Source organism: Tenebrio molitor, chromosome 8 (genome assembly GCF_963966145.1).
Source record: "Tenebrio molitor chromosome 8, icTenMoli1.1, whole genome shotgun sequence".
Taxonomy (NCBI): domain Eukaryota; kingdom Metazoa; phylum Arthropoda; class Insecta; order Coleoptera; family Tenebrionidae; genus Tenebrio; species Tenebrio molitor.
This window is the reverse complement of record NC_091053.1, coordinates 13,054,101-13,198,279: the sequence shown is the minus strand read 5'-3', so window position 1 is coordinate 13,198,279 and position 144,179 is coordinate 13,054,101. Positions and strand designations below refer to the sequence as shown.

Below are 144,179 nucleotides of genomic sequence, written 5' to 3'. Positions count from 1 at the left end.
GACCGGACTGCGTTCAAAGTTCAAAGAGACCAGTTTGATTTTTGTTATCTAACTTCATTGTGAAATACACATATTGAATTAGGTACTTGAGTATTTGTTTGCTGACAACCCTCCTTGAGTATTTCAGGAAGGATTACAAGATTTGATTTTTTTGTAGAACAAACAAACGATATCAACTTAAGTACATAACATTTTTATACATATACAATACAAACATTTCCGATTATAATACGTGTTGGGATTTTCTAATAAGGCCGACTGTTTTGATTTAAAAGCTAAAACTGTTTATTCAAACGTGAACGTGTTGTTTTACCATCTACAAGTTTCAAGTTAGTGTCTATGGCGTATACCAGGTTTTTCCTTAGTTACATCTACTCGTTGGTTTTAGTACCAACCTAAACAAAATAAAAGTACTGTTATTAAATAATTATAAAATGAGAAATACATCAACACTCTCCCTTATTTAATAACTTACAGATTCCCATGTCGTTACACAAATCTCTAAATCGGGTTGAAAACAATGGTTTTGTTAATATGTCCGCGAGCTGTTTTTCAGAATCTACTTTTGAAACCATAATCTCTCCAGCAGTTACTAATTCGCGAACAAAAAAATGTCTGATACGAATATGCTTCGTTCTTCGATGGAACTCGGGATTCTGGGCAAGTCGAATAGCAGCTTCATTGTCGATTTGTAATGTAGGTGTTGCTTTCAATTGGTCCAGTTCAGTTAAAATCCTCTTGATCCAGATGATCTCCCTGGCAGCTTCGCTGGCAGCTACAACTTCAGCTTCAGTTGTGGATATGGCAACGGAAGATTGTCTTTGGCTCATCCAGGAAATAGGGGCCCCAGAGTGGAGGCACAGTACACCAGAGGTCGAGCGCCCCGTGCTAAGGTCACCACCATGATCTGCATCGCTGTAGCATTCAAAAACCCCCTTTGCTTGGTTGTTCTTGTAAAGAAGCCCACAGTTCGTTGTACCTCTCAGGTACCGCAAAATCCTCTTGACCCTAACTACGTCTCGATCTGTTGGATTCTCAAGATTTCTGGATACCACGCTGAGTGCGTACGCAATATCCGGACGTGTCCCACACATGAGGAACATCAATGCTCCCACGGCTTGTCTGTATGGAAACTCGGAGTTTCGAGAGCTTTCTTCTGTCTCGTTGTCCTTGACGATTGGAGTAGTCACTGCCTTGCAGTTACTCATGTTGAATCGTTCTAACAGTTTTTCGGTGTAGTGGGTTTGACTCACCCTCACCGAGCCGTCTTCTTCTCGATTGATTTCCAGTGCCAGGAAAAACGACGCAGGTTTAGCAGTTATTTTGAACTTTCGTCCTAAGTCATCGATAAATTGTTGAAGTTCCTGTTCGTCATTGGCTGCAATTAAACCATCATCAACATAAAGGACGAAGAACATTTTTGTGGAGCCTGTTTGCCTAACAAAAAGACAAGGATCCGCTTCGCTCCTTCGAAAACCCAATTTAATGATGTAATTGCTAAACTTCTCATTCCAGCAACGAGGGGCTTGTTTCAGCCCATACAAGCTTTTCTTTAGTCGACATACTCTCCCAGATCCATCACAGTGTCCTTCAGGTTGTTGCATGTATATGGTTTCCTTCAAGTCACCATAGAGAAAAGCCGTTGAAACGTCAATCTGTGCAAGTTTCATACCTTCATTTGCGGCAACACTGAGTAACGTTCGAATAGTAGACTTCCTGGCTACTGGACTGAAAGTTTCGTCATAGTCAATTCCTCTTTGCTGTGAATAGCCCTTGATGACCAGTCTCGCCTTGAACTTATCGATTGATCCATCGGCGTTGGTTTTCACTTTGTAGACCCATTTGTTTGAAATAGCCCTTTTTCCTTGAGGTAAGTCCACTAGCTCCCAAGTCTCGTTTTCTTGAAGAGCCTTCATTTCACGGTCCATGGCTTCTTTCCAGTAATCCTTTTGATCCGACTTCATGGCCTCGCCGTAAGTTTCTGGTTCCTCAAGTGACGTTGCAAGATGCATCACGTAGTCTTGCAGTTTCTCTGGCGCTTTCAGAGTCGATCTGTTCCGTAGACATCGTGTGGTCCTGTCGGCGTTGTGCTCGCAATCTGACTCGGAAGTTCCAGAAATTGACGTATCTTCGGTTTCCTGCTCCTCTTCATCGTCATCGGTGAGTTCATCATCGCGATCAGCTTGAATTTCCTGTTTAGACGTTGAATCATCTTCTGGAATAATCACACTTTTCGTGTGCTCAAGCGTTTTCTCTTCAAATACGACATCTCGTGATCTAATGAGTTTGCATTCCTCTTTGTCGAAGATCCTGTATCCGTCATCATGATCGTAGCCAATGAGAATACCTTTAGTGGCTTTTGGGTCCATCTTTTTTCTGGTTTGCTTCGGAACATGAACATAGCAAGTGGAGCCTATTACACGTAAGTGTTTCAGTCCCGGTTTCTTACCGTACCACAGTTCATATGGAGATGTTCCTGGCACGTTTGAAGGTCCCGTGCGATTCAAGATGTAGTTAGCTGAACGAACTATTTCAGCCCAGAGTGTCTGCGGAATGTTTCCGTGGGCATGCATAATTGCCCTTGCTGTTTCGACGACTGTGCGATTCTCTCTTTCGCTACAGCCGTTTTGTTGTGGGGTGTATGGCATCGTTAAACGTTGAATAATACCTTCCTTTTGAAGCATACTTCTAACGTCCTTGTTGTCAAACTCCTTCCCATTGTCACTCAGAAGTTCTTTGATCACATGTCCAACAGTTTTTGTTTCAGCTAAAAACTGACTCAGCTTCTCTGCAACTTCTGATTTTTCTTTCAAGAAATAAATCGTCCTGAATTTTGTGTAATCGTCCTTGAAGAGCACAAAATATTTAAATCCTGACATCGATTCCTGAAATGGTCCGCATACATCTGTGTGAACTCGCTCTCCTGCATTTGTTGTCTTCGTTCTAGTGCCAAATGGTAGGCGATGAGCTTTTCCGTACATACAGCCTTCACACAGTTCACTGTCCATTTCCACTTTGATGTTCAGCTCCTTGCTCAGTAGCGACTTCACATGGCGCTTATTCTGATGTCCGAATCTCTCATGATATAGCTGCAAGAGATTATTTGTACCTGTGACATTGACTTCATCGAGTGAGCTGGTTTTCGTACTTCTCACGGCCAACTTATAAAGTCCTCCAAATCGATCACGAACTCCTATCAGCTGGACTAATCCGTCGACTTTGAAATTGCAAGTTTCTGTGGTTGAGATGAACTCGCTATTTTGACGTTTATCTTGTGCTGCAAGAACGGAGAACAAATTCTTCTGAATACTTGGAACGCACCAAACATCTGTCAGAGTGATTTTGTTCCATCTTCCTCCAACTGCTGCTTCAATCTCCACTGTACCTTTTCCAATGGCTTCAATTTTCTCACCATTCGCTGTGGTTACTGAATGTGTTGTTGAAAATGGTTCAAGTGTTCTGAACGAATTTTTGTCATTTGTGATATGACTTGTCGCGCCATTATCTACATACCAGTCTTTATTACTGCTTTCAGAATTCATCACAGTTGATGTAATAGAAACGAGTGTCATGTTCGTACCTGGTTCCGGATTGCTCGATTTCGGTGGCCTGCCATCAGCTATCCACTTTCTACACACTTTCACGGTGTGATTTGGCTTCTTACAATAATGACAAATCAGCTTCTTTTTCTTCTTGGAATCGACTACATTCGCTTGCTGCGATGCCTGCTTCGACGAGTTCACAACCAGAGCTTTCTGATCAGAAGATTCGTCCTCCTTGGTCCCTAAGGCTCGTTCATATGCACACAATTGATTTGTCAGATTATCGACTGTTCTGTCACTTTTTGACATTAACATCCAGCTAGACTTGAATGAAAAATAGTCATCTGGTAGTGTTCCCAGAATTTTACAGATCAGAAATAAGTCTGGTAGTTCCAGGTTCGCTTCATCTTTCATCATCTCCTGCTTCAACTCGCTCCATAGTGTTTTCAATTTTGAAATATGTGATGCGATGTCAACTTCAGGATTCCTCTTAAATCCAAAGAATTGTAAGCAGAGGTTGTAGACTTTGTCCTCAGAAACGCCGTCAAACAACTTGTGAAGTTCCAGCCATACTTCTCGCGACGTCGTGAATCGCATTATCTTCTGCAACGTTTCATCTGACATGTTCGTGGTTAAGATAATCAAGGCATTGCTGTCTGCTTTATTGAATACTTCTAATGCACTTTTGTACGTCGCTGTTTGGGCAGCGGTAGCATCTTCTTGTAGTGTATTAGGTGCCACTAACCTGCCTTGGACAACATCCATTGCTCCGGAGACTCCTCGTAGACAGACGGAAATTTTGTATTTCCACGTAGTCCAATTTGCTTTCCCTTCCAATAGTCCAACGTTAATTATTCTTGACGAATCCATTGTTTCTTCTTTGGTTCACCTCGTGGATTCCTTAACCTCAAAATTGGACTTGCGGAGATTACTTTCAACCAGTACGCCAAATTATATTTTCCCGTTAGTGCACTTTCTTTTTAATACGCACTGTAGCCCATAACCTGTTGGGATTTTCTAATAAGGCCGACTGTTTTGATTTAAAAGCTAAAACTGTTTATTCAAACGTGAACGTGTTGTTTTACCATCTACAAGTTTCAAGTTAGTGTCTATGGCGTATACCAGGTTTTTCCTTAGTTACATCTACTCGTTGGTTTTAGTACCAACCTAAACAAAATAAAAGTACTGTTATTAAATAATTATAAAATGAGAAATACATCAACAATACGGAATCTGGAAAAGTGTCCCGAATGCTTGCAGCGTTTCCACATTGAATGGCAAGGGAAATCCTCTCAAAAAGTTATTTCTTTGATTTTGAATCGCCTGATTCCACAATAAGTCGGTTTCCGATGATATTAATGAAATCGATGGCTTCTTTGCACCAAGGGCCTAAGGTTTCAAAGACTAAACATTTAAATACGTAATTTGACGAAATAATTGAACTATAACGGGTGTTTTTTTAAATTTGGCGTCGAAGTAAGCGTTGAACTGTCGATTGTGAACGCACTATACAGGTTACGGATCACGGATCAGCTGTTCAAATCTTACGTTTTTACACGAGTGGTGCGCTCTCAATCGACTCTCCAACGCCTACTTCGACGCCAAATTTTAAAAAACACCCTTTATTTGCTATGCTTGCGTTTGCAAGCCATTTCAGCGGCAAAACCTAAAGCTTTCGAAGTTTTCAAAAAGTAACTGCCTGCAAGTGTATCTACAATAGTAACGTCCAAAACTAAAGATTGACCTTTAATCCATGGTACTAAAGCCATCCCATTTGGGCGTTTTCCATCATCCCGAGACAGTCCGTTTGGTTCCGAAGTTGAATTACCATAAATAGAAGTCAAAGACAGGTTGATAATAGAATTAATTTCAGTTTGTCTGGAAAATCTTCCACTGCTTTTTGAACAACTTAGACCGTGGATGCCAATTTCGTTAACTTTCGCATTGCATTTGCAAATATGAGGTGTACACAGATTAAACCAATACAAGCTTGGAAGGAAGTGATTTGTTATCTAAAAGAGTAGCAATATTAGGAGAAGATAGCAAATCTAATAGGTAAAGTGGATTGACACCATTGTAAATCAATTAATTTTTAAAGAAGACTTTAAAGAAGAATCAATTGAATTAGCATAATTAGAAAATTTCCAAGATGGAGTTGTTGAAAGCTCGTAAACGAAATCTTGAGTCTTGAGGATATTTAAATTCAAGAAAACATTATTTATTTTTTAGTAACACGATATTGTTTCTTTTCGTCATAGATACACATTATAAAAAAACAACTGATAACTCCCTTGGAATATTTCAAATTTTTTCGCCCTTCCCATTGTTTACAACAAACTTATGAGAACGAAACTATAGTAATCATATATTCACGCAATCTTTCCTGCAAAATGTTTTTAAGAAAGTTTTAACTTTTAATAAAAAATAAATAATATTTTAATATAAAATAAATAAAATAAAATTTTGTATGCACCACGGGAGATATTCATGTTTTTCCCCTCGGTTGACTTATAAAAATCATGTTCATATCTCCCTTAATACATAAATATCTATTTCGTCAAGAGACTTATCAGATAGATGATGTTGACCTTGACTGAGGCATAGCACATTTCAATTTTCACGATAATAGTAGTTTATTTGACGAGTTTGTGTGTAAATTGGGCCTTTTTTGGCACGCGTGGGCCATTAAAGACCCACGAGTGCCAAAAAAGGCCCAATTTACACACGAACGAGTTGAATACAACGTTTTTTTGTTCGACGAGCCCCTTAAAGGCTCCAAATCGCTTAAAACCTTTAAAATTAGCTTGACGTCTCGTTTTGACAAGTTGAGACATTTACCAAAATCCGTTCACATAGGAGAAAATTCTCAAATTCTGACAGTGATATTGACGTTGATAAAACAAAATAAAAAAGAATCACATCACGCCTTACAATTATTCGCGTTTAGTAGGTACAATTCTATTAAAAAAAAGCGTACACGTATTGAGGACTACTGTAAATGGGGATAAAATTAATTAATCGTTTCCAAGAAAACATATTAAGTAAAGAGTGTTTTTTTAAATTTGGCGTCGAAGTAGGCGTTGGAGAGTCGATTGAGGTCGCACCACTCGTGTAAAGCGTAAGATTTAAACAGCTGATCCGTGATCTGTAACCTGTATAGTGCGTTCACAATCGACAGTTCAACGCCTACGTCGATGCCAAATTTAAAAAAACATCCGTTATACAGGGTGCGTCTACTAAAACTTTATATCCGAATATCTTTTTTAATTATCAATTAAGGTAAACAATATTTAGCAATATTATATATCTCAATGACCTCTTGACATGTGCTTAACAAAAGTTAACGAAACCTGCAAGGATACAGAGTTATTTGAAAAATAACCGCAGTAAAATTTTTTTTTTTAACTTTTTCTCAGATTACGGAGTATATTCAGCTGTGGCCTCTTTATCTCCCTGTAGTGTTTTTATTACACTTTTACTGATGACTACGCAATAAATTAGTGTTAAAAAGAACTAATTTTCCAGCTATGTTCAAAACAGAGTTTATGCGTAAAAAGTTGTTATGAATTTGTTTCACAGATTAGTCATTTTTCAGCAAATATTTTAGATACGTCAATTTGACGGGGCATTGTTATCTTATTTAAAATTCTTTTATTACTGAACTATTCGGTAAAATACAATAAAAATTCAAATAGGTATGTATGTACAAACCCCGGTGTAGGTACGTCTGCATCCTAGGGATCAGTCTTCTCTGGAAAAAATTACTAAACTATTTTAAAGTAAGTTTTCAATAAAACGAATTTAAATGTTATTAATTTTATTTTTTAAACAATGAATCATGGGGTGGCCGGTACCCTCCTAATTTTTTTGTTTTTATTTATAAAAGTGGCTATTATGGAGGTGGGTGCGTCAAGCTTAAAGAGGGGGTGAAGGTGAATAAATAATTTAAGCACATACTAAATAGTAACAATTAAAATATCTGCAATAAATTTGTTTGGGGCCTAATGGGGGCTCCAGGAATTGTTCGGAACCAAATGGGGCTCCTGGGTTTGCTCAGCCTAATGGAGGCTTCACTGGTTTGATGTAGGCGCGTGAACTGACACACCGTATCGTTTTGTGTAAAACGTTTATTTACATTTATGTACAATTGTTTGGACCGTACGACCGTACTCGAGATGTTGGATAAATGACTTAGTGACTTCTGACTGTGACTGTTCTACCCTGAGACCATCTCGGTACTGTCGTCTCAAATCTCATTCACCCACGCAGGGGTGGTTCTCGTTCTGAAAGGAGGGGGGTGGCTCTACGCCCCGACAAAATTCAACAATGTAACACAATTAGCAGCAAAGAAAATTTTAAAAATGTACTCAAAATAATTATAACTAAATAAGATGCTCAAAATTTATTTCGACCATTAACTTCCACACACCTTTCAATTCTGGAATAAAAACTCCGTGAAGTTCTTGTTGCAGGATCATTTCATATGGATGAAATTTCAAAGACTTTAAAGTTCTAATAATCGTGCTTTGTGAGACATTCAGTGTAGCCGCTACTACTCTTGTGCTTGTGTGTGGATTTTCAGTTACCTAATCAACAACGGCATTTTGAAAGTTAATATTTTTGGGGAGTGCATCCCTTACTTGTGGAAATTCTTTAACACTGCCAGTATCTTCAAACAGCTTTACAATTCATCTGATATTCATTTCGGAAAATTTATCATTTTCTTGACGGGCCTGAAGAATTCTTGCTGCGGCTCGATAGCACCGGTGACACTCTCCATACGTAAAAATAATATTAATTTCCTCTTGCTGTAAGAACAACATCTTGTATAAAAGATTATTTCAAAGATTGCACGAACTTTTTTACTTTGACGTCAAATAATAAATTAATTATGTTTTTTTTTTTGTAAATCAGTAAGCCGTGAAGTACTTTTTTACGTAAATACACACTGGTGAATGAAGTCTGAAAATTGTCTTTATTTAACATTAATTTATTGGTCAATAATAAGCACTAGGATGATTATTTTACTAGGCAGAAAATCTACACAGAAACATTTGATATCCATGTTAAAAGTTATAATGTTAGAAAATGCTGAAAATAAATTTTTTTCATTATTTTTTTTCTTGAATATTCCTCTTCTGTCCAGATCCTTGTTAATTTTTGTAGTGCCTATGTAAAGAGGGCAATGCAGCCTTTATTAAGACTAAATATCGTTGAGCAGTCATTTAAAATAACGAAGATATTTAAATATAAAGTTTAAGCAGACGCACCCTGTATACTGACATTTTGTATGTCAAATGTGTGAAAATTGCTTATAATCCACTTTTAAATTGTTGTTAGATTGTTGAGAGTTGCCTTTTTCTATAAATTTATGAATAAAAGTTTGAGTTGTGTTTGTAGTAATTGGTAATGCTTGCCTAATAAATAAGACAAAAAATTTACACACATTAAAATCTCGGAAAAATGCATCGATAAAATCTATGACCACATGATGTTTAGTTACAAGTTTTTAAATAACAACAATTCCAATTAACATGACCATGCGTGATATATGATGACTGATAATAATTAAGAAATTACTTCCTACCTACAAAAATAATATTAATTTTAGTGTGCAGCTGGATTTAAGTATAAGAATCTTAGTTCAAGAACAATTTATCAGGCCAGTAAATCTCAAATTGTTAATCAAACACTTTGTTTTATTGACAATTTGAAACGTATCTTTAAGAATATGTCTTTCAGACACCAAGAAGCTTGAAGAGCTTACATGAAAAGCTTCGGAAAATTTAAGATACCGGATAGTCCAATCAATAGGGAGTTTTACCTTGCAAAAGGTACAGAAAAGTTTATACTTGGCAGGTATCTTCTATCAGGCATATTATTAATATTGTTGAGTTTGCGACCTTGGGGGGTTGCCGCTCGCCCCGCCATACTGGAGAATAAGGGTGCAAAATCACATTTTTGGGATTATTTCATTATCCGTGCGAGATACCTCTATCTAAGTTATTATAGAAAATGTAGAGCATGCAATTCTCTAAAGTTTTTGTTCTTTATGTTTTTTTGTCAGATCAATAGTTTCGTAGTTACAACGTGTAGAAATCGAGAATTTCTTTTATTTTTGTACTTTCTATTCTTTTCCACACCACCACAGAGGTAGAGCAATAGGGTGCGTTTTTTTTGACGTGGTGTCCCCAGTGGGCATAGTCCACGATGCAGTAGAAGTTTACTGTTTTACTCTTTTTGATCTCTTTGTAACATAGACGGACCCGGATGATCTGGATCGAAGGGTATAGATGAGCTGAATTCATCAGAGTTTATGAATTCGGGAATTCCTCTTGAGAATTTTCCTCTTATTCCTTAGGGTCATCATCATCATCATCAAGATCATCTGGTGTTTGCCAAAATAGAAATACATTGATTTCAGGTATTTGTTCGTCTTGATCTTTAGATTCTGGAACGTCTGTGATTATTTCATTATCCGTGCGAGATACGTATATCTAACTTATTACAAAAAATGTAGAACATACAATTCTCTACAATTTTTGTTGTTTACGTTTTTTTGTCAGATCAATAGTTTCGTAGTTACAGCCTGTAGAAATCGAGCATTTATTGTTTGTCCGTCTACGGGCATATCGGACTCCAACGTGTATACTAATGAAACAGGTAAACGCCAAATGATCCTGATGATGATGATGTTTGACCCTGAGGAACAAGAGGAAAATTCTCAAGAGGAATTCCCGAATTCATAAACTCTGATGAATTCAGCTCATCTATACCGATCGATCCAGATTATTTGGATCCGTCTACGTTACAAAGAGATCAAAAAGAGTAAAACAGTAAACTTCTACCGCATCGTGGACTATGCCCACCGGGGACACTACGTAAAAAAAACGCACCCTATTGCTCTACCTCTGTGGTGGTGTGGAAAAGAATAAAAAGTACAAAAGTAATAGAAATTCTCGATTTCTACACGCTGTAACTACGAAACTATTGATCTGACAAAAAAAACATAAAGAACAAAAAATGTAGAGAATGGCATGCTCTACATTTTCTGTAATAACTTAGATAGACATATCTCGCACGGATAATGAAATAATCGCAGAAATGTGATTTTTCACCCCTATTTTCCAGTATGGCGGGGCGAGCGCCAACCCCCCAAGGTCGCAAACTCGGCAATATTAATAACATGCGTAATAGAAGATACCTGCCAAGTATAAACTTTCTGTACCTTTTGCAACGTAAAACTACTTCCTGCTAAATCTCGAGAACAATACGAGAAAGAATATATCTTGTTTAATGAGTGGAAAGCAAAAAACCACGTGATGGTTGTGGATGAAGATGCAATTTTAACTTACTTGCATGAAAAGGTATGTATATAATAAGTTTGCAGTTCGGTATTTTTAGTTGTTTATTTTTATTTATAGTCACAAGTCCTGAAACCATCGTCAGTCTGATCTAAATTTTCGATGTTGAAGGCGACTTTGAATGTAAAGGAAAATATTGACATCGGCGCGTTTTTGAAAGTTATAGCGTTTTTAAAACGTAATGCAGTAGGATACGAGGCAAAAAAATCTAAAGTATTAACGATAGAGGAAGTGAACACATTTTTGAAGGAGGCTGACGATAATGGGTACTTGCTGATGAAGGTCGCTCTTCTGTTCGGGATCTGCGGGGCGTGCAGAAGAGAGGAACTTCATTCTCTGCATGTTGGTGACATTGTGGAACAGGGTTCCTCTTTATTTATTACGCTTTCGGATACGCATGAAACATTTTCTTCCTGTAAAATGCCATTCATCCAAGAGTTGGATCTGAGATTTCACGAAGTTTTTTCACATCTGGTTCCTCGTACCTGACACATTGTATTTTTTTTTCGATCTGTTGAATCAATGCTCTGATATAAATTTTCGTAAAAGTCTGGAAATGCTCCCAGTTGGCTTTTCTCTAAAAGATAATAATGGAAATTTTCATTAAATAATCAACAATGTTAATCATATTAACTTACTAGCTTATCTTGGAGGTACTCATTTTCATGTTGTAGTTTTAGATGTTCATATTCATTTTGTAGTTTCAATAATTGAATTTCTTTATTCAATAACTCATTACTGTGTTGTATTTTCAATAATTGAAGTTCTTTTTAGGCAAGAACTTGTTGCAAATTGTGATCATCTGAAATCTTTTTCAGTTCCATTGTCCCCTGAATGTAATTACATTTTTTATTTTTACTTACACTTACTTACGTTAAAATAAGACACCTTCAGTATATTCTTATCTGCTTCTTCTGTTTTTGCGACACACACTGGTTCGGTATATTGTGGCTGATTAGCTGCTTCTTTGGCTTTGTTTTTTAATTGTAGAGAAAGATCCATAATTTCCTCTAACTTGGCTTTTAGCGTTTGCAGGATTTCGTTGTCAGGGTCACTCAACAGGGCTTATCCAACTTGTTGCAGAGTATAATTTTGCAATTCGGCCATTTTTGGTTTAAATTAATAGATATACAGAGTGTCGCAGAACTGGCTCCCCAGAGAAAAAATGGAGCCTTAGGGCGAATTTTGAAGAAAAAAAAATCCTATCTCAAATGATAACCGAGAAAAGACATTCTGAAGTTGACCAATCAGGGTTGAGCACCATTAAGGTGGAATAATCGCAAATTTGCGTTGCCTAGGTTTCCTTTTTATCCGTAAACCTCTATAATTCTGTCCATTAGATTTGGTCCACTACATTTATTATAGTTGTTTTCAATGACATCCGTGCTGTCAGTGTCATTTTTAATATGTTGTTGCAGATTGTACATACACATTCATAACCAGTATTCAGAGTAACGGGTGTTTTTTTTAAATTTGGCGTCGAAGTAGGCGTTGAAGTGTCGATTGTGAACGCACTATACAGGTTACGGATCACGGATCAGCTGTTTAAATATTACGCTTTTACACGAGTGGTGCGATCTCAATCGACTCTCCAACGCCTACTTAGACGCCAAATTTAAAAAAACACCCTTTATAAGAAAATCCTAGTTAAAAAAATGTCAAACAAGAAATTGAGGTTATGGTAAAAGAACATTTATATTTCGTGAAACATCAACAACAAACAATAAAACTCAATCTTCAACATGGTGTAAAACATGGTTAAACTAAGTCATCCTCGGAATTTGAATCAGACTACATATTTGCTTAGCTTTGTCGGAAATCATAGATAATAATAAATAACACGAAATATCTAAAGAACATACACATTCGGCAATAAAATTTAAATTGTTCGGTAAACAAAATATTGTAAATGCAATCGACAGCGGTCATAAAGAATATATAAAAAAATACAACGAAAAGGTCCGGGAAAATCGAGAAATGGTTAAACGTTTAATAAATATAATAATTTGTTTGTTAGCATAAGAATTGGCATTCCGGGGTAATGATGAATCAGTACATTCAGATAATCAAGGTAATTTTAAAGAATTAGCCAAATTTGCCGCTACTTTAGATGAAAATTTTAATAAATTTATAGATCCTTCTTTATCCCCTAATGAAAACCATTTATGCTGAAATTAACAGCGCCGTATGTTTTTCGTGGCAAATAGACGAGACTACAGATATCACATGTTTTTCACAGATGTCTGTTTTTTTTCAATAGCAGATTTAGGGTGATGTTTACTAAATTTGGTAAAAAGAACTCTGGTTTTAATGTTTATATTCTGTAAATTAAATTTTGGACCATTTTATAACACCGCAAGAATAGGTCAGTAATGGAACAGTATATGTATTAACTGCTTTAATTAAATCATTACCGTTTAATTTTGATTTTAATAGTTATTTAATAAACTAGTTTGTTAATGAAGGCGATTAATAATCGAAACTGTTTAAAGCACGAACGAGTGTAGCGAGTGAGTGGCTTTAATAATTGAGATTAGTAGTTCTCCAAAATATCATAACATGGGATAAAAAGTTAATCAAAACCAAATTAATTTTATAAATTTTAAGAATTTTAATTAACCATGAATGTGGTACTGAATCATAGGCTTTTTTGTAGTCTATGAATGCGGTATAAATATTTCTATTATTTTTTCTAGCTTGTTCCATTATTACCGTATCTATTATGAGTTGTTCTTTACAACCAAAACACTCTTTAACACAACCTTTTTGTTCTTCATTAAGTATATTTAATTTTTGACAATGGTCGTAAATTATTACTTTAATGCAAGATGTCATAATTTTATAAATTGTAGGTAGACATGTGATTGGCCTATATTTTGATGGATTTTTAGTATCGGAATCTTTTGGTTTCAGATATGTTATACCATGGGCCAAAAACTCTGGAAATGTGTTAGGTTCCCTAATAAATCCATTAAAGTGATCAAGTAAGCATTTATGAATACAAGTAAATTTTTTTAACCAAAAGTTATGAATTTGGTCACCTCCAGGGCATTGCCAACTATGTGAACTATTAATATTTTTTACTAAAATTTCAAGGCTAATTTGAATATGATGTCGATTATTACGATCTGTTATATCATTTTCTAAATGAGGAATCCATTCTGCCGGATTATTAAATTGTTAGGTTTATTGTTTGTATTAATGAATAAATATTGTATTTATTATCAAATTGATAGCCTTATTTAACCAACGATAATATTATCTATTTTTACAGTGGTGAATCTGAAAAATGTATAAAAAATGCAGGTAAACACCGTTCACGTTGAATTGAACATTGCTAAATTGCATTATGTTGGTTACAGAGCCAAAAAATTAAATTATTTGACCTTGAACAACGTATAGTTTATATATCGACATTAATCTTAAAAATAACTGACTATTTCCTTGCGATATCTGCTACCTTCCGTATTTTCCATAAAAGTAAACACAAGATAATAATGGTTCATATTTATGTCCACGGGGGAAAAAACGTATTTTTAGATATGATACGAGCAAGATCGCATTGCAGCAAGATCGTGTTGGTGAAGGGACGCAACCACGAAACTCAAAAAGATGACAACTTCTGAGGTAAGAAGTAACATTTTAAACAAGTCAACATTGCAATCGCCCACATTATTTTTAGACTATCCAAATCGATGATGATGATAAAGATATGTCATCGTTCTCTGCGTCAGAGCTTTTGAAAGCTGTTAAATGCAACAGAATAAATTCTATAAAAAAATATCTCGGGGACGATCCCCACTTATTGGAATACGAATATGCATCACATGACAAAGAAAAGATATTTATAATAGCCTGCAATGACCAGTATTCTATGGAAAACGTTGAAGGAACTACTTTAGAAACTTTGATTAATACGAGTAGCTTGCAATGGACAAAATACAGCGAACCATCTCAAAATGACAAGTGGGATCCCATCCATTATACCGCCTTTAATGCCAACTATGAAAAAATGAAGGCAATAGTGAAGAACCTGGAATCCAAGAACGTGAATTCGCTGGTGTATTGTTGCAAGGAGATTGTCCAGAAGTATCAAACAAATTCTTGTGACGATCACCCGGAAAGTTATTCGAACAATCCTTTGCACATCTTGTTCAAATATGCAAAGCGCAGCGACACGTTTTACGACTGTTGCAATTTGCTGATTGAGAAAGGAATCAATATAAACCAAGCAGATTCGAACGGAATAACTGCATTGGATTTGATGGAGGAAGTTGACAAGAACCGATTGCAGATTGGTCCCAAAGCGGGAGAAGAAAGGACAGACCTTTTGAAGTTGTTGTCGAAGGTTCAGGACGAAAAAGAGGCCAACGGCTACGACGGCAGCGAAGACAGTGTGTCCAGTTGCACGCTCCTGCAACTGGGTTGTGCGAAAGGATTGACAGCGGAAGTAGAAGAACTTATAAAAAAAGGGGCAGAGTGCGGAAAAACCTGCACGAAAAATCCGAAACTACCCATAATGATCGCCATCGAAGCAGACAACGAAGATATCGTTGCACTGCTTTTGAAGGATTTGCCAAAAGACATTCTACTCAAGGTGCAGAAAACCGCAAACAGTACGATTTCCGAGAAATATCTGAAAATCGTTCTTACGCACTTGTCTCGAGAAGACGAGACCATTTGCCGACAGTATTTACAAGAAACAGATGACAAGAAGCGAACCGTTCTTCACTACACGGTCCTTGAAGAATACCACAAAGAAGTCACACAAATGCTCCTCAATATGGGGGCATCAATCATTGTGAAGGACGTCTACGGCATTAGTCCTCTCGATTCCATTGATAATCTATCCTACGGTAAGGTAAAAAAGTCAATGCCAGATTGTGATATTTCTTCTGAAGAAGAGACAGAAAGCAATACACTTTCAGCGGAATTCCGCGTGATAAAGGACGATGAAAAATGGCCTACCGTCTCTGGGCAAAATTTGCAATAAAGACAATAAAGTGTACATCATGTTCATTAGTGCTACATTCGAAATGTTTCGAATTAATAACAAAAATTGTTAGTGCCGATAGAGAAAGTTGGTGCTGTAAAAATTGCCAACCAGTTAACACGAATGAAGATAGTATAATTCGGGAAAATGTGCATTTAAGAAAACAACTGGAATTGTGCAATCATTAGTGAATAAATTTGAAACAATAAATCAACTCCAGAAAGAAAAAATTGAGAATTTAGAAAAATCCGCCTTATCAACAGTTCAGACCAAACAGCTGACATCATGGTGAAGAGTAAAACTCCAGGCCCTCAAGGAACTCAAGGTATCATGAAAGCCCTTGGTAGTAAAATTAATCCTGTTGCGTCCGGTCAACTTATACTCGTACATTCGACCGTTACAACAAAAAATTCTATGATTGTCAAATGTCCAGATAACGATATACGTGAAGCTCTGATCATGAAATGGAATCCTCGTTTAGCTATTAGTTACATCGATCTTAATATTTTTAACGTATCTGATAATAGTGATAATGTCTTAATTAATGACATAATTTCTCTTAATGAACTTAAGGATTCCAATACCTACTCGTTTAATTGAATTATTATTGAAGTGCCTTCTAATCTACGAAAATCATTGTTAACTAAACGATCTTTGGATGGCAGTCGTGTGTTTGTTCAGATCATATTTATACAGGGTGACTTAAGGATTCCAATACCTACTCGTTTAATTTAATAATTATTGAAGTGCCTTCTAATCTACGAAAATCATTGTTAACTAAACGATCTTTGTATGTTGGATGGCAGTCGTGTGTTTGTTCAGATCATATTTATACAGGGTGTCTCAAAATTCGCGAATTCCGAATTCAGAGCGTGGTAGGGAAGGACCCAGTGGAGCTCGAAAAATACTTAGAAAAAAAAATCGCTCTTCCTGAAGAACATATAAGCACTTTAATTTTGTTCAACAGATAGCAGCCTTCATATCCACAGTGACAAAATACTATTCTCACTTGGCAATAAAATAGAGGAATCGTTCTCAGCTTATGATTTCAAACAGATGATTTCTGAACCTACTCGTGTTACGTTAACCTCTCAAAATATCATAGATGTTATCTACACCAATAAAATAACAATAATGCGGTGCTTACATCCGGAGTGATAAATTGTGATATGATATAAGACCATAACTTAGTATTTTGTAAGTTTAACTTCTGTGAAAATGTTCCACACGCTTATTACATACAACAATAGTTTCACCACATTTGAATTATGGTTCATCAGTATTATTTATGTAACCGGCATATAAAGTACACGAAATTCAAATACATAGTACAAAATAGGGTAATGCGCAATATTCTACATATGTTGCAGTAGATATACAGCCATTAATCTAATCCTCTGTGAAGAAAACACTTATCTTTAATACCCTTATAACTGTGTTCAAAATTAGGATGAAGAAAACATCACATTATTTGCATGATAAAATAAATTATGTATGTAAAAAAACGGCAACAATACAATTTAAGAAACTTTGAAGATTTTGATTTAAAACTTTGTAAATTTAATCCTAAGTGCAATAGTCTATAGTCTATACCATGAGAGACTTACGTTGATTAATCAGTTACCAATAGACATTAAGGCATATAATGATTTGTTAAATTTTAAACATATGTTAAGAGTGTATATTATTGATAACTTTTGATATTTATAGCAGATGTATTTATTTCTATATTGTATAATAAATATTTTAACATTTACCTATGTGATTTCTTGTAGCACATTGCTAATAATAAATCATTATTATTATTATTTGAAAAAGATAGGCAAATTAACTCTGTAGCCTTGGCGAAACCTGGCCAGAATAGCAATAAAAAAATAACGCAAGGAAATGTCAAAAAATGCGTTATCGTTTTTTAAATATGGCTTAGCCAAGCTATACCTCATTTTTCCTATCGTTAGTATTTTTCAAATAACTCGAAAATTAATGCATAATGACGTATTTGTAAACGCTCGCAGCTGACGTAATAGAACAAAATTCAAAAAAATGATATGCAATGATTATACAGTGAGGGGCAAAAGTAACGCAACAATTCGATAAATCATAAACGGTTGAGTTTTGAAAAAAGAACAAACACAGGTCAATTTTTAATTTCAATTTCACGTTTATTAACGTAACATTTTTTTATACAGGGTGTTCCTTGTCAAAGTAATGATGTCATCAACAATTTTTTTAAATAGCAACCTATATTTATTCGTCATAATTTTGATAGATCTTTTAACTGTCAACATAACAATATAAAAATTTAACCCCCTTACATTTAAAAAAAACTTAAGAAAAAAATTGTTGAAAATTATATTATATATGACGTCGTATTCAATAATAGTAGAGCACATAATTAAGAGTAGAAGTGAGTCTTTTTGTGCTAAGCCCAGATGTTGAAGACCGAGACGAAGTCGAGGTCGGAAACTAGGCGAAACACAAAAAAACTTCAATTTCCTTATTTCAGTTCATGTTTATTGAACTTTGTAAATAACGCAAGGAAACTCCCTTAATAGACATTGTATGGCATCGAGTTTGACATCGTTGGATTCCTCTTTTTAAGACGCTACATATTATATCTCTAAACCAACAAACCATTCTTTTACCTAAATACTTTAAAGCTGGTGAATTTTATCCAATGAACCATTCCAATAAGTAGATGACGCCGGCTGAAATTCCGTCCACTTTCGTTCACGTTCTAAACGTGTTCGTTTCGTTCACTCCTCTCTTCTCCTTCTACAAAAAAGACTGTGGCTCCGTAAAAGCGTACCGGTGCTTACGGTTTAGAATACAAGGCCTTTCACAACTCGCGCCTCAGGAAAAACGAGGAAACGCGAGAAGGCATCAGGATGTGCAATTTTAAAGAAAAGAAAATCTAGCTTGAAAGGTATTCGAAAAAAGACAACTTAAAGTTAACCAATCAGAAGCCTGTGCTCTCCAGGTGTGTGTGCCATATTTTTACGTTACTAGATTTTAATAAAAAGGCAAATCTAAAAAAAAAATTGGTTGGCGGCCGGAGCTTTTGAAAAATGTCGGTGTCAAATTAAATTTGACAAATCAATGCATAATTTGCACATACCTAATCATCATGTATCCACTGATTATTTAGAAATGATTATAATTTTTGGGGAATGTAACGCCAGGGACGCAGCGAGGGTCTTTTCTGAACGTTTTCCGAAAAGAAATCACCCTGATCACAATGCTGAGAGCGATGGCAAGGACGCAAGAGACAGGTCAAGTTCTACCAAATCGACGATCGCGCGAACAGTTGAGAATGAAGAAACTATTCTAAATGCTGTTGAAGAAGATGGTAGGTACCTGAAGCATTGGAGAAATTGCGCGCCTATTGGGTATTTCTAGTAGTACGGTGGAGTGGTAAATTCCAACTTCATTGTTCAGGAGCCACAAGTCAGTTTCTCCAGTGAATTTGAGGTAATGCTGTACATTATGTTCGCGATAATGGTTATCAAATTTATTATTAAACGCAGAACAATCAGAAGAACAGCATCCAGCAATGATGTGTAATTTGTTAGTAATGCAAAATTTATATTAGTTAATCGTCTGAATGAGGCCAAAAACTTGCAATAAATCGAACTAATCATTTCACTGTTATGTCTAGTCATCATTAACTTTTTCTTTTTCGTTAACAATTTAGTCAAATATTCAAACATGTATATTCGTTAACACTCCAAATACTTATTGGACAAATCCTGAAACAAAAATGCAGCGGAGAAAAATCTCATACAATCGAAGCAAAATTGTTAGAGCTGGTGCCAACTGTCATGATCGATGACCTTGACAAAAGCGGCGCGAAGGCGGAGCCCAATTTCAATAAGTGAAACGTAGAAACATCGGTCGTTTGGTTAGAATTTTCAGGGTGGCGCCAAATTTGCATTTTACACTGTCCAACGGTTTGGGTTAGAATGCCGGACATTATTTAGGGACCTGTCGCTAACTAAATATCAACATAAATTAGCCCACAAATCTGTAAAGCGTGATAAAATGGTACCGATGTTTTTAGTTCGAATAGTAAGGCCGCTTCGGTACGCATTTTGGTTTCTGCGTCATCGATCATGAGAGTTGGCACGAGCTCTAAATCTGAAACAAAATGGGAAAGACGCGGTATCGTTCACGAACCAAATAAATGAACTATAGTCCATTCATTTTAAATCTTGGGTAAAGTTGTAAACTCAAAACGCCGTAAATTACGAAAGCGGCAAGTTTTCATTGTGTGGGTACTGTAAAGTAGTAATCCCTCTGTTCACATAAAATTGGTACCACGTCGTACTTTCACCATCTTATCGACGAGCAAAAGAAAGAGACCTTAAAGTATCCGCAAATAAAAAAAAATTAAAACACATTTTGCGATCAGTGACCAAAAAAATGTTAAGAGATGTTGATTTTGTATTGGGAAATTTTGTATTTGAGAAATAAGATTACTAAATAAGGAAATAAGAGTAATTAATAAAGTATCCATTTAAAGTAAATTAATAAATAAAATAATAAAATACTTACATAAACAACTAGAAAATTAATCGTCATCTGAATCAAATTCACTAGATGATTCACCAGTATTGGCAACAAATATTCCAGCACATTAAGAATAATTTGTTCAGACTGATAAGTCAAATGACCCAAACCACCTGACATATTGAGTAAAATTAACGCACTGAATTTACTTTACACAACACAAGTTATTTCTTGAATGGTACAACTAAGACTGTATTGTTTAGTGGCTTAGGGCCGGCCGGTCCTGTATTTTTAAAATTCTGGAAAACCCCATTATTATGTACATTCTGTCTACGCTTGGGATGTCTTATTATTACCTGCACCGGTCGTATAGATAAGGTAAGCAGAACATATTTATAGTACCTAAAAACAGATGTTTTACCGACGAATGCAAATGTATGTTAAATAATGAGCCACCCAGAACACTCGATATTTGTCTCAAGAAAATCCGCGGATAAATTTAACTACAAGAACGCAATGCCCTCAGAAATTTAATGTTTGGGATGGTATTTTTAATAATCAAATTATTGGGCGATTTTAGTAGTAAATTTAAACACAAACATATTTCGACATTTTGATAAATGTGAATAAAAATGTTTCTAATAACTTGACCATTTAACAAGTGTTCAATTTAATCAATTTCTTAATGAAGTAGGTACCTGAAATCACGCAAAAACTATTTTTCATGTTAAATTCCTATGGTCAGGTTTGGTAGTTGGCCCTCGGTATTGAACACAGTTTTAGATTCACTGAGTTTCGGACAAGTGTCAAAGCAGGCAAGTTTTATTACTAAACCCAAGATTTAAAATGAATGGACTATAGCTGCTAGTTTACAATCTGCTTACTTGTCTGAAGGTGTCAGAGCTGATACAGCTGAAACTTTTGCTAAAAACAGAGCGATAAGAACAATGGCTTCAAACGCAAGATCGGAAAGAACAAAATTAATAATGGAAGCAGGTAATTTTGAAAATTTGCATGATGCAATAACAAAATTTATAACAGTCGATTCTGATTCAAATTCCTCATGTTCTCTTTACAAATTCGAGAAAAAATTACAACAATAATAGACAAAATTTTTCGAATCGTAGAGACAATTCAAATCAAGGAAATAATTATAATAGACGACCAAATAATGGAAACTGGCGTAATCAACAAAACTTTAATGTAGGTCATGATCAAAACAATGCCAGATCAAGTAACACGCATAATAACACCAGAAGCTACGGGAATCGTAACAATGCGAGAAATTTTCAAAATTCAAACGTATGCAGTTTTAATTCGGAAAACCGCGAAGGCCCTCTGCCGAACAGCAGGGAGGGGGAAATATAACAAATTCGTTCAAAATCAATTTGTCATATTCAAATTTTGTTTCTTTGAACACCGACGCAACGTACAATACTTGTAGTTTTTTAGTAGACACAGGAGCCGACATTTCACTTATTAAGCAAAACAATATTAGAACTAATCATCTCAAATATCGCAAAAAATGTACAATCCATGGCGTTACAAGTTCATCCATAGAATCTGAGCTAGCAATAACTTCAAACATTTTAGTAAACCATTATGAAAAGTATGTAAAACAAGAATTTCAGCTAGTAGATAACGATTTTCCTATACCGGCAGATGGAATTTTAGGTAGAGACTTTCTAACTTATTACAAATGTGTCATAAATTACGATGACTGGTCATTAACAATTAAAGCAGAACATGAAATATACAGAGTATCAACTCAAAGTGGACTAGAAGAAAATTCTTTTGTAATTCCCAGCATGGTTGGAAGTCACAAGTGAGGTCAAATTAAATAACTCTTATCATAATTCATTCATTCCAAATCAGGAAGTTGCCGAAGGAGTAATGGTACAAAGAACAATATCATCAAAATGAAACTCATTAGTTACTTTTATTAATACCAATTTACATGATGTAACAATTCAAAATTTAACTTTAAAATCTGAAAATGTATACACAGTATACACAACACACCAACAAGTAAAGCAAACATTTTCACTTATTTTTTGTTACTGATAGCAGTGGAAGGTTCATGTGGGTTTGTATTTTAAACGTTTTTCATTTTTATCACGTATACAGATAACATTCAATGTTTACATCGCTGCATAGATCTGATTATCTATTGAAACACCACCTGTTGATTATCAGTTTGGCAACGCTGCAAATATCTTTAGTAATTTTTTGACTATTATTGCCAATCTTGATTTTTGTTGAATGTCATGTCATATTTGACTTAAAGCGTCTCATTCAAATCATTAACCAATTATTATCGATAATTTATTGTTTTTTCGAGAAAATGGAGCAAAATAGAAAAAAACGAGTCCTTATGAGTGCTGACATGAAGAGAGCTGTTATAAAATTGTATGATAAACTTCATTTAAATCACCCAATGTGGTCAATCAGAAAAATTTGTGTTGAAATTTCAGAAATCTTTTCCGTAAGTTAAAAAAAGTGTCTTTCTATAATTTTAAAAAGCGTCTTTTATAATCTTCAGCTTAGAGTGTACTGCTCGTCAAATCTTAGATGGCCGCTAAGGATGCGCAGAAGAGGGAGTGCGATGCAAGATGTGGAACCGAGATGCGACAAGGTGAAGCGCTAAAGTGGGGTATAATTCTGAAAAGTACACTCAGATACAGAAATCGACTTGTTCTAACTCCGCGTTGTCGACGAGATTTTAATCCTGTAGCTGTAATCTACTGACGTATTGCGAGTCTTCAACGTATTTGTGATCTGCAATTTTTATTACCTAAATAATAATAAATAGGTACCTTTTCCACTAAATTTCCGACGGCATTGTAATTTTTACATTTCTCCTTTTTAGAAAATGACACCCATAAAGTTGCTCTTATTGTTAACGCACGTTGTACATTTTGGTAATTACGTCTCCTTAAATTTCAAAATCATAAAGCACTGTAAATTTTATTGAAGTACCTGTTTTTGCTATTTTGTCGGTGGACGAGTCGATTGGACCGTTCGCTTAAATTACAATTACAAACAGATGTTCATTATTCGCATAACTTCAGCCACTTTTACATAATGCCGTAAACAATTTCCCAGAATTCGAATACGGTAAGATGAGGCACAATAGTAATTAACGTTATAAGTCCGGGAACTCATAGTTTACAGTACGAGTTAGACGTTTAAGGACGAGGCGACGAAGGAGCCGAGTCTTGAAACTCGAAACGAGTACTGTAAAAAGAGTTCACGGACGGATGTCGTTATGTATTTTATTTCATCCTGCCTCAAATTTCGTTTGAAAGAAACATTGAAATTAATTTCAAAATAATTCAACAAAAGCTTCAAATCTAGTCACATTTTTGGAACATGATTAGCAACGGCTGTTTGGCAATTGTTTATTTTGTTGAAATAATCTTGTGCGTCAAAATGATTTCTAAAGCAAATCCTCCAGAAATTGTAAGAAAATCTGCAGAAGCCTGTGCTGAATTAATACCTAGCAAGTCTGGTGAAAGGTATCAAAAACCATTCAGCCATTTTTGTAAATGGAAATCAGAAAATAATGTGAAGAAAATTACGGAAGAGGTTATGCTGGCTGGCCTATTTTTTAGATTTGGTTTAAATGGTTGTATTATTTAATTTGTGAACTAACGTTTTTAGTCTGAGAAAGTAAGTGCATCTTCTTTGTGGCCGAAATAGTTAAATTGTTAATTTGCATTTAGATGTATTTTTGAATAAAACATTTCTTAAACCTAAATAATTGTTATTGGGATTGTTACTTTTGTGTTTCCAATAGCAACACTTAACCGGCGTCCGGCCGTTTTTTGCGTTTTCCCGGATTCAAACTGATGACGTAAAGTATTGAAATTTGACACAGGATGAAATAAAGAATTATTCATTATTTTAATAAACTGTTATGTATTACGAAATCAAAGACATTACTCCATATACCTAATCCATAATGTCATATTAATCGTTTAAATTTAAAATATTAATAACATAATTACATAACATTTTAATAAATAATCAAGATTTATTAAAATTTAACATAAAATAACATTTTTGTTTTATATTTAATACAAAAATTTCCGATAATATGGCGGAATCTGGAAAAGTGCCCCGAATGCTTGCAGCGTTCCCACGTTGAATGGTAAGGGAAATCCTCTCGAAAAGGAATTTCTTTGATTTTGAATCGCCTGATTCCGCGATAAATATGTTTCACTGTGCTTTTAAAAACCATGGTTTGGAGTGTACCAGTGTTTCCACTGCTGCGACGCTCGAACACACAGCTCGAACAAGTGACGTCCCCTAGTGATGCGCAGAATCGATTCGATTATTCAAGAATCGATTATTTTTGTTAAAAAAGAATCGATTTTTAGTCGATTCATTTTGAGAACGATTAATTGCGAATCGATGCTTTTGAGGTTCGAATCGATTTTCTTTATTTGGAGTTATATCCTTAATAAATTTCTGTAGTAAATTTTTAAAATAGGTATTTAGTTGGATCTTATGGGTTGGTATCACCAGAGTATCACTGATGTCTATGGTGTACTACTGTACTAACACCTCTGCCAACAACGTGGAGGGAGAAAAGAAAGGAATAGGAAAAGGAAAGTCTTTTCTCGCTTTTCTCCTCCACGGCCAACACCAACGACCACAGAACACATACTTTAAGGCTCTCTATCAGTACCGAAAATGTATAGGAGAAAACAGCCAATGTTTGCCGGTAAATAACATCTTTAATCTTCAATTCTAAAGGGAGATCGATATTTATACAGGATGACAAAGTCGTTTTCTATGTCGGACCGGGTTAATTATTTTTAAATTTTGATCCGAACGCCTTAAAAAACACAATAATTGAAAAACTTTGCATACATTTTTCTCCAAACCTATTTCTTTGCCAATCTTCATACTTACACCAAAATGACGAGCATGTTGCGAACTAGGACGGTGTGCGTTTACTTTTTTAGTAAATGGAATCTAATTCTCTCTATTTAAAAATAATGAATCGAAGCAACGTAACTTTTGCATCGAAAAATTCCTTTTCGAGGGGTGATTTATAAGCCCTCATAATTTATATTGCCCCCTGGAGAGCGGTCGGACTCGCCGCCTCGCTACTGCTTTAAATAGACACAGACCTAGGTACCAATTCTGTTTGCCGATTTTGTCTACAAATACTTCGACTGCGTCTTTAAAATTTAATTTCATACTGTCCGGTAGATGTTCGATTACATTATCAATAGGGCATTAGGCATTAAAAATCGGTAAAATAGGCAGAGAAAAAGGCATTAACAATGCGAAGATAAACATTTACAATTAAATGTTGCTATAAGTATTATTGTTTCAGTGATTTTATCATTTACTTATCATGTAAACTGTACATTATAGAAAAAAAAACATCATTTACAACAATCAAATACATTTTCTCAAAATTCACTGATTTTTGACAGATCTTACAAAAAAACAACAGGGAAGCATCACTTGAAAAAATAAGACTTCTAAAGTTCCGCACAGATTTATTTAATTTGTCGGTAACTTTCGACATTATGACAGAAACGATTCTTATTGTAAAAAATTTGAAAGTGAACGAATATCACATAAAGAAAGTAATTTCCAGGTAAAACGAGATAAAAGCAGAAAGGGGGATTTAAGTTACATTGTTGATTATAGGAAAAGTTGAATCAGGTAATGTAGATACCGTAATGGAATGGGATTTTCTATGAACTGTAGGTAAAGCTAGTTCGTTGCTGCTATGTATTCCATGAAAAACAAAATTTCTGACAAAATTGGCAGTTATACATATAAGCCAAATGGGCTTTTTTTAGGAAATGATCAATTTGAGTCCGGTAGGTGAGCTACAACAGGGAAGCAATACTTACTAGACTGTTTTATTTTTATAAATCAAATCTGACACTGAAAAGTTAAAAAGTCCAAAAATATTCGGTCATTGTTGTAACATAACAGATTTAGCCGTGACAACCAAAAACAAGATAGTGGAACGTATTGATATGAAGATATGTAACCTCTGTGTTTATTGGCGCGTGGAGTTCCAGTATCAACATACGATTTCGGATTCATGGATAACTTGATTACAAATTAATTTGATCGCTCTTTATAAGATCACAAAATTCCAAATATATCATTCTTCTCGGAAGTTTTCCTAAAATGCCGTGTCCAAATTACCTGCCCCCTGGCTGTTTCGGCTAGCTAAAGGATCATTATTGGACGACACCGTTATTCATCCCCGTTTCAGGTACAATCTTGAATATAAATATGCTGTGTTTGTTTATACATATTTCTATTTATTTTGAGTCCGTCCTAGTGACTAGAAGTTGAGTTATTATCCGAGTGCGTTTTAGTTTTTTTTTTGTTAGGGAGTATGGCTATTGGCGAGATCCCCTTTATATGTCAACGCATTGCCAATAGTACCTCATTAGGAAATCTATTGAACTTGAAAAAAATCAAACATGGATTTATTATACCTATAATTTATTTCATATAAATATTCATCAAGTGACCTGTGCATGTATAAAAACACGTTTAATTTAGTTACATTACAAAAGTAACATTTATGATAGATCCCTGATCCATTATAGGTTATCTCCAATAAATCTTTACTTGATGAAAATACGGTGTGATCAAGAATGAGTGAGTCTGTTGGTAACAATGAAATTTGGCAAATTTGAAATTTACTATCAAAGGTTCATTTTTATCAGAGCATAAACATAACCAGCATAACCAAAAATGTTTTTAATGTCGTCTCAAGTTAAAAAAATTCAGCCAGTGCGAATTACGAGACAAAAAAAAACAGTACTTTTCAATTGTTTCATTGAAATCAGACTCAGTCATTGTTGATCACGCTGTACAAAGACAAAAGCAAATAAGAATTAGTTAATTACTTTAATTTAAGCAGTAAAAAAACGTAACAGTGCTTTTGAAATCAACAATGCCGAAACGGACAACAAAACTAAAAAATTATAATCAAGGTTCGCACAGGGCAAGCAACAACATCATATGCGTAAGATTACTACTGGCGGGAATTAATCTGCAAGGCTGCCTAAACGTGAAACAATTGAGATGGAAAGTTTAGTATTTTTACTGTGTTGTTTTGGAACTCGTAATGTAAAGTACGGTGTTCACCTGCATGTCACTACATATTTACAAAACATAATTACAGAGCCAAAAATAATGCATATTTATTTAATTATGAAAATAAACTGATTTATAATTTCAAAATTTTTATTTTCCTACTTATAAATTTAAATCATATTCTGGGGAATCCGACAGAAATTTCGTAAAGCGGCTCGGGATTTAGAAACAGGGCAGAGGGTAGCAGGTAGTCTCCTTTGGGCGAAGTGCTCCTCTTCACACTAGGAGGTAACAAATACTAATCCCCTCATTATTAGCACTGCATGGTAGTGGCTGTCGTAAAACGGTCAGCAGGTGTTGTATGGTTGGTTGTATAGTTACGAAACAGATATTTTCGTTGGGTGATGGGCACCCTTAACGCATTTTAACGACCATCTTCTACAACAACCATAGAATAGAGAATCAGTGGTTGGTAATAAAATCGATTTTCTGTGAATCGATTTATTTTCCGCGCGATGCATCGATTCTGGGAATCGTACACGGGTGAAAAAATCGATTCACTGAATCGATCTTCTCTACCACATGTGCCCATCACTAACGTCCCCACTCCTACCGTTACCATTGCGCATCCGAATCTCAGCGGCCATCTAACATTTGACGAGCAGTACTTACATTTGCTAACATTTATAAATTAAAATTAAATCCCGCACTTTTTATCACATACCACTTGGCACATGCGCCTTGAGGGGACATCTTAAATTCTTGTTCTAAATTGGAGTTTATTGTAACTCTGATTTTCATCTCTTCAGCTAAACTTTCAGCGAGTGCAGTTTTATACGTTATTATAACTCCTCTAATTTTAACAGTAGAAAAGTGAGGTTACGCGTAAGTTTCGTTCATCGTCTGTGGTTTCACCATAGGAAAAATTTAAGATAAAAAAGCATTTCAGCAAGTGTAGGTAGTTTATTAAAATACTTCATACATACGAGTACATTGAAATAAACCAAAATAATTATTTTTGTTACTTAAACTTTTCCCCAATTCTTTCAATTATGAGTTTTGAGTTCCAAACTCCTGATTTTTTTTAAATCCTTACAATCTTACCCCACATCCTGTATACACAATACCAATTTCCTTTTCCAGACATCTTATATTACTGCATCCTCCGTCCGCAATCTTTACCGACCACTTTTTTAGAGAGGAATTATCCCGAAAAATATTCGAGTTTCACAAAAGCAATGAATACTGAAGAACTAGAATTTAAGGCCTCTAAACGAACATTGTACCGCATTGTTCATTCCATGGGATACAAATACAAAAAAGCCGATGGTCGTCGTATTCTCATGGAACAACCCCACATTACCCGACTTAAAATTACTTTTTTTAAAAAGTACCTACAATTTAAAAATGAGGGCGTAATTTTTATTTTCTTAGATGAGACTTGACTTTATCTAAATGGCAGTCCTGTAAAAATGTGGGTTCACTCAACTGATTTAAGGGGACAACCAGCCAAAGTAAAATCAGAAGGAAAGCGTTTCACTGTTCTTCATGCTGGTTGTTCAGACGGCTTTTTAGATGGGTGTAGCCTCCTTTTGGACACCAACATAAACGATAGGGACTACCACAAAACCATGTCTGGTGACCTTTTCTTTAAGTGGGTGAAAGACCAACTGTTGCCAGCCTTACATAAGCTATCCAAAAAGTGTGTTGTTGTTATGGATAATGCACCCTACCATTGTATGAGAAGCGAGAAATCACCTACTAGTAGCAGCAATAAAGAATTTCTACAATCCTGGCTCCGGAAGAAAAATGTTTTGGTTGACAACAAATCCACAAAAAAAGAATTATGGTCTTTAATTAAGCCAATTATTGATCATTCAGTTAAAAAATACAAAGTGGATGAACTCTTATGTGCAAATGGTTACAGTGTGTTGCGGCTTCCTCCCTACCACTGTCAGTATAACCCCATAGAGTTAATGTGGGGTTATTGTAAAATGTATTACAATAAACATATTAATACAGTGTCAGGTAAAGATCGAACATCAGTTTTGTGGACCACAGCTTTGAACAACTGTGATGGGGGAATGTGGAGTAATGCCATAAAACATTGTGAAGCACTGATTAGTCAAGATTGGACAAAATTAATGGGAAATTTTTCAATTAATGATATTCCACCGTTCATTATAAATCTTGAAGAATCTGACTCTGACTCAGATTTTTTGGATGACGATGATTCACTGTCAGATATACAAGAGTCTGATACTTCAGCTTCAGATATTGATGAAGTCATCACAATATTGATTAATGTTGATGGTGATGAGACTGATGAGGCTGTTGACACTATAGTTTGTCCAGTGAGAGATTGGTTGACATAAAAATCACTAAATTCTACGCAGAGAAAGTAGTACCTAGCGCGCGTAAAATTTGAAATATATCCTTCAAGCAGTAACATTTTGTGCCCTGAAATTATGCTCTAATTACCTTAACGAATAAGAGATAAAATGAATGAAAACATTACAGTTGCAGTATTTTACACGAAGACGTGTACCTACTCTTAATAACTACTTGCGTCAAGAGTATTTAAAAGTAAAACCTCAACCAACAAGATCGTTTATATGTCAATTTTATATCAATGCGAAATCAAAGGACTTAATTTTGCTGGTCGTGAAATGTCTACGAAATTGTTGTGTTCAAAATAGCGGAAGATCAGTTCGTGAAGCAAAATATGAGGAACTTCTCAGGGGGCTAGGAGTTAAAATAAAACAATTCCTTGGGTTGAAGGACGCCTGTATTTAATTTTTCAAATAAATAAAATCAAATACGTTCTTGTTTTCACCTGCAGTAACTGGTTAATTTCAAATTAAATTTCTGACTTACACAAAATTATGGACAGTGCTGCTCGAGTATCCGTAAGACATAATACGTAGGTAATATAAACATAAAACAAAAATGGACAACGAGATCGTCAAGGTTAATTTAAATTAAATCCTGAGACTTCCTGCAGACGTTTGTCTGAATGACCGACTATCGTGCGCCAGTCCGAATTCAATTTGTCTTATTAAAATATATTTTAGAATATTAACTTTACTTATTGAATAAACATCAGAAGAACCTGTGGCGGTATAAGGCTGAAAATTTAAAAAAGAAATATTTCATTGAAAAAAAAACTAGCTTTACAGTACACAACCCTTGTCTTACTGCTCTGCACCATATCATTGAGTACAAGATGAACTTCTTGCTTAATATTGCAATGCAAGTCTGCTGTAACTCTTCTGGGATGCTGCCTCGTCAACTTTCTTGATCATGTTTTAGTTGGACCACCTTTACACTTTGACACTGTGTTTTTGCTAACTCCTAAGCATCTCGCAGTGACCTGTAAGAAAAATACTTTTAACCCTTGACTAATCTGACCTAATCAATGATGATGTCAATAAAATTATGATAGGTATAATACTATTTTGTGTTATAAAGGTATGAAAAGCAATCTCCAGTGGACTTTCAGTTGATATGAATAAGCACTTGCATCATCTTCTGGGCTGCTGGGTTGCCAGCTACAGTCAAATAGCTTCGGGTTGCCTACAAAACAGTTTTAAAGCAATATAATTAAATTAAAAATATTATCTTCATACCTTTGCATCAGTCTAGATATTGTTCGTGATATCACTAAAGGGATTCATGTTTATAAATAGAAATATCACTTAAAAAAGGCACTCGAAGGTAGACAATAGGGAACTTATAGAACAGAAACAAACTAACTAATCTTAAAAACTTAGAAAGTTTAAACACCACAAAAAAAATAGTTAAGCAAGAAATAACGAACAAAACACACATTACTCGGAGGTTAACAATACAGAACTTAGTCAATACTAACCAACAAAATAACTTATCCCAGATAATTAAGAAGTTTTAAACACAACAAAATACCTCACTTGAAGACGAAAGAGCAAATAAACCACACACGGTGTTGACGATTCAAAATGACAGCGGCAACGACAACAGCTGAAATTTGACAATTTGCTGTGACAGCATAAATTGGCGTAGGATTACAATGCCCGCGAAATTATTTCAAAGGTAATTTATTTTATTAAATTTTTTTGTATTGTATTCTAGTGCATTTTGTAGTGTTGGGTTACAAGCCTACAATTTAAACTCTCCCAATCTCTCGCTGGACGGAGTTTACAACATAAAACAAATCCAGTCATTTATTTTATTACATGAGTAGGTTACTTATTTACGTTTTTGTGATAGATTTTGTAATTTCCTTGTTCATTGATTAAAATTCTTTACGTTTCCCTCGGATTTCAAATAAAAAATATATAAGCTGGGGTGTTTTTTTGTGATCACTCTGTATGCTCCACTTTAGAGAACAATCTAGGAATGTGTTTGGTTACTGTCAATTCCATTATTTCCGAGTTGGACGTCAATATAATTATGTATTCAGAATTTAGGGCTTCTTTTACGACTCGCACTGTATCTGGTCTCACATTTAACTCACTATCTGAACTAGACATTTTTTCAGTCGATTAACACACCAAAATCAAAATTTCAAGCACTAACAGTGACAATTTAACCTAATAAACACAGCAAATAATTTGTTAGGAAAAACAAATGAGCGGTCACCGTCGTCAAGGAATTGATTCCACAGCATTCGATTCTTTATTGACGATGTCAAATTCTACAATAAAATTGGTCTTGATTTTTTTAAAATTCAATATTTTGGTCAGCCGAAAAGTCTAATACAAATGTCGTACGGGAGGTATTTTCCGGCGCTCCAACTAATCAGCCACTCGGCTGCGCCATCGTGACCGAAACCAGTTGTCGCGCAGGAAAATAGACCTACACCTTCCGTACTCTAATGTAAATAACTACACTGGTTTACACGGTTTATATACCTTAACTGAAAATTGTAATTTCTTGTACACTTTTTGGGGCACTGAGTTCAGAAAAAATATTCAAAAAATTCTATCACGTCAGGTTAAAAAACTATTTAATCTTTAACAATAATAATACAAGAGTAATTCCTAAATCAACAAAATCAAAAATGACCCATTTTACTTTGTTTCTTATAATTTTCTGCATCAGGTTCCCTTATAACAGACCAACAGTAATCCCCTAACGTACTTTCATCCCAAAAGCCTTTGTGCCGATCTCAAAAAAAAATCCCATCGTGATGAAACCGCTCGCTCTGCTCGTCACTCGTGCTACCTAAGTTTTCACGAAAGAAGTCCAAATGCGAGTGAAAGAAATGTATTTTAAGAGACATATTTACACCCATCTAGTGATGGGTGCAATAATTGCGGGACAATTTTCCATATTAGTCATCTTTTTTATTTCTTAAAAATCCTTTGACAACATTTTTAGAGGATATCCAAGCATTTTTTTCTTTCAAAGACAAACAGGATGGGGTAGGATTTCTGAATGTAGAGTCGACTTTGTAACAGAGAGAACATCAGGACAAAGAATTTTATGTTTGTTTTTGGAATTTATACCTAAAGTCCGTGTCATGCATAAATAACAGTCGTTTTCGTGATTCACGGGCTCTCACCAAAATATGTATGTACTGGAACTCCAAATCGAAGAATTTTTTTCCAGATACCCATCGTATTAGAGTTATCCTGCAGCTTTCACAAAAAAACGTGTGAAACCCATTTCTTCTCTTGATTTGTTATTGCAAAACCAAATTAATGCAGATATCCTGATTTCAGTGCTTCTGATATAGGTTTTCCTTTTTTGGCAAATATAAATTGTCCACAAACGCAACAAAAACGATCAGAAGATAATTTCCCCGATCTACTATTATACAGTGTGGAATAAAATGATTTACATCTAGTTACCTTTGTAATTTTTGCACATGTAAATTTTCCTGTACCGCTCTACTTTTTTTTTCGAAGTGCCGAACTATTAGTTCTGTCAATACATGTCATAAATCGAATTGACAATTGTTACAATTTACTAAATTGAATTAACAAACGTTGGTGGCCACTTTCAACACTAGCTGTGACTTGCTTTTGTTAGCTCCTTTTTAATTTCAATCTCAACTTTGCATTCACATCATCCCTTCGCAATAAATCACATTTGGAATTTGGATATATATTTTGAGGTTAGGCTTTCTTTTTTTTTTGTAGAGCGGCATTTCATATTTTTACAAGGGTAATCCAAAGATAACTAGATGTAAATCATTTTATTCCACACTGTACATTTTGTACAATTTAGGACACTTTCTGATACCAGATGTCTTAAAACAATGAACTTTAAATCGCAGGCATTCGTGCAGAGAAGCAGAAATATGATATTTTTTAGCAAAAAACTGTGAGGTGACAAAAAGATTTTGACTATCATTTGTGTTTTATAGAAGACAACTAAACATAAAAACAAGGTTTTGATAAAAGGTATATAAAAAAAATAATTATTTGTAAACTAGTAGTAGTTAAGAGAGGCCGATCCTGGCTCACAAGAGCGCTCGAAGATTTGAGTTGGTCAGTGTCCTTGAAAAGTAGTGGCCGATCCTGGCTCATTCGATTGTGTCAGTGTTTGGATTGTGTTTTGACCTGAAAAAGTGGGGGTCGATTCTAGCTCATTACTTCTTGAGTCCAGGGTTTCCAGATTTGGCGATTTATCGCCATTTTGGCGATTTTCCATTAGGTTTTGGCTCTAAAATTTTAAACTTGCGACTGGGGATTAAATGGGCGATTTTCAATTAAATTAAAGGCGATTTGCTCGCCAACGGTTACCAATAATTTTGAATTTCCCGGTCATCTCTCTAGTGACTTTAAGAAAAAAGTGTTGGCAGTAACACTCATCAGTCATCTGTCCATTGCAAAGGAAGTTATTTATTATTGTTATATTGAGAAGAAGGAAGGCGGGAAGGCGCCCTGCGCTGGTAATGCATAGAATTGATGCCAGATGCCATGCCAATCGTTCATTCTCTAGCAAAGCAACCTTTTATTTATGACTAGGAACGGCCCATCGGATATTCGGTTCGGCTTCGGATGTCGCCTTGGTGCCAGTGGCTTTCTTTATTCCTTAAACCCGCCGCAACAAGTTTTTTTTAATAATCAATAAATTCATCGTATCGATCTTTTCATACAAATTTGCCCATGATTAGCTCCATGCTCCACCCGGGCGGCAATTCATGTGTACTAATCCGTGATGTGTAGGCCGTCACTTTCTTGACATTCAAGTAAAGTGTAAATAAACCTTTAGGAATCGTAACCCCACTTTCGATTCTTGTCATTTTGACAATTAATTTAAATTGTTTGAAGCTCAGATATTCCAAAAATCCGACATGATTGAACAAAATTAGAGCAATCGTACATAGATAACCTGAGGTAAACGTTCTGTGTAGTAGAAATGACAAAATAATTTTGAGTTTTGAAATTTAGCACCCAAAAAATAACGTTCATAATCAAGACGGTAATCATGATGACAATAAAGTACGGATTACAATTTTTTTTTTGAATTGACAGATAATGACGGCCAAAATTTTTGGCCGGCATAGTACTTGATTGGCGGCAATTTGAGTACCTACATAGGTACAGTCGATGGACAAATAAAACTGGGACAAAAATGACAATCACATAAGTCAAAATTTACAAATTTGCATCGTTTAATTACGGCTTTATCACAAATAGGTTAACTTTGGTATGACATATTATATAGAAATTTGAAAATTACAATCATAAGTTCATTTTTGTAATTGCATAAACGTAACCGGCATAACCAAAAATGTTTTTAATGTCGTCTCAAGTTAAAAAATTCAGTCAGTGCGAATTACGAGACAAAAAACACCAGTACTTTTCAATTGTTTCATTGCCAACAGACTCAGTCATTGCTGATCACGCTGTATTTAGATTGTAACTTTTTAGCTACTTTACTATAATATATGATAGAAGTTATCCCTTTCAAATATTTTTATATAAATATATTTTTTTTTGTTCTTAAAAATGTATTTTTGTATGTATTTTTAATACATTTTAAAAACTCAAAGAATAATGTTTCATTTATTGAAAATTATTTTGAATTTCCCGGTTGGCGATTTTTGGCGACTTAAGAGTCATCTGGTGGCGACATAGTAACATTTCAATCTGGAGACCCTGCTTGAGTGGTAAAGTGGACGGTTGTTCGCTGCGCAAGATGTTTGATTTCATGTGTTCTGTGGATTTCATGTTGAGATGTAAATGTGAAGGGGTGACCGACGTTAATTCGAAGCGGTTGCAGATTTCAATTCATTCGTCGGACGTGTAGTTGAAATGTCGTTTCGAAGCGGTGGTCGCTCTTGATGCCAGGGGTACGATTCTCGAAAGTACTCGTAAACTTGCGAATAGAATATAATGCGTGTAAGAATTTGCGCATCGCAACTATCTTCGTTATTCTCGAATTGCATCTCATTCGAATCGTAACTGACTGCGTATGCGAAATCTTACTTCAGTGGCGAAGTGTGGCAACGATGCAAAATGTCCAGTGTTGTTAACATAATACACAAAAAGGAACTGTCATAAAATAATATTCCCTAATTTCAAAAATCGAAGTGTGATTCCGCGCACCGATATGACGGAAAAAGAAATAGCAACTTGTATCACTTTTCACTTTCCAGTTACATATTTACAAAAAAAAATGTGTTGGAAAGTAAAAAAAAAAAGTGCTTAAGCCGTTATTAATTACGGAATCGATATTCCGATTCATCGAATCGGTCATTTCGAAATTAATCGATTCATTGAATCAATCTTTTTATACAAATTTGCCCATTACTAACTCCAACCAGATAACACGTCACGTAAAAACCACGTAATAATTACTATAATTTTATTCACGTAATAGGTTAAGGGCCAGTTTATAGAAAGAAAATTAAATATTCAATTTGACTTAAATTTCAATGTAAAGTCCATTCACGTTGGATTTTCCCTGCCAAATTGTTGTCATGTTGCAAACCTGCGCCTCATTTCCTAGTAATTTTCACATTATCATGTTAGAGCGATTTGACATCTTTAAATTTGAATGTTAGTTTGACGAGTGAAACAAACTCACAGATTTTTTCATTAAATTCTGTTCCTATCCTATTCCTGGTTAATTTGAATATGGCGGAAAGAAAAAAGAAGGTTTTATTATCAGCTGATTTGAAAATTGCGTTAATTAAATGTAGCCAAGTACTGAAAAATGCCTATCCTGATTCCCAACCGAACTCCTTGAACAAAAATTTAGCCCACATTTTTTCGGTATTATTATGCAGGATGTACATATTTACCTTGCCTATTTATCATTTTACCCTCCACAAGTTTCATCTAAAACGGCAAAATCAATTTTACGAGCACATGAAAGCGGTCAAGAAATTAAATCTTCTAAGAATAAACCTAGACAAAAATGTCAATTTTTCTCTAATGTTTGGCTTAAGGAAGAATTGGCATTAAAGATTCACAGTTATCATAAAGAAAACAAATTTTTTACCCTAGACAACTTATTACATTTTGCTAAAGAAGAAGTAGAATATACCGCAGGCCGAACCACATTATACAAAATACTAAAATCCATGGGATATAGATACAAAAAAGTAAATGGTTGAAAAATTTTGGTGGAAAGCAAACAACTTCTTTCAAAGAAGATTTGTTTCTTAAAAAAGTATTTACAATATTCAAAGGTGGAAAATATTAATTTTATATATCTAGACGAAACGTGGATTTATGAGAATGGGAGTCAGGTTCGTTTGTGGGTTCGCGATGGCGATTTAAGAGCAAATCCCTCCAAAATTCCCACAGAAGGAAAAAGGTTTACTGTTTTGCACGCAGGCCACAAAAATGGCTTTTTAAAAGGTTGTGATTATTTTTTGCATAGCAAAATAGAACACCGTGATTATCACCGAACAATGAACGGAGATTTATTTAAAAATTGGGTTGAAAATCAATTAATTCCAGCGCTAAGAGAACTGAGTGGTAAAACTGTAATAATTATGGATAACGCTCCATACCATTCTGTAGTTCTTAACAAATTGCCAACTTCGAATGTATCCAAATCAAAATTGCAAGAGTGGGCATCTTCTCAAAATATAACTTTTGACCAGTCATTAAATAAAAAAAATCTTTGGAATGTTATTAAACCTTATTTAGATCAAGCAAGACATAACCGGAAATATGAAATAGATGAGATCCTTTTCAAACAAGGATATGAAGTTTTGCGCCTACCCCCATATCATTGTCAATTCAACCCAATAGAAATGGTATGGGGGTATTATAATAAACACATTCGTTCCCAACCTCGTTCAAAAGATAAAGTTACAAACTTGTGGAAAACGGCTTTGTCAAATTATACACCGCAAATGTGGGCAAATAGTGTCGCCCACTGTGAAAAATTAATTAAAGATGATTGGCAAAAGTTGATGGGCAATTTCCCAATAGATGATATTCCACCAGTAATAATATCTTTAGCTGAATCAGATGATGAATCTTCAGAGTTTAGTTCTGATGCTGAATCCAATTGTGATTTGCCATTAGAAAAACGACGGAAATTAAATAATTCTCTTGATTTTTCAAGTGACATACAAACCACAAATTATAACGACTCTAATATAAATGCCAGTACAGATACTGACAGTGATGTGGAAACTATCACAACAGAAGTTATTTAGAAGATGGAATTTATTTATTTATAATTTATCAAACATGTTTTCATTATCTTCTTGCTCTCATACCATACCTATCATTCAGTTTTAAAATACATTTCTTTCAAAATCTAAAAAGAGAATTATTTTCTTTGTTGCACATATTTTTAATATCAATTAATAAATCTGCCATAAAAATTTCAGACTGCCTAAAGTATATTTTTTGCGTACTCTAAAAAAATGACTTTGGGGCAGTCGGGCTGTACTTTAAAACGGTCCAAATAATCTGGCATTTTTATTTCTGTAATCTATAAATGTTAAGCTAAAAAATTAATATAATTTCAAGTTGCCTAAAGTATGTTTTTTGGGATTAATTTCTTGCAAATGTTATGTGCTGCGCAGTAGTAAAATAACCGCAAACGCCCTTTGCGACTCTCGATTCCTGATGCACTAATATTCAAATAGTACAATTTTTTATATTTCTGATTGCCTAAAATACCTTCCCTAAATTCGTCATCAGCTCTCCGACTATAAGAACTGACACTATTTTTAGTGCAAATGATAACAAAATGGATGTATTATTAATTTATTACCTATTGTCATCCTCTAAGAAGGTTAATTACAATATTTGAAAAATAACTATTTCTTTGCTGACAGCGAACAACATAACCTCTACAGTCTGCGAATGACTTGGTTACTTTATCAGCCCGTATTGGTGACATACACAGCTAAAGCATTTTTGAAGTAAAAATCACACCGCCACAATATTAAATTATTTGACCTTGACGAGGAAAATCCAACGTGAATGGACTTTATGATGATTAACCCATAAATCCGAAACTTCGATTGGTTCAATCTGATCATGAGTTCAGTTAATCTCGCATTTGATTACGATTAACTTAATTTCGCTTCAATAAACTGGCCTTAGGCTAGGTAAACTAAACTAAATCGAGAAACGATGGATGAGAGTGGTTTTGGCCCAGATGCTGGGTTTTAAACAATGTAAAAAAAATGTGGTGCTTTTTAACCATTTTATTACCTTTTTTGTTTTTTAAAATCGGACAATAAATAACGGAGCTACGGTTTGCGGCGCTTTTTAGGAAACAACCTGTAAATGATTTCTGGCTTAATTAAGATAATTCTAACCGCATTATTAATTCTGCCTAATCGGACTAAAATGCCCTTTATTAAACGTCTATTTTACTTTTTAACTGCCTGACCTGAACATGTCTAAAATGACCAAAAATTTGATTTTATATGTTTATTCCCACGATTTTTTCCCAATATTCGAAATCTGGAAGTTGTTGTCTTAAAAGTGGTTGAAGCGAATTACATCTGTGTTTTACACAGTAACAACAACAATGTTCACTTGTTCAAGCTTTTATTAGATACACTTATTTAAGATTAGAAGTTATCTCTGAGGTTAAGTTTTAGGTTAGAATTGAACTTGCACACCACATGCAATTACTTGCGAGTGATAGTGGACCACTCGTAACGTTCCGTTCGCAGATTTTGGTGTACGCAAACGAAAATGTAGTTCGAGAATACCAATTCTGGCAAATCGCTCGCATTTGACCACTTTGCGCATACGAATAGCCTTCGCATTTATTCGAGAATCGCACCCCAGTATTGCAGTTATTATTTCCGTAAAAGTTTGTTTTTCTGTTGCGATGAAAAGTTGAGTTCGATTCAAAGCGGTGGTCGATCTCTTGGTTTAGTCGTTGTGCGCTCGTGCAAGTGTTTGATTTCATGTTGAAATTTAAATTCGAGTTGGTTCGATCATAGAGCGCTTAAAAGTTTGATTTGATGTTGAAGTGGAAAAAAAATTGTTATGCGACTCCTTATAAAATAAAGTTCGATTTTGGATTAACAGCGGCAACACCAACAGCAACGATTGTCTCATAAAATTGTGTGTGTGATGAAAGATTCTTTGTCATAAAATTGTGTGATGAAAAATCGGGCGACTCCTTATAAAATAAAGTTCGATTTTGGATTAGCAGCAGCAACACCAACAGCAAAGATGGCTTCATAAAATTGTGTGTGTGTGTGTGATGGGAAATTTCTTCTCATAAAATTGTGTGATGAAAAATCGGGAGGTTTCTTGTTGCGTTATGTGTTTTAAAATTTGTTATGTGACGCCTTATAAAATAAAGTTCGATTTTGGATTAGCAGTAACAACACCAACAGCAAAGATGGCCTCATAAAATTTGTGTGTGTGTGATGGGAAATTTCTTCTCATAAAATTGTGTTATGTGTTTTAAAAAAATTGTTATACGATTTCTTTTCATAAAATTGTGTTATGTGTTTTAAAAAAATTGTTATACGATTTCTTCTCATAAAATTGTGTGATCAACGATCGGGAGATTTTTTATTGTGTTGTGTTTTAAAAAAATTGTTATGCGATTTCTTCTCAAAAAATTGTGCGATCAACGATCGGGAGATTTTTTATTGTGTTATGTGTTTTAAAAAAATTGTTATGCGATTTCTTCTCATAAAATTGTGTGATCAACGATCGGGAGATTTTTTATTGTGTTATGTGTTTTAAAAAAATTGTTATGCGATTTCTTCTCATAAAATTGTGTGATCAACGATCGAGAGATTTCTTGTTGCGTTATGTGTTGTTTTCTCATAAAATTGTGTGATGAACAATCGAGAGATTTCTTGTTGCGTTATGTGACGCCTTGTAAAATGAAGTTGAACTTGATTCATGCTCCCTGACATGATTTGAATCCACTTGGAACACAATTGTGTGTTGAACGATCGGGGGATTTCTTGTTCCGTCATAATTGGAAGTGTTAAAAAGGATAAAATTTTCTTTAATATCATCATAAAAATTGTGACATAACGTTTCTATAATTAAACTCTCTGTATCCGTATATAAACGATTAACTTTGTCTTCATATTTTCGTGTCAAGAAAGTGTAAAAAAATCGTAAATAATAGTTCCTAAAATAAGCCTCTAAAACAGTGGCGGCTCCTCCGAGGAGGCAACGGAGGCAGTGCCTCCCCAAATAAAATTAAATAAAAAGAAAATAAAAAATATAATACTTAATTAAATATTATATTAAATCATATTATTTATGAAGATATTTGCTTATAAATGATAATTATTCTCTTAAAAATGAGTTACAAGAAGATTTTAGCGGTTAGCATTTGTTGCTTTTGTCGGCCGGAGGCAGAGTTTAATTTAGCGCAGCATTGTTCGCCACTAAGCGGACGAAAATGCATGGAAATGCGCCTAATTAGCATCGAGGCTCTCGGAATAAATCGTTTTGTGCCCGAGAAATGACTTCGGCCGGAGGCTTGCCTTGTTTACAGACGTCACGATTCATGTACTTATGACCATCGCGGGAACGAACGCTGTTGGCTCTCGAACTGTAGCCGAGCTCTAACGAGTCTTGACTCTTGACCACGCACCGGTGGTCGTTTACAAGTGTAGATTGTAGGTGCTCGTTTGTTTTTGTTTTGGATTTGGAATGGTGTTATTGGTCCCTGGTCAAAAGTCCGTGTTTTAATTTATTTTTATATTGTTTAATAAAATGAAGAAATATATGGAAATTAAAGAAATTGCGAAGATGTTATTGATTAATTGTTAAATCATCCATTTAATTCATTGTCTTACGACAAACTGTAAAAAGTCCAGATCAGCCACAACCAAATTTAATCGGCCTTTTATGCGTAAGTGGAAAGCAGAAATGGTAATTTAACACTACGTGGTTACGTGGTATCAGAAATGCACACGACTAGTCGGAAGTGTGAACAAAAATTTGTTGTTTTGTTGGCCTTGCATGCTATTTGCTGTTGAAACAGAAAACACGGTTTAGTCGCGTTTAAGATTTAATGATCTTAAAAATATTGCCCTTTGTATCGAACGACACCAATCAAAATACAACAAATTTTGGTCGTCAAGGTCATTCTTTGACGCAATTGAAAATGCTCAATTGTAAAACAGTCGTAAATGTCATAACTCATAACCTATCATTATGTTGTATTACATTAATTGTCATTTTGATAATCTAACCAAATTTTGAAATGACATTGACGAGCAAAATTTATTGCTCGCGACAGTAGGTTCATATCTTCTACAAAAAAGAAGATTGAATATTTTTACCTGATATTTTTACTTAACAACGTACTGGTAAGCATTTTGGGGCACCCGGTATAGTATATTTAAAAAAATTATTATTATGGTGTATTTATTATTACTATGTTTGTTCAAGTTTGCCTCCTCAACAATAAAACCCACGAGCCGCCACTGCTCTAAAATGAATTTATTTTGTTCGAATTCCATCTTTCACAATCTTTCTACTTGACGTATAATTATTTTGACGTGCATTGCTAGTCAAGTTCACGATTTTGTAGAGAATTAGCTTTTTTTTCAAAGGCAACGTGATAACAGACATTTATAAATACGCTGTACAATAACTGCATATCGTCGTCTACACTAGCAAAGCACGTAACTCCAAAATGCAAAATTTTACAGGAGCAACAATAAACTGTACCAGAAACAAAATTGCATTCTGCTAACCGGCGAGTTCACCTGGATACAAGAAATCGAATGTAACCGAATTGTATCCAGGTGAACTCGCCGGTTAGCAGAATGCAATTTTGTTTCTGGTACAGTTTATTGTTGCTCTTGTAAAATTTTGCATTTTGGAGTTACGTGCGTTGCTAGTGTAGACGACGATATGTAACTTTAGCCACGCGCCACGAGCGTGGGATAGGGGGCGCCAAATTTAAAATGTTGAGTTCTAAATATCGTAATTTAAACTGGTAACATCGATCAACCAAAAAATTTGAAAAATCGTCCAAATCAAGAACATAGCTCAATCTGCACGATTTATCAAAAATTTTGGTTGATTTGATGTTACCATATGGATGAAATAACTAAATATAAAATAACATTCAGCCTCATCAATAGTGACACAGATAATTTATTAGTGTTATTGTTAAACGTTATCAAATAAGGTGAAAAGTATACAGATATTCATTTATGAGCCATTTTTTACGCTTCGTCTTCTCAGCTCTGGTGTCTTTTCGGTCACGCAACCGCTGTTGATTTTGGCATGGTGACGATTTTGCTCAAAAACCTGAAGCACCTTGCGACTTCTCTTCATTAGAACTAAGTCCACAACTTTTTCCTCTATGGTCCATCGTCGTCCCCTGGGTTCGCGCCGTGCATTCCTCAACTCTGACACAAGAAAATGCACTGTGCTCATAGCCATGCCCTTAAGTAGTTTCTGTACCACTTGAGACTTGTCAAAGGCACATAAGGCTTTGAAGTCATTAGATTTTTTTGCATATCTTCTTCAATTTCCTCACGTGATCTTCTTTTCTGCATATCATATCCATTAGCTTCAATTTCCTTGGTGTAGCAGTTGTTCGGGATATATCCTTCATTCCTTTAAATAAATTTTGTGGAACAGACCCTTTCGGTGTGCTGGGAGTGAAGGAGTGCATTGCAGATACAGCCATTTGGGGCGCACAAACTTGCATGGTTATATCTGTTGGAGAAAAAAAAAATTGAGGTATAACTTTTCAAAATTACCAAATAAAATTTTTCTAATGGAATTACTCTTGCAATTTGTACAACATAACTTATTACATTTATTAAGGAAAGAGCTAATGAAAGCATATATTAATGATAATAATTTAAAGCACATGTTTAGCAATTAATAAACATATGAGCTGGAGTGAACAACCACCAGTTACCTTGCTTTCTGATTATACATACTATGGGTAGGAAAGGAATAAGTACACCCTTCAGAGTAGATAAATGGTTCATGCATCAGATATGCTGTGACTTCATGGGTAATGTTGCAGTTTAAGGTCCTAATAGTGCGCGCTCCGTGCCCCGCACAATACTTCTGTTGATGTACTTACACCGTTGCCAGATTTATGAAAGATCGAACAGGCTTTTCTGGATCATGTACATTTTGATGCAATTTGTTGATTTGTTTGTGGTCTTGTTTGTAATAAGGTAACTAGCCCAGTTTTTTTAAAAAGCGCTTCATTAAAAAAAAATTAACATGATTTTGCTTAATTTTTCGTTTTAAGGTGAGCTAAAAAGCGCATTTGATTCAGAAGAAACGCCTCAACGGGGTGACTGTTGTAGATTTTGCAAAAACAAATTAAACTGAAAGACAACATGAACAAAAATGTGAACAAAATGGATAAAATTCGGATATTACGCAACCCACCATACTTCGCTGCTAGGAGCAGTATAATGGTGAACCTTTAATAAATCTGGCAACGGTGTAAGTACATATAGAGAAGTAAGTATTGTACGGAACACGGAGTGCCCTCCGTGCGCAATAGGGCTGCGCAGTAGTAGGACCTTAAACTGCAACTTTACCCAGACTTTATTAAACACATTTGTCTACGTTGTTTCTAGTTTTATAGGAAATAAACGAATATTATTTTATCACGTGCACATTTTCAACCGTTACACAATAATAACTTTTAGATAAGTCTACTTACGGATAATGAAAGCACTTGATCACTTTATGCACATGAGAAACAAAATCAAAATGTCAAAATTGTTGTTGTGAATTGTCATTTATTTGTCACTGTCAAATGTAGTTGACGTAAGACGTAAACAGCTTCGGTGTTGCCACCTACGCGTGGACTGCAACTGTGGGAGGGAGATCGAAATAGGTAAATTCCATGCTAGTGACAGAGAGAGCAAGCATACAATATTTTGTTGACTTGCGGACAAACTCCTCTATCCGCTTGCCGATCTCTACGATATCTCTGATCTAAATTTGTTGACAGTAACAACTCTAATCTGTCAGACCGACAAGCCCGACAAGCAGTAATGCTAAATACTATTAAATCTCGCAACCAGCTTTACTTTTAGTAATACATGGTGCTAAACCTTCAGGGATTGGTGGATTTAAAAACCTGTTATGCAAGCAGCAGTGATTTATTTTCTTGTATATTTTGGCAACCTATTGTCGTCGGCACGTGTCAGTTTTCTCTGGGACGCGAGTTGTGAAAGGCGTCTTTGCTCCTCCCTCTACTGATCTGAGCAGAAATATGTCAAGATTTGCGCGATCTTAATAATTTCCGGTGTTGAACGATAAGTACTTGCACAGCGTGCAGTTAATAATGTTGTCAGATGTTTAAAAACTCAGGTGTCTCAGCGTCATTCATAAGTCAACGATACGCTAAACTCCAATAGTTATTTTGATATGAGTAGCGCTGTCACATTACTTTTCAGGTATGAGACCGAAATTTGAAGCACGAGGCGTCAGGCGAGTGATGCAAAACAGGCCGATCTTGATGATGATGATGATGATGATGACCTTGAGGAACAAGAGGAAAATTCTCAAGAGGAATTCCCGAATTCATAAACTCTGATGAATTCAGCTCATCTATACCGTTCGATCCAGATCATTAGGGTCTGTCTACGCTACAAAGAGATCAAAAAGAGTAAAACAGTAAACTTCTACTGCATCGTGGACTATGCCCACTGGGGACACCACATAAAAAAAACGCACCCTATTGCTCTACCTCTGTGGTGGTGTGGAACAGAATAAAAAGTACAAAAATAAAAGAAATTCTCGATTTCTACACGCTGTAACTACGAAACTATTGATCTGACAAAAAAACATAAAGAACAAAAAATGTAGAGAATTGCATGCTCTACATTTTCTATAAGAACTTAGATAGAAGTATCTCGCACGGATAATGAAATAATCGCAAAAATGTGATTTTGCACCACTATTCTCCAGGATAGCGGGGCGAGCGGCAACCCCCCCAAGGTCGCAAACTCAACAACATTAATAATATGCCTGATAGAAGATACCTGCCAAGTATAAACTTTTCTGTACCTTTTGCAAGGTAAAACTCCCTATTGATTGAACTAAAGTAGCTTTGGAAAATGAGATCAGCCATACAACCGTATTAAAGTGTTTTAAAAAAGAGAAACTTTATCCCTATAAACTTCAATACGTTCAAGAGTTAACAGAAGATGATCCGGACCGCCGTCTTCAATTTTGTGACCAAATGATGGGTTTGTTGGACAGAAATGAAATTTCTTTAAACAAAAGAATGTTTTCTGACGAATCTACATTTACCGTAGAGGGCATTTACTCTAAATGGAGAAGTGAACCGTCAGAATTGTAGATATTGGGCTGCCATGAATCCTCATTGGATGCGAGAATATCACAGCCAATATCCAGAAAAAGTAAACGTTTGGGCAGGCATACTCAATGATCGTATACTAAGTCCTATTTTTATTGATGGCAATCTTACCGGAGAAAAATATCTTACTCTCCTAAGGGGCGAACTTGTTCCAGTCTTAGCAGCTTTATATCCAGATGCTCAAGATCCAGATATTCCTCGGAGCACATTATGGATTCAACAAGATGGACCACCAGCTCACTATTTCCTTTGTGTTCGACAGTATTTGAATCAAGTTTTTCCAAATAGATGGATTGAGAGGAGAGGATTCATAGAATGGCCAGCCAGGTCACCTGATTTAGCTTCACTCGATTTCATTCTTTGAGGTTATTTAAAGAGTAAAGTTTTTAAAACAAAACGTAACAATTTAGATGATCTGAAAGAGCGTATCCGAACGGAAATTAGAAATATTACACCTGAAACTTTAAACAACGTTAAAGAAGAATTTTATTTTAGATTAGGAGTTTGCCAACAAGTGAATGGAGAACATTTTGAGCATTTGCTACGTTAGTAACGACTCTTGAGTTGTTTGTAATCCTTTTATCTAAAACATTTTTGTGATGTTTACGTACATTAATCTGTTGTTGTTTCAAAAACTATTGCAGATAAAGATATCATGTAGGATTTCTTACAAAGGCCATTAAAAGTACTATCCAAAACTAAAAAAAAAAATTATAGCATTCCATTTAAAAAAAAATGCGTATGACGTCATAGCTCAAAAATGGATGACGTCACAAATAGGTGCAGTAATTTACAACCAGCGCACTTAAAAAAAAAGTTGACCTGTTTTAGCTGAGAATTCGCGCTGACGTTATTGAGCGCAGTGTAATACGGGGTGATCAACAATGACTGAGTCTATTGGCAATGAAACAGTTGAAAAGTGCAGGTGTTTTTTGTCTCTGAGACGACATTAAAAACATTTTTGGTTATGCCGGTTATGTTTATGCTATTACAAAAATGAATCTTTGATGGTTCAAATTTGCCAAATTTCATTGTTACCAACAGAGTCAAGTCATTCTTGATCACACCGTACAAAGTGTCCGTAAAAAGCAAAAGCTTGGCAGGGGGGTGGGGATGGAAATTTGAACATTTATTGTTATTGTTAACCTTGATTGTTAATTTGTTTTGTTTGATGTCATTTAAAATTTTTGCATTAAAAATTAAATGTATAAAAAAAATTAATAAACAGAATTATATGACATTTTTAATTTACAATGCAAAAATTTCCGATAATAATGCGGAATCTGGAAAAGTACCCCGAATGCTTGCAGCGTTTCCACGTTGAATGGCAAGGGAAATCCTCTTAAAAAGGAATTTCTTAGATTTTGAATCCCCTGATTCCGCGATAAGTCGGTCTCCGATGACATTAATGAAATCGATTGTTTATTTGCACCAAGGGCCTAAGGTTTCAAAGGCTAAACCTTTAAATATGTAGTTAGTCCAACATGAAAACAAAAAATCATAGCCAACTCGGTCCCAAAAAGATCGTGAATGCCTAATACACCACGGTTTCTATTCCTTTTCAAGTGATTCCCAAAGTTTTGCTGGATTTCACCGACAAATCCTTATCTACCTACTGATAATAAAATGACCTATAAAGTAACAACGTTTCTGACGTACCGTCGATAAATTATTATCAGAGAAAGTACAGGTGCAAAACTACTGTGAAAGTTTTTTGAGGACTTAATTGTAGTAGGTATACCTAATTTATCTTTTCATAAAACTAGCATCATTCTTTTTCTTGATAAAAATTGAACAATATCAAATCAAATCTTAGTTGTAGGAAGGTGTGATTGACGAATTGTGAATTAACGTTTAAAGATTACCGACTGTAGTGTGAACATTATTTTTTGCTGATCATTTATCAGTGAAACACGTCAGCATGGAAAATATCTTGCATAAAGTCAACCGCCATTTTATTTCACTACCGGAGGAGGAGATACAAAGGAACGACAAAATCCTCAAACATGTAAGTCCATAATGGTTGCCCCCATTGTTGGTAAAACTGAATCAATTATTAAAAATGTATTTACATAGAAATTATTTTAAACGTTGTAAATAGGTGTTCGACGTTATCGTTGAAAATATGAAAAGTGTGGATAAACTTTTTGAAGCCTTGTACAGACGTCCTTTTTACGGAGGTAGTTACTACGACGGCCTTTTCGTTAAAACTGCCAATAAACCGTACGATTACGACTTGGACCTGCTTCTGTCGATCCCCAAAAAGGCAAGTCCTGTCCTACTACCGAGCAATATTCCGGGTCACATTCAGTTGAAAGTGCAGAACGTATCGTGGTTTGAGACCTTGCCTGTTTACGCAAAATTCAAAAAAAAGTTCCTGGATGACGACAACTACTTGATCACCCACAAGGCGCTGGAGTGGATGGAAAGTGTTGTCCAGAGAAGTTTCAACCTTCTACCTTGGTCCGCTTCTGGCAAATATTATTATTTGGAGGTTGGATTCGAGACATTCCCGGTAATCATGACTACAGAGAGAGAGAGTGGATTTGGCCAGCAACGTCTTTTAGATAACTTTCAGCAAATCAGGACCGGCTGTGACCCTTCACATCGACGTTGGTAGTTCCTGCACGCTAGATGTGGATTTGGTCATCAGTTTTGTTTTCACCGAGGACAAATGGCCGCAAGGGTTCTCGCCTAATCCGTATGAAAAATTTTTTTCATGGTTGGGGCCAACAACTGTCTTGAACGAGTTTTTCATTGTGGCCAAGAAACCGAAGAATATATCGGATTACGAGTATGAGTATACGTTTCTTGAACGCCACTGGCGATTGTCATTCCAGGAGCAAGAAAGAAAATTGATTGCCGATAAAGGGAGATTGAAGCCAGTAGGTCGGCTGCTCAAAGTATTATCGCAAATCATTTTTGATAAAAAGTTAAGACTAATCGGTTTTAGAAAATGAAGAACAGGCAGCAGCACGACAAAATCGCCAGTTACTACATCAAAACGGTTCTACTTTTCATGGTGGACAAAAGAAATGACGATTTCTGGCAAAAGTCCTTGAGTCACGTTTTTATGGATGCTTTGGAAACTTATACTAAATTCATCAGGGATAAGGAGATTCCATATTATTGGAACAAGGATTACAACCTAATTGACCACATAGATGACAGCACATTGAACAATTTTGCCTACAGGCTGGAGCATATTATCAAGGATATCAAGAAAAATCAAGACAAACCTGACACGGTGGTTAAATATTTGTGTAAAACGATGAATAGGTAAACATGATAATCACATTTATTCATGTTGTTTTTTCAGTGAATGACCGGGAACTCGAAGAATTCTACCGTAAAAACTTAGACAAACCAGAGAACCAATCCTCTTGTATTATAACTTAATAACGTTAATAATTAATCATTTTTAAACCTTTTATTATTTGTAATAGCAAAGGTTCAAAAATAGAAAACGACGAAAATGTTCCCAAAAATAAGTCGTCATCCACGCTAATGGGTATTGTAATTTGTCATTTGTGATCGTCAAATATTGACAACTCCGTTACGTCATTTGTAAATAAAAATTACACCCAATTCTCTTCCATATCTCCTTAATCATTAATAACTTATTCGATTGATACTGTAAAACTCTTCTACAAGCAAACAATCATTAAAGGTGTCTCAACCTCTGGTTCACGTTTTGACTAGTGTTATTTCGATTCATTCGATTATCGAAATACAGGATGTCCCAGAACTCGTGGATCAAACTTAGAGTGCGTTTTCCTTGGTGATAACTGAAAGCAATAGCGTTTAAAAAAAAGTACACAGTATAATCGATTTTTTGTAATGAATAATTAAAAGTTGACCAATCAGACGAACGCTGTTAGTTTAAATTTCAGGTAAATTTAACCAACAGTTTGAATTGCTTAGCAACATAATTCTAGTAAGAATAGTAGGGAATTTCCAGTAAATGTTTGGGCAACTGTGAACATTTTGACAACGTCAAGTTATAATTTGATTCGACATTGTCAAACTGCGTATTAAAATCATGTATACAGCTGCAGAATATGCCGAAATGCTCATACTTTATGGGGTGTGCGGGCCACGGCCTCCTAGATATGACAAGAGACAAGTCTCTTATCCGGCCCTGCGTGTCAGCAAAATGTTTGTGATTTCAAAATGACATTTAACGGGAGCAACTGAGCTCCCTCTTTTGAAACGAAGTTAAAAGCACATCAATGTGTAATATTGGTTGCATACCTATTTATACTCAAATTAAGCAATTAAATCCTTGTTAACTGTTGTTAACCTCTTTTATTAAATTTTGCATTTTGTAGTTTCCGTTGTTCTTGTTTTGTAATTGCATAGACGGCAAAAAAAAATGTTTGTTAAAAAAATAATGCTAGTAGGCAACCAACCATGCACCGTACCACAGCGCACCCTCGAAAACAAAAATAATGCCTTGAACTACGAATGCGCACGGCCGGATAGACTAAAAGTCTTCGTTATATCTAGGAGCCCGTGGTGCGGGCGCAATGCACGTGAGGATGCAAGGGAATATGCAATGCGTTTTCCATAACGTTTGCCATATCCAAACTTTAACGTATTTCTACGGTTGGTCAATCGTGCTCGAGACACTGGGTCCTTGGTGCCTACATGACAAGAAATTGGTGGTCCCCCGCGAGAAGCTAGAACGCCAGAGACTGAAAATGCTGTTCTTCAGTCCTTTGATGACGACGGTAGAAGAAGTATATTTGAAGAATTATATTTACCGCGAACCAATCAATACTTTAGAAGAACTGAATGACCGAATTCACGAAGCACTGGTTACTGTTATACCTAATATGCTTAGACTGGCAAGGGAAAATTGTTCGGGAAATTTTCAGTCATCTCTAGGTTGGAAAATATGCACTAAAAATTACCAAAATATGCACTAAAAAGAAGGGAAATATGCACATAAGCATTGGAATATGCCGTTAATCTGCACGACCTAATATTATATTAAAAGACAAGTTTCATAAGACCAGTCTTGAAGCACGAATTCAAGATTAAAACACGAGTGGCGTAGCCACGAGTTATTTTAAAGAATGAGTGCTTCAAGGTCTTATGAAACGAGTTTTTTTTACTATTTTTTGTAATTTGCCCTTTTTAAGTCGTTTTTAAACAAAAATGTTTACTTTCTTCGATTTAGGGATTTTTGTGGCGGTTAGTAATGTCTTAATTTTAAAAGTGAAAATTTGATCAAGTCTTCAAAGTCGCCTTTTGTTTTATCCAAATTCTGTCACTAAATACGAATATGGAAGATAATCTTTCATGTACGCTCGCTGAAATACGTGAAATTATCAAAAATACGGTCGCGAATTTGTTGCCTGATAAATCCTGATAAATAATTCTTTGCACATTTTGTAATTTAAACCGACACGCATGACGGATCAAGCTATGCCAACCTAAAAATTTTCGTAAAATGTTCCGTGAAATAATGGCTATAAGGACATCCCAGATGATGACGTCGCGTTCGTTAATATGTCTATTAGAGAATCAAAATGGAGGCAAATTACAAAAAACACTTTCTTGCTATTTATATACAGGGTTGCAACAAAGTATGGCAACAGTTACATATCTCGAGAATGGTTTCTCGGAAATCCTTGAGATTTGGTATGGAGTTAAGAGTATTTAAATTCTATTCTTTGCAATTTTATCAGTTTTATACCTTCATTTGAGCATCTGGTAACAAAAATAGAAGAGATATATGAAGAGACGATAAGTAGAGTGAGAGTGGATGGAAGAGTGAGTGAATGTTTCAAGACGTATAAGGGAGTAAGACAAGGTTGTCCACTAAGCCCCAGCCTGTTTGCAGCGTTTATAGGAGATATAGAGGAGATGTTCAGGAAGGGGCAGGTAGGGGGGGTCGTGGTGGGCAAAGAAAAAGTGTGGTCTTTGGCATACGCGGATGATTTGGTGGTGCTAGCGAGAGAGGAGAAAGGTATGAAAGAAATGTTGGGAAACATGGAGAAATATATGAGGAGGAAAAAGTTGACGGTGAATGTAGAGAAATCCAAGATGATGGTGTTTAGAAAGGGGGGTGGTAGCAGAAAAATAAATGAGTGGAGATGGGAAAAGGATAAAATTGAAGAAGTGAAAGAATTTAAGTATTTAGGTTATGTGATGAATGAAAGAAACACAGCAGCAGCACATGTGAGAGAGTTAGTGAAAAAAGCGAATAAGATAATAGGAGCGGTATGGGGGATAGGAGAGAGAAAATTTGGACATGACTTTAGAAGGAGGAGAATAATGATGTTTGATAGTCTGGTGAAAAGCGTGATGATGTATGGAGCGGAAATATGGGGATGGAGAGAGCAAGAAGGGTTGGAAGGGGTGCAAGGAAAATATTTGAAATGGGTGCTAGGAGTAGATAGAGAGACACCGGGCTGGATGATGGAGTGATGGAGGAAACAAAAAGGAATGGAATAAGAATAGAAGCAGGAAAGAGAGCAATAAGATTTGAGGAGAGGTTGATAGAGAGAGGAGAGTGTAGAATTTTGCAAGAGTGTCTGAAAGAAAAAAGGAAAGAAATAGGAAAAGGGGTATGGAAAGAGAGGGCGGCATATTTCGAAAGAAATGGGTATGCAGGAGCGGAGATAGAAAGAATGCGAGAGGGAGGCAGAGCAATGACAGATGAATTGGTGCAGAGAGACAGAGATGTGCAAGTGCAGGAAAGAAGAACGAGAATTAGGGAATCTAGGTACAATGGGAAGTATGAAAAAATAATAACGGAAGAACTACCAAAGTACCTAGGAAGAGAGAGTAGAAAGGAGAGAGTGATAATAGCAAGATTTAGGTGTGGAAATGAGGAGAGAGAGAATAAATATTGGAATGAGGATAGGATTAGAGTGTGCAGGATGTGTGGAGAAAAAAAGGAGACGATAGAACATTTGTTGAATGAATGCGTAGAATTGAGAGAGAGAGATGAAAGTAGAGAAGAAATGTTGAATGAGGATGGAAGAGGGATCGAATGGATGAAGAATGTTGAGTGGAGAAGAAGGACAATATGTGGGGAGGGATAATTGCTAATTTGTTAATTGGTTATTGATTTTGAATCACTGTTTTAGTTATTTACTTAGATTAGTTTTTAGTTATTATATATTATATTAAGTTAGTGGAAATGTATAAGTTAGTGGAAATGTATAAAAATGGGATTACTTTGAAAACCTGTATAGGTACCAAATATACATACATACATACCTTCATTTGTTTTAGAGATACTAACTTGAATTGTTTTAAATGACAACTGGGGTTAATTTCATGATAAATGATTGTTTTTTTTTTTAATTCAACACTGTATCACACAATGACCGTTTCATTAAAACTGAACATTTATAACTTTTAACGATAAAAGAAAGTCTATACAAGAAATAAAGAATTTTTATTTTATAAAAGATATTCAAAATGCTCCCATTAACTTCTTGACACTGGTGAATACGTTGAACAAAATTCTGTAATAAAGCAATTAAAGTATTTGGAGAAATATTTGCAATTTCATTTGTTATGCGTTGTTTAAGTTCTTCTGTGTCGAGTGGTCTGTTGACATAAACACGATTTTTTAAGTGTCCCCACAAGAAAAAGTCAAGCGGAGTCAAATCAAGTGACCATTCGATTGCTCCCCTCCTCCCTTTCCATTTGTCTTGAAATATTACGTCCAGATATTGGCGCACTTGTAATGTAATCCAAAATGGGGTAGTGTCCCATCTTGTTGAAACCATACTATCTCAGCTGGGATATTTATATCTTCATAGTTTACGAATATTTGTCTAAGTCAAGGAATAACTTGTTGTTGCAAAACTTGTAGATATTTTGCGGATGTCAAATTACCATCAATAAAGAAAGAGCCTATAATATTGCGACCAATGATGCCACACCAAACATTAATTTTTTGTGGATGTTGTGTGTGAACCTCCTCCATCCAATGTGGATTTCTGTCTGCCCAATATCTACAATGATGCCTCCTTTCTCGTTTTTCTGGACGCCACAACACGAATACAAACACAAACATCTATGGGAGGCCCATCCGGCCTGGGATTCGAACCCTGCTGTGTCGGAAGAGTGTGGCTCTTCCTTCCACCACTCTACCGTCAGCCCCTGAAAGACATACACACACACATCCATAGCTCTGCGGAGGTTCCTTCCTTGGAAAAAATCCTCCCCCTTCGGTAAGATTCGAACCCACTAGCGCCCGGACCGCGACTTCGGAGCACTGTCTCCGACAGCCATGCGGCCACTGAGCTACCTAGTTGATGAAGTTGTCATCCTGGTTATCTTGTTCATCATTATTTCACAAAACTCAGTTCGACGATCAAAGTCATCTTCTGTCAATTCATGGAGCAACTGAATTTTGTAAGGATAAAATTTTTCACGTTTCATAAATTTTGAATTGATCGTCTGCTCATGTTGTGGTTTAATGCTAATTGCTGAACTGAAGTTTTGGGATTTTCTACCACATCTAACATAACATTCAAAGAATTTTCATCATTTGTAACAATTTTTGGTCGTTCACATTTTGGATGCTCTTTTACACTTCTTGTCACAGTTGACCTGAAGATCGACTGTCGGTTAGGATGGATTTCATTAAAAAGTGTCATCACTTCAGCACAGCTTCGTCTTCTATCACCATATCCAATCATCATTAGAACTTCTATCCGCTCGGTTTCGCTTAAATGAGGCATTTTTATAAATAAATAACTAATTAGATTGCCCACACTTTGACATAATTAATAATAGAAACTGTTTTCAAAGGTAACTATGTTGGTAGAGTACCTATGTACCTTCTGGCTCACTTTAGGCACGCTAAGCGTGGTAGGCACGCGAGTGGTGGGGATGGTGGGCGTGTCCATCATAAGTGGGGGACCAATGGCGTTGTAAGTGGGCGTTTCCGTGTCGTAATTGGTTGTTGGTGGGGGCATTAGAGGGGGTGTTGTTTGTGTTTTTGGTGTGAAAGGGGTGGTGCTTGGGTGTGGTGGGGGCATCAGGGGGGTGTGGTCTCTGTTTCTGGGGGGAAAAAGGTGGTACTTGGGGTGGAGATTTGAAACGTGGCTGAGCGTTTGGGGGTGTGGTAACGTGGTGGGGGCTTGAAAAAGTGGGGATGAGCCTGAATGTTTGTTGGGTGGTGTTTAGACATGATTGGTGGGATTTGTGGTGGGTGTGGGTAAGAAAAACAACCTCTGATTAGGAAATAGATTTAATTAGTTATAATGAAAGTTATATATTTGAGTATACATCACATCTTGTTAGTCGAAGGGTAAAATTCTTCAATGACGATGATGAAAGTTGAAGACTTTTTAAATGTGTATGGGGATATAATCCTCGATGAATACAAACCCGAATTTCTTCGTTTTCAACGGATGAAATGATCTCGTAATGGTTTACATTATAGATCATGTCCATGGTTTTCCGATGATGCGATAGATGGACCGGATACATGTGGATGTGTTTATGAGGCTGTAGCTGAGGAACTGATTAAAAAGTTAATTAATTTGTATTTAAGAATATTTAACAATAAAAAATGTTAAAAACTTACCTTTTGTTTTCTTAAAACCCCAGATATGGTTTTTGTGAATAGAAATTCTGAACAAAGTCTTGTGGAACAAAGTCTTGTGGATCGTAATTTTCTTCGTCTTCGCTGTCCTCGCTATCAATCACTCCATAATCGTGGTGGTCATCATTCACAACATCAGGGTCTTCTTCCGGCATTTGTGTATTATTCTGTGATGATTCTAATATCGATGGTAATGATAATATCGACGGATTATTTTCTAAATGTTTTGATAGTTCTGGCAGTGGTGATGGTGGTGGTGCTTCTATTGCTAATAATTTCTGCTCTGGAAAAGAGGAAGAAGCTGTTGTTTGTGCCTCGTTAGAGGTAATTTTTGGAAGCATTCCTGACTTCTCTTTACAGATAATTTTTGGAAGCAATTCTATTTTAAATGTTTTTCCTTCCGGTCCTCTATTGATTAAGTCATACTTTCCTCCTCCCATTTCCACCAACTGCTGATCACTAAAACTGTTGTACCTTTCTGGAAGAAACAATTTCTTAAGGTTGTCCAACTCTACCATTATTCGTTCTCCGTACTTTGTTGAATGTCTCTTTAAGTTTGTTAATGAATATCTCATGTTTTTCTGCATAGTGGTTAAATTTTCCCAAATGAATCCTCCCAATAAATGGAATTGTTCACGTAGACATTTTTAGCTTTTTTGCTTCTTGGTTGGAATTCATCCTTTTCTGACACAATCACACACAAAACTAGTAAATTATTACACTGTTACTGTTATAACACTCTTCATGTGTTAAGGGACACTACGTTCCTGAGTACAAAATCGATAATCTTAAATATACTCTTCCTCCCTCTTTTTTTTTAACATTCCAAAAATAGTTTTATTTGTTTTCGTCGATAAAAACTCGGAAATCTGATGCAACCGCGTGACCCGTTAGTCTTTCGTATTGAAGATAATTTTCGGGTTGATGGCTTGTTTTTCCTTGAAAATATAAATAGAACCTTATATTTATCGCTATTTAAAAATTTATAGAAGATATTTTATTTGATTGAGTGCCTCGTTTTTCCTTATTAGATTATAAAATGCTGCATAACATCACGTGTAATCCTAAGGCCCGGTTGTATAAAGCGATGTCAAGTTCGTTGCTGAAGTTAACATAATGTCAAGCAATCTGATTGGGCGATATTTAACATTGGATTTGAATCAGCCAATCAAATGGGCGATTTCCGACTTGACCAAAGGCGTAGCAATGATTTTTTGCGGGGGTGGGCCAGATTTTAAACCACAGACAGATGATACATAGATATTACAAGATGTAACTTGTTTTTAATGTGTTTTACTTTTATTTTGGGGTGGGCCAGAAGGATTCTGGGGTGGGCCGGGCCCACCTGCCCCCCCCCCCCCTTTGCTACGTCCTTGGACTTGACGCCTTGTTAACTAAGCTTTATACAACCGGGCCTAAATGTATCGGTATTAACAAGTTAATATAAGACATTTTATTTTATTCATTTTCTTGCTTTTCCTTAGATTATGAAAATTTTATGTAAAATGACGTGTTGTCTTAAACCCAGCGCTATTAAAAAATAGAAAATATGTTATTTATTTTAGGGCTTATTTTTTCCTCGTTAGATTGCGCGTGAGAAGTATTTTTTATTGAGTTCAGTGACTCTTTTTTATGTATGAAAATATTTTGATGACCTCTCGATCTTCTCTCTTTATCTCATTGTTGTATTTATCAACACAAAGAAATCCGGAAGACGAAATTCATATAAATTGACAAATTCTCCTCAACATTTCGTGCAGTTCCTTCGTAGTTCTGAAAACTAAGAAGTAATGAATAGTTACTTTGTTACGTTGAAAAAAGTGAAATACATACTAATAACGAAACGAAAATGGTTCAAAAGATAATTATTGATGTTCAAGATTTCAAAATTGCTAACAACGAATTTGTTTCAAAAGAAGTGAATGCAATCGTTTTTCGATTAAACCTCCTTTTTCGTATAATTTATTATTGAAACAGGAGCAAAGACAAGCTAAGTGGGTAGAAAGTAATCATCACGGATTGTCTTGGTGTGAGGGGATAAACACATATAAGAGGACGCGCCAATTTAGACTCTGATGCTGAAGTGTTCGTAAAGAGTTTAGAAAAAGCGAAGTCGGCGAAAAAATTTTTAATAAATACTCTGCTCGTTGAAAGTGTGGATGATGAGGTTAGCATCAAGAAGTTGAAGGAGTTATTTCCAAATGTGCTAAGATGCAAATCTCACAGTAAAATGTGCGCCGTTGAGAACTGCTTCTTAATCAAAAAATATTAAAAGTTGGCTTCATGAAAGATGAAAACCTACAATGGTCGGATTATTAAAGAATTTATAAGATTAAGATCAAAAATGTATTCAATTGATGTTGTTGATGCAGTTGATAGTGAAATAATTAAGAAAGCAAAAGGTATTAAAAAAACAGCTGTAGATGGATGAAGTTTAGATAACTATAGAGATTATTTGTCGGATAAGAAGACATTTTTTTATAGTAGAATATTAATATTTAGATCACAAATACATAATATTTGTAAGAAAATATTCGAATTCATAAAGTTGCGCCACAATTCGGGACGATTTCGTATCGTCATGCATCGCGATGGCACACCCTTGCCCTTTCACCCCCGATGACGAAGTATAAAAACGAGGTGGTGTGATCATTGGTATGACCATATATGGTCGCCTCTATGGTCGGAGTACGCGGTCATGATGATGAAATATGGGGGATGGGGGTAGTATATAAGTTAAAATGTTAAGAGAGGGAGATTCATTCAGATGCATTCATACATTGACTCTCTCCATCAAAGTCTAAGGTGTCATCAGCAAATGTGTCATCGATAAAATTGTTTCTGAAAGTAACAAAGTGTTTTATAATAATTTCTGACATATCTATACTCAAAATATAAATAAGATATCTTTACAGTGGCGGCTCGTCAGGGTAGGCAAGGTAGGCACCGCCTACCCAGACTTTGCCAAAGATATAAATTTATTCAAGTTAAAATTTATTAATAAATATAATTTAATAACTCTGAAATGTAATTTTTAATTTTTGTTTATCTACATTATCGAATGTTTTATCCATTAGCAGCGCGCAATGAATCTCCGCCAATAACTTTGCACTGTCTACCAATACTTTGGCTTGAATCATGTGTGCTACGCTATCGTAAGCGAGGGCAGGCGACTGCACGCCTAAGCTAAATTTCATCTGAATTTTGCGAACGTGAGAGATTACCCTCTGTCTCTCTTTTCTCTTTACACTGTGTCAGAGTGAAATTGACGTGAGGGCAAAATATGTCAATATAGCGTTTAGAAGGCAACTGGATCGGTTGCCTTTGCGGCTTTCCCACCGATTCGTTTTCTACCTAGTCTGGGGCGCATGAGTTGTTGCTTCATTTTCTTCAAAATTCAGATGATTTTACAGATGTTATAATAAGTACATTTTCATTTATAAAGGATAGACATTTACAAAAAGTAGGTAACTTGGTATTGTTAACTTGTATAAACCTCGTGACAAATTAATCAAGGAAAGAAATAAAATCAACTTACTTTTCATTAATAAGCAAACTTGTAACTTCTAACTATTAGTATTATTATAAGTTACTGAATAGTAGTTTTGTAAACATATAATTTTTGTGACCAAAAACATTAATTAATATCTACTGGTGTCAAATTATGTACATAGCCCGTTCGTTAGAAACTTTCTGATTTCCCAAAATCGTATTAATATGAAAATTGGTGGCCGACTATAATCGACTGCTCCAAGCTCAAATAAAATATTTTCAAAATGCCGACACTTTCGGAAATACCGGAAATCGACGTCATCTTTGTTTTTTTAAACAGAAAGGCCCCATTTTAATTATAAATTTGGATTCTACGTTAAATTTTGAGTTTAGAACGTCCTTTTGTTAACACTTATCTGTCATCGTTTTTGACCCACGTCATCTTCTTCTCTAAAAAGCAGGGTTACATGGCTTCATTAAAAAAATATATCTCCTGAACCATTGCAAATAAATAATTGTTTTTTTGTTTATCGAATTCCTGAAGGTTTGGTCGATCTTTTGCGCTATTAGTGACGTTTTTTTAATGTTTCATTCGCCGACTGCAATTTTCAAATGTATGTATTGCCGCCTACCCACACGAAGAGGGTACAAGCCGCCACTGTATCTTTAAGTTATTTTGATGATACGATACGAGAAGATGGTGTTTCAACTTATGCATGGGATCATTATAAGATTAATAATGTCTAAACATAATAAAAATAAAACATTGTAAATATATTTCCGAATTTAAGTGTACTTGTAGATTGGTAAGCTGACAGTGGTCAAAATGACTGGGATTTGCTTGAGTCTTGTTCATTTTATTTGATTGTAAAGCAAAAATAATAAATCTAGGCTTCTCCAGCGGATTGGTAGTCCTTACACGCCAAATACTGTGAGCTGATTTTGATATACATATTAGGATATTTATATAAATCCCAACTTCTCAAACTCATTTGTAGAGGTCTAGCACTTTGAATTGTTTGATAGAGCTTAAGCTTAAGTCGTTCATTATCGTTTAGTAAAATATGCGGAACTTTCCAAGTAATCTTGTCAATGTTAAGTCTGTAATCATCTCCAAGCGTTGTTGTATGTACGCTATTATTGTTTGATCTCTCTCTTATCATCAAAATCAATTCATATTTAGTGTTTGGAAGTATCTATCTTATTATAATCTTCAGCAAACCCTAAGAGCATTTTTAGAGGCACACAGAAATTGAAAACTCCTTATTTGATAGTTGTCTTCTAATCTTCATCCTGCATTAAGCAGTCGAAAGCTTTCATCTCGATCCAACGAAATATAGTTCTTTAACGATGTGGTAATTCCCAAATTACGAGCATGATCAATTTTCACACCGTTAATTCATAACGAATTCCATCCAAGAGAAAGGATACACAATTATTAACAAATTGTAAAGCATTTCCAGGTGGGAAAGTACCATCCTTTTTTAATAAAGTGCCTACAATGTAGAGGAAACTTTCAGATGGAAGTACACTTAAATCTTGATTTTTAATTGAAATTCGAATTGTACCACTAGAATTGTAGGATTCTGTATATGGTGAATAGCTGTAGAATGTCTTCTTTGCTATCGATTCATCATAGCGAGGTGCTTCAGATATATCCAATAAATTATTCATTTCGAAGAGTTAATTCCAATGGGCCGTATGATTTCTCATTCGTTAAGCCTTTCATTAGTTAAATAATTGATTAGACAAAGTGAGAGTATATGCCAAGCACTATGTTAGACAGAGACAAAACAATTTAACGACATTCTTTAACTTTAATGAAAGGGAAATCATACGACCCAATGACTTTAAAAATTCTTTTTTTGTTATTGGTAACCAATTTTGCTCATTTACAACATGCCTGAGCGTGTTTAAACGAACTTTAAAAAACGCTTTTTTCCATGGCAACATCGCGCATTTTCCATGGAAACATCACCAAACCCGAGAGGACCGGAGAAACGTGAAGTCTAAATGTTAACTCATTTAACATAAAAAAAATATCGTAAAGTATTCGTGGATAACTGATCTATTTCGAACACTCCGGCTACGCCGTCGTGCTCGAAAAATCGCGCGTGTTTTAAAGACCTTAATATCCACTTATACTTTAATATACCAAGCGATCATTTAAAAAATAAATCGAGTTTGCTTTGGAGCCTATGCTATAGCATGGGTTGCCATAGGTAACACGCCACACTAAATATTTGTGTGGTGTGAACATGATGTGAAAATGTCAGAATTGTCAAAACTTGACCATGGTAGTAAAGCAATGATTTTAATGTATTTATCAATATTAATAATGGAAATCAATATTTGAAGTAGGAGAAACTAAAAACGTCTGTCTGATTCTGTGATCACGTCTGTTGAAAAGTGGGGTTATATCCAGATACAGATTATTTAACGTAAAAACTTCGAAATCACCTCATGCAATTCTCCATATTGTAGTGACTCAGTTTAAAATTTAAATTTAAATTTCCGGTACCGCCACAACAGCGCGCCAAATGTGAAGGTACTAGCGGCTAGACTAGGCACTACGAGCGGAAATATAGCGGGGGGTGAAACGGGCTCGCGCGGGTGGTTGACGGGGGTAGCTCACTTTTGTTTGGTTTTTCGAAACGAACAGACCTTGCGAAGAGCGATCCAATATTCCAAAAATCTGTAAGTTACATCTGAACCAATTACACTACCGTTCCGAGTAGCTATTTTGTGTCCCGTGAAGAATCCGGCGTTTTTTTATTCACCTGGGTAATTTATCCCACTTTCGTTGCCTTTTTTTTTGTGTTTCGTTTTTTTTGTTTCGGGACCAGGACCACGTGGTAAGGGTATGTTGTAGATTTCATTTTGTTGCATGCTGTTTCTTTAAGAAGCGCCCATTTGTTAATTTTAAGCGTTATCCCTAAGTTTTCTCCCGGGAGGTTCATTTTTTTTGTAATCTTGTAATTTCGGAAATTCGGAGCCGTCGTCCGTACCGCGAGCGTCCATTTTGTTTCTTTCACTAACATTTTATTTTAACGGCACACGACCCGCCATCTTTTTGTTTAACATTACCAGCGATTATTGTATTCGTGATTTATGTTGTTTACTGATATTTGAGCCATTTAATGTGGTTCTATTTTATCGTTATTTAACTTCACGTTTTGTTCTCTTTATTTCCTCATTGTTTAATGTTGTGGTTTGTTGTTTTTGCTTATGTTATCCTTGTTTAATGTTGCGTTTTGTTTTGTTTATTTGATCATTGTTTAATGTTGCGCTTTTTTTGTGTTGAATTTTCGCATCGTTTAATGTTACGCGTTGCTCGATTGAATTAAACTCGGGTTTTCTTTATGTTGTTGTTAAGCACCGCTAGGTTTCGGAAGAGTTAAAGTAAAATGTTGTAAGTGCGCCACAATGGGAGTTAGGTTTCAATCAGGAAGTCGTGGGGTTGTCTAGTAAATTCCTGGGGAGGCCACGGTTAAGTTACGACCGTTAGCGGAGGCGGACCTAAGTCCTGCTCGATGCGGCTCTGGGATGCTGACGTGAAACCTCCGTCGCGGTTCTAGAGATCTTAGGTTTTTGTCGGTAAACGGTTGGTTGGGGAAGGTGGAGCAAGCTCTGCTCGAAGCGGCTTGGGAAGCTCATCGTACAACCCCGAGGCGCTTTGTCACTATGTCTTGGTCGGTGAAATAGCCCGACGTTCATTACTAACCTGAGTATCTAGAAACGTCGCTGGTCTCAAGCCGATTCAGATTATTCTTCTGAGTCCCCTCGCGGCCGAAAGTTTGTTACCTCCAGCTCTAAGTTCCCGTCGGCGTACCTTGACCGCGTAGTTCCAAATTAAACATTGTTTGTCATTAATCGAATTGTAAAATATGAGTAATACCTGGGATACGGTTTTTGAGGAGGGTTTTTCATCCGTCCCTGTCTGTAATAACTGCACCATAATTTGTTTACTTGTTTTGCAAGCTTTAAACTGTCATTTTGTCTGTCATGTGCCCGTTTTTCTGTTATTTTAAATATTGTTGCATTCATCTTGTCGTTTATCTTTGTGATGTACTCAACTAGTTAATTTCTTGTACTTCGTTAAACTTAATTTCTGTCTTTTGTATTCGTTCCAATTTCTTTTTCATCAAAGTTATTACAGACATTTTTAATAAAAGGTATTTTGCGTCCCTCACATGTGTGTTTTATTTGCGGCACTCTTCCAACTGGAACCGTCACCGTTTGCATTCCGAACCTTTTCCGCCAAAAGAAAATCACAACGTAGGGCTCCTCCGATTCGATGACGATCACGACCACATTTGTTACCGTTTTGCGCAGGTTCAAATATTTGGCGGAAAAAGTAATGTATTCAAATCATTACAATATTAATGAAGAACAAAGGAAATGGTCATTTGGCAGTAAGACTGAGATACCCGCTTTTGAATTCAAACTAACCGCCAATAAAAGCTATGATAGTACCGGTGTCGGTACCGTCGGCGACCGCTTAGGGGCGGGGGTGAAAGTCGACAGGGGATGAACGGCCATGTTTTTTTTTTTTGGAGACACTTTGGTCTTGACTGTACAGTGGTGCAGAAGTACGGCGTATTTTACTGTGTTCAAATTGTGCGATTTTAGTTGTTTTTTTTCTATTATTGAACTGTGCTAAATGTTGCTGTCCAGCTTCTGTTTTTGAAATAGGTATGTGTTTGGGGTACTAAAATTATTTCTGTTTCGCGCGAAATGTAGTTTAACAATAATAAGACACAAATGGGTCGCAAGTGGGTTTGTGATATTTCCGCCATGATTTACAAAATCCACAATTATCTCGACCATCCCCATGTATTACGTTTTTAACATTTATAAGCTTGCGAAGGAGCGTAAGGCAGCTTGGTTCTAGCTTTGCGAATTTTATAAAATCGTACGGATCACGTTTTGTAAACTCAGGTGTAACAATTCACTAACGTTCTGAAAAGAAAAGGGCACAAAGTTTTAGCGTGGGCCTGTGGCTTTAACTGTTTCTAAGCGCACTCCCTCATTTTTGATCCCCTTTTAATTATTCCGAGTGACGCTTTTGGGGTAATAAGTACCTAGTTATTGCTCAACACGTTAATCAAAATTTCAAAGTTTCCACTTTCCATCCCGGTAGCAACCAAATGTCTTTATATTTCAGGTGTCCCCGTGGGTTTTTCCTTAGCTAGGGATCCACTACATTTAGTTATTGCCACCACTTAGTCCTGGGCGCCTCCATTATTCAGGGCGCCCCCTTGTCGATGAACCGGCAAAGCTAAGGTCGACCGGACTGTGTTTTTTTTTTCAGGTATGTGTTATTAGTTGTTACCACTTGTCCCATCCCAAATTGGAGGTTTTCTTACGTGGTTCCGTCAACAAATATTTGTCGCGGTTTCGTTTGCATTTTTCCAGTTGCTGTCAATGTCAATTCTTCCTTATCGCGATGGTCTCTCTCTGTTTGAGGGGTTTAGTTTCTCCTAACATCCCATCGTTGAACACGACCCCGCGACCCCTCGTTTGACATGTTGCGCCCCAAGAGAGACCCGAAAACCATAATGCTTGGCGGGGCTTGCGGAATGCTGGTCCGCAACGTCGCTCATGGTGTAAGTTGAATCCGAGTTCCTTGGCACAAAACTTCCGGAATGGTGATCTGTTCCCTAAGTTGTGATACTTGATAAGCGTCGTTTGTTTTTGCTTTGAAATAGTCATATTCAACTCAACCGCTGAACTTAGAGTAGCTAAATTTGTTGACTTAACGTAAAGCAGCTAGGACCTTTTCCTTTAGCACTAAATCACGGGTAGGCGGGAAATGTTAAAGTTATAAGGATATGGTGCCACAGACCACCGGAACACACACAAGCCACTCCCTCCTTCAATATCGTATCTGTCGTACATTGTAATTTAACTTGGAAAAGAGAAAAAGGATGCTAAAGTTCTTGTCTAGTGCCCGCTCCCGCTCGAACGGTCCGAAGTAACTGTTTTGTTTGTAATGTACATGACCCTTCTGTTTTTTTTTTCTGAATTTTGAATTGTGTTGTTTATGAAATCAGGTTTGCTCAACTTACAATAACTGTCCCGTTCACGTCGTCACTTCGGATTTGTTCGTATTTTCAGGAGAGGTTTGTAGCGGAGGTCTAGGGGAATGGCCAGAGCTTGGGTGCCCTCTCCCGAGACGTTTTATTATCCATTAATCCCGGCGTTAACAAAAATCATATCATTGAATAAATAGCTGGTTATAATTATTGTGTTGTTTTATTTGCACTATTCTGTGTGGTTCACAAACTCTGTTGGAACGAATCTGGTAATGTTTAATTTGTATTTAAAAAAACACAACGTAGGGAAATTAACGAGGTACGATCACGCGCTCTTGGTCATTTTTGAATTTCGCGGGTTTTATTTTCATTGCGTATGTTGGTAGAAAAAAAATGAGATGGCCGCTTGGTGGAAATTTTGAATTACCCACTTGGTTCATCACAAGACAAACGCGAAAAGTGCCTGGGGATTACCTACTAAAGGTAATCACTAATCAGAACTTTCAATTAGCATTGATTAATACAAATATTTTCAGATAAAAACTAATCAGACAGAAAGTAAAAAAAAAATGATTTACAGGGATGAAAAGGCAGAAGGTATCAAACTACAACACTTACTAGCCAAAATGAACAACAAAAAAACACAAATAGAGTTAAATTTATTGGTGATGTTCGTCTTTATGAGTTGTTTTCCCGTTGGTTTCAATAAATGTCTCGAAACAAGTCAATATTAACCGTTTGGTCCCAACTTTGAGCAGACGACGTGGCATTTTCTTTTTGAATTCTAAAATTTTTTACCAAAACTCAATTTTATAGATATGCGCACAGTGTATAGTATAATTCAGAATAAGTGGCATCGCGGTAGGCGTTGATTCTCTAAAGTGAGCTTTATGTAATGTCAAAAAATTTAGTAAACATACTTATAACAAGAAAATAAACACAAAACGATTTCAATGGTAATATCAAGGCCAAATTAAAAGCGAAGGTTACCAACAGCATCGAAACTAGGGTATTATTAGCATAACGGTCTTGCTGCCAATGTAAATTTGAATTTCCAACGCCTACCGCGATGCCACTTATTCTGAATTATAATATACGTCGAAAAACGTTTGCGCAAGTCGTTCTCCGTTCTGTCTTCTGTGAGCGTAGAACAAAAGTGTATAAAAATTTAAAGGTGTAATTACTATAGTATAATTCAGAATAAGTGGCATCGCGGTAGGCGTTGATTCTCTAAAGTGAGCTTTATGTTATGTCAAAAAATTTAGTAAACATGTGAAACCGTCATTAGTTTATTCTGAGGTTATGCGTTACATAATTTTGACATGGTTTTCACCCACAGCAGAGATAACCCCCCCAGGCAAGTAATACACTTTTCATAAATGAAACAAGGAAATTCCAAATACCATAACAAGAAAATATACACAAAACGATTCCAATGATAATATCAAGCAGTGTTGCCAGATGATATTTTTAGATATCCCTAGACTGAAGAATTAAAAATCCCTAGAAATCCCTAGATGACCTTGACCAAAAAAATTATGTCTCTGCTGTCAGCTGTCAGATGTTTTATGTTATACTTTTGTTGCAAATTTTTCTCAAAATGCTGATTTATAGTCTGTACCTGATACGTGTGCTTGTACTATGGCGGACAATAAATTTAGGCCGGCCTGTCATTGGCTTGACATCAAAATGTGAAGCTGGCATTATGTTCAACTAACCCCATTTACGATTTTTGTCATTCTTGTCATCGTGACAGCGATAATCAAAATTAAAATTGGGAAAAGAAGCGTGCACCAGAGAGAAGTGCTACTACAAATCAGTTATGCTAGTGCGTCGTGATCTTTAAGTTACGAAAAGGGCGGACGAAACGCCAAACAGCTTGAAAACCTTCAGTTTGACAGTCATAATGACAATAAATGGTCGCTTGCATTGACTTTTTTGAAATGTCAGAAATTTGCCGGCCTAAATTTATTGTCCGCCATAGTACCTACAAATAATGATGAACATTTTATAATGTGCTTTAATCTTTGCGTGAAACATGATCTTCCAACAGTTCCAAACTTTGCGCCTTGGTGACTTTTATTATCGGTAAAGTTAATATCACAGGACAGGTTATTTTTTTTAAAACAACTGTCAAAGTATTGTCATGTTGGTATGAGCCTCTAATTATTTGATGGTTATTAGGTTGGCAACGTAAAATGTCAATTGTATGTCAGCCATTTTGACGTGAAGGCGCTTGCGATACTGAAGCCACAATTATAAATTTAAAATAAAAAGTAAAATAAGTTTCCGAAAGCAAGGATCTGGACGACCTCTAACACAAAGAGAAAAATTAGCTATGATTAGATTATATGAAGAAATGCAGACAGAAAAACCGACCATGTTAATGAAAGAAAATTATTGACATAACTTCAAATCTAATCGAGCGAGATTTTACGATATAGGTACTCGTAGGTGCTCTGAAACTAAAGGTTTTAGGGTGGTACAGCTGGTCTTTGAGGGAATTTTGACACTGAAAATCATATATCTATTAACTAGTTAATAGATATATGCTGAAAATTGTTTTTAAAAGAATGGAGCCGCGGTGAGTGCCATTCGTCATCTCGACTCTAGGGGCGAACGAATAAAAAAAATGAATCAAATCAATTGATTCAGTGAAAGGAATCGAACTTTCTACCTCTAAATTCTATAACATGCAAAAATCCCTAGATTACGGTAAAATCTGACAAAAAGTCCCTTTCTCCCTCGGTGTTTCAAAAATCCCTAGATCTAGGGATAAATCCCTAGACCTGGCAACACTGATATCAAGGCCAAATTAAAAGCGAAGGTTACCAACAGCATCGAAACTAGTGTTGGGCATAATCGATATATTTCCATAATCGAATTAATCGAAATAATCGCTTTGTATAATCGAATGATCATTCGGATTGTCCGATTATGAATGATCCGCATGCGCAGTTGCTTTGAATAACGAGTGATATTCGGATGGACGATTATGAATGATACCAAGGCGGTCTCATGATACGCAAATTTCAATTTTCACATCAAGTTCTTTTTTGGAATCTTAGTGAAGTAAACGAAACTAATCTCTGCTACCCTTACTATTGCGGGAAGAAATAAAATCACTAGATTAAAACAATGAGAACCAAATGACAGAACCACCGAATGAATGTCTCGTAATAGAGTGGTCGGGTCGAGTCGTATCGAGTGATCTGGAGTGATCATTCGTTTTACCATCCAGTTCTCGACTTCTCGAAATATTCTAACGAATTATTTTAACGAATGATAATCGAAGAGCGTAATCGAATGATCGATTATTCGGCTATAATCGATATATTTCGATTATATCACTCATAATCGCCCAACACTAATCGAAACTAGGGTATTATTAGCAAGTGTCTCGCTGCCAACGTAAATTTGGATTTCCAACGCCTACCGCGATGCCACTTATTATGAATTATAATACAGGGTCTCTATAAATGATTGTCGGGTCCAGCCAGCCATGGAAAGTTGTCAAATTTTGAATGTGCCGCTTAGTTCGGCAATTAATGAATGTCACATTTTCAGGTTAGGTTGTTGGCTTTTAACCAGAGACAAGTTTCAACTGTGCTTTACTCTTGCTAACATTAATGTATTTATTATTTAATGTCAACACAGGGGAACAATTATTGCCTCCATCGTACCGCCACACACTGTACAGGAATTGGTATGAGAACAAATCCAAACAGATAAATATTGAGAACACCTTGTCCTCGTATACCACAATACAATACTTGATGCTGCCTTTTTGTCTGCTTTAGTGCTTTCACATTTCTTGTTTTATGCTAGTGGTAAATACGACCTAGACTGAATTGTCGAATATGGTATTGACTCCCATTTTTTCTTCCAATATAAATAACAGTGTTTTTCATAACAAATAAGTCTTACTGGTTTTTCAATAAAATCAAATGTATTCAACAACATAATTTACAACACTAAATAACGATAACAAATAGGTATTTTTTTTATAAAATAGATTGAGAATGTCCCCCATTAACTTCTAAACACTTGACAATTCTTCATTTATTTTCAAAAATATTTTGCAGCACTTCTTAGTTAGCAACACTGCTATCCACAGTTCCACACACCAATTTTCAAAACATGTAAAGGAGTCTCTACAAATTGGTGTGGATTCTCAGCACTCCAAATTATGAAATTGAGGTGATTTTCAAACTGAATACATTATTAAACACAACTTTGATAATCTGCAGGTTGGAGTTCTTGTACAACACTAATTTTATAAAGATGCAGTTGTAGCCTATTTTTAATGATTTTGTGACAAGTGCATCGTGGTACACCAGATTGTTGAGATAAACAGGCTATGGATATCTGTAGTCTTTTCCACCATTTCTTTCAAATCCTTGAGTATTTCATCAGATACTGGTGCTCGTCCTAATGATTTACCCCTGCTAATTGTCCTGATTGTTAAAAATCTGTTCACAATGTTGTTCAGATATTTTGATGGAATTCATTTTTACAAACAGATAATTCCCCATTATTAAACCTTCAATTTCGAAAGTAAAAAACAACAATGAACGTGTTCTGTTCAACAGAACAAACCATTGTAAAGAAAATAAAGCTAAAATAAAACATAAAACATTAAAGCATAACCTCACAAATTTTGCCAGTGTATTTACCTCTAAAAGCGGACGTACTTGCAATTTTTATTGAAAAATACTGATTTTTGGTGTATATTAACTGTGATTAACTGCGATAAAACGAATATAAGGAACCAAAACTCGACTGACAAGCGCAAACGAAACGTCAGTCACTAATGTCAGAAGTGACCGTGAAAACGAACTAGAATTTGACATCGGTTTCAAAAAAGCGGAACAGTAAAATTTTTTTTCCAAGGCTGGCTTGACCAGACAATCATTTATAGAGACCCTTTATATAATATACGAATGACTTAAGGCTTTTAATCACGACCTGCTAGATAGTCAGAGTGTCTATAGCGGCCTGGGCGTAGACCGAAAAGTCCTATGTTCTCATGATTCTGACGTTTAGGGTTGATTTCGGGGGTTGCTGTTAGCAACTAACTGTCATGCTATCACATCTTCATGTGCATCGTGACAAATTTGACATGCAGTCATGCGTAGTTGTCCAGTGATAAATGATACATTACTTTAATTGTAATTACAGTTTGGATATTCTAAATGGCAAAAGCAAAATGTTGCGCACTGGTTCGGTTGTGCGGGAGGGACAAAGTTTCGGCGCCGCGTTTTTTGAAAATATCTCGGTCAGTGGCGAGTGCAAATTCATAGAATAATAATTTACCCAAAATGATATTATATTCAAAACTGTACAAAACTTAAAATCTCATTTCCACCAAGAATGGCAAGGATTAATTAAGCAAATATAGGTAATTGTTTTGTTGTGGACCCATCTTTATCTGAAATGACCCGCTTAGGAAATAATGTAGGTACTGCAAATCCAAGAATGAGATTATAATTTTAATATTAATCTAGAAATTTTAACATTACAACTAACGGAATTTGTTGTTGCTGCATTTACCGCAATATCTGTTCTAATATGATAAAAAAGCCAGTTCATAAACACTAACAGCAAAATGCTAAAAACCAGAAACACCACACAGAACTAGCATCAACAAAATTAATAAAATTGTTGTTATTAAAGCTACTTTTAAACTGCGACACTCTTTGAGTCTTTGACACTGCATTTTGACAACTTCACTGAATTCATTACATTTGTTTATGAGGTTATGATTATTTAGTGACATTCCTCCCTAAAGTGGCGCCGTGGAGATCACAGGCACTAAAACTTCGCCCAGGCAGATGTATAGTGAAATATGTCAATCATCAAGACGGCGGTGCTTTTAATCATACAAATTACTCGGTACTTATTGATAAACAAGTTCAGTCTCATTTTTAAATTTTCATTTTTGTAGTAGATTACTGAACAATATCAATAATGATATTCTTTTTATTTTTTCATCGTACAAATACACGTAAATTGGAGAAACATATGAAAAACAACTGTCTTACAAAATTTGAAACCTAAAAAAATCGACTTGAATATCAACAGACTTCTTTTTGTGGAACTTGAACGTCGACGGCAAGTCGTAACGCAACTCCGCCAAAACTTCCCCTTTGGCGCATAACGATTCGGCAACTTTCAAAACATGTGACCTTAAAAAGGAACATGAGTACCAACCCAACCCAACCCAACTTCGATCACCTACCTTGTCGAAGTTTTATGCAAAGAGTAAACAACGTTATTGGAGAGACGTAAAGCAACTTGCAAAAATTTCATGTCGATGCCCTCGTTGTGCTTGGTCCCGAAGGGCGGATTCATCACGACCGTATCGAATTGCTTGTGAAACCTAAACCAAACAGTACAGCCAACGTAGAAAAGTGCAACCGCACTAGACCTGTCAGGCATCCTGTTCACGTCACATTGCACGGCGTCGACGTTGCTGACGCCTTGGTCCTCGACGTTTTCCCGGAAGACGTCCAGTGCATCTGCGTCCACCTCGAAACCGACCACCACGGCTGCGTCCAGTACGGCGGCGCCGATCGAGAGGGCGCCACATCCGCACCCCAAGTCCGCCACCGCCTTGCCCGCGACGTCCCCGTACTGCGACTGCAATCAACGATTACTCGCGTCCACCATCGCCACGACTGTCATACTTGCATGGTGTGCAGCACGTGGCAGCCCAGATGCGGCGGCGTCACGTACTGCTCCAGCGCCACTTTCGGTCTCTCAAACGTCGAGATGGACTGCAAGCGCTCTTCCAAGCGTCTCAACTTCAAACAAGGCCACATTTTGATATTATTTGTTGTTGTTGTCGAAGCGAGGCAGCACTGGCAGGATCAAGTTCCCAAAAGAGGAGTCCTGTGATATGAAGTAGCCTGTTGATTGGGAGTTCGCCGTTTGCAGTGCGGCTCGCTGCAGCGAGCTCATCGAGTATCCGTCAGATTGAGGCACGGTGGTCGAGCCCAAAACCGGCAACGCTGAAGAGTTGAGGGTTGAAGCGACTCCTTGCTTCAGCAGGAGTTGTTTCTTCAGTTGCAAGTCCTCCAAGATTTTGCGATTTGCGAGCTCTGACGACTTTAATTAAACAAAAACGTTCGATTTCACACTTCACTCACCTCTTTGGGCGTTCGGTTGTGGAAAAGCCATGAAAACTTGAAAGTGTTGGATATTATTTTTAAGTTAGGTTAGGTTGCAGTTGTCAGAAGAGATCACGTACTGCAAATAATCACTTAAACTCGACACCACAATTTTAGACACCACTTGTCTCAACACCATTACACTAATCTCTTGTATTTTAATATCGTCTTCAGTCTTAATATTATTTCTGAAACTCACAGGTACGAGGCAACACCTATTTATTTAAACAAATTATAAATTTAGTGAATTTTTCGTATGCAGTAATACCACCAGAGGGCGACTGACAGAAACAGATGACAACAAATCAAACTCGAAAGTTTAACCTCACTTTAACTGCGAGTTGCAAAACTACACGTAAATATTGCGTAAATCAACTTCCAACGACTTAAACAATGGTAACAAATCGAAACCCTCACGTTCGAACTGTTTTAATCAATTTTTCGCATTTCAGTCGGCTCTATTCAACTTCCAAAGTTTACTGTCCGTGGTCTTGTTAGTAATTTGCACTTGTGCCTATCTGAGGGCACTGTTCCCGAGCATAATAGACCGGAACAAAGTCGGGTACGTATCCGCTCCCCCAAAAAGGAGTAACTCCCAACTTTGTGTCTAGATTGATGGGAACATTCTGGAAGTGCGCCAGGATTGGAGAGCGCAAATCGCCGTGGGTTGCTGTCGCCTGTCTGGTAATGGCATTCTCGGTACTTTTCGTAAGATGAACCCCGTTACTACTGTACCGTGTACAACAGTCCGCCACCAATAAAACGAAAGAATCAAGTGAATGGATAAAATTTTAATATAAAAGTACATATAAATATCAATGAAAGAGATAGTATACACTGTCTACGTACATTTGATGTTAAATTGAAAATTATAGAGTCGTACTTAAATGTATCACCTGAGAATTTTAGCCTTAAAACCTACCGTAAAAGAATCGCGAGCGGTACTACCGTAGTACAGATAATTTAGTGGCCGGGAGTTTTTCACTGAAAACGGTATAATTTTCGATTTAACACTTAATCTAACAGGGGTGAGGTTAGATCCTGCGCCTTTCGATGAATCGGTGCGACGCGCGGCGCAGAATTTAACGTTCCGGACAAAAGTGCTCGATACAAAACTCATGTCTCGGACGACGCTGGTGTGGCACGTCCGACCCCACCGAACTCGTTCCTACAGCGAACGTTGCAAATTCGGCGGGGCCCGACAGTGTACGACAGAGGACAGTGGGAGTAAATAAATAGTTTTTTTTTTATAAAACGACTGGGTAAAAATTTGACACTGAAATCGATTAATAATTATCCTTCTACTTATGTTAGGCGACCTACTGACTTAGAATTTACTTTCTTAACGACAGTCTTGTAATAAAAAATAATACAGTCTAGATTTTGATTTCTAAAGGAGCACGTCACGTGCTGTGTGTGACACTTACACAAAAGAAAATGTGGTGTTCGTTTTTGAACGGGAGGAGGCAAATTAAACGAACCGTCACGCCGAATCATCCCCGACAACGGTCTAAGTACAAAATGAATGCTAATTTTGGATGTCCTCGAAAGCCCCCCCGCAACAAAAAAAGAAATAGTCGCTCGACCACCCGACTACTATCTTATCATCTCGAGATATTTTTGTTTGTGCGTGGCCAGCATCTCCGTCACCGTGACTAACGTTTTGATGTTGGTGTTGAGTTTGGCGACGGCCTGGAGCTCGGCCAGGTGCGCCACGCAGATGTGGTGCAAGGTCGCCAGTTCTTTGGCAGTGTCAGGTTTGGTGGTGATGCGGGGCTCACCGGGGTCCGCCACGTTGGACAGGTGGTCGAGGAACACCACCATGCGCTCCTTGTTCTTCAGTATGAACGGGTTGACCACTTCCATGTAGGGCTCCTGCAAGAGTGCGTTAGTGTCGCGACAAGAAACCCCCACCACTGTCTCACCTTTCCCCCGAACTCCACCAGGTTGGCCAGGTTCTGGAGGCACTTGGCGACCATGACAAGGCTCCTGGTGGCCGACGGGGACGGCTGCTCGCCCACCAGGCCGAACTGGCGCGGGTTCAGCAGCGCCGGACACAGCAACCGCAGGAAGATGAAACCGGAAACGACGCGGGCGCGGACGAGCCGTTCGTCCGCCCACTTCGCCGCCACCGACTTCTGCAGGCAGCCGCAGATGTAGCGCACCGACCTGGGGCACGCGTCCGCCGACATGAATATGCTCAGCGCCACCTGGTCCAGCACCTGCAGCAGGAATTCGGCGTTGTTGCAGGCGTCGTCCAGCGAGTCCATCTTGGCGGGGTTCAGCTCGGCGCTCTGCTTGCTGTCCAACAGTCGCAGCACCGTCTCCAGCACCGCCGCCTGCAGGAAACCTCGGCACTCGGCCCTCATGTACAGGTCCATCAGCGTGGTGGACAGCGAGGCGGCGCGGAACAGCGTCGACGTCTCGGTCTCGCGTTCGATCTGCAACAAACACAACAAAACAGATGACGGTCGACGTGGAGGACGACGGAGTCGACTCACCTCGGCCGAGTTCAGCTCGATCAGGAGCTCCGTCTCGCGCCCCTCCGCGCGGAACACCCGCAGCAAGGCCGTGGCCAGGGGTGCCCTGTCCGCGTGCGAGATCTCCGCCAGAGTCTTGACGGATGCGAGTCCGGGTTGCAGCAGCAACTGCTGCAGGGGGCTGTACTCCTCCGCCGGCATCACCAGGTCGTGTAGATATCTGAAAACAGCAATTAGATTCGGCGTCGCTGCCGTCTCGAGTACATACCTCGTCCTGAGTCGGAGCGAGCCCCACTCTCCCATGGGCGTCAACCCGGACAGGGTGTACCACTCCTCCTTCTCTTCGCCGTTGCCGAGCGAGGTCAGTTCGACGTGGAGTTCGGCAACTTCGGTGTCTTTACCGCGTTTTCCCTTATTATGTACAGTCAAGGTAAAAGAAACTACATCACATGGCACGTCACTGCAAGAGAAAAGGGAGGATTTTAAAAACGCGCCATAGGGAGAGACGTTTGAATCCACCAATAGGGGCGCGACGAGCTCCGCCCACGCGTTACGGCATTGGACAGTTACGACGGGGGGAGTGAGCGTCTCCAATAACGCGCGCTCTTCAAACAGCACTATTGGTGGATCTAATTGATGGGTTATTGTTTTATCAACGAACAAGATAGATGCAGGAAATTAACAAGTCATCCGCGTTCCCTTAAATAAAACAAAACAGCATCATATAGCACGTCAGTGTAAAATCAAAGGTGGGATTTTAAAACACGCCGTATTTGGAGAGAATTTTAAACCTACCAATAGGGACGACACAAGCTCCGCCCAACCGCCACGAGATTGGCCGATTTCCAAATCGAGGCGTGTGTATTGAATTTGTATTGTTTTATAAATCTACACCGTGGATGCCACAAATATTCACGTTTTCCCCTATTACGTACAGTTACAATGGCGGAACAACAATCTTCGCCCTTGGGTCACTCAACACTGGGCAATTAGAAATCAAAGGAGTGAGTGTCCCCAACTTCCTGCGTATTTCAAGGAGCGCCATTGCCCACAGGGTGGATGCAGCAACTTAATCATCTGTGTGTCCCCCTTACTGCGTACAGTTAAAATAAAAGAAACTACAGCACTGGATGAGAAACTGTAATTTTGAAAAACGCGGGAATCGGAGGTGTTTAAATTCATAAACGAGGATGAGACAAGCTCCGCCCCCTCGTAACGCGATTGGACGATTTTAAAACAAGATGTAAGCCTTTCCAATTTCTACCGTTTTCCACGAAGCATTATTGGTTGATACCGAAATAGTATACAGTAATAGTATACAATGTTTCAATCCACCAATAGTAGAGCAAAAGGCCCCTCTCTTGCGTCACACGATTGGAGAATTAAAATCAAATAAACTAAATCTTGGCCACAACTGACAAATATGTGTGAACTGGCCTTTATTGAATATAAGACAACTTTTGACTCGATAATGCCATTTCCCTGCTTTTTTGATGTTACAAGAAAAACTTCAAAGTGATTTTTAATAATTGTCATTCATTAATGACACTAATGATTGGTTTACATCATTTTTTTTTAGAAATGTCTAAAAAATGTTGCCCAAGATTCCGTGTCCGGAATCGTACGTCACTGTACGAGAAAAAGTGCAATTATACAAAAAAGCGGCATTCGGAGAGATCTTTAAATTCACCAATAGTGGAGCAGCAAGCTCCGCCTACGTTTCACGCGATTGGACAACTCCAAATCGCGACGTGGCATCTCCAATTTCGCGCGCTTTCCACGAAGCACCATTGGTGGTTTTGAGTTGATGAGTTGTTGTTTAACTAATCTACAGGATGGATGCCGCAAATTAACAAATCATGACATTGTATGTTTTTTTGAATAGCAAATCAAACGTTTTTTATTTCCTTTGTGATACATACAGGGTGTTTATAAATGTTTCTTAAACTGCAGTATGTGAAATTGCCACCTACTACAGTGAGACCTCTCAAACCCAGAAGTGGCGGCAAATCTACTCGTGCAGCATAAATCACGGCCAATTGCAACGAAAGAAACATTTACAATCACCGTTGGTGGCCACCTGAAAGTGCAGATTTCGGCCCGATCGAATACGCAAAAAACACGTGAAACAATAAATTCGTTTTTTTCCACTTACTCAAAAACAAACTCCTCGTCCCAAACGGGATCCGGGCCGGACTTGGCCCTCGTGCGCGCAATCCTCACTTGATTGTTGAACTGCGCGGTAACGTAAGGTTGTGGCACCAACTTGAATGGCAATCTGTGAGCGTCGAGGACGTGCAACGTGAGGCACCTCAGCTCGCGCAATCTGGGCACTTTGCACGTCGCCCTGCTCAGTTGGGGCACGCAGAGCGGCTTGAGCGCGTTCACCCAACTTTGGCACTCTTCGGTGGAGGGTGCCGCCAAGTGCGTGACCGTCGCCAGGCACGGCAGCGCCCTCTCCACTATCTGCAAGCAGTGCGGACGCTCCCACAGGCTGTCGTGCACCTGGTACAGGTAGGCGCAGGACAAGTCGATCAGACCCTTCGGTTTGGTCCTTTTCGGGTTCTCGTAGAGGTAGAGGTGGGTGTCGGTGCCGTCCACGACCAACGCGAAATACAGCAGTTTCCACTTTTTGGCCGCCTTGTCTGACTTCCGATGCAGGAAGCCTTGGTGCTTGATGCCTCGCATCTTCTTCAGCCCAACTTGGTCCCGACATTCGCGCAACGTTGCGTAGATCTTTTCCGCTTCCGATTTCACCTTCGGATTGTCCGGTACCCAGTCCACTTGTTTGCTCCCGTCGACCACCAACTGCCACCAAAAGATTTTCGGTCACCAAACAGAAAAAAATGGAAAAACTAGGCTGCAAAGTCGAATCTGGCAGCTTGCACGACTCCCCCAAGGCTCCACATCGAAGCCTTTGCTGTTTGGTATATACTAAAAAAAATAATTTACTCACCGGATGCTGGAGCGTGTACCCCTCGACGATCTGCTCCTTCTTGTATCTGTTGATGACGGCGTCCAGACACTCAAAAATTCTACCACCCATCAGATACCTGACGCCCTTCTTCTCTATACGGAATCGTTGGATCTGATTGTTTATATGGAAAAATAACGAATAATCACCCGGAGAATTATCACTGGGGCGGACAAGAAAACTCCCAGGTCCAGCTAAGCGAGAACCAAAACAACAATTACTCTTCACTCCTTCGCACGTCGAAACACTTACATCTACGTGTGCCCTAACGGGAGGACGACAACGGCTTCCGTCAGGACACGTTCGCTTGTAAATTATAATGCGGCAGGTGTTGTACGTCCGATCATAAACATTGGCAATTGACCGTCGATTAGGCGTTTGGAAAATATGGCAAAGAAAAAATATCGACGAGCTGTCGCAGTTAAAAAAAAAGTCCAGGTGGTGGCGGTTCTCACCTTGCCATTGCCTATGACGGACACATTTTTGTTTGCTTGATAGAATGAAAGTCGCATGCATTTGGTTTTGAAATGTTAAAAATTAGAAATACATTTAATACAGTGTGGAATAAAATGATTTACATCTAGTTACCTTTGGAATTTTTGCACATGTAAATTTTCCTGCACCGCTCTACTTTTTTTTTTTTGAAGTGCCGAACTATTAGTTCTGTCAATAAATGTCATCAATCGAATTGACAATTCTTACAATTTACTAAATTGAATTAACAAACGTTGGTGGCCACTTTCAACACTAGCTGTGACTTGCTTTTGTTAGCTCCTTTTTAATTTCAATCTCTACTTTGCATTCATATCATCCCTTCGCAATAAATCACATTTGGAATTTTAGAATATTTTGAGGTTAGGCTTTCTTTTTTTTTGTAGAGCGGCATTCCGTATTTTTACAAGGGTAATGCAAAGGTAACTAGATATAAATCATTTTATTCCACACTGTAGAAACGAGACATGACGAAATATTGGTCGGGATGTTTCAATTTTAATACAAAAAAAAAAGAACAGAAGAGAGTCGAATCAAGAAATTTGCTTGTGTGAAGGAAACATATTTTTTTATTTATCACACGATACGAAAGAGAATTAGATTGGTAGCCACCAGACTTTCCAGATTTAACACTTACTGATTATTTGATAATATCTATTTGTTGAAATTATCTTCATTAAATATTTACTCTGGATGTTTACCTTTGTTGTTTAAATGTTTTCTTGAGATAATAACAATAACATTTTCAACAGAACAAAAACTAAGTGTCTACAACAAAAGGCTAGAGGGTCAAAAGGAACAAAGAGTCGAATCCGAGAAATTATCAAAACAAACATTTCAGAGCAACGAATGAATTTTTTTACACAAATGCATGTGGCATGTGAAAAATACTCTTTCAAAATCGGAATAAAAAATATACCCAACTATTTGAAAAAACAAAGTTGACTATCATCTGACTTTGAACGACTTTTTGAAAAAAAAATAATCTATGTTGTGCTTATAGTGCTTTTAAAGTGATTTATTCCGGTTTCTGTTTCATTCAAATCCAGCCATAAATAACGGAGATATATGGATGGCTTGCGGCATTTTTAAGGACGCACCCTGTATAAAATTATATAAGTTAAATAGCTATTACAAGAAAACCTTCAGCATTTCGGGAACTAAATCAATTAATTCTAAAAACGGAACAATTTCCAAATCGAAACGGTTTTTAAAACGTCAGAGAGACACTTAAATTATGATGGAAAAAAGTAAAATTTTTGCTCTTGCAAGTTGGAAGCGAAGAGAATTAATTTTTAATTACTTCAATTCTACGGGTCTGTGTTAAAAATAGTTATTTGTATAGAGTAATACCTTTTCCTACGGTGGAAAATTTACACACGAGCGCAACGAGTGTTGTAATTCCATGAGTAAAAAAGTACTGTTTTGTACACTACTTCCACATACAATTCTTTCTTTTCAACATAGATATTACGAAAAAAATAATACAACTTCAAACTATGAATCAGGTGGCGTTAACTTTCCACCGTCATTGCGTAACTTCCGTAACCAGTTAAAAACAAAAAATTGTCATCGCGTTGAAGTGTAAAATGTGCACACGTCATTCACCCATGGCATGATCACGAAGCAAAATCTCTTTTGGTGTGTCTTTTGGCACAAATTTCTTTTACGATTAAATGATAAAATGCATTTAGATCGTGCAAAAAAACAGCATTCATAACGTGAGGCTAATGTACTTCTTTTCATCTCTCCTGTAATTATTACCCACGCTGCACAATAAACTTATACTCGGGACATAACACAGGTGATTTTTTAAATTTCACATCTAGCCCACTATGACTTTTTTTGACAAGACAAATTCAGACAGAACGTAGGACGCAACTTTTTTTGGTCTTAATTTTGTTTTGTCTTTGATAGATGTGGCCTGTGTAGGAGTTGATCAAACGATCGTCACTTGGTTAATTTAATGTTATGCGAGCTGTTGCACCATCCTGCTGGAAATAACCATTACGAAACTCGTCGAGGTGAAGTTGATTAATGAGTTCTTCCAAAATGTTGATACCGCAAAGCTCTTCAAACAAAACGGGGCCCAATCAAATTTCTCCGCGATCCATGTTCCCATTCTTTGAGGGGAATAATGACGATTCTCGGAAAAAAAAGAAAATATTCCGCATATTTTGAGTTCACATATTTGTAGAGATGAAACCAAGCTTCGTCGCTAAAGAAGGAAAAATTCGGAAGATTGTCGATCATTGTCTGATCGAACCAGTAACAATAACTCATCCTCTTTTCATAATCTGATGGCCGAAGTTCTTGCAACACATTTATTTTATAGTGGCGAAAACAAAATTATAGTTTTTTTAAATACTCATTATTAAATTATTTTACTCTTTGGTTTCACTTTAAAAGTGTTTAAAATTAAAACATAACTTAAAAAAATTTTGTTACTAGATTTCACGTAAGTATACACTAGAGAGAACATTTTACAGCCACTTACAGTCAAAACAAACATTTTATTCAAAACTTCATTTTGACAGCTTAGGTATTGTTTGTTTGAACTGCCAGTAGTGGTGTCGAATGTGTAAATCGAAAAAAAAAAACATTACAAAAAAGAAAAATCACAAACACAGAAGCCGTCAATAAAAAAAAAAAAACAATTTGTTAAATCACACCAAATTTTTTTTTAAACACTACGCTTCACAAAGCGCTGTCAAAAAAAAGGAATAGATTTTTTCCTTCAACGTCCTGTTACGTCGAAAATGACATCACATTATTCATTTCAACCGTACTTACGTCCCTCTCAGGTGCACCACTCGTCCAAAAGCAACACGTCTAAAAGCCAACAGAACAAATAAGAAAAACAAATCAATCGTTCGCATCCGTGTCGATGGTTTTTAAACAGATTAATAAAAAAATATTACAACCGCGTAAAAACGCGTTTACGACCGATAACATCTTTACCGGCGGCGACAATTTTAAAATCGTCGAGGACGTCCCGCGGAAACATCACCCCGGGGGCGGCGACACCACGTCGATTTACCAACGAAAAAAAAAACACATTGGCGGTTTTTTTCCCCTCCCCCCCGCCGCAATAATCCTCCGAGCAACGACTCCCAGCGCACATAAATCAATTACTCTTCATTCCTCGACGCCCAACGGCGATTCGTTTTTACGCCGATCGGTTAAAAAAAATAAATAAATAAACAAATAAAAAAGTTTTGTGGCGTTTTAATTCCTCGTCCGCGGTGGCAAATTGATAAATCATTTGATGACGTCGAATTTATTCACGAAATCTCTGCTGAATCGGCGGGGGCGTTCCATTTTATCTTTCCGCGTATGGGGTGGCCCAAAAATAATTTTCAAATCGATTTAGTTTCAACACGTTATAATCGAACAACGACAGTGAGAAGGGAACTATCGGTAAATATGAACAGGGTGGTCCACATTACAAGATTTTTCAATTCCAATTTGTAGATACACTTGTATTTTCGGAAAAAAATTAATTTTGATTTTTGATTGAAAAAATATTTTCCAACGGACATACAAACAGTATTTTTACCTCGCATGTTGCACTTGGCCCTCCCCCCCCAACAAATTAAAAATGTCAAAAAAATTTTTTTTGATAATTTTGAATTACATTTTTGACTCGAATTTTCTCAAAAACAATAAATAGGTAATTATCAACTTTCAGATTTAACATCCGACGCGACAATACCTTGAGCAACACCATTTGTTGACTCACCCCGTATATACCAAAATTAGCATTTTACGTTACAGGCCGTATTACGCCCATTGATCCGGCGATTAAACCGTTCAAAACGGAATTCTCTCTCGATGTTTATTCAAATTTGTTTGTAACAATTATGTAAATAGCGACCGACGCAAAACGTCGCGTGCGATTTTACCCATTTCAACGAAATGTGAAACGTTGTCGAATCTCTTCGCGAGATGCGAATTGTACGAAGGAAAATTAGGTTTCCGCTTGTCCAACACAAGACGTCAAATAATAAATCATCGTGACGGATTTCACATAACGAAATTACCATTCAATTAATTTGTTTTACCTGTTGTAATTGTTGGCTTTTTAGGCCGGTTCCCACAATTCAGATTTGTATCGTCTGACGACGGTAATTTCGTAAGACGTCAGGAAAACGCGAGGCGACCATGGGAAAAACAGAAAAGCCAACTGAATTATCCTAACAAAGAAATGAAAGAAAGGAATTTTTCGTCCGCTGAGAAACGAGGTAGGACCAAAAGTTGGTCGGATGTGTCAATAGGAATAAAATCAAACAAATTCCGAGAAAAAAAAATACCAGAAGGGTACCTTCAAAGTCAGTGAAAGAAATTTGCTTGTGTGAAGGAAATATAATTCTTCATCGATGACACAATTTCTTAAAAGAATAGGATACAGTAGCCACCAGAGCTTCCAGATTTAACACTCATTGATTCTTTGATAATATTTAGTTGAAATTGTCTTAATTAAATATTTACTCTGGATGTTTACATTTTTGGTTTAAATTTTTTCTTGAGAGTTAAAACTGATCATGGTGGCATTCCAGGAAAAAGTGAAATTACAAATGTTGGACAATAGTGATATTCGTACCGTGCGATCGAAAATAAAAAAAATCGAGACGCCCATGATTAATATACTTCAGTTGGCAGCACGTAAAAATGTAATTGAAATTTTAACGAATTGCCAACTGAAATTTTTGGTCACAGCCAACTCTAATTTTTTTTTCGATCTTACGGTAATAAAGCTACTTGGATAAAAAATATAACAAACAAATTAGGTAATGCATACCATGAACATAACCCTGAAATAATCTCAAATGATATAAATAAAAAACAGAACTGGAAAACACCCGGTATCGATAAGATCCATGATTTTTGGATAAAAATATTTAAGAGTGTACGTGAATCTAAATCACTTGAATTGATTTATCACAGAACCTTCCGAATTTCCCGAATTCTTGATTAAGGGAGTAACGCATTTAAAATTAAAAGATTCTGATACAAAAAATCTGTCCAAACACAGATCGATAACTTGTTCACTGACGAACCACAAAATCACGATTTCATGTTTTACAAAAAATGGGACTGTTTAAAAACTTGGTAATTAACGAAAAACAATAAAGTTATATCAAGAACTTTTTTGTTTGCAATGAACTATTAATTCTACTACATACATACAATGGAACAGGCAAAAAGAACACGCGTAATAACTATTTACACAACCTTTATGGAAACAGATTCAGTACCACATTCACGGCTTATTAATACATACGTATTTTATAAATTTATAAAATCCATTCTACATCAACAATATTTTTAATAGTTATTTTTCTAATTTTGACATATAAAGTGACACTTTTCAAAATTAATTGACGTTTGGAAACGTCACACTTTTCGTAACTGGTTACGAAAAGTAAAATCTTTCCTAACTGGTTAGGAAAAATTTATTTTCTAATAAATTTTTCCTAACCAGTTAGTCATATTTTTTGTTTTTAAGCAAAATAACCGTGCCTACTTACCTACTTGATATTTTAACACAATAATAATTTATTATTCATTACTTCGTTTAACGTTTGAAGAAACATTTCTTTTGTCAAAATTAGAAAAAATCTTGTATGTAACACGCCAGGAAATGCAATTTTGTGTAACTCGTGTGATTTTGCGGGATCTCGCTGCGCTCGTCCCGCAAATATTCCACTCGTTACACAAAATAACGCATTTCCTAACTGGTTACATAAATTATTATGTCACTAGTGGGATAAAGACATTGTTCTACTACGAGTGTGAACGTTGCACGACGAGGTCGTAGACGGCGTCGTCTAATCACACAAGTGCTGTAATGTCTTATCTCACGTTTGGGATACAAAATTTTATCTGCGACTGTTTCGCTGGTTGTTAAAAATTGAAATTACATTTGACATTTCATATTAATTTTTTTTTTGCAAATATCAAGTCGCTTAATATTTTTTCTTTCCTGACAATCGCTAAAAAAAACTTATCACTGAAGATAATAATTATGCTGCTCTAGATTATAAAGACGAAATACTAAATACGATCAATACAAAATCAAACAAATATACTATTTTTATAAACAATTTTATCATTAGTTGAAAATAAAATCCGGAATGATAAATAATTGATCCGTATCACCGGGTGCGAACGCAGAATTAAACTTGATAGTTGTGACAAGTGAGCAATACAGAGGTCCCAAAAGAACCGCCTTTTCTTGAAGGTACGTCATTTAGGGATGTGGTAGAGTGCTGGAAGAATATTTAAAAAAAATCCTGACCTTCCATTTAGGAAATATACGCAATTTTAAAATATAAAAAAGGCAACGCTGTAACCTGAGAATTACCTCTACCTAGAAATACCATTTTGATGAGCTTGAGAGGCAAATCAACAATCAAACACTTCAACAAAAATTATTTTATTACAATAAACGTACAAAATTTTGCCCTTTTGCGTCTAAACATGCGTTGGTTCTTTTAAAGATGTTGCCGCCGTAAACGCGCTCAAGCTCCGTAACACTTCTACATGACGCACCTTTAAGGAAAGGCGGTACTTTTGGGACAGCCTGTATATGACAAAATCCACTTTGATTGCCAAAATTTCGTCCTACAGAAAGTTTATGGAATTGCCTTGACCAAAACATTACAAGTCAAAAAAAAAAACAAGAGAGAAACTCATCTAATTATAATCAGTTGTAATACGAGTAATCAGTGTTACGCCGATTATTTTTGTGGTGGTGTTACGAATGTCAACGGCGCTGGGATATGAATTTGACGAGTGCGTTAGCATGAGTGGAATTCGGAAGCGCCGTTGACACGAGTCTATTTAATGAATCAAATTCCTCAAATTTCTTTCAGTTTTTCAAATTGTACACTTCAATTTGTTAGAAATTAATATTTTTGTGTTTGTTTTTCGCTGCAAAAATTTTTTTTAATGAAGATTTTCATTTGTTTAAAATATTCACTTCGATTACTAGTACAATAGTCGCTGCAGTTCTTTTGTAACCATGGAAATCACTAAAATTAAGTTTGTTTCATTGGTTGATGAACATCAAGTGACAGATGAATTAAATAGGCAGTCAAATATTCAAAAATAAGTCAAAGAAAGTGAATCATAAATAAATAAATCAATGTTGGCATTGTCGGAATGATGGCAGAGTTCGTTGAAACTTTAACCCCTCCGATAGAAGAAACCGCTTAACCAATAAAAAAAAAATACGCAACAGTTACACCATTCAATTACAGATAATAGCACTGTTGCCATTAATTGCTCCTAGACATCATTACTTTATGAGGCGTCTTTGTACCCGACCAGATATTAAACCTCCATAATTAATTCTCTATCGATATCAATAATTCCAACTGCACTATTATTACCGTCTCGACCTTTACTTCAATTATTAACGGACAAATTACATAAAAATTTCACAACATTTTTACAGAACATAAACCAGCCGACGAGCTCGAAACCACAAGCTCCGGAGAGAGCGAAAAATTTATTTTGTCACTGGAAGAACAGGAAAACGAAAAATTTCCGTCAATCTCCCTCGAGCAAATGGTGAAGGTTCTCTTGTTGGGCACCACAAAAAAGACTGAATTTCGATGTGATCTTTGATGCGACTCGTGAAACCGGAGCAGCACACAGGACGAGTCGTCCTCCGGACTTGGTTTCACTCATCGACGACGATCATATCGCTCGTTACGTTACATCTGAATGTCTCACGTCGCTCTTGTACGACACAATTCGTGGTAACTTTCTAAAAGAACTCGTTACCATTAGCATTTCTTATGATAAGCAGATGCTAATTAGTGAATCAGTTAGGTTTAGTCACCTGAAATTCCGTTCGACAAGTTGAACAAACCCGAATCCACCGAAATTGGAAGGATCGAGACGAAAAAAAAAATTAAACAAAACGTCAAAAGAGACGAAAGAGTAGGAAAAACACTCGGCCGAAGTGTACACCCGATAAAATAAACATTTCGAACTGTTTACCTTTGACGAGTAAATCAACGGCCTCGTTCTTCGTACAGTTCGGGTGGAACCAAGGAAAAACGGTGTTGGGGTCGATGCTGTCATCCAGATCTTCCACCAGTTCTCTGAAGATCATCCCCTGCTCGCCTGTGCGGTGAGCCGTCACCCACAGCCAACCGTTGCCCATGTCGTTGTGTACAAAGAAGATGTCGCCCTTTTTGAACGTGAGCTCGTCCGTGTCGGGCATTTTCGTGTAGGGCAGTATTGCCACCACCCTCTGTAAAAAAAAAAATCCTGGTTAGAGTACAACCCGACTTGTAACGAGCGTTCAAAAAATGGCATAGTCGCGCAGGCCGTGGCGGTAGATGGCGTGCTTTCAGATACATAACCTCACTTTTACAAAAAAAAGTAGGACAATGTTTTTTGGTCATTGTTCACTTTAACTACTTCTGGAATTTTCCCGTTTTTTCTGGCTAGACAGCCTCAGGGCGTCCTCCTAGATCGTTTCTCACCATTCAAACCTTGTGCAAATGAAAATTTTCCTTACCCTTTTTTTATACTAAGACTTGGCGCGACCTTGAAACACAACAAGAGAGAAAAAAAAAGGCATTTGCACAAGGTTTGAATGGTGGGACACGATCTAGGAGGACGCCCTGAAGCTGTCTAGCCAGAAAAAACCGAGAAAATTCCAGAAGTAGTTAAAGTGAACAATCACCTGTTTTTTCGCTAATGTAAATTTGCTTGCCCTTTCTATGGTCAAGCAACTTTTTTTGCAAAAGAAACAATTCACATCGCTGCTTGTGCGCTGAATAACTGACGTTTGACAGTTGACGAAGCTACCAGACCACAATTTTTTTAAACGCTCGTCACATTTGCACCTATAAGTAATTTTCAAAATTGCGATATGTATTATGTACTCTGATTAGTCGCTTCTAAAAAGAACTGTTTCTCACCAAAGAAACAATTCACACCACTGATTGTACGCTAAATAAATGATGTTTGACAGCTGACGTAACACATAAAAAAGTAAGCGACGAATTCACCAGCCCATATGTTCTTTTGGACGCTCGTTACATTTCCACCTGTAACTAACTTTCAAATATTTTTTACTTAAAAGTTTTTTCTCAACAGACTCTTTCATTCGCAAGATTTCTGTGACGACGTTTCCCCTTTTCAAAATATTTTCGGTTAGTGAAATCTGTGCAGGTAATGTAGACGATTACACTTCGATTATTTTTGGAGTCATCTGTTTAATTTTCGTGTCTGTTACAACACTGAAAAATTTATATTCCGGTTAAAATTAGTACACACACGAGTTGTTTGTTTTTCCCGGAATATGTGCGAAACACAGATAAAAAAAATATATAAATCTTATCATTGTGTCAACCAACACAAACGAAAAATATTCCGAGGAAAATTTGTTTATACTACTTTCACGGTATTAAATAATAATAAACACGGCGGTTATACACGGCAGTAGGCATTTTTGAAAATTTATTCTTTTTGTCAGTGGCGACTCGTGAAACGCTGCAACATTAAAAAATTAGATCGACTGCTTTGAAAAATTCCACGAATTCACGTCTAAACATCGTTCACGTTGTTTTGGCATAATGGGAGGCCATGATTAATTTTTTTTAACGTTGGACACACTAAAGTGCCTGACATGAGGACCTATCAAAATGAACATAACATATTGCTGAATTTCCCGCCACGTCTGAGTATTCTTCTATTGCAAACTAGTAAAACTGACAACAATGCACTAGACATTGACGCTATTTATAACCTCAAACTTAGAAAAACATAACCTAATTCAATAGATGGCTTTACTACCAAATTAAATGCAAAATTTCCATGACTCCCATTATGCCAAAGCAACGTGAATGCATTTTAGCATAATATGTTACATTCAACCAAGTGACGAACCACCTGTTGTTCAGTCGAATAAATCACTTTGTAAGACTGGCTGTCACTTAAATTTAGAAAAAAAAAACTAGTTTTAACCAAAAACAAAATCAGTACAAAATGAAAGAGGCAAATCGGAGGTTAAACTCGACAAAAGTGATAGTCAAAAGACGTCATAAGCTATGACATACGCGACATAAACAAAATTTATGACAAAGCATTGTTGATCGGACTTTTATTTAGACATCCGATAGGTTTTATTACACCAGTACTGTATTTATACGACTTCACAAAAACAACAACGAAATTGTAAAAACCTCTTGCTTCATGTGTGATGTCTTTTGTTTTGTTTTTTTATATTTCTTATATTTTACAGTGAATAGATGTCTAAAAATATTTGCAACACCCCAAACACTAGTAATAATAACAATAAGAAAAAAGTGGGAGCACAACAAAATTAATGATAATATTTAAAAAAAGTACTATTTTCTAAGGTATTGTCATTATGTACTTGATAAAAATGTCCGTGATGATACATAAATCCGGCCTCGATGCCGTGTCACCTTCTTTATTATAATAACCTTGAGTTGAAGCTTACAGTGTCTCATTTAGTGAGGTTGTGTTTGGGAGAAATGTTACGTTGTCCTAATCCTGATACCTAATCTTTGACACCGATCAAATATGTCATCATCCGCTATCTCACAAAAAATAAAAAGACCAAAAACGAAATAAACCATTGATTTCTCTATTAAAGAAAAATCGTATCAAATAGGATAACAGAAACTTCGTCGCAAATTATAAAAATTTCAAATCGTAACGGAAAACGTATCCTTCTCGGAGACGTTCTTGGAACCACCACCGACAGATGGCGCTTCGTATTTAAAAACCCGCCAAATTTGAATCTTTCCTAACCGGTATTATACAGTGTGGAATAAAATTATTTACATCCAGTTACCTTTGGAATTTTTGCACATGTAAATTTTCCTGTACCGCTTTACTTTTTTTTGAAGTGCCGAACTATTAGTTCTGTCAATGAATGTCATCAATCGAATTGACAATTGTTACAATTTACTAAATTGAATTAACAAACGTTGGTGGCCACTTTCAACACTAGCTGTGACTTGCTTTTGTTACCTCCTTTTTAATTTCAATCTCTACTTTGCATTCATATCATTCCTTCGCAATAAATCACATTTGGAATTTTGAAATATTTTGAGGTTAGGCTTTCTTTTTTTTGTAGAGCGGCATTTCGTATTTTTACAAGGGTAATGCAAAGGTAACTACATGTAAATCATTTTATTTCACACTGTACAATGCGCACGATCCCAAAAAATATTCAATCCCTCCCTCTCGATCAGACCAGTTTATCTGACGTGTACGTCATGTCTGATAAAATGACACTCGAACCACACGGAGTGTATGCAGGAAGCTAAAAAAACAACAAATCCTGGTAGTCTGATTCGTGCCTTATCTCGAACAAATAGAATAGAGAAAGATAAGGCGGAACGAGGAAAATATTTTTTCAAATTATTTATTTCGTCCGACGAATCAATTTGATTTTCGACCGAATCGTTGCGCTTGATTGTCCAGTCACTGCGAAAAAAGTGTAGGACTTCCTACTTCCGGTCGACACACTTTGAGCAACCTTGTTCTGCGGATGTAGTTTTTTGGCCATTTCGACACAGCGATCGGTTCTCTACACGAAGGAGAAAAAATTTTGGGCGACCAAACAAAACCACGAAATTAAGATATCTTCAACTCTTGCTCGGTTTTCGTACGTCGCAGTTTACGAAACTTTGAGCTGTCAGTGCTGTCAAGTTTATCCCCCAATCTGTAAGATGGGAGAGTCAAAGCTTTGGTGCAGGAAATTACGACGTCAAGAGATTAAAAGGCGATGAATAAAACACGAAAAAATACAAGAAGGTAAATAACAACGTACATTGTGGGGATACTTATCAGTTCTAATAAAGAAACATTGTAATGCGAGTACATTGGCAGTGCTTCAATTGCTAATAATTTCGATAAGTACTTTATCAATATTGCCCCTGGCGTTATTGACTGGTCCCCTAGACAACATTATAAAGCTGATAAGTACAATATGATCAACAAAAAGAGATAAAGGTTAGGTATGAAAAATGAAATTTTGGCAAACGTACGGCCAAACTAAATAACTGTCACTTTTATTAATTTTAATTAAAAAATTATTGTAACTCCAGGACACAAATTATTCATGACAGAATCACATTTTCGAAATGAGAACAAAGAAACGGTTTTTCCATACACAATTTTATTTGTTGGCGTTTCACGGATGTTGGTATAACTGAAGCTACGTCGTACGTTTTGTTTTCCATGGCCGCCCCTTATCTCCTTTTTCGTCGATCACATTGCAGTGGCGACCGAAAAAATTTACTCAGCCAAAAGTTTGTCGAGTTGTATCGACTGTTTCAATACTTACAAGTTTTTCGAAATTGCTGAATTATCAACAGTTACATGTTGTGTTAATTGATTTTTATCAGTAATTCTGACAGGGACTTGAAAGATTGCTTGTTGTGACGAAAATCTCAATGGTTGCGGGTAATAAACAAGAGCACATGTTCCTGGCTAAATTACCAAGAAAAAATGAATGAATGATTTTGAAAGTTGTGCAGATATTTTAACCAGAGATAGCACGTGTTAAAAAAAGGCACAATAATCCAACTTGCCTTATAGACATGTTAATCGTTTACAAGAGAATCAAAGGAATCAGTTTGTTTGGGAACCGCTGAAAATTTTCAACTTGGCGGGCAGTTTTGACGTACGACCAACCTAAAATGTCAAGTTTTTCTGTCATTCGGGGTTGCGTTTTATTTTTATCGTTAAATGTTTTTGAGTTTCATCATGAATCTTTGATAAAATTTGTAAATTGATGATAAAATAGTCCCTGCAACTTATTCAGAAAACAACAAAGGTTTAAACAACAAAGTAAAAAGACTGTAGTTATGAGTAAAAGCATAAAATCAAACATTAAAAAAGTTGCTCAAAATGCCTGCCATCGTTTGCAATTCATGACATGCCCAAGAAGGCCGAACTCAATTCAAAATGCCTCTGATTAACGAATTTCGTGACCGGCGGCGGCGTTTTGAACTCGTAGCCAAACTACAAACTGAGAAACTCTCAGGTGATTTGCAAGACGCCGAGTTTTCAATTTCGTGAAGAATTTCTTCTTCTGCAACTAAAATGCGATCTTCTCGTTGGCGGCCAAGATCGCGTTTATTCATTTCGAAATGTCGGAAATCGCGAAGATGCTGCACAACGTTTACAAAGGTTCGTGCATTGGCAAGTATCCTTTGAGGAGATCTTTCACCGTAGATTTGCCATGCTAGCTCTGAATGTCCACGGGCTTCGCCATGGTGAAAACTATATCGGTTGGTAAAAGCCATTGTTGATTTAAATTGAGGTCAAGATTGAGGTTCTTGTCAAAGTGACTTAATTTTGACTTAAATAACAACAAAAAAAGTCTACTATATTTTTTTCACCCATTTTTTCATAAATTTCAGTGGCTCTTAAACTTTTTTTGCAAACGTTTTAGCCTCTTCTTTTTCTCGAAAAATATCAACGTTACTCGCATAAACCAAAACCTACAATTTCCTAAAATTTCAAAGCAACCTGATAAATTGGTTCAAAGGAGATTTTTTTCTCAAATTTTCTTCAGTGATTAATGCAACAGTCACGCAAAATACAGGGTGACTTTAAAAGTTGTGTAGATATTTTAACCAGTGGTAGAAGTCCCCAAAAGGTAACGATTGAGCCAATATTGCCTTATACAAATGTTGATTACAAGTCTACAATTTAAAATCTCCCAATCTCTCTATATGTATTTTATAAACTTGATTCGAAAACAACGTAATTTACTTGGCGCTAACATGAAAAATGCTCATTAAACAAGGTTTTCCTTCTTTTCTTTAATTCTAAAAATCTTGAGTTGTAAAAACGGAAATTGACAGACATAAAGAATGATAACCTCAAAATACAACCATTACGCGTTTTTCACCAAACAGTGTTGCCGGTTGTATTTCTAACGTAGAATGCAATGTTGGTGTAAATTTAGAATTGAAACAGACTATAGGATCTCACACAACCGTGCGGTGTTGCCACATCGTTTCGATTATTGAATCATTTGCAATTTTCATCTACGAAACTAGACCGTATTGTCTTCAAATTTTTTATGAGATATAGTCGAACATCTTTCTGTTGATATCGTTTTTGATCGTAAATCGTGTGAAAAGTGAAAATTAATTTTTACTTGCCATAGACGACACAAAGTAGAGGGATCTAATTTTGAACACCATCTCATTTTCTAATCGATCAAAAATTTTGAAAAAAATATTTTCGTATGTGTGGGGCATAGATTTAGTGAGTTGTAAAAAATTAAGAACTTTGCTAAGTAAAGGGGGCAGTGACAGAACTGTATTAATATTATCGTAGCATTTCAAAAGAGACTCAATGAGTAATAATTATTATCCATAGATGTAGAGTGATGTCACTTGCCAGATGTACGCAACAGTCAAAATAACGAATATGTATTTCGAAAATGTTGATTCATTTTTCTCGATATCACTTTGATTTCAGATATAATCTGTCAACAACCCCACACCAAACATTCTAAATGAAAATATATTAACCGCTTTCGGATCAAAAGATTACGCTTGTGTCAGTCGCTGTGATTTGTCGAACAGGTGGGAATAACATATGTCACCAAACAGATTTGTTTTGACAATCACGACAATCACTCGTTTTTGGCAATAAAATAATTCATCGCTTCAAGTCCCGTACTCCAACGTTTCACACGATCGGGACTGTGCACTGGTGCACAGCAAGGCTTTTGGACCAACACTATTTTCCCACACATACAGATTGCGCTAAACCTCTAGGACCGCACAACATTCTTGGGCCAATTTACCCGAGGGCAGTGTCGCAACCGAAAAAGATTGAACTTCGATCTTTGCTTTCGGGGTGATAACAAGTTGATTTCGTAAAAAATACAAAATTACCTACATCATATTTATGATATTTTCTTGTTTTGGCAATATTTACGTCAAAAATTCATACAGTGACAACATTAACGTCAAACTGTACAACAATCTGATTTGACTGTTATTTGATGTAGTAACTTTTGTGATTTGCACAAATGTAATAAATTGCTTCGATCCTTTCACTAGACCAAGCTGCGACCCCTGAACAGTTGTACTGAATATCGTTTGTTTGGCAACTAGTTGCAGTCGTCATTTCATAAGATTACTAAATGTTCTACACTTAAAAAGTTCTTTTGTTCGATACCTCCCTAGAAAGTGAGTCTGTATCCATGTTACCAGTGGGTGAAGGTTTCTTTTTCGTTCACTTCACTTTCGCTCACTGTCTTTCACTCACTGATTTTCTTTCACTCCTAAATTTTTCCAATTCTTTCTGATAACGTAATTTTGATTTTTTAGGCAACATTTGGTACCTCGCCGCACTTGCCTCTTCCAGGACATCATCAGCAACATATACCTCTTCATCATCCATTTCCACAATTTCTACAACGTGCACATGGCCACCACTTTATTGACGTTACATAACTTTGTTTATTTTGTATTTTAGTTTTTTCCACAACAACAGATCCGTCCAAAAATGTGATTTATTTTTATTTTAAATTTTGAATACAAAATTACAGACTCACTTTCTAATCCACTTCGTGGACGAACACGCAATTCGCGTGAACGAAAGCTTTGCGTTCCTGACTCTTAGTGTAAATAACTAATGTAGTTATTTTTTCATGCTAAATTATGACATTTATTTCATGTAAAAGAAAATTCACTTTCGTTCAAATTGTTTTGTTCTTTGTTTCTTTCTTTCTTTATTTATTTACTTATTTGAATAATGGTAGCAGCATCAAGCATCATATCCGGCACAAGCTCTACAATATCAAACTGACATATATTTCCATACATTTATCTGAACTTTCTCGTGAAAATATTTTTACCCTTACAGATTACAACTTACAAGCCCTCTCTATGTGTTGCAACAGAAAATTCTAGCGGAAATTCCTCATATAGTGGGACCAAGATTTGGTAATACATGCATATCTGGATCCAACAAGATGGTTGTCCTGCTCACAATACCGTTTTAGTTCAAAAATGTCTCGACAATACATTTACAAATTGCCTTGTTGAGTGCATTCGTGACAAACCAGAACTCCAAGCTGAAATTCTTGCAAAGCAAACAATTTTGTCAACTCATCGCGTATTTTGCTCAGTTGAGTAAACCATTTTAGTTTTGGAAAAAACTGTTTTTAGCAAAAAATACGAGACAGAATGAGAAACAATGACATTGACACAAACAGAAGATTTGATGCTCTCAAAGTTACGACATATGTCTCAAAAACAAAATTTTTATCAAAAGACTTCACCAGGAATTTATTTACACACACGAAGTAATATTGCTTTCACAAGTTAATTGTTTTTATTCAAAATTCTTCCTTTACAGGTCAAAAGTCCCTCGATCAATTGCAAGAGCAAATTGTTTCGGAAATTTGACGGATTGCGGAATCAAGATTTGGTAATATCTGGTACCGTTTCAGTTCAAAAATATTTCAACAGTACATTCCTAAAGAGCTTGTTGAATGGATGGGAACTAACTCGTGACCAGCTAGATCTCCAGATTTATCTCCAAATTATTTCTTTTTTAAAAAAGACAAAATTTATCGCTTTGGGGAAAATAGAGCTAACGATCTCAGGAGATTACGCTTAAAAAATGGAAATGAGAGACAAGATTTCTATAATCGTCTAGGATACTGTTTAACTCGAGAGAAGGACTATTTGAGCATTCGTTGTATAGGCGTTGGATTATCTCATGGGCTATGAGTCATATCTGCGCAAATGACGAATATCGGTCTCAAATAGGCGTTACAAATCGACGGGAAAACATCGTCATTCATTATGTTAGTTTGTATCTATGTATCGAGCGATCAAATTAATTTGTAATCGAGTCATCCATGAATTTGAATCCGTATGTCTTTTGCGATTGATATGTCGAGATCTAACCTGTGTTTCGCGCTGTAATTATTGGAGCGTGGAGTTCAAGTAACGACATACGATTTCGGATTCATGGATAACTCGATTACAAATTAATTTGATCGCTCTTTATTTAAATTTGAAAGTAGTCGACGTTTTCAGTTTTCATTTACAGATTTTTCACTGGTTTATCGCTCCGCCTTCGCGCAGATATTTTCAAGGTCACAGCCCATGAGAGAATCCAACACTTTTAATGATTTTTGGTTTCGTTTTAAAAAGTTCCTTTTCAATTTGAATTTTGAACAATGTTACAGAATTATCGTTGTTTACCTCTCAGAGCCACCCAACAACTTTTATTTATTATTTTAAAATAGTCGCTAAACCATTCATTTACTTGCATTCCTGTACTATGGGACAAACCAATCAAATAATTTATGACAAAATGGTATAAATTAAATCTTATTTACGGCTTCATCAAAATGTGAACCGAGCCAGCCCGATTCCAGGAAATAACTACCCGCTCCCGACAATTTATCATAAGTAAAGGTGATTTTTGATTTCATAATACAAAAGCGGGTGTCACAACGTTTTCGACACCAAATGAGAGTGACAAGTGTTAAGAATCATCCAACATTACTCACAACTCATAATAAAGAGTCTTATTGGCTGTTCCACTCAGAGGAAAAATTAATTACCGACACCATCGGATTTTCTTTTGACGTTTTTTGGCATCAACCCAAAAAATCTTTTTGTCCCCTTTTCGATGCATCATCTTTCGTTCGTTACTCACAAAATTTCCCATCACCTCAACATTCAGACTTCTCCTATTTTCAACAAAACATTAAAATCCGAAGAGTCGCGACGACTCAATCGCCAAATTAATTTTATCATCTCGTCGTCCCACTCATCCACTCCAAATACAACAAATAATCTTGCTACTGGACCGGGGACCCGACCTTCAAAAGACACTCACGATTACGAACACTCGACCGTGATTAAAAGCAAACAATCACAAACAAGACTTCCAATCAGTCTCTTTCCGAATTACGACATTCCCATGCAATTGTGAAGGACAATAATTCACGTTGAATTAATAAATAGTTAGTCCATCATCAACTGACAGCTAATTGGATAGTTAATTGGTGTGTGGGCATCCATTAGATACAGTTATTGTCGAAATTGTGTCGATAAGATGTTTGAATGGGAAATGTTTGCATTTTTAAAGGTCCTCGGCGGTGTTGTTTTCTTCACAAAGAAACACAACAATTGAGAAGACAACGTTGTTTTAGTACTGTAAAATATTTTGTGACCAAATTGGTTGGAGTGCGCTTGGCGTAGAATTATTTATAGAGTGTGGGGCACGATCTCATGGTTTTTCCCCCCATTCCAAAAATATTCACCGCAATTTATCGATATGCAGATAAAGCTCGAAGAGCAACAATTATTGCACTGACCTTTTTGTCATTGACTGGTTCAGGAGGAGCCACCGGATGAACCAAGCGTTCCCTCTTCAACAAGTCGCTCCTTTCCGTGTAGTACCCGACTAGGTCGTTGAGGGAGACGAATTGTCGCCCCCCTATGTAGAAATCTCCACAGACCGCAGTGATCCTGAAGTGGTTCATTCCAGTCCTGCCCAAGAAGGACAGCACGTAGGATCCAGGCTTCCTGTCGCTCTCCCTGACAAGGTAACTGCCCAGCTTGTTGGACAGCCAGAGTCGCTCCTCCGCTTGGTACCTGTCGAGCCTGCCATGGTACCAGAGGGTTTCCGAGGGGGCGAATGGCGCCGAGTCGCCCAGGTCCGTCTCGTCGGGCTCCGCTTTGGCGGCCCCTTGGGCGTCCTGCTCGTTGCCGTCCTCGCTTCCGGTGCTCGGCGAACCCAGCTTATCTTTCATCACAGCCCCGTGTCCGCTTCCTGTACGTATCAGATCGGCCATTTCGACGCTGCTCAAATCATAACCAGCCGAGGGTGAACACGGTGATGGCGTTCGCAGGTCTCCACTACGAATCACATCGGAACTAACCTACACCATTGTGAGGGGCTCGCACTGGCGTTATTGACGTTTAGAGACAGATAGACCGACGAACACTCCGATAATTTTGACAAATTCCGACGAATGACTCAGGATGGCGGCGTTGCCGGATGGCTGACAACAATGACGCGACCATAGAACTGGAAAAAACGATTTTTAATAAGCGAACATTAAAAATGTCAAAAAAACTCACAATGGTAAGAACTAAAATGGAAAATAGTGAATGAGGAATTTGCAAAAGAGTTAAGTCCAAGTGGGAGAGAATTGGTAATTAATTTGCATTCAAAACATAATTTATTTTGGACACCAAAAAAAGCAATAATGGCAGTCAGCAAGTACCGGGTGATTTTAAATGATTGTGACTTTTTTTCATAGGTAGGTAATATTAATATTATTGTTGGTTATTCTGCTTTTTAATGTGATAGTTGACATAAACATAGGCGTCCTCGCCTATTTGACACAATTTATTAATACATAAAATGTCAAAATGACGTACGTACGCCAATGTGTTGATTAAGGTATCAAGTTTGCCAAAATAATTTATGAAAAATGTTCCCAACTTAAGAAAAAAAGTCACAATCATTTAAAATCACCCGGTACTAACAAAACACGCTATAAGAAAAAGAAACACATGGGTTCTAATAGTTAAGGTTCTCGATTATAAAAGGTAACGACAACGGTTGCGCCAATATTTCCATCTCACTTAATTTGGAGTCTATGCAAGTTAATCTGTTTGACACGAAACAAACATCCCGTAAAATTGTGTATACTTCTGTCTTTGTCACACTCACGGCATTTGTCGATAATGTCCTCTCTTTTAATTTGGAGTCTCAAAAATGAACAATGCGTTGTCGCAACCCTATTTATCATCGAGAACTTTACTTATAGTCTGTTTCAAAATCAAAAATCCACCACCTGTTGAATTATGTTGGCAGAAAAAAGAAATCCCTAGAATAAGTTCTTTTTGTTTGGGTTGGCCCCCAACCTGCCGCCAAAATTTGATCTTCAGTTTATCACAAATATCAAATTATAAAAATGCCTCGAAAAACAAGGAATCTTTTAACTGCTAAATTAAAGCGAGCGCTCATTAAGTGCTTCGAAGAATTTAAAAAACACGAATAACTACGACCAAAACGACTGTCAACAGTTTTATTTCATAACCCCACGTTTTTCTGACACTTCCAAACACTAAAAACAAAAGTTGGCGACGTTGTCGGTTGTATTTTCGAGGTAGAATGCAATGTTGGTGGATTTTTGATTTTGAAACAAATTATAACGGGTGACTATTAAAACTTTCACTTGGAGTTGGCTTTGAACGAATTTTTATTTTTCTGTTACTTTAGACACACGCAAGAACGAACGACAAATGTCAGTCAGTACAATTGAAACATAACCTATAAATTATAAAAAACATTTATTGAAATGTCAAACTTGTCAGTGTCTAAGGTGCAACGGAAAACAAAGAATGATCCATAGCCAACCCTAAGTGAAAATTTTAATAGTCACCCGTTATGTGTGTAAAGTCTGTTAAGATTTCCACCAGTAGCGCAGTTTACATCAAAAGTAGTGCACCGTATGAATGTTATTTTGGGGGAAATAAAAAGTAAGGTTAATTTTCCACACAGCATACGAATGCAATTGTTAATTTTCCCACATTTCTTTCCTTTCGCAACATTAGGTAGGTACGGGGTGATCAAGAAGGACTGTTTAAGTTGGTAATGCTGAATTCTATTTTTAAATGGTACAACTGGAGTAACTTCCGGTTGTTGACGGCTTCACACTGACAGCCGCATCAGTGACAAGTCAAATTTGACATTTCAAATTAAATTAAACATGCTGGTGAATCGTTCGAGAGAAGAGTTAATTTATGTTTAGAGCAAAATGGGAAGCACTTCGAGAATTTCCTTTAGTTAATTTTTAGATTATTATTCCGAATTCGAACTTTGATTTCTTTTTGCCGTTAATTTTTACTCTCATAACCTACCATTTTGTCATTATTAATTTATTAATGCTACGTCAAATATCTGTCAAATAAACCGACAAAACATATCCGGTTGCAGTGTTGTAAATAACCGAATAAAAAAATGTTCTTAATTGTATTGTCAACTTAAACAGTCCTTCTTGATCACCCGGTATATGTGTTAAATTAAATTTTTCTTCATCACATCAATGAATTTGACAAAAGTTACTACTATACATATGATTCTAGGAATATTTTATTCATTTATTGTTTAACGAACACAAACTAAACTAAGAGATCTGAAGGAACTGTTTTTTATCTGTCATAACTGTCAAATTTTATATTTACCATAATCTTATTTAAGAGCAGACATAATAATTAGGAAATCCTTTACGCTCATTTTAGTGGCTATTAATTATTATTTTTATGTATTTAGTAAAATATCAAGTAAGTTTATTTAAGATTTGTTTAATGACCAAACAAACATTTTTTTTACAGAATAATAATTTCGAAAAAATCTAAAACATTAATAATTAATAGGTAATTAAAACAACAATAATTTGACAGTTCCCAAATCCGCACGTCACGTCAAATCCCACACTTTTTGACCTACCTGCCACACTTGGCAACGCGGCGTTCTAATGTCAAACTCCTCCACCTTTGACAGATGACGTATCAATGACGTTTCTACTAACCTCTCATTCCGACTTTCCAAATCTTTTCTTTTTCAAAATATGGGCAATGATCATTCGCATTTAGGCGGTATCGAAATCGAAGAGAAATCAGTGGAAGTATCAGATTTTTGGACGCACTACTCCGCCACCATAGTCAATTCGGAGAACACAACAAATTTGTCGGTGCTGATCGGCGAATTATTCGTGGACGGGCCGCTATGGACGACCCACACCCCCTTAGAAAAAAACAGCAAGGTTTTTTTTGCACCCTCATTAAAAATTTACAACATGACGGGTGTGGCTTTTGCAGCACTTTATGATCTACAGACACCCCTGCATTTTGAAGTACATATCGTCGTGGCACAAAAGCTCCAAGTTTTACTTGGCCGTGGAGGAGGTCGTCCCGTTAGGTCACAGTTTGGCGTTGCAAAACACTCTACAAATCTGCATAGGCTTACATTCCATTCTGAAGGCGTTGTGTTTCCTGCATGAGACTGCGTTCATTTCGCATAACAATATCTGCACGGCGTCTGTGTACACGACGAGAGATGGTAATTGGAAGTTGGGGGGAATGGAATACGCCTGTAAGTTTACTGAACTGACTCGAGACTATTTGAAAAAATCAAAGAGTAGTCGGTATGATAAAGCCATCGATCCTAATGAAGAGAAACACGTGCAGGGTAGCTCTAGGAGAGATTTTGTCGATGTTTTCGCGTACGGCGTCCTAGTCTGTGAGGTCTTGAAGACAAAATCGGACGGTAAAATATCGATAAATCAACCCACATCAAATAATTTCTAGTTTCTAGATGACGTCTCTAGTCTAACAAGCTTTCGAGACTTGTGTAAAAACGAATTGCAGAGTATCGACGTGGCGGCGAGACCCAAGTTGAGCTCACTCTTGCAACACGAATTTTTTAATCACGAATTCATCATCATACATTCATTTTTGGTAGAATTACCTTTGAAGTCGGACGAAGAGAAGACTCAGTTTTTTCATAGTTTAGTAGAACGCTTAAAAGCTTTCCCTGAAGTGACTGTAGCGAGCCAATTTGGCAATTTGCTGCTGTCCAGATTGGTACTATTAAATAAAACTGCCCAAGATGAGTTGTTGCCATTTCTCTTGTGTCCCAAAGAAGGTAATACTGAAGGTTGTGCTAATTGAATGTTTCGAGATTTTGTTGTAGGAGGCGAAGACGGCACAAGCAACTTTTTCACGGAGGACACGTTTAGGAAATATTTAGCGCCAAAGTTGTTGGAAATATTTTGTGTTCGAGATGCACAAATCAGACTATTGCTGCTCAACCACTTCAAGCATTTTGTCCACATTTTCACGAAGGACGAGCTGCAGACGTGCATTTTACCAGAGGTAATTCCCCCAAATCAACATTTTATTTGAACTGTCACGTCTTACCCTCAAGCTTTCGGAGCTTTGTCTTTTCATGTCCAATTGTGTTTGGACAAATAAACTTATTATTATCATATTCAGGCCTCGTGTTCCACGATAAAGTGTGACAAGAACATAAAACCGCATTTTCAACTTGAATTAAGACGTTTTTACACGTTTCAAGTTTATTTAAGTTTCTTGTAGAACCGTCGTGCATAATAATAGCCCGGATTGTCAAGTTCTTTTTTGCTGTTGTAGCAAAAAGGAGCGAGACAGGTCGGGAGGTCAGTTTCCTTGAGGAATCGAAAGCAGCAACAAATAAATTCGGCTAGAAAACTGCATTTTATGTCTGACGTTTAAAAATTTGACAGTTCATTTAAAAAAATCAAGAGTGTGCTTTGCACGTAACTAAGGTAACAAAAGAGAAACAAACAAAAGGCAATAAATAAACAACGCCATTACCGTGTTAGTGTTCTGTGGAAATATTTTTTCGAAAAAAATTGCCAAAAACGCATAAATAGAGCTATGAAATAGAAATGATCGATTTTCTGAGAAGTCAAATGATGAAATTGAGAAAGTAGTCGAAGGTACGATTCCCTTGGATACTGTGTGATCCGAGGCTTATGTAAGGGGGGTACATTTTAGAGAAATTCCTTTAATAATGTATTTTGTTGACTTTTTTACTTTATTATATTATTTCGTTTAGACGAAAATTTGATTGGCGGATAGTTCAGAAATGGTAAAATTTGATGAATCTAAATAAAATGTATATAAAATCCGATTTTCATTTACAGCTGCTAGTACCATTATTTCCTTCACCTGCCTCTCTTTAGCAGCCACGACTTAAGTATAAAGAAGTGTTATTTAAATCCCGCAAAAGAAGGAATCAAGTAGCACATTTGCTTGAATTTGTGAATAAGAAAATTAAAAGTATCCTTGAAAAACACCATACAAAATGTTCAAAGGAGCAAAAGTAATTTATTTCGTATTAATATTTACATTTATATTACAATCATGGGTGCCACTTCCAATGAAAAATGTCACGATGACGGTTACACTCCATTCACCCACGAAGAAAAAATCTAGTTGGTCTTGTTTTACTGTGTCTTTTTACACAAATTTCTTTTAGGATTAAATGCATTATGTCGTGCAAAAAATAGCATACATGCCAGGGGATTAAATATTCTTTTCATCGCTCGTGTAATTATTATCATCGCTGCACTCGGGATGAAATTATAATAAATACAAATTTATTTATTAATATGATTTATTCTGTTGTCATAAGTCGTCACGTTGTCACTTTCATTCCAGCTCTTGGTGGGAGTAAAGGACACCAACGACCACCTAGTCTCCGTAACCCTGCGCACCCTCGCCGACCTGGTGCCAATCCTGGGCGCCGCCACCGTGATCGGCGGCAAACGCGGCAAACTGTTCACCGATGGCCGCCCCGTCACGCACCCCGGTCGCCGCCCCCGACGCACCTCGAAACGACACGATCCCCCGCCAGACCCCACCCTCAACAATCCCATCATCCAGACCCACCACGTGATGATGAACCTGCCGGAGCGGCCCAGGCCCGACGGCGAAGAGGGCGAAACCTCCGCCGAAGAGGCCGAACAGTCCGTGGAGGGCGACCTGGACAACTGGGAGGACTGGGGGGAGACGAACCCCGTCCAGGAGAACGGCGAGACGAGCTCTGTCCACACCAGCGAATCCACGCCATCCATTTTCGAAAGTCACGATCAAAATGGGGCGGCGCAGGAGGCGGTGGTTCAAGGGGTTGTCGCCATTGCGGTGCGGAAGAAGTCGCTACCGGACATCTCGGAGTTGGACATCAAGAATCAAGCCAGTTCAGATCAGAACGACGAGTTTGATTTTTTCCAAGATATGGAGCCTGTGATCGAGACCGCGGAGAAGTTTCTGGTCGAGGAGGAGGTCGCAGATGTTAGCATCAAGTTGAATTTGGCTGTAACAGAAGAAGGAAACGAAGATGGGTGGGTTGATGAAGAGTGGTAGAGTTGACTGGAACAACGTGTTATACTTTATTGTAAATATACGTACTTTTAATTTGTTTTTGGGTGATTTTATTTGATTGTTCAAAATAATGTGAAAAAAAACCTCATATAACCAAACTTTACCTACTAGAATGTTTGTACCAAAAAGGCTAACCATAATTGGTATGTACGAGTTTTTAAGCATCTAATCGAGGTCGATGTCTCATTTCATCGAAAATAATCAAAATCGCTCGTAAAAAACCAGAAACTCTTTAAAATTCAAAATTTGCGCGTCGAAATGTCATTCCAATCAATATGGCGTAGCTTCCGCGCATGCTCCTGTCTCTTTCTATAAGGACGGCGGTGGCTGACAAGTGCCGTGCAGTGTCCATCGTGGATAGTTTTTTTATTTAATTAAGAAAAATGGTGAGTAAATATTGCAAAATACGACTTGTTCTTTGTCCCAAATCGAATTTTCCACCCGATGAAGTATAATTTGTTTGAAACATCATGAAGTTAAATGCAGATGGCTGAAGATTCTTTCAATCCGGTTCACCCCCGACATGTTGTGTCGCGATTTTACGCCTCACAATTTAGAGAAGCGTCACAAATTCCCATGTAGAACGTATTTCCAAGTCGCGTTGCCGCCCCAGACCCCCATAAATGCACATTTTCCACAATTAACATAAGTGAGGTTATGTTTTTGTACACATGTCAAACATTCTTGCAGGGGTTCGTAAAAGTGGTGAAAAACAAGCAATACTTCAAGCGTTTCCAAGTCAAGTTTAAGAGGCGTCGTCAGGGCAAGACCGACTACTACGCCCGCAAGCGCTTGATCGTCCAGGACAAGAATAAATACAACACCCCCAAGTACCGCCTAGTTGTGCGTTTGTCCAACCGCGACATCACTTGTCAGGTGGTGTATTCGCGCATCGAGGGTGACAAAATCGTGTGCGCCGCTTACTCGCACGAGTTGCCCAGGTATGGGGTGAAAGTTGGATTGACCAACTACGCTGCAGCTTACTGCACCGGCTTGCTGCTGGCGCGTCGCCTGCTTAAACAGTTGGGGCTGGACAAGTTGTACGTCGGGACGAGTGAAGTTACCGGGGACGAGTACAATGTCGAAGGGGTGGAAAACGGGCCTGGAGCCTTCAGGTGAGTCAACCACAAGACTATTTTTATTATGGCAAATTAAAGATATGGATAATGAGCGTTTAAAATACATATGGACAAGTGAGCTGTTTTGACATTTTTCCTACATAACCTCATTTTAAGTTTCGTCTCATCATCTCAATATGATTTAAATTGATAATTTGTGGTGCAAACGATTGGGAGAATCACATAAAATCTAAAACGAATTGTTTTGTGATAGAGAAATAACTCGTAGCACTGAAGAAGTGATGTTTGGAAGTTGACCGGAAGATTTTCCGTGGGGTACCTAACTTGTTGCGTGATGACTTACTGACACATGCGCGTCATCTGATTCGGCAGAAGCGGCAAACCGAAGACTTGGGGGCATGTTTTATGTCGCCATTGTTCCAAAGTTTGTCTGCACTCTGTCGAAGTCCTGATTATATCGTGTCTCTGATCCTCCTTGAGATTCAATCGTTCGTCGATTTGTCGTGGGGCAAACGTGAAGATTTTTTTTCGTTGCAGGTGCTACTTGGACGTGGGACTGCAACGTACCACGACTGGTGCGCGCGTATTCGCCGCCATGAAGGGTGCCGTTGACGGAGGTCTCAACATTCCTCACTCTACGAAGCGTTTCCCAGGATACGACGCCGAATCGAAATCTTTCAACGCGGATGTCCATCGCGCTCACATCTTCGGCCAACACGTGGCAGATTACATGCGCTCTCTGGAGGAGGAGGATCCTGAAGCTTTCAAAAGACAGTTCAGTCAGTACATCAAGTTGGGCATCAATGCCGACCAGGTGCGTCTGCAAAACGGGTCCACCACACGCAATTCGTTTTCTTTACGTCCAACATAAATTACGGCAACTAGTATGATTGGTTGACCGTGTCGCAGTTGGACAACATCGAGTCGCGATATTGGTGAAGGGTCGCCGTGTTGGCGGCGACAAGACAAATCGCGAGACAGTTTTACCATCGTCGATTTGTTAATTTTTGGTGATGGCAATGTGTGTTTCTGTTTGTAGATTGAAGGCATTTACAAGACCGCTCACGCCGGAATCAGGGCCAATCCAGAACAAGCGAAGAAGCCCGAAAAGGCGCCACCTGCCTCCAGGAAGAGGTATACTCGCAGGAAGCTCACCTTAGCCGAGCGCAAGAACCGTGTCGCACAGAAGAAACAATCTTTCCTGGCAAAGATTCAAGAAGGGCAAGTCGAGCCTTAGATGTTATATCTTTGTATTATATAAAATTGTGTAACAATAAAACCATGAGTACACAAGGATTTGAGTTGTTTGTTTTGTACGAAAAAGTTTGAAGGTGAATAGGGCGTAGTTACTTTTTTTTTTTTTTTGTTGCAGGACATTGGTCATGTTTGTCACTACAAATCGGCAGTTTTAAATAAAAGCATAATTTTACGGGAGTAGAATGTTTATTGTATAAGAGTGTTTTAAAGTAGAAAGCACCTGTTTTTAAACTAAAGTTAATATGTAAATGACAACATCGGGTCAGATATGACCCTCGCGGATCAAATAGTCAGACATTTGTTAAGTATTCGCTAGAATTGCAATTAATTATTTCTGTTGAGTTAGGGTTGCTTAATGCTTATTTTAAATCAGATTATTACATATTTTTTTATATCAAGCGAAGTTATGACCACATTATGCAAACGGTGTCTAATGTGACCCGTGTTGCAGTGCTTACTTCACGAAATTGTTGAGTTAGATTTTCTACGCATCATAAGCTATTTTTCAATTAACAATAAAGAATATACAGTGTCTATAAAAGAACGTAGGTATATTAAGAGTCCTGTGGAGTTGTGTTGTGAGACTTTATAATTTTATTGGGTCGAACTATCTCGAACCCTTGATTTGAAGCTGTCAAATCAGATGTCAAATGTCAAATTATGAAATCTTAGGACTTAGGCGTCAGTTCTCATGAGTTCTCAGTTGTGAGTTCGACGTCTTAGTCTTATTTGTTCCGCATGTGAAGTTGTGATTGTTCACCTTACAACTTACAACAGTCTTTGTTAAAAACCACGATAAAAACCTTACACAACCTCTGTTTCTCTATGTGTTTGGTACATTCGTGGACAGAAATAAGTAGGACGTTTTTTCGCTACTGTAAGTCTTTCTATGGAAACGAGTAAAATATTTATACAGTGTGGATGACACATATATTGACAAAATGATGTTCATCAAATTACCTTTCCATTACCCTTGTAAAAATGCGATGTGCCGTTCTACGGGCAATACCGTAACCTGTTAACCTCAAAATACAGGATGTCTCAGCTAAGATTTTCGAGCCTAATACCTAAAACCTATCTTGGTTATTTGCCAACGGATTTTTATGAAATTTAAAATGCAGATATTTTAGACCGTAAAGGTTCAATTAGTAATAATAAAATTACCTCAAGTTAAAAAATGTAATTTTAACACATGTTTCCTTTATCGAAAATTATGCGCGATTATTATTATTAGATTGTTAAACATTAAAAAATAGGGGTCTACACAAACAATTAAGTAAATCACTGATCTGATTCGGTAATTGTTCACTTTAACTACTTCTGGAATTTTCGCGTTTTTTCTGGCTAGACAGCCTCAGGACGTCCTCTACATCGTTTCCCACCAGTCAAACCTTGTGCAAATGAAAATTTTCCTTACCCTGTAGTTGTACTAAGACTTGGCGCGACCTTGAAACACAACAAGAGAGAAAAAAAGGCATTTGCACAAGGTTTGAATGGTGGGACACGATCTAGGAGGACGCCCTGAGGCTGTCTAGCCAGAAAAAACGCGAAAATTCCAGAAGTAAAGTCCATTCAAAAATCAAAAAACCACCAACGTCGCATTTTCCTCGATAATTACTATCGCCAACGCTGTTTAGTGTAAAATTTGACATGAATTGTAATTTTGAGGTTAAGTGTTTATTAAATGTCTTGTTTTTCTGGGCATGTTTAAGTAAAAATAATAAGAATCAATAAATAAATGAAACGTGCTGCTAATAAAACAATATGAACGGAATTCAAAGCAATTGAATTTTATTTTGAATCAAATAAATGTCATAATTTATAGTTGCCAACATAGTATGAAAAAATATCTACCTAGGGTTTTTTAAATTTTACCAACCTAAAGCAGCAGGTGGTGGTTTTTTGATTTTTGAATGGACTTTAGTTAAAGTGAACAATTACCTCTGATTCAACAAAAAGATTAGATTTTGTTGAATTTAATGTAAAATTTGAAGGTATTTGAGCAGTTACCTTTTGAAACAATTGATGATTAATTGCCAAGCAACATTTTGTACACTCTTTAAAGTCTGTCAAAATTGGGCGCGCTTTATTAAAAACGTCAAATTGTGAAAATTTATTGAAAATACTCTAAAAATAGACTACAGCATCCAGTATAATAAATTACGTCCAAATAATGTTGTCTTTAACTTTGTAAGTGTGTAAGGATGTAAGGTTAGCAAGATAAACGTCAGATATGTCACCTGCGCTTCTGCGAAAAGGGATGACCAAAAATCTGCAAAATTGCACGTTTGTTTCATATGCGTCTACGTTTTTGCATTTGCAGCCAGGTTTAACACAGTTTTTTGCGTTTTTCTTGCAAACCAGACGTCTTTCAAGGACGAGTTTTTCCCTACAGCATTTTTTATTGACGGTACATTTTTTATGTGAATCTTAATTGATTCAACATTTTAAAAAGGCATGTAAAAATTACGTTCGTAGAGGGAAATGGAGGGAGCACTGCCTATGCTGGCAATGTAAAGGAAGCGGCACGTCGCGAGACCTGTGCGGAGACCTTTTATGACGCCTTTTAAAATGACCGCCAGTACTTGACTACTTGGTGAAATTTCGTGACGAGGGTCGTTGGGTATCAAATGCTTCATTGGCGTCGCCGTCGATGTTCCGTCATTTTACTGGGATTTGGTTTTTTACACGTGAACCGGTTGGTGAATTGTCTTTGTATTTTTTCAGTTGTATAACTCTGATCTGTTTTTATTTTGAACTAAATATTTACGGTCGTCTTCCTACAATTCCTACAAAAATTGTTCCCAGAAAAAAGTTAAAGGGACGCCACTGGAAAGATGAAATATCTGCGTTAGAATCGTATTAAACTGTAAAGGACCTGGGGCGGAGCTTAGCTTGCGCGGCCTTTAACACGTCAGTGGCGTAGGGAAAATGAGAATCACTGGGAACCACGACAGTGGCGCATCATGTAATGGGAAATTTTCACCGTAGAATAAAACGTTTAAGCAGTTTGTGATATAATCAATAATAATGAATAGGGGATTTTTGTCAGATTTGAGGGCGAACTCTAGCATCATTATTTTATAATACTAATATAATATTGTGGATAAAAGTATTACACGTAAAATCAACTTTTTATTAAATTTTCTAACTCCTGATTTTTTCTAACACAGAACACACTCTCATTCGTGTTTTATAAATGCGATAACGTTGGCGATAATTTCGCGAGCTCGACCGTGTAAAATTTTCCCATGCTGGCAAAAAATTTGATGCGAAGCCATTCCAATCAACTGCTAAAAAAACCTACAAAATTCCAGTAGTGTTAGTTAAGTTTTCATTTCATTTACAAGTCAATTGAAAGTGAGGTTATAAAATTAATTTTCCTATTATTTTTTTGTACTTACGAAAACACTGTAAAGTTATCTTCAGTTGTCTCGAGAAGACAGATTTGAAGTCTTGGGTGAATTTGGTATGCGTATAAAGCAAAATCATAAATAAAGTTGCACTGCATAAACATGTAAACAACTCTCTGACAAATCTCCCCTATTTTCCGTCGAATGGACTCGACCACACAAATTGGTTTTACGCGCAGATCACGTGACCGTCCCTTTACACTTTATTCCTAGTCTAACTTCGGTTTCGCTCGGCTCATCTGGAGACCTTTTATTAGGTCTACAGAAAAGCGCGGTCGTAACCACTTTTTTGAAGAGTGCTCTCTCCATATCCCTCTACGATTACGTTATTAAGACTTGGGTGATTGCATTAATGGGATTTTATTCTTCACCGTCTAAAATATCTGCATTTTAAATTTCACAAAAATCCGCTGGAAAATAACTGGGTTATCAGGCTCTAAAGTCTTAGCTGAGGCACCCTGTATACACCAAAATTCCAAATGTGATTTATTGCGAAGGGATGAGATCGGAAATACGCCTCATTAATGAAAGTGTTTTCTTGCCTGGTATACATTTTAATCGTTTGTTAATTAAATTCAATAAATTGTAATAATTGTCAATTTGATTGATGACATTTATTGATAAAACTTCAAGGCCACTTCAAAAAGCGGTGCAGGAAAATTTACATGTGAAAAAGCTATAATCGTGTCAAAAATAAATTACTCCCTAGAATTCGAACTTTTAGGGAAATAACGTTCTTCATGTTGTGTGTAACTAGAATTTTCAAAAGTAATTTTGAATGCTTAAGGTTGGTTACTATGAATTGAGAGATTGAGTCCAACTAAATATGCCGCCAGAAACCAAAATTGATTGTGAATCTAAAAAACATCTATCACTAAAAAAAGGACGGCCGCTTTGACGGTGAACTTTATTGTAAAGTAACGACGACGACGGTGCAGTAAAATCATAGTAAAATACGGCCGCTGTCCAGTGACAATCATTGAATGATCAGTCTAAAGCTGTGTTCAGTTAGGGACACCGAATTTCGGGCATCATTTTTCTGTCATTTCAAAAAATTCCTATGTAAATCACTCGTTATTGTCAACGTGACATTCAAAAGTCAAATTTTGAAATTTATTTTCTATCCACGTCAATCGCATGTCAATCAAAATCGTCGCTAACGGTAAAATTGAGGTTAATAATGTAAAGCCTATTTTACATTTTTCGGACTGTATATTGACAGTGATGCCCGAAATTCCGTGTCTCGAACTGTACGTACTATTGGGAGCACGAAATTTCGGGCAGACTTGAAATTTGACCGATATAAGATGTGAAATAGGCTTTAGGTGCTAGACGTATTAATAATTTCATTTTAATATCCACTATTGTCGCATATCATTTTGACAAATTGCATTCATCAATCCTGAAAAGTTGCAAGTGCTTAGATGTGATTTTCCGAAAACTGAACATTCTTTTATTAAACTTTGGAAAAAAATACCTAACTAAAATGTAAAATAATTGTGCATAATAATTGTGACAGTTTATTTTGAAGTTCAGTCAAAATTAATTATGACATTTATGATTATGACAATAAAGCTTAGACTACATTGGGTTTTTTAAATGACAATTAAATTGCTGCCCGAAATTTCATCCCCAAAAGTACAATTATCGTCTATCTCGTGGAAGGCGTATAACTGAAAACAGCTTCGGCATCTTATGTGCATATTTTCGCATTTTCTTTCAAATTATTGTTGTTGCTCCCGAAACATTTGATAAGTTATTACATGTGCTTGTATTTTGCACAATATTTTACGTGAAGCCAAAGTACTGGCTCCATATTAAGCTGCTTTGGATGATCCTATGCCTCTACCAACGCAAAACGATACTAAACAGTATAATTTCTGCACTGGACCACCGCACAAAAACGTGCTATACTTGGGCCAACCAACAGATATAGTAATAAAAAAAGGGGGATGTGGTCTAGTTGCGTAGAACGATATACGCCGAAGCCTGTTTCACAATGAAGCAGGTTCTTTCTAACAAATAGAGAATCAAAAATCTTGAAAAAAAACTATTGTGTAATACAAATCAAAAAATGCCAAGGAAATAAACACGTGGTCAAACTCCCGAAGCGAGGTTAAAACGAATGAGATGCCGGATACCGTCAAGTAATTTTTGTGGATGTACAGTTAATTTCAAAATTATAGAGTACACCTAATTTTCTACAGTGTGAATTCCACTTACATTTTTTGTCAATGATCAATGTCAATTTTGACAAACAAAATGCCAAATCTAACCGAAAACGCGAAAATGCTCATTCTTTCCAAATTATGTTGTCAAACTCACCTAACCTATATAAAAAATATGACGCTCAAATTTCAAAAAGGCATGTTTACATGTGGAAAAAACTGTAATAAATCGACTTCTTGATTTTTGGGGTGTACTCGATAATTTTGAAATTAACTGTACATCAGGCTTTCGAAAATCTGCGCACGTTTTGAATAAGCCAATTGGAAGCTGCTATTTAAAATACGCGGGCACTAGGGGCGGTTTTATTACTATATCTGTTGGTTGGCCCAAGTATAGCAATATCCCACCGTACAGAGCGGCCGCTTCCGATAATACGCTGACGTACTTTTACGAAGCGGTAGGGCCAAACGCTGGAGGAAAACACTGGCATTTATAACGTGCGATCGAATAAAAAAAATCGAGTTACCTGGATTGTGCTATTCTGATGCTTTGATTGGTTCAAACCACCATTTTCGCCTACTCTGATTTTTTTTATTCGATCGCACGGTACAAGCACGCCCACGTTTTTTTGTGACGTCATTTGCCGTCAAATTACGGCCGCTATTTTACGGTACCGCTTTGTAGGAAATCGAAGCTTTAGAGACAAATAGAGCCATATTTTGTTTGTCACCAGAAACCATATAGCCTCCAACCTAACCAAATTTATGGCAAACTGAACCTAGTAACGAATATCTCTAAATCCTAGAGAGTAATTTGTTTTTGACACGATTATAGTTGTTTTTAATGGCGATTTCACATGTTGTAAATCTTTTGATATAACATAAAGCTCACTTCACTTTAGATAATCCACGCCTACCACGATGCCACTTATTCTGAATTCTATAGATAATCATTTTGTTCCACGCTGTAGTTTATTAGGTATTTTGTGTTGCATGTTTTGATCACAGCTTGGTATATTCCTTGGATCACAGTAATTCCGTTTTTTTATTAATAAACTGATCGAAAAAAGTTAAGGATATTGCTGAATATTAAAGTTAACTTTATTAAAATGCATCAGTAAGTTTTTTTAATAAGAATTATTGAAATGGTTTTTTAATAAACGTATAATGAGTTTTGACTTATGTCAAACTTTTTCTTAATATCTTCTTGTGATACGTTATAAAATATCAATATCCCTAACTTTTTTCGATCAGTTTATTATAGCACTGAGCAATTTGTCGGAATTTTTTCTAGTCGACATTCCTTCTTCCGCCCTTGCAGTTACTAAACACGTTCTTTTATACAAACTGATTAAAAAAAGAAAACGAATCAAAGCAGGCCTTGCAAATTAAATTTTCAAAAGTAATTTTGAATGCCTGAGGTTGGTTACTATGAATTGAGAGATTAAGTCCAACTAAATCTGCAGCCAGAAACCAAAATTGATTGTGAAACGAAAAAACCTCTATCGCTTGGCGAGAAATTAGCCATTTGCAACTGTGACAAGGAATTCGCTGCCTTACATTTTTGATATGGTTACGATATCTTTTGTTTCTCACCAGAAACAACATAACCTCCAACCTAACCAAATTTATGACAACCTATAAGGCATTCACGATCTTTTTGGGACCGAGTTGGCTATGACCACCTAGTGATTTTGTTGGCAGTACCTCGGTGATAACTAAATTTCCTAAAGGAAATTGACACTTTTTGTGTATTTTTTTGATTACAATCTTTACAATTAATTTCATAAATCCCCGACTTTTCATTCCTGTTGACTTTGTCTTTCGGATTACCGAGTAGACTTTGAAGACTTCTTCATATATTGGACAAACAAAACGACCGATCATAACACGTTTTAAAGAGCACATGGCTCACCGTAAGTTTGGGAGATTTGAAAAATCCAGTGTTGCCCAACATATTTTTGAATCTGACCATAGAATAGATGAAACAAATCTTAAGTTAGTCCGATCAATCAATAATTGTAAGTTTTTGAATATTTTCGAAAGTATCGAAATATTTAAAAACAAAGATAGGGTTTTGAATGCGGACGGGGGGCCTATCCCCTCCACTCCTCTCTATACATTGTTCCCGAAAGTAGTGGTAGATATAAATTAGCAATTGTTCTTAGGTTAATTCTTAGTTTGTTCATCGTCCTGATGAGGCCAACTCGGTTGGATGAAACGCGTCGACAAAATTCGACAAATTTTTGGTGTGTGGGAATTTTTTCAATTTTTCGTGTAAAATTGTTACCAAGTGATCCATTTGTGTTCAGTTAAATCATAGGGAGTAATTTATTTTTGACACGATTATACCTTATTGGCACGCCTATACTTTTGCTTGCTGGTAGTGCCAACCTAACGACAAGTCCTCAATTCACATGTCTAGTCTAAAGTTAGTATATTAAATAGAGTTGGCACCATCCTGGTTCCTAGGGGCGTTTTTCGATTGATTCAAAATTGGCACTATTTGTGTTTAAATAAAACTGTTAATTATCAAAATGTTAGAGTGACAACCAGGCTGCCAATGCAAATTTAACTCTCAAAAATATCAATCTAGTCATACTCTAGTCTAGTCTACTGTGGTGTTAAGTTTATTTATAAGTAGTATCAAAATAGTAAAATAATAAAGACAATGGTGCAGTGCATTGTGAAAACTTGTGGAAGAAAAAGCAGTGTTAATGTTACTCTTCATATTTTTCCAAGGGACAGAGATGTAAAATAGATAAGATGTTTTGATTTGTTAACGTTTAAATTATAATTTGCTTCTTAGATGTTTGAACAGTGGTGTGCTGGCCTTGGGATCAAAGTGCCCTACGAAAGACGGAAATATTCTTTTGTTTGTTGTAAACACTTTCATAGCTCTTGTTATTTTGCTCATAACAAGAATAGAACCAATTTAAAAGCAGATGCTATTCCAACATTGGAATTAACTCAAGATGGTAAGTCTACTTTTTGAAATGCTGTTATGTTGTATGTAAATAAGTATTTGCTTTAGAACCTGAAGTTCCAAAAGAAATTCCTAGAATCCCAGAAGAAATGTTGCCGATACTTGGACTATCAAGTTCAAATGTGGAGAGCACCTGCACAGAGATGGAACGAGGATCATCTAAGAAGCTCTGTACCACGGAAATCTCTCACCGGAAACGGCTGAAGACGTCTCCAACAACCCCACAGTTTAAAAGTACGTACATTTTTTTAATTGATTATTTATTTATGACACTGTAGCTGTAAATCTTGGTCATTTTTTCGCTCTTACTGTTAAAATTGGAATAATTCAAAAACGAATAATTTTCTTTTGATTCGAATTTGATAAATGTGTTCTTTGAATTAATTGTGTGTGAATTATGAGCGTGTGTGAAAAATAATGTTTTTTTGCTCAAAATCGATTTTTTAATTTTATGGCTGAATGAAGTGATAACAGAATATTGATTGCACACATTTGAAGTCTTATATCAAGGGAATGTAACCCTAAAGTTTCGTAATTTTTATTAATTTTTTAATAGGGTTAATCGTGCGGGCGGTAAAACTTGACTCAGAATCGAAAGTGGGGTTACAGATACGGTTCCTAAAGGTTTATTTACACTTTGCATGAATGTCAAGAGAGTGACGGCTAAAATTTTTTGGCCGCCATAGTACCTACAGTTTTAAAATGTATCGCTGAAGGTGGTCAACATTTTCAACATCTTCTGTAATTTTAAAATTGTCGTGGTGTGCATTTAATGTTTTCAACATAAAAAACACATCTAACCTAAATTTTTTTTTGTATATCGATTACAGATAGTACAAAAATGGACGCAAAACATTTCCGTGTAAAAAAAAGCATTATAAAAGAACTGAGATTATTTCAATCATCATTGAAGAAGAGAAAGATGTACTTCGGCGTGGAACTGCGAGGGGATGTTGGTTCTCGGCAAACCCGTATAATGACAGGAGAAGGGAGGGTAGTAATCGATGGTTATACTCCGTTTTCTATACGTAGGGAACACTATTCTGACCAAGGCAAAACGCAAATTTCAATAATCCATAATGAAATAACAGAATTAAGGATTAAATTCGAATCAACCAAACACAAACAGATGTTTCTAAGAGAAATGTAAGTAAAAGCAAACAATAATTTTAATTTTACAGTTTTCTTCTTACAGCTCAAGGGAATGGACCTCTAGTCCACAGGGAGATGAGTAATTCAGCTTCGTGAATGGACAGAGTCTAGGAATTACATATTAGATTGCAGTATCACAGTATTTCTAAATAAAATAAAATGAAGACATTAATGCTGTAGTTATTTGTCCTGTGTAAATAGTTCAGAATAAGTGGCATCGCGGTTGGCGTAGATTATCTAGAGTGAACTTTGTGTTGTCAAAAAAATTACTAAACATGTCAAACCGTCATTACTTTATTTTGAGGTTATGCGTCACGTAATTTTGACATGGTTTTGACCCACAGCATTTTGAATTTTTTACACTTTTCGTAAATGAAACAAAGAAATATAACAAGAAAATAAACACAAAATGATTCCAACGATAATATTTTAATAATCCAATGTCACTAGTCTTCCGCTCAAATTCAAACATTTGAATTATCGAACAAAACCCGCGAATTGAAATAAATTGGCCAAGTTGTGAAACAGTAGGTATAGTGCGGGAATTCCTTTTTCGCTTTTATGGCAGGGACCATGGTGTAAACGTTAAAGACCCAAGTACCACAAACCATTAGGCTGCACACCTTCGAATACAGCATACAGCTAAACTACCTATATACAGGATGGTCCAACACTTACCATTTTTGCGATTACGCGGTTTCTAATTATCGAAAAAATGTTACGCTTGGCTAGGAAGAGACACACATATGGAGCTATAAGCCAGTCACCAATTGTCACATTGACATTTACATCTTTTTCAAAATAAAAACTTGTGATTTATGGAAAATAAAAAAAACAAATTTTATTTCCACTAGAGAAAAACAAGCCGTGTATGAATATTGCTTGGAGGTGGAGGCGAAAGAAATTATACTTACGGAGGCGAACCACTGGAATGATCACAAGATGTTCACGTGATAATTCGTAGCGAAGTTATAAAAAGCCTGATGTACTGTAAACTGTCTCGCTAAATTTTAGATTTGCGCGGGAAATTTAAATCTTACTATAGTACTCCCTGAACTCTAACGTTTTATGATAGGCAATTGTGTGTCTATTGACTGGACTAGTAGTTATTATTAACTTTATTAACAGGCTGCGCTACTAATATCTCTAGTTAACCTCAATTTTTATATTATGACATTTTTTACTCTATAATCGTGTCAAAAATAAATTACTCCCTAGAATTCGAATTTTTAGGGAAATAACATTTTTCATGTTGTGTGTAACTAGAATTTTCAAAAATAATTTTAAATGCCTAAGGTTGGTTACTATGAATTGAGAGATTAAGTCCAATCCAACTATACAGTGTGGAAACTTTAACTGGAATAAAATTCATAACTTGGACATTGGTGATTTTTGTAAAAAATCCCGAAACAGTTCGATTTTTGTTTTTCCCTGCCCACATTTTGGCGCATTCCTATAGTAAATTCAAATAACTCCTGAACTGTCAAAATTAAATTTTAAATGAAATGCTTGTTTTGATTGTACTTGGAAATAAAAATTTTTCGCTAGAGTGTGCAGACATCAAAATCTAGTTACAAATATATTTAGGTTATGTTTTCATTTTTAATCATTAAAGTAAAATGTTTTGAATCATTCATTGCTGCAACTAAATGAATTAGAGCAATTTAATAAAGTTTATAAAAAACACGCGACAAACTGAAAACAGGTAACAAATTAAACAACAACCAAAATCATCCAAAATAAACGAATCTGTTTCATTTATTCAGAAGAAAATTATTTAACACTTGATTAACACTTATCTCTCCAAAATTTTGATTTGTGAATGACAAGAACGAACACCAATTCTTAGTTAACAATACTGGAGCGGCTTTGGCACAAATTTGTGATTTCCCGTTATTATCACTTTTTTTTGTTTGTTCCTCATAATAATTTCTTCTCTCGCGCCAATAGAACCACCCTAGTCCGTTTTGAACTTTCCATTTTTACCTTATTACAAAATACACTTAAATAATTTTGCAGTTTATTTGACAATGTAAATTTAAGCAAATGAATAGTTTGAAAAATTAAAAAATTATAGATAACAACTAGGCAATATGAAAATAACTAGTGATTTAACCAACCTAACAACTGCAATTTTAATTTTAACAGTTCAGATGTTTATTGAATGGACTTTATGGTTTTTGCATATCTGCTCCCGGAAGCTCGCAACCACCCCTACCTTTTTTTTTAATGGAAAAATATGCCAAGTGACACCTCGTTTGAAAGTCCACTTCCGGAATATCTGAATCGTTTATTTCCAATGGAAAATTGAACTTTTTTTTTCGTAAACAACGGTTGACATGACGACGCTCTCCGCACACTTATTAATCATTCGATTTTTTTCGATGAGTGAGAAAAAAATATTTCGAAATGATAATTGTGAGCGAATCGTAGTGACATTACAAAAACTATTGTACAATACACATCCGTTAGGGCCTTTACTGGATCAGCCGTAAAGACTGTCCTAACGAACTTCTACTGTAAAGTTACCTCAAAGTCTCTAGTATCGCGTGTTCAAATGAAATCCTGGGCTGAGTAGGCGTTGGAAAAATTAAACCGTTTAGAACAGTGTAAAGTTTGAATTTCGCCGTTTGACACGTTTATGTTTAATCTGGACATAATTGAACATGTTTGTTTTCAGCAAAGGGTGCCCTTAGATATTTGCTTCGAGAATAAGAATCGTTAAGTTATTCTTTTTTTAATGTAAAACATTGCAAAGAAAGAAAAAAAGAAAAATTTTTTTGGTTCTAAATTTTAGGTTAGCTGTCAACATGCTCCAATTAATCTAGGCTTTAAGTAAGCACAACAATTGACGGTTTCCAACGCCTTCCCAGCCCAGGATTTCATTTGAACGCGCGATACTTATTATGATATTGTCTCGGGACCTTTTTTGTTTTCATGTTATGAATCTGTCGTTGGAAATAGTACAGTATATTGAGCAAATCAAAATTTACAAGTAGATAAGTCAAGACTTGTATATTTTGCGATTATTTTGATTAGTTTTTTTGTATTGACATGAATTTAAATTTTCAGATTACAAAATCAAAATGCAAAATTGCCGGTTGCCACTCGAATCATCCAGATGCGAAAGAAACGATTTGGAAAAATACTACTGCAAGGGCTGCAATTTTGAAAGCGATCTTGTGGTAATTTTAAAGCAACATTTGAGAGAATACCTCAGAAAGGACACTGATTGCGTGCAAGATCAACCAAAAAAAGACACTGTTGTAAAAAGCTACATTTGTCAGAAGTGCACTTTTGAAACATATTCCATTTTAATGTGGATTAAACACTTGGATGGTCCATGTTTTAACACAAAAGAAGAATGTGAGAAAGTTAATGAAGAAAACTGGTACCGAAGCGAATGTTTTTCCTTTAAGACAAAGGAGGCAACAGTATTGGAAAAACACCAGGCCGCAAAGCAGTCACTTCACCACTTACAGTGGTATAGTTGTGATGAATGCGAATTTAAAACGAAATGGAACGAGTCCCTAAAACGACATAAGAATATTCATCTCTCAGCAGATGCCACCCAGTGGTATGATTGTGATAAATGTGAATTTAAGACGAAACTAAAGAGAAACGTAAAACGACATAAGCAAATTCATCTCTCAGCAGATGCCATTGAATGGTATAATTGTGATAAATGCGAATTTAAGACGAAACTAAACAGCTACCTAAAACGACATCAGCAAATTCATCTCTCAGCGGACGAGATCCAATGGTATAGCTGTGATAAATGCAAATACAAAACGAAATATAAGTGGTACATTAAAGAACATAAGGCAATTCATCTTTCAGCAGATGCCATTCAGTGGTATAATTGTGATAAATGCGAATTTAAGACGAAACAAAACCGCTACCTAACGCAACATAAGAAAATTCATCTCTCAGCAGACGCGATCCGATGGTATAGCTGTGATAAATGCAAATACAAAACGAAATATAAGTGGATCATTAAACAACATAAGGCAATTCATGTCTCAGCAGATGCCATCCAGTGGTATAATTGTGATAAATGCAAGGTTAAGACGAAACTAAACAGCTATCTAAAACGACATAAGCAAATTCATTTCTCAGCAGACGCGATCCAATGGTATAGCTGTGATAAATGCAAATACAAAACGAAATATAAGGGTGACGTTAAACAACATAAGGCAATTCATCTCTTAGCAGATGCCACCCAGTGGTATAATTGTGATAAATGCGAATTTAAGACGAAACTAAAGAGCTACCTAAAACGACATCAGCAAATTCATCTCTCAGCGGACGAGGTTCAATGGTATAGCTGTGATAAATGCAAATACAAAACGAAATATAAGAAGGTCATTAAAGAACATAAGACAATTCATCTTTCAGCGGATGCCATTCAGTGGTATAACTGTCATAAATGCGAATTTAAGACGAAACTAAACCGCTACCTAACGCAACATAAGAAAATTCATCTCTCAGCAGACGCGATCCAATGGTATAGCTGTGATAAATGCAAACACAAAACGAAATATAAAGGGAACATTAAAAAACATAAGTCAATTCATCTTTCAGCAGATGCCATCCAGTGGTATAAGTGTGATAAATGCGAATTTAAGACGAAACGAAACGACAGCCTAAAACAACATAAGCAACGTCTGGTTTGTCGAAAAGCAAAGGTACTACGAAAAACTAACGTTGAACAAAGGCTCAAATGAGAACTGTTCATAGCATTTCCAAATAATATAGATCGATGTCAGATGGTTTCAGTGTGACGAATGTGATTTTAAATCAAAGTACATAAGCAATTTAAAGCCATAAGAAATCAAAAGAATGATTAGTGTTAGGTTAGGTTAGTGTAGAAAAACGGACCTTTGCCCTTCTGCGTTAGCAAAGGAATTGTACACCAAACCAGAAGTGTAACTAATAAATTATTTATCTTCTGTTTCTTTCTTTTTTGTTAGATTAGATTAATGCGTGTTCAATAAATTTCTGTTTCAATGGGTTTAGTTACAATCGAAAGTTTATTTTAATAGACCAAACAATGTAGAAAATTTGCGACAGAGAATTCGCGCTGAAATAGAACAATTAAGCCCTGACATTATTGAGCGCAGTGCACAAAGTGTCGGTGAGTGCCAAATAGTTCGCGGGAGGCAATTTCAACATTTGCGTTAAATTTTATGTTTGTTTATTTTTGTTTGAGGTCAATTACAATTTTTACATTAAAAATTAAGTTAAATTTTTTAATGTAAAATTAGTCATTTTTCTTAAAAAAATTGTTATGTACTGATAAAATCAGAGTCAGCGTCGAAAGAGTTTAACAGTTTATTTTGAACAACAACAAAGGTAGAGTTACGAGTATAATCGCTACATGTTACCACTTTGATGGTCGAAACGGCAAGAGAGAATCTTGTCTTACGTTAGTTACATTTTAAAGAAAAGTGAAAGCGGCGTTTTCTCCTTGTGCGCACTTAGAAGTTAAAAGTCTCTAACTCCAGTGTTTACAAGTTCAAATTGTGGCGCCAATGTCCACTTCTTAACATGTACTATGGCGGCCAAAAAATTTCGGCCGTCATTTTTCCGTCATTTCAAAAAAATCGGTGTAGTCCATTCCTTATTGTCATTATGATTGATGGTTTTACTTGTCACTTTTGAAAGTCAAGCAAAATGCCATCGGTATCAAATTTTAATAAAATCAAAATAGTAACTCTTGCACAAAGAGGAATGTCCCAAGCTCAGATTTCGATACCTAAAAGTACAATTTCGTCCATTCTTCAGAAATGGAGACAAAATGGAATGGAACTATTGAAAGACGCCAAGGCTCAGGGAGGCCTAGCATATTTACTGCAGAAGAAGATAATATGCTTCTCAATAGATTACGCAATAGCCCTTTTATGACGGCTGTTGAAGGGGTAAATACAAGCAAATACAACGGAAAGGAGCGGTCGATTTTCGGCAAACATATGGACATGGATTTTAGTAGATAGGCCTGGGCTAATGTTTTCTCTAGAAGATTGGCTCAACAGTGATGTTTATGTTAGGATTCTTGAAGACGTGATGATGCTTTTAGTTTCAAGAATTTTTCCGAATTTTAACTTCATATTTCAACAAGACAATTGTTCAATGCATTCAGCACATAGGGTAGCAGAATGGTAGCATAAACGTTCTTGATTGGCCAAGTCGCAGTGCAGATTTTTGGTTCGTAATTTGCAACAACGACAAGTAATTCGGAATAGGGCAGAACTTTTAACTGCGATTACTAATGCATGGCAATCATTACATAGGAATTATCACAGAGATTTATGCCTCTCCATCTCGCGTCGTGTAAGACGAGTTATTGACGCCAATGGAGCAATGACCAAGTATTGATTTTAAACTTCATTCATTTTATCTTTTGATTTAGCTAAGTACTTAAACAAAAATAAATGTTTCATTTCCTTGTCTTTGCCTTAATGTTTTTCGTTTGATTTTTTAAAAACTACGGCATACTCGTGTAATTTCCACGGTTCTCTGTTTGGTACTTTAATCCAAAAATAGCCGCAAGTCTGCCTCTAGTCTCTAGTGCCACTAGCGACTAGCGGTCGTGTGGTAATTGTGTAAGAGTGGAACTTGTCCTTTGTATTCACAAAATTTGAACTGATGGACTGAATGACAGATTGTCAAAATGACAATAACGATAACAAAGCGAGGTTATTGGTGCTTAAGGGTAGTTTACACTTCATGTCAGGGCCTTGAAAGTGACGGACGAAATTTTTTGGCCGCAATAGTACACTTGATTTCAAAAAAATAGCGTACAAGTGCTGAGAGCGATTTTTGTAATATTTTCCTAGTGTAAATAGCCTGCTATAAACTGTTTCTAGGCAACATCAATTTCATACGCTACCTACCATCTTAGTAATATAGTGATGATTCGGGCTTTTGTCGCTTTAATGTAGGTACCTAACCATGGAATCAAAGCTAACATTACATGGGGAAATATTAGGTGTACGCTATTTTTTTGAAATCAAGTGTAAGGTATCAATTTTTTTCACTAGTCGTTTAAGAAGTAGGAAGGTCTACCAGAAAAAGATAAAAAAATGTAGGGGTTGTCATTTAAAAAAATTATTGATGACGTCATTGTTAGGATATGACAATCTGTCAACATAAATAACGTACTGTACAAGATGCAGTTTTTAAAAACAAAGTTGACCTCTTCGAGGATTTTTCTCAGAAATTAATACTTACAATTTTATCGAATTTATTCCGAACTTTACGAACGCACTGTATGTTTGTGTCATATTGTATGAATTTGGAACAGCTATATCTAAAAGATATGCTTGCTTTTGTTGTTTATTTAAAATAATAATGTCTGGTCTGTTCGATCAAAATATAATTTGTAATTATCATTTTCCAAACAACTTTCTGGTGTATAAATATAATGTGGTTGTGTATTCTTTAATAAATTGAATTTAACAGCTAAATTGATGTGTATAATTTTAGCGAATATATCATGACGTTTCTTATATTCGCTTGCCACGGTTCAAACTGGCCAGAGGGCACAATACTTGGGCTAGCTCGATCTCAGGGCGCCACTTGCGGCGAAGTCGAGGGTTCTTTTGGTAGCAGGCCCCGCAAGTAGCCTGCTGACCTGGCCAGGAGAGGTGTTTGAAGTTCGCGAGAACGAAAAGAAACGCACAAAGTGTACGTGGCTGGACCTAGGCGCTATTCAAACAGGCGAAACCAAAAAAATACAGACGGGCGAGCTGAGGGGGGTAGTATTGATACACACTATGTAAGTGAAAAATTGAATATAATTGAAATGACTGTAAATATTTGAATTGATAAATATATGAATGGATATAAATATATAAATGTGAATTGATATAAATATAAATATGAAAATGTACAATAAAAAGGGGTGGAAACTCGGTTCCAGCAATCCGGCCGAAATAGCTATTTCCGCAGAGCTTTACAACAAGCGAATCTCGCTGATGTCTACGCGGAGATGTTAACAAGGTTATAATGTGGTATATATAACAAAAGTAAGTGAGCTATTTCACTTGCTAGATTGAGTTAGTTTGTGAATTGTGATATGGTTAGTACGATATTTAAAAAAGGTTAGATAAGATGAAATTGAGTCGTATAAGAGGGGTGGCTTGCCGGTCTCCAGGAGCAGTCCGCGCTCAGGGGCCGTAGAGGAGCGTGTCCTTTCCCAGTCGTTCGGGGATGTGGTGGCAAAGTCCTTTGAGCGGAGCTGACGGTTCTAGAGACGAGACTGGAGCCACAAAGGTCTCGGGCGCGTCGACGATGAGCCCGACGCACGGTTTTTTCTTGACCTCGACGTAAGACGGTTGAGGTCGAAGTCTAGGGGGTGGAGATGGAGGGTTCCCTAGAGGAGTACTACGTGTAGCACATTGTCTACATGAAGACTCACCTATACCCTCAGGCAAGGGAAATGCCTCGCAGAAGTCTACTTCGATTGCGTCACGAGCCTTAGCGTTTGGACCAAAATCCTCCCTAAGCGGAGTTGGAAGGGTGCGCTCAAATTTTCCACACGGAGACGATACAGCACACCATCCACAAGGTTTCGGCGAATACGAAGATCCCTGGCACCAGGTAATAAATTGATTTCACTCGAACGAAACGGTCCGCAAAGGCACGTGGCACGGTAGATTCAGAAGAGAAAAAAACGTGAGTGAAGATTCTCCTGATAAGATGGAATATTCTCGAAGGAGTCGCGCGCGCGCTTGTCTTCGCGCCAGCAAAAGAGGGAATTTTGTAGGCAACCAACGATTCCTGAAGAGGTATGTTGGGCGAAAAACCAAGGGTGACACGCTTTGAGCCAAAACGGTGCAAGAAGAAATGATGTGTTCAATTGTTTCCCTTTCAGTTCCGCAAATCCTACATTATAATAATGGAAATATGTATTTCAGTCACCTTGCAAGATAGTTCGCTGGAAAAACTAGAAAAATTGTCTAAGATTATAATAATGAAGATTTACGACTATGACCACTTCCTTCCAGTTGGGAAAATTTTTTTATAAAACAATAATTTCCTGCAAGGCAGGCAACCAGTACAACACATAAGCCCCATATAGTGGCGCACCCTATAAAACAAAAATAATGCTTAGAACTACGAATGCGACTGGCCGGATGAGAGACGAGTCTCTTATGAATCTAGGAGGCCGTGGGTGAATCACTTTGTGTTCGTCAGAAAACCGACATTGAGCGGAGCGCTGCGAACCGTTCGTCCGTAAAGTCCCTAGATAAAATCTAGGGACTTTATTCGTCCGTAAGGTTCTCGATGATAAATAAGGTAGCTACAACTCATTGTTCATTTTTGAGACTCCAAATTAAAAGAGAGGACATGTCGACAAATGCCGTGAGTGTGACAAAGACAGAGTTATACACAATTTTATGGGATGTTTGTATCGTGTCACGGGATGTTTGTATCGTGTCACGGGATGTTTGTATCGTGTCACGGGATGTTTGTATCGTGTCGAACAGATTAACTTGCATCTTCGATCATATATACTACGGGGATGCGTAATGCAACGAGTTGGTGAGACACATTTGATGTTCCAAAAAATTGAAAAGAGATAAATAGACACAAACCCATAAGTCTAAGAGAAATAGCTACAGAACTTGCACAAGTTCGCTCTGCGCATGATCAATGGCCAACGCTTTGACAACTGACATCTGTAAGTCTGTGATTGTGATTGACTGAATATATGCGCCTGCGTAGAATGCAACATTCCGGTACACATTGTGTCGCTTTTTTTGGAACACGAGGTAGACAAGGTATTAGGCATCCACGTAGTATATATGATCGAAGACTTGCATAGACTCCAAATTAAGTGAGATGGAAATATTGGCGCAACCGTTGTCGTTACCTTTTATAATCGAGAACCTTATTCGCCCGTTTCGTCCGTTCGCAGGTAAAGTTGACTCAAGTTGCAAAAAACTATTTTGCCTTTGCAACAGCAATTTTATGACATTGGTCATTTGAAATTACTTTTTCCGGAAATAGTCCAAAATTTGTACCTAAATTTCGTCTTTTTTACGATTTCCGGAAAAATTTAATACAAAACACGTCAGTAAAATCTCTTAGGTTAAGCCGGCCTGAGAAATGTCATTTGGTGGGGGTGCGCGAAGACGGAAAACAGTCGGACGAGTCGATCTTTCGTAAAGTAGGGGTGTTCAACAGATTAAAAATCAGCTGATTTTTGCAGTGACCGGTCAACGAGTAAAAGTTTCCATTTAGCTGTTTTCATATACAGGGTTATTCTAAATGATTGTAGTCAAAGTAGGCGTGAAAACTGAATGTAAAATTTATGGTTGCCGCTCCACATAAAAAAATCATCAAAATGATGTGTTAAACTGGGTGCAAAACAACTCAATATTTTTAAAATTGATTGTAGAACAACTTAATGTTTCTGGATTCAATCGTTAATTTAACAAAAATAAATAAAATCCTCATCACCACACTTTTCACCTAAAAAATGACAGTGACAGCGACACAACTGACAGTTCACATGAAAGCGGCAAAAACGTAATAACATGGGCATGGCCTGTTTCGACTACAATCATTTAGAATAACCCTGTATAATATACCAAGGGACAGATATATTGCCGGAAATTTTTTCGAGCAGTCCTGACAGACGAGTGTTTCCGCAAGAAAATTACACGAGGGCTTCAGCCCGAGGGTAATTTTGAGCGACAAACACGAGTGTTGGACTGCAAGAAAAAATTTCCGGCGATATATATCTGTCCCGAGGTATATTCGGAAGAGAATCGCCCGAAAAATTTTTTCCCTTGGGGCAATTATATCGGAAATTTTCCCTAGGGAAAATTTCCGCTTAATTAAATTGTGATTGGTTGCTATTCAAACAATTCGGAGTTGTGATTTGTCAATGTAAATCATGTGACATTTGAGGGCGATTCTCTGTGTAATTTTTTTCCGTGAACTTTGAACAATTTAAATAGTTTTTAAGTGAAGTTCAATAATTTTGTGATTAGGTTTGTAAAAAAATTACAATTTTTAAATTGCCATTACATTAGCGTCTTTCGCTAAAATACAATTTATAGAATGAATAATCAGGAAGCATCTACTTCTTGTAGTACACCTCCTACTTTCGGCAAACAAGGTGTAATTCTGCTTAGCCAGGCCCGTGAAATTGTGGCGAATGTCATAGATTTCATGAAGAAAGAAGCTGAACATTTTGGGCGTCGCAATGAGCCCTTAATACCCATGAAAAATTTTAGAGAGCGAATCATGGTTGCTACAGGAATATCTAATGTTGACTCAAGTTGCAAAAAACCACTTGTCATTTGCAACAGCATTTTTTTCATATTTTTGAACCAGATAAGGGCAGAAAGGGACCAGAAAATCATAGTTTGGGTTGAATATTTTCCATATAAGTACAGTTTTAAAGTAATTTCAAACGACTAATGCCATAAAATTGCTGTTGCAAATCCAAATTGGTTTTTTGCAACTTGAGTCAACTTTAGACAAATATACACATCCGTCACTAAAGAATCTAGAAATGTGTCATCTGGTGCATTCACTTCATTTTCAACACCCAGAAAGAAGAGACAAAGAAGAAGAAAATATGAACTTGTTGAAGAGGAAAAGCATGCCATGAGAACAATTGTTAATGAATTTCACACAGAGCCGGATTTGAAGGCGTCAGGGCCCGGGGCAGTGGAGAAAGCGGAGGCCCTTTAAATTAATTAATTAAATAATTAATAATAATTAATTAATTACATAATTAAATTTCTAAGATAAAAAATATTGTATATTAAACATATTTTTCATTAATTTATCAATAAATATTCACTTTTGTATCCGGTTGTATCTCCAGAACTTCCTTAAATAAATCGATATTTATTAAATATGAAACATAGTGTTGCCACCGGCCCTCTGGAGCGGTCGAACTGTCGAGTCCATCTTCGGGGCCGGTGTCAAAATTTGTTGACCGATGCCTTTATTAACGCCGGGGTAGCAGATACATCCCGTCGAAGAAGATGTCCGTTCCGTAACCGAGCCGGTTTACCCGAACTGTCAGGCTCTAAAAGAGCCGCATTTTGTGCAGGAACCTTCAACTATTTAGAAAGTTGGGACCTAACACGACAAAAGAACGAGCGGGGGTGGTTCTTGAAGGCCGCAACCAAACGGCCCACGGGTAACAATAGGATAAAAATATTCTTTAGTTCAATATATTTTATTACTTTCATAACCATAAATAAACAATTAAAAAAAAAATGTGTCCGGGGATTTGTGGAGGCCCCGGGGCTCTCGCCCCGGTTGCCCCGTGCTAAATCCGGCTCTACGGACTACATAACAGAGAAAAGAATACCAACTATAAATGGTAAGAAAAAAAAAGAGTGACCGCACGACAGAAGTGAAAACTTCTATGATGTTCGTTACTGATTTTAAGTAATATGTACCTATTCCTATTCTATAAAAAAATATATCATTATGGATAATAGTACTTGGAGGAATAAGGAGCAAGGCATAAATAATTAATGTCAAAAATCTGTATTTTTCAATAGAAACTGCAAATACGTCCGCTTTTAGAGGTACACTCTGGCAAAATTTGTGAGGTTAGGTTTGGATGTTTTAAGTTTTATTTTCTTGACGATGATATTGAACACAAGTTTTCATAGCAATGCCCTGTATTATAATTTGTCCATTTTCCTCTTCACATTTTGCTACACTAATTTTTCCAATAGATGAATTGTTGAAGACATATAATTGAGAATTACGTATTAAATCCTACATTCATCTGTAAACTTACAATATTTGTCGTGTCTTTATCGTTTATATTATATAAAACTATACAGGGTAATTCACGAGTGATAATGAGTCCGACGGAATAATAAATTCAACCCACAATACATTTTCAAAAAAAGCCGGACATTTTAAAGTCAGTAGCCAGCTTTTTTCGGAAATATAGTGTGGGTTGCATTTTAAATTATGTCAGGCTTATTATCCCTCGTGAAATATCCTGTATATATATACAGTTACTCCTGCAGCTCTGCACTGAGATCAGTCAGGTCACAACACAATTATCACTGAAAATTGAAAAGTGACAAGTGACGCACAGTTGATTGTTTTTCGCTCGCTCCGCAAAAAACCTCGACTCCCATGATTTTAGCTTACGTGTCGTTCTGCGGAAGTGCGGACGATTTGCGCTGATTTGCGAACGATTTTCGCCTGTGCTGCGTACGATTTTACCGTGTCGCATGAAACTAATTAACTGCCCGGGAACAAAATGTATGTAGTGCGCCTAAAGGAGTTTTTTTTTCTTAATTTATTCGTGCGAAGATACAGCGTATTTGCACACGTCAAACAACTAGATTTAACCGGTGCACACGAGTTCCCGTCAGCATAATATTTTATACCTCGGCTTCGACATAGGCCCTTTAATCCTGCACACGAATTCCCGTCAAGGTTAAAATGCACCCGAAATTCTAGACTCGAATTCCCGTCAGAAAAAAACCTTGGTTATTGAAAGCACTGTTACGAAAGTAAGATTCAATGATGAATCTTCTATGTTCTGAAATAAAAACCATTTTTGCGTTAAAATTCGGTTAATAGTGACAGTTGTTTGACGTTTATTAGCTGACTTAGCAAAAATACGAAAAATCTGACACTGTCAAAGTCACAGCCGCCCCTTATCTAAGTATATAATTGTTGATCACATGGTATTTGTAACTTTTTAAAATTAAAAAATTTTTTTTTGGTTCACGTAATGGTAAACAATAATGGTACCTGGCAACGGCTAGAGGGGTAGGTAAGTAAGGGATTGAAGCGCTCTTTTACCCTTGACGGGAACTCGAGTTATGGATTATATCAGTTGATAAATCACCTGACGGGAATTCTTGCATTACTTTATGACAAGAAATAAGTCAGACGGGAATTCGAGTGCGCCCGATTTAACTAGAAGAGAATTCAGCTAAAAAAATTCAACTAAGCATAATAATATATGTACATCAGATTATAATTAATAAGGAGTAAAAGAGCAAAAAAGAAAGCGAAAAAAAATTATTGATTAACTACAAGACTTTGTGCACCCATATCATGTAAAATCAGTGAATTTATTCTCTAAAAACTCTTCAAACGAATAAAATGATTTTTCTATAAGATATGATTTGATTTTACTCAACAGCATCTTTTCATTAATGGTTTTTGTTATTTTTGTCGGAACTTTGTTAAAAAATAAAAGTTTTCACTTCAATAACAAATATGTATTTTAACGATTGTATTGGTCACGGGAATGATGTCGTGGGTATTAATGCTTAAGGTGTTTAATTGATAATTAATTGTGGTTTGGGAATTATAAAGCGATTACATGATATTGAAATCACGCTTGAGTGTGTCAGAACAAAGTTAAGGGGTACCTATACTACAGGAGCTTGTCTTTAGGTAAATTAATTTTCTATGTCGGAGTAGTGCAATGTTTAGAATTATTGCGATTTATTTATATTTTTTGCACACATTTTGGTGTTGTAGATTTTATTTAACATCAATAGTGAATATTTTTTAACAAAATTTTTTAAAAAATGTTGCAGATGGGGAAAAACCCAAGACAACAGGAAAATTTTGATGGAGGGTCACGACATTCGCTTCAAGCGGATTCAATATTTGAAGCAGCTGAAACAATTTAAAGTTGAAGGGCGTCCTATCTTTTTACACAGATGAAAGTTATATCCATACCAGCCACTTACCGAAATATTCGTGGAGTGATGGAAGTTCCAAAGGAATCAAAGTGCCTGTTTCAAAAGGTCGACGGCTAATCATGGTTCATGCAGGCAGTGAAGCAGGTTTTGTAAATAATGGCCTTCTATTGTTTAAGTTAGGAGATTATCATGACGATATGAATTGGGGCAATTTTGAAAAGTGGGTAAAAACTCAGTTGATACCAAATTTACCGCCAAAATCAGTATTAGTCGTCGATAATGCGTCATATCATTATACAAAAGATCCCACAATGGGCAACAAGAAAGGTGATATGTATTATGATAAAATGGCTACAAGACAGGAACATACCTGTAAACGAACGCCTTTTAAAGCCGGAGGTCTATAACATTGTGAAAAGACACAAAGAAGCTTCTCCTGCATATAAATTGAATATTTTGTTGAGTCAATATGGCCATACTGTTTTACGCCTCCCCCCATACCCCATTGAGAAGATTTGGGAGCAAGTAAAACAATGGGTCGCTTCTCATAATGTACAGGCTCAAAATATGAGCAATATTAGAAAATGAACAAGAGAGAGTTTTGAAAAGGCAAATGTGTGTTCTCATGTGGACAAAATAGTTGAACACTATTTTCAAAACGAGCCTGTGTTAGATTCGGCCTTAGAAAAAATAGAGTTTACCGTAAACACAGGCTTCAGCGACGAAGAAGAAGAAGAAGAAGACGAGGAAGATGATGACGTGGATGAAGTTATCCAGTCCGATTCTTACTCAGACTTGGGAGTAGCACCACTCAGTTAAACTTGCCCACTCTTGCCAAAAAAGGCTTGTTTACACACGAACTCCTTAAATAAACTAAAGTGGGTACAGGTTGTAAAGACACACTTGTCATTTGCAACAGCATTTTTTCAATACTTCTGAACCAAATAAAGGCACAAAGGGACCAGAAAATCATAGTTTGGATTGAATATTTTCCATATAAGTACAGTTTTAAAATAATTTCAAATGACTAATGCCATAAAAGTGTGTCTTTGCAACCTGTACCCACTTTAGATACAGTTGGTTGAAAAAAAAAACGGGAACTGCCAGAATAAAATTGACACATTTTTACAATTTTTCCATAGTGTGAAATCTTCTTGCGAGAGATAGGTTAGAATTAACGTCAAAATTCAATGAGATTTTTTAAAACTATTTGATAGGTAGGTATTGTCAGGTAGAGAATTAATTGACAAATGGACAAAATCAAATAATCGACATTACGAAAATTTTCGTTCCCCGATTTTTTTGCAACCAACTGTACTAATTTAATTTGAGGATTATATCACATATTGTGTTAAAATACCGAGAGCTAATTATGTCTAGATCATGTAGCACTGACGTGATGCGTTTAGTAGAAAACGAATAAAGTTTGTGGCAGTTCATGAAATTCCAAGGTACCTAAATATAATTCAATATTTTTATTTTCCATTAAAGAAATTGTCTTCTGTTTCAGTATTCTAATGAATTTAATTTAGCTCTATGAGCAGTAATCCGGCAGTGTCCACGCCACGAGTCCACGACAAAGTTTCACACGACTATTTACGCAGTTTTTTCCAGATTTATTGACAAAATAGAATCGCACACATTTATATCGTATTTCAGTTATCACAAACCAATTGTTTCCATGACAGAATGTGATGATTAGATTAATTTTTTTTTGGTTTAAGTATGCAGATGAATAAAAATCTAAACAAATGCTTAATCAAGCTTGTACGTCTTATATACAGTGAGCGGCAAAAGTATGGAATAAATTCATTAAAATTTAAACACAATTTTTTTCAAAAAAATCTTTGGACAGGTCAATTTTAGTTTATAAAAATACATATTTTAATATAAAATACAATTCCAAGCAGTCATTTGTTTTCGAGTTATGACGTCATCGATAGTTTTTTTAAATGGAAACCCCCTATTTTTTTTCTTGATTTTGATAGCCCTTTTAATTGTCTAAACGCCAGTATAAAAATTTTGTTACCTTACATAAGGAAATTTTTGAGAAAAAAAAAAATAAAAAATAAATTTTATAACGAACAAAAACAAGTCAAAAACTGTGTTAGTAAGTACTTAAAATTATGGAATTAAATGTTTGAATTGGCATCCCCCAGCTTGTTGCCAATAAGCAAGTTTATGAAGAAATTCCCCCTGTTTTAGTTTTATCCCAGCACAAAATTAAAATTTCTATACGTTGTGTTTTTGATAAATGAGTCATTTTCTTAAACGTTTTGTAAAACAAATAACACATACGAATGAAATTGAGTGTAACATTTGACTGTTTGATTTACCTACTTGTTTTTTTGACTTGTTTTTGTTAGTTATAAAATTTATTTTTTCCAAAATTTTTTTTTTTTTTCTCAAAAATTTCCTTATGTAAGATAACAAAATTTTTACACTGTCATTTAGACAATTATAAGGGCTATCAGAATCAATAAAAAAAATAGGGGGTTTCCATTTAAAAAAAGTATCGATGATGTCATCACTCGAAAACAAATGACTGCTTGGAATTTTCTTTGATACTAAAACATGTATTTTTATAAACTAAAATTGACCTGTCTCAAGATTTTTTTGAAAAAAATGTTGTTTAATTTTTAAGGAATTTATTCCATACTTTTGCCGCTCACTGTATATATTTTTTTATCTGTTTTAGTTATAAATTAGGTAACAAGTTTTCAATTGAGATGTTCATCAAGTTGGCTTTGACTTTATTTTTTAAAAGACAATAAGATAGCGACAAAGATCAAAGCCAATTTGATGAACTTTTCAATTGAACACGCGTTATCAATAAATAATAAATAGATATATTTATATTTGTTATCACTATTATAAATAAATAGTTATATAATTTTTTAATGTTTTCTTTCATTTGGGGGAGAGAAGTGAAAGAAAGAGGAAGAGAGTGATTGTCCCATTATACTTTTATGTAAAAAAGGGTGCATCCAGGCACCAACACACCCATTTTTTTTAATATAATTTTTAATGAAAAATTAAATCACCTCTTAATAACAAACAGAACATCGTTTTTTCCTAAACCCATTCACTTGTGGCGCCACTGGTTTTGCCACGCCACTGGAATATTTTGTCCGCGCAGATATCCCCCACCAAATGACATATATCAGACCGGCTTAACTCTACTTGACGCGGAGCTTTAAAATACTCGGCACAAAGTGCCTCGTATTTCAATTTAGCTCCTCTTCAGTAATGTGACATTTTCCTGACTTTTATGTAAAAATAACTATAAAACTGTACTCTTATGAAAAATATTCAATCCAGTCTCTTTGTGCCTTTATTTGGTTCAAAAATATTGAAAAAATGCTGTTGCAAATGACAAGTGGTTTTTTGCAACTTGAGTCAACTTTAAGGTTCTCGATGATAAATAAGGTAGCTAGCCACAACTCATTGTTCATTTTTGAAACTTCAAATTAAAAGGGGCGGACGCCAACTCGGCACTTTATTATACCTAGGTAAAATTTGCAATAAAGTACAACAGGCCATCTCGGCACCGGTAGCCCATGGATAACCGGCCAACTCGGCACCGCGGTCAAGCCAACTCGGCACTGTCTACCTGGGACGGTTCCTCTTTAATATCGCAGCCAGTGACTAGAGTTCTTGCGGGAATATATCAGGGATTATAAAATGAGATGAGGAAATACTTTTTTTTTTATAATATACAAATATAATGTTATTTTTATAGGACATTTACAATTAAATATTAATTACAAGACTACTAATTAATTATTAATCTTATATCTATATGAAATAGATTTTACATAATCATATTCTGATATTTGACAATTATCATATTCAAATATTTTCTGAGATACAAATTTCTCCGCTTCTTTTACTTTTTTGGTTTTTACAATTATTTGCGTTCTAATACTCTGAATTTTTATGTATATAAAACATTGATATTCAAGAAGAGTTTTTACAAAAATATTAATATTTGGGTGCGTATGGTAGAAGGATTTGGCAAAATAGGGGGCATCATATAGACAGGTAGTGAGTGGGCGCTTAGTGTTGAGTTGGCCTATCTCTTGGGGTGTCTTTGAAAACTACCTGCTTTTTTTGGTGTCGAGTTGGCCGGTCAATGTTTATTGCTTCTAAGGTTTGGTGTCGAGTGGCCTAGACCCATTAAAAGAGAGGACATTATCGACAAATGCCGTGAGTGTGACAAAGATAGAAGGGCACTATCTTGAGGGATTTTTTAGGCTTGGAAGTTTTACGTGTCAAACAGATTAACGTAACCTTTCCCCCAATTAAGTAAGATGGAAATATTCGTCGCAACCGTTGCCGTTACCTTATTTATTATCGAGGACCTTATTCGCAGCGCAGGTAAGGTTTCGCAGGAAACTTATTTGCAGGGCGCTCGTAGCGTGCGCTCGTTCGGGGTTCACAGCTCCGTCCAAATTAGACGAACCACGAACGCTTCCTTGTAATTTATTTAAATCGTAAACAGTGTAGTATAGTAGGTAAGTAGATATTTAATAAAATGTATGGATCACCATATTTGTAAGACAGCCTAACAAATTAATGAGTAAATGTGATAAATCAATGGCAATCCCGCTTCTACCTTTTCAGGTCCCAAAAAAGTGCTAACATCTTGTCTTCTACTTCTGTCTACATAAATGAAGAATTTTCGAAACCAACGACCTCAATGTGTAATCAAGAAGACAAGGAAAATGCGGGATATGAACATTTTGACAATGCCAATGTCGCGGCAAGTTTGCTAATGCTAGTTCATTGCAGCGGCAAAGAAAGCCGACTACAAGAGATTAATGAGTTTCCAGAAAGTGCCTCCACAACTTGTCTTCAACTTCTGTCTAAATAAAAATTATTATAATAATCGATTAATTTTGAATAAACTTTACTTACTGTTCTAGAACACCAAAAATTACTTACCGTCCAGTTTATCGTTAGCAACGAGTAAACAGAGCTTACCGTCTTCGAAACAGACGTGGTAAACAAGCAAATAGAGTACAATCGCGCAAAAATATTAAATTTTTAAAATATTTGCCCCTGACAAATTGTCATTACAAAAGTTTACCTGTAAAATGATGAAAAAAAAAGATGTAATTTTAATTTTTTTATATTAATGTTAGTATAATTATTTTATTTCTGTTAGGTGTTCACCAGTCGATGAGGCCTTCCGTTTTCCGGAGGACGTCAATTAATGTTCGATATTTTCAGCAGCCTCTGGAAGAAATAGTTTTCTTTATTACTTTAATGTTTTTTTTTAATACTTCGATACTTGCCTCACAAACTTCAGGGACTTTTTCTGTAATGGACTGTTTTGATATTCTGAAGAGATATTGCTAGCTTGTACGAATCTCCTGTGGCTAGAAAGCTAGATATTAGTTAGACTCCAGTCGTTTATTGAAGGGACATTTGGTGGGGGAAACTTGCGCGGTCCAAATATCCAACCAATACCCAACTAGCACCAAAGTAGCCGTAACTGAGACAGGAACTTCGAACAAGTGAAGATTACGTAGCTGCCACTAAAACTACGACTTTGACGTGAAAATAACTTCATTGGTCAATTCCATAGTAGTTAGAACGTCATTGCTACCACCCATTGTTACTTTATAGTTGTGCGACTTCAAGGTGGTTTTAGCGGTATTTGGACCGTCGCAGTTACTTGCTGGACCACTTGAAAGTATTTGGAACTTGAAAGTAGCAAACGGTGGTGACGGCGACTAACTGATGTAACCGAAATACGACTTTAAAGTTCCTGTCACTGTCAGGTAACTTCGTTAGTTACCGCAACGTTCTGGGAACGTTAACTATTCCTCTAAAGTCGTGGAACTTATAAGTTACATTTACTGGTGTTAGGAACGTTGCTGCTACCTTTAAGAAGGAACTTCGTTTTTGGTAATTACTTCAAAGTAGCTACCACCTCTTAAAATTACCTCAAAGTAATTTTTACCAAGTAGTTCCCAATATTGTCGATCGATAAAATTTCAAGTTACACCACGTTGTACTTAACCTATACTATTGACAGTCGAGTTATTGGTGAGGAGAAGCATTAATTAAAAGTGATTTTTAGTTTTTACAAATAGATAATTGATGGCATCTTTAATAATAATAATAATAGCTTTTATTAACCCAAGAACAAAACTGTCCACAAAGGGTAACAAATAATAAATAATGTATATGTATATTCATAGGCATATACATAAATAACAATAAAAGAGAAAAGAAAAGGTAAAAAAAACAACCTAGAAAATAATATAATAGAGAAAAATTAAATAAAGAATTAAATGAAGAAAAATTAAATAAATAAATAAATAAATAAATCCCCAACATAACCAGCAAATACATCAAGCACATCAATTCAACAAAGACAATGCTTCAGATATTCGACGACGGAATGTACCAGCATGATATTCAAATATATCAGCAAATAGCTGCAACTGGTTATACAACGTACACATAGCAATAATTGGTGAATTTTGATGGTAATTAGTGCTTGAAAGTTGATTGCAGAATGTAGCACTATAACGAATTCCCAATTTTGGGATTCTAAACGGCAAGTCTGGCAACAAACAAAGAAAAATTTACCGACATTCGACTACATTTTATAGAAAAAAGAAAATTAAAAGCAAACCAAGGCCAGAATTAGAACAGCGTTTTTAGTGGAGTAAAATCACATATCTAGCTCGCTTATTTCTGAGGGTAGGTGATTCCAAGGTATAACTAAATGAGACCTATACTATCTTGTAGAGGACATTTTGGGGCATAAGGAATGGTCATCTATAAAGCTCGGATTCTATGCAAATAGCATATTTGTTTCTATGACGTATATAGACAAAATTTTGGATTTTCTGGGCGTATTATCAAATTTTGAATGAAATTACGTCATTTTGAAAATGCATATTTTGCATATTTTAAGCACCTTGAGCATATTTTGGGAAAAAATGCATATCAGTGCATATTTCTCTAATTTTCCAGATTTTTTTTGTCAAGTATGGAATAAATTCATAAAAATTTGAACATTTTTTTTAAATCTTTGGACGGGTCAATTTTAGTTTATAAAAATACATATTTCAATACCAAACAGAATTCCAAGCAGTTATTTGTTTTCGATTGTTGACGTCATCGATATTTTTTTTTAAATAGAAACCTCCTATTTGTTTTTTCTTGATTCTGATAGCCCTTTTAATTGTCTAAACGACAGTATAAAATTTTGTTATCTTACATAAGGAAATTTTTGAGAAAAAAACAAATTGGAATAAATAAATTTAATAACGAACAAAAACAAGTCAAAAAATCAAGTAGATAAATCAAACAATCAAATACACTTCGCCGCAAAATTAACGCATACTGTTTAAAAACTTAAAAAAAGCCTGTAAATTTTAATTTTAAATTATGTATTATGAAAAATGAAGTTACGTTATAATAGTAAAGCATTTATTTTGTAATTTTTAATTAAATAAATAGAAATATACAGGGTATTTTGAAGCTTAACAAAATCAACTTCGAAAAAAAACAATTTAATAACGCGTGTTTCATCTCTTGCATTAATAACTGCTTCACATCGTCTACCCATACTCGATATCAACGTTCTAATGTCATTTCGATCGATAGTATTCCAAATTTCTGTAAGGTGGTTTCCAAGATCACCAAGAGTTAATGCAGGTGGATACAAGGTTTTTAGGCTTCTGCCCATATTGTCCCATAAATGTTCAATGGGATTCAAATCCGCGCTGCGAGTTGGCTAATTTATAGTGACAATTCTCACTTCCTGAAGGTACTGTCTCACTATCTGAGCTGTGTGAGGCCAGGCATTATCATTCATCAATATGGAATTTTCGCCGATGTAAGGTGCGTAAGGTACAACATGAGGTTCCAAAATGGTTGTTACGTATCTGTCTGCTGTTAACCTTCCCTGGTTTACAATTACCAGCTCCGTACGATCTTCTAAAGATATCCCACCCCAAACCATAATTGAGCCTCCACCATAACTGACGGTCTGAGCAATGTTACATTGAACGTAACGTTCCCCTGGTCGTCTATAAACCCTCATACGCCTGTCATTGGAAAATCAGCAAAACCTAGACTCGTTCGTAAACAGCACTCTAGCCCAATCAGCTTCTTGTCAGTTTAAATGTGCATGAGCAAATTCTAAACGATGTTCTGCCATTAAAAGTGGACCAGTAACAGGAACGTAGGGTAGTAGCTGATGTTCTGCTAACCTTCTCCTAATTGTGTCTTGGCTGATCAGAGCGTTATACCTCAAAGAAAAGGCTTCTTGAAGGCTAGTACTTGTTACAAACCTCTGTCTTAACGTCTGTAATCTTAAAAATCTGTCTTGTTTAGCCGTTGTCATTTGTTTTCATCCCTTCCCGGTTCGTCTTTTGTTGATTCCAGTTTCTAGGTACCGATTTATGACTATTGAAATGGTTGATTGCATCACACCAAAACGTTCTGCAATACTTTGCTGCATTCTTCCTTCTTCGGAAAGTGCAACAGCCACTGTACATTCTTCCGGTGAAAAAATTCTTGAATGTCGTTGATTACAATTCATTTTATTATAAAATATGACAGAAACAATGTCTAGCTCATTTGGTTAATAAATATGTAGCAAAATTCTTCGATACCAATGAGCAAAAAGTGCAACACTTTGATTTTTTTAGAATTTAACAAAAACTAATCAATGGTTTTTAATGAATATCGCACAAAAACATGAAGATAATCTGAATGAACATTTTTGGTTTCCAACTAGCAGTGAAAAAATTTGTAAAATGGAATACGATTAATTTTTTAAATTATGCGTTAATTTTGCGGCGAAGTGTAGTACTGCCAATTTCAATCATTTTCGAAAATGGCTCATTTAACAGAAACACAACGCATAGAAATTTTCATTTTGATTGGGTGCCGTGATAAAACTAAAACAGGAGGAATTTCTTCATAGACTTGCTTATTGTCAACAAGCTAGGGGATGGCAATTCGAACATTTAATTTCTTAATTTTAAGTACTTACTAACACAGTTTTTGACTTGTTTTTGTCCGTTATAAAATTTATTTTTTCCAACTTTATTATTTTTTTTTCTCAAAAATTTTCTTAGGTAAAATAACAAAATACTGTCGTTTAGACAATTAAAAGAGCTATCAGAATCAAGAAAAAAAATAGGGGGTTCCCATTTAAAAAAAAAACATCGATGACATCACTCGAAAATAAATGACTGCTTGGAATTTTATTTGGTTTTAAAATATGTATTTTTATAAACTAAAATTGACCCGTCCAAAGATTTTTTTGAAAAAAAAATTGTTTAATTTTTAAGGAATTTATTCCATACTTTTGCCGCTCACTGTACATACTTATATTTGAATAAATAGATTAATTCTGTGAAATTTTTCTTTTTTTAAAAAAGTGATAGTATATTATAGCATGTTTATGCATATTTTTTCATATTTGTGCATATTTCAGTGCATTTTTAGCTAAAACGCGTGCATATATACAGTGTCCCAGAGTTGCGAAAAAGCTCCATAACTTGTTTGTTATTAAAGATATCAACTTTTTCTTTTTTCTAGATGATAGCTACGCTTCTACTGCATATTCGGAAAATATTGCGGTATACAGGGTGCGTCTGCTTAAACTTTATATTTGAATATCTTCGTTATTTTAAATGACTGCTCAACGATATTTAGTCTTAATAAAGGCTGCATTGCCCTCTTTACATAGGCACTACAAAAATTAACAAGGATCTGGACAGAAGAGGAATATTCAAGAAAAAAATTATTTCCAGCATTTCCTAACATTATAACTTTTAACATGCATATCAAATGTTTCTGTGTAGATTTTCTGCCTAATAATCGTCCTAGTGCTTATTATTGACCAATAAATTAATGTTAAATAAAGACAATTTTCAGACTTCATTCACCAGTGTGTATTTACGTAAAAAAGTACTTCACGGCTTACTGATTTACAAAAAAAAAACATAATTAAATAATTTATTATTTGACAACGTCAAAGTAAAAAAGTTCATGAAATCTTTGAAATAATCTTTTATACAAGAGGAAATTAATATTATTTTTACGTATGGAGAGTGTCACCGGTGCTATCGAGCCGCAGCAAGAATTCTTCAGGCCCGTCAAGAAAATGATAAATTTTCCGAAATGAATATCAGATGAATTGTAAAGCTGTTTGAAGATACTGGCAGTGTTAAAGAATTTCCACGAGTAAGGGATGCACTCCCCAAAAATATTAACTTTCAAAATGCCGTTGTTGATTAGGTAACTGAAAATCCACACACAAGCACAAGAGCAGTAGCGGCTACACTGAATGTCTCACAAAGCACGATTATTAGAATTTTAAAGTCTTTGAAATTTCATCCATTTGAAATGATCCTACAACAAGAACTTCACGGAGTTTTTATTCCAGAATTGAAAGGTGTGTGGAAGTTAATGGTCGAAATAAATTTTGAGCATCTTATTTAGTTATAATTATTTTGAGTACATTTTTAAAATTTTCTTTGCTGCTAATTGTGTTACATTGTTGAATTTTGTCGGGGCGAAGAGCCACCCCCCTCCTTTCAGAACGAGAACCACCCCTGCGTGGGTGAATGACAGAGATTTGAGACGACAGTACCGAGATGGACTCAGGGTAGAACAGTCACAGTCAGAAGTCACTAAGTCATTTATCCAACATCTCGAGTACGGTCGTACGGTCCAAACAATTGTACATAAATGCAAATAAACGTTTTACACAAAACGATACGGTGTGTCAGTTTACGCGCGCCTACAATCAAACCAGTGAAGCCTCCATTAGGCTGAGCAAACCCAGGAGTCCCATTTGGTTCCGAACAATTCCTGGAGCCCCCATTTTAATTGTTATTATTTAGTATGTGCTTAAATTATTTATTCAACTTCACCCCCTCTTTAAGCTTGACGCACCCACCTCCATAATAGCCACTTTTATAAATAAAAACAAAAAAATTAGGAGGGTACCGGGTACCCCATGATTCATTGTTTAAAAAATAAAATTAATAACATTTAAATTCGTTTTATTGAAAACTTACTTTAAAATAGTTTAGTAAATTTTTCCAGAGAAGACTGATCCCTAGGATGCAGACGTACCTACACCGGGGTTTGTACATACATACCTATTTGAATTTTTATTGTATTTTACCGAATAGTTCAGTAATAAAAGAATTTTAAATAAGATAACAATGCCCCGTCAAATTGACGTATCTAAATTATTTGCTGAAAAATGAGTAATCTGTGAAACAAATTCGTAACAACTTTTTACGCATAAACTCTGTTTTGAACACAGCTGGAAAATTAGTTCTTTTTAACACTAATTTATTGCGTAGTCATCAGTAAAAGTGTAATAAAAACACTACTGGGAGATACAGAGCCCACAGCTGAATATGTTATACTCCGTAATCTGAGAAAAAGCCAAAAAAATTTTTTTTACTGCGGTTATTTTTCAAATAACTCTGTATCCTTGCAGGTTTCGTTAACTTTTGTTGAGCACATGTCAAGAGGTCATTGCGATATATAATATTCTAAATATTGTTTACCTTAATTGATAATTAAAAAAGATATTCGGATATTAGTTATTTATTATACAAGACGATACAATTTTATTTTATCTTCGAGAGCGGTTTAAGCCTCGAGGCGTAAGCCGAGAGGCTAATACGCTCGAGAAGATAATGGTGAATTTTATCGTCGTGTACAATACAAAATTTTATTCCATCCTCCATTACTTCGATTGAATTACTGAATTATTTTGATTATGACAATTATAAACGTCAAAAAAATTCAACAATCAAAAAAACGTCAAAAACAGAAAAACAACAATGGATGTTAAACATTAATTATTTTATTTTTCTAGACGATAAAACTTCATTTTACCATGAAGAAAACAGTAGATAAAATACCATTTTATCGTTTAGGATGGAATAAAAAGTTTTAGTAGACGCACCCTGTATATACAGAGTGTCCCAATATTATAAAAACACTAAAGTTATGTTTTTTTAAATGGAAACTACCCAGTTTGATTTTATTTTTGAACTATATGCTAAATTATGAATCAAATTTATACAGGTCGTTTTTACTTATCTGCCATCGTTTTTAATCAGTGGCGCTTTTTTTACCAGAATTTCGAATTGCAGGGGTCCCTTCGAAAATTCGTACCTTCCAAATCGTTGCACATAAATTTAAATGATTGACGCTGTTTGATTTCTGAATGTTTGCTGCATCTGCTGAGTGTTTACTCAACAACCTGCTTAGTCGCATATGCCAACTGCGATTTTTTAAACATAACGAACTAAAAATGTCAAAAGCTCATTTTTCTCAAATGGCACCCCATATTTATTATTGCACTGGTCGAAAGCTTTTTTGACAAGCTTTTGAACAATATAAGGTTTGTATAGTCGAATCTGAAAATCTAGGGTGCAATCCTAAAATCGCTAAATTTGGTGCAATTTTTCCGTTATATATATATTCGTATGAAGAAAATTACAATTAAAATTCGAAATTCATAAAATAATTATGGTAAATTATATGTTTTTAATTTGTTGTAGCCAATTTAGGGCGTCTTCGGTAAGTAGATGTAGTTTGGAGAAACCTTGCTGGAATTTAGTAAGGGGACATTCTTCCACAATGTGTTGGATGGTTTCTTTTTCTGCACCGCATTCACAAGAAGGGTTTTCACGAATGTTCCAGTGAAACAACATATTATTGCATTTGCCATGCCCGGTTCTAAAACGATTTAATTTACACCAGATTTTCCTAGGTAGGTCAAATCCCGGAAGTTGTTTTGTAGGATCCTCAATTAGATTTTTATTGAAAATATGTACGTCTTGCCAGGCTGCTTTCCAATAGTCAGATTTGGAAAATGGTTCCATGAGAAATTCTTCTTTCCAAAGTGGTTTACGCGATTTTAATCTAAAGGGTGGTAAATTTGCCATGTCTTGTGTTATGGAGTACATGTTCGGTGAATTTTGAAATTTATCCCAAATTCGTTTTGTTACGTATTTTCTTCTAATATCGTACGGAATAATGTGCGCTAGGACATGTAGCCATGGTGTTGGAGTAGATTTTAAAGTACCCGTTATTATTCGAAGTGTGGTATTCAATTGAGCATCTATTTTGTTCACGTGTGCACTGTTCTTCCAGACAGGGCAATAATATTCTGCCGTTGAATATACTAGAGCTAGTCCTGTGATACGTAAAGTGTGTGCATTCGCTCCCCAACTTGTGCCTGCGAGTTTATGTATAATGTTGTTTCTCGTTTTCAGTTTCTGTCGTAACTTTTCGATGTGTAATTTGAAGGTTAGAGATGAATCAAGAGTTACTCCTAGATATGTCGGAGAATAATTATGCTTAATTGTAGTTTCGTTAAAGACTACTTTCAGTTAAAAAGACAATACAAAAATCTAGTAGGCCTAACAAAAGATAATCACACTATATGGTCACTCCATAAAGATGAATCAACCAACAAAACAGTGTTTAACAATTACACATTTCATTATTTTAGTGATTTTAAGATAGCACCCTAGACAGTGCAGGTCCCTTCGAAAATTCGTACCATCCAAATCGTTGCACATAAATTAAAATGATTGACACTGTTTGATTCCTGAATATCTGCTTTTTTAATCGACTTAGAAGCATATCAAATCTACCAATCCCGTTAGTCAAGCTCGGAAAAACTAGGGGAGAACAGAATGAATGAGGGCGTTGCTTGGTTTCCAAAAATATTATCATTCTACTCAAAATATCTGGTCGACTGTATTTTATTGTCAAATTTAGCACCTTATTGCGCTGTCAAAAAAATGTAGGTTAAGAATAATGTCAATAAATTTAATAAAAGTTGTCATCGTATAGCCCGCAACTATTAATACAAATTTATTATTGGGCGGAAGTCGTAAAGCAAACAACAAATGGTGGTTCTAAAAAGAAGCGGGTTTAATAGAACGAAAGCAAATAAT

General features: G+C 36.3%; 8 protein-coding genes and 5 long non-coding RNA genes across 22 annotated transcripts; 7 read left to right on the top strand and 6 right to left on the bottom strand.

The window, feature by feature from the left end:
* Positions 1–10,781: 10,781 nt before the first annotated feature.
* Positions 10,782–11,301, top strand: LOC138137317 (uncharacterized). Its single transcript, XR_011161689.1, has 2 exons — positions 10,782–10,909; positions 10,967–11,301. It is a non-coding gene; the product is annotated as an uncharacterized lncRNA (long non-coding RNA).
* Positions 11,302–14,428: 3,127 nt separating this feature from the next.
* On the top strand, positions 14,429–17,653 carry LOC138137385 (serine/threonine-protein phosphatase 6 regulatory ankyrin repeat subunit B-like). The gene is made up of 2 exons (XM_069056745.1): positions 14,429–14,533; positions 14,589–17,653. Exons 1-2 carry the CDS (start codon positions 14,519–14,521, stop codon positions 15,897–15,899), a joined length of 1,326 nt encoding a protein of 441 aa, XP_068912846.1. The 5' UTR covers positions 14,429–14,518; the 3' UTR covers positions 15,900–17,653.
* A 12,617-nt stretch (positions 17,654–30,270) lies between these two features.
* On the bottom strand, positions 30,271–31,575 carry LOC138137109 (uncharacterized). Its single transcript, XR_011161556.1, has 2 exons — positions 31,130–31,575; positions 30,271–31,076 (listed from the first exon to the last, which is right to left on the bottom strand). It is a non-coding gene; the product is annotated as an uncharacterized lncRNA (long non-coding RNA).
* An 11,426-nt stretch (positions 31,576–43,001) lies between these two features.
* Positions 43,002–45,978, bottom strand: LOC138137463 (uncharacterized). 2 transcript variants are annotated; one of them, XR_011161750.1, is made up of 2 exons: positions 44,568–45,978; positions 43,002–43,591 (listed from the first exon to the last, which is right to left on the bottom strand). It is a non-coding gene; the product is annotated as an uncharacterized lncRNA (long non-coding RNA). The 2 variants fall into 2 exon arrangements; XR_011161751.1 differs by lacking the exon at positions 44,568–45,978 and adding an exon at positions 43,800–44,549.
* Positions 45,979–47,823: 1,845 nt separating this feature from the next.
* On the top strand, positions 47,824–49,823 carry LOC138136944 (cyclic GMP-AMP synthase-like receptor). Of its 5 annotated transcripts, none has more exons than XM_069056247.1 (6): positions 47,824–47,966; positions 48,052–48,243; positions 48,337–48,750; positions 48,803–49,138; positions 49,189–49,498; positions 49,555–49,823. In XM_069056247.1, exons 2-6 carry the CDS (start codon positions 48,157–48,159, stop codon positions 49,632–49,634), a joined length of 1,227 nt encoding a protein of 408 aa, XP_068912348.1. In that variant the 5' UTR covers positions 47,824–47,966; positions 48,052–48,156; the 3' UTR covers positions 49,635–49,823. The 5 variants fall into 5 exon arrangements, with proteins under 5 accessions (XP_068912348.1, XP_068912352.1, XP_068912349.1 ...); XM_069056251.1 differs by having other exon boundaries at positions 48,052–48,273; XM_069056248.1 differs by having other exon boundaries at positions 47,854–47,970.
* Positions 49,824–55,445: 5,622 nt separating this feature from the next.
* On the bottom strand, positions 55,446–57,146 carry LOC138137466 (uncharacterized). Its single transcript, XR_011161753.1, has 2 exons — positions 55,801–57,146; positions 55,446–55,735 (listed from the first exon to the last, which is right to left on the bottom strand). It is a non-coding gene; the product is annotated as an uncharacterized lncRNA (long non-coding RNA).
* Positions 57,147–71,312: 14,166 nt separating this feature from the next.
* On the bottom strand, positions 71,313–72,317 carry Mettl5 (Methyltransferase like 5). Of its 2 annotated transcripts, XM_069056680.1 has the most exons (4): positions 72,038–72,317; positions 71,779–71,990; positions 71,590–71,730; positions 71,313–71,536 (listed from the first exon to the last, which is right to left on the bottom strand). In XM_069056680.1, the coding sequence occupies exons 1-4, from the start codon at positions 72,170–72,172 to the stop codon at positions 71,389–71,391; spliced, it is 636 nt and encodes a 211-aa protein (XP_068912781.1). In that variant the 5' UTR covers positions 72,173–72,317; the 3' UTR covers positions 71,313–71,388. The 2 variants fall into 2 exon arrangements, with proteins under 2 accessions (XP_068912781.1, XP_068912780.1); XM_069056679.1 differs by having other exon boundaries at positions 71,590–71,990.
* A 454-nt stretch (positions 72,318–72,771) lies between these two features.
* ksh (transmembrane protein 167A-like protein ksh) lies at positions 72,772–73,768 on the top strand. Its single transcript, XM_069056681.1, has 3 exons — positions 72,772–72,916; positions 72,973–73,082; positions 73,132–73,768. Exons 1-3 carry the CDS (start codon positions 72,914–72,916, stop codon positions 73,235–73,237), a joined length of 219 nt encoding a protein of 72 aa, XP_068912782.1. The 5' UTR covers positions 72,772–72,913; the 3' UTR covers positions 73,238–73,768.
* Positions 73,292–97,523, bottom strand: vap (RAS p21 protein activator vap). The gene is made up of 8 exons (XM_069056674.1): positions 96,843–97,523; positions 86,480–86,735; positions 77,957–78,168; positions 77,156–77,808; positions 75,269–75,460; positions 75,022–75,220; positions 74,446–74,961; positions 73,292–74,395 (listed from the first exon to the last, which is right to left on the bottom strand). Exons 1-8 carry the CDS (start codon positions 97,320–97,322, stop codon positions 74,117–74,119), a joined length of 2,787 nt encoding a protein of 928 aa, XP_068912775.1. The 5' UTR covers positions 97,323–97,523; the 3' UTR covers positions 73,292–74,116.
* Positions 97,524–100,008: 2,485 nt separating this feature from the next.
* LOC138137344 (protein-associating with the carboxyl-terminal domain of ezrin) lies at positions 100,009–103,509 on the top strand. The gene is made up of 5 exons (XM_069056676.1): positions 100,009–100,307; positions 100,363–100,810; positions 100,859–101,188; positions 101,237–101,418; positions 102,748–103,509. The coding sequence occupies exons 1-5, from the start codon at positions 100,113–100,115 to the stop codon at positions 103,450–103,452; spliced, it is 1,860 nt and encodes a 619-aa protein (XP_068912777.1). The 5' UTR covers positions 100,009–100,112; the 3' UTR covers positions 103,453–103,509.
* A 194-nt stretch (positions 103,510–103,703) lies between these two features.
* RpL5 (ribosomal protein L5) lies at positions 103,704–105,845 on the top strand. Its single transcript, XM_069056678.1, has 4 exons — positions 103,704–103,856; positions 104,161–104,585; positions 105,087–105,363; positions 105,589–105,845. Exons 1-4 carry the CDS (start codon positions 103,854–103,856, stop codon positions 105,784–105,786), a joined length of 903 nt encoding a protein of 300 aa, XP_068912779.1. The 5' UTR covers positions 103,704–103,853; the 3' UTR covers positions 105,787–105,845.
* A 689-nt stretch (positions 105,846–106,534) lies between these two features.
* Positions 106,535–120,477, top strand: LOC138137345 (zinc finger protein 595-like). 4 transcript variants are annotated; one of them, XR_011161703.1, is made up of 6 exons: positions 106,535–106,683; positions 113,995–114,139; positions 114,197–114,365; positions 114,422–114,607; positions 115,204–115,519; positions 115,569–115,697. XR_011161703.1 is itself a non-coding variant. In XM_069056677.1 (2 exons), the coding sequence occupies exons 1-2, from the start codon at positions 106,632–106,634 to the stop codon at positions 120,250–120,252; spliced, it is 1,707 nt and encodes a 568-aa protein (XP_068912778.1). In that variant the 5' UTR covers positions 106,535–106,631; the 3' UTR covers positions 120,253–120,477. The 4 variants fall into 4 exon arrangements, 1 of the variants encoding a protein (XP_068912778.1); XR_011161702.1 differs by having other exon boundaries at positions 113,984–114,139; XR_011161704.1 differs by lacking the exon at positions 113,995–114,139.
* A 2,829-nt stretch (positions 120,478–123,306) lies between these two features.
* On the bottom strand, positions 123,307–124,514 carry LOC138137349 (uncharacterized). Its single transcript, XR_011161705.1, has 2 exons — positions 123,954–124,514; positions 123,307–123,902 (listed from the first exon to the last, which is right to left on the bottom strand). It is a non-coding gene; the product is annotated as an uncharacterized lncRNA (long non-coding RNA).
* Between the last annotated feature and the right edge of the window lie 19,665 nt (positions 124,515–144,179).

Excerpts from the sequence above, each read along its gene's own strand:
- RpL5 (XM_069056678.1), top strand. Across the intron at positions 104,586-105,086 it reads AACGGGCCTGGAGCCTTCAG|GTGCTACTTGGACGTGGGAC; the intron begins GTGAGTCAACCA and ends TTTTCGTTGCAG. Across the intron at positions 105,364-105,588 it reads TGGGCATCAATGCCGACCAG|ATTGAAGGCATTTACAAGAC; the intron begins GTGCGTCTGCAA and ends TTCTGTTTGTAG.
- LOC138137344 (XM_069056676.1), top strand. The coding sequence starts at position 100,113 with ATGGGCAATGATCATTCGCATTTAGGCGGTATCGAAATCGAAGAGAAA. Across the intron at positions 101,189-101,236 it reads TCTCTTGTGTCCCAAAGAAG|GAGGCGAAGACGGCACAAGC; the intron begins GTAATACTGAAG and ends ATTTTGTTGTAG. Across the intron at positions 101,419-102,747 it reads AGACGTGCATTTTACCAGAG|CTCTTGGTGGGAGTAAAGGA; the intron begins GTAATTCCCCCA and ends CTTTCATTCCAG.
- LOC138137345 (XM_069056677.1), top strand. The coding sequence starts at position 106,632 with ATGTGTTTGGTACATTCGTGGACAGAAATAAGTAGGACGTTTTTTCGC. Across the intron at positions 106,684-118,597 it reads TAGGACGTTTTTTCGCTACT|ATTACAAAATCAAAATGCAA; the intron begins GTAAGTCTTTCT and ends TTAAATTTTCAG.
- Mettl5 (XM_069056679.1), bottom strand. The coding sequence starts at position 72,172 with ATGTGGCCTTGTTTGAAGTTGAGACGCTTGGAAGAGCGCTTGCAGTCC. Across the intron at positions 71,991-72,037 it reads ACGTGCTGCACACCATGCAA|TCGCAGTACGGGGACGTCGC; the intron begins GTATGACAGTCG and ends CGTTGATTGCAG. Across the intron at positions 71,537-71,589 it reads TTGCATAAAACTTCGACAAG|GTCACATGTTTTGAAAGTTG; the intron begins GTAGGTGATCGA and ends TTCCTTTTTAAG.
- ksh (XM_069056681.1), top strand. Across the intron at positions 73,083-73,131 it reads ATAGACCGGAACAAAGTCGG|ATTGATGGGAACATTCTGGA; the intron begins GTACGTATCCGC and ends CTTTGTGTCTAG.
- LOC138136944 (XM_069056247.1), top strand. The coding sequence starts at position 48,157 with ATGGAAAATATCTTGCATAAAGTCAACCGCCATTTTATTTCACTACCG. Across the intron at positions 48,244-48,336 it reads ACGACAAAATCCTCAAACAT|GTGTTCGACGTTATCGTTGA; the intron begins GTAAGTCCATAA and ends CGTTGTAAATAG. Across the intron at positions 48,751-48,802 it reads TTGGATTCGAGACATTCCCG|ATAACTTTCAGCAAATCAGG; the intron begins GTAATCATGACT and ends AACGTCTTTTAG.
- vap (XM_069056674.1), bottom strand. The coding sequence starts at position 97,322 with ATGGCCGATCTGATACGTACAGGAAGCGGACACGGGGCTGTGATGAAA. Across the intron at positions 86,736-96,842 it reads AACCAGTCAATGACAAAAAG|AGGGTGGTGGCAATACTGCC; the intron begins GTCAGTGCAATA and ends TTTTTTTTACAG. Across the intron at positions 75,461-77,155 it reads GACGAGGAGTTTGTTTTTGA|TGACGTGCCATGTGATGTAG; the intron begins GTAAGTGGAAAA and ends TTTCTCTTGCAG.